General features: G+C 42.9%; 1 protein-coding gene and 1 long non-coding RNA gene across 7 annotated transcripts; both read right to left on the minus strand.

The window, feature by feature from the left end:
- Positions 1-37,484: 37,484 nt before the first annotated feature.
- Positions 37,485-51,596, minus strand: LOC142361419 (uncharacterized). Its single transcript, XR_012764036.1, has 3 exons — positions 51,527-51,596; positions 42,312-42,362; positions 37,485-39,482 (listed from the first exon to the last, which is right to left on the minus strand). It is a non-coding gene; the product is annotated as an uncharacterized LOC142361419 (long non-coding RNA).
- A 22,870-nt stretch (positions 51,597-74,466) lies between these two features.
- GPAT3 (glycerol-3-phosphate acyltransferase 3) lies at positions 74,467-111,281 on the minus strand. Of its 6 annotated transcripts, none has more exons than XM_075421132.1 (12): positions 111,073-111,281; positions 91,287-91,359; positions 81,827-82,097; positions 81,264-81,338; positions 80,677-80,766; positions 80,378-80,471; positions 79,856-79,971; positions 78,229-78,284; positions 77,661-77,746; positions 77,014-77,142; positions 76,463-76,542; positions 74,467-75,604 (listed from the first exon to the last, which is right to left on the minus strand). In XM_075421132.1, the coding sequence occupies exons 1-12, from the start codon at positions 111,214-111,216 to the stop codon at positions 75,478-75,480; spliced, it is 1,341 nt and encodes a 446-aa protein (XP_075277247.1). In that variant the 5' UTR covers positions 111,217-111,281; the 3' UTR covers positions 74,467-75,477. The 6 variants fall into 6 exon arrangements, with proteins under 6 accessions (XP_075277247.1, XP_075277250.1, XP_075277251.1 ...); XM_075421135.1 differs by lacking the exon at positions 111,073-111,281 and adding an exon at positions 110,588-111,025; XM_075421136.1 differs by lacking the exon at positions 76,463-76,542.
- Between the last annotated feature and the right edge of the window lie 10,615 nt (positions 111,282-121,896).

Genomic DNA, 121,896 nt, shown 5'->3' on the forward strand with positions numbered 1-121,896 from the left:
GGATATTCTAAGACTGTGTCAAGCAACCCAGGAGACCCTATTGTATTTTGTGGTAAAACTAGTCATCTCTGTCAGCCTGCAAGTAAGGAAACAAAGATGACTGCTCTCCGAACCAGGCAGCAAGTATTAGATTTGCTGTGCAATCACATCTGCTTTCTACAGCAGGCAAGGCTTTGGAACATTTACCCTACAGAAGGATAGAAAAGAAAATACCGTACAGCACATGGAGAGACAGGAGGCCCAGGACACCTTTGCTTATCTGGTACTCTCTATCTACCACTTAGCTAAGTCTGCTCTTATGCAAGAGGATGTACCCCTCCAATTTCATTTCCATTGCCCTCTGCTTTCTCCTCCCAAAACTTTCACATCCCTGAGATTAGTCTGTGCAAGAATCTTCTCATTTAGACTTAATTGTTCATGTATTAAAGCAAAGCCAACAAATCACAAATATTAGACAAGGAATGATAATATAACTTTACCAGTACCTCTGGAAAGGTAAGTAGAGTAGTCCCAAGGGGTGAACTAAGAATAGCATCAAAAAGCTTGGCTAGGGTTATTGCCTTTAATTGACAAAATTGAATTGACCGCGTACTGTCTGCAGTTAATGGCAAAAGTAAATTAATTTACAGCAAATGACACCACAGTACGGTCAAAAATTGGTGCAACCAGCTACTGACAAGTCAATGACAGGCTGACCACAGGACACCACTAATGCAAAGACAAGCATTTACAGAGTTCTGAAGCTGCAGGACAGCAACACCACAGCTGATCCCTCTTCAGGGACAACAGCAATATCCAAAGCTCCTTACTTAGCAAGTTCTGTATATTTTGCTGGAATATTACCTGTAGAAAAAGACACTGCCTTTCAAAAAAGATATTAATTAGAGCTCTCAATTTTATTTTTGTTGCATTTTACTAAGCTGACTGTTTGGAAACATTTTTGGTTTGCTCTATTGGAGAGCTACACAAGTTTCTGTTCCCTCAATTGAAAAACAGTGTCTGTTCACACGCAATTCAGGTTGGCTGCAAACAGCAACACCATAGTTATGTTGAAGTTGCCCAGTGAGACTGATCCAGTTTTGAAATCTAAGGTACCTATTAACCCAATTATTAACACCCACTAAAGGGCTGTATGTGAAATCTGTGGTCTATATGGCACAAGAAGCCAGGGCTTACTCTATTTTTTAAGTAAAAAACCTCTTTTGCTGACCTCCTCTGAAAGGTTGAATAGGTCATCACACCTCTCTAAGCCTCACTGTGAAAGTTCAGCGAACCTAAATTCAGTGACTCTTGCACTCGCACCAGCTTCCTCTTGTTTCCACAGCACTAAGGGTTAAAAAAAACAACCCTCTCCAAGCCTATTAAATTCTTTCTTGCTAATGAAGTGAGTACTGTTCTATGCAGTGGCCTTTTCTGCCTCTACAACCTCTCTGATGGAAAAGAGCACACCACATAAGCAATGAAGCTGCTGAAGTCATCTCCTGTTGTAGTTTAACCCAGCAGCCAGCAACTAAGCACCAGACAGCTGCTTGCTGATCCCTCCCCTTCCCCTCCAGAAGGATGGGGAGGAGAAATGGACAAAAGGGGAAACTCATGGTTTGAGATAAAAGACAGTTGAATAAGACAACAAAGTAAATACTAATAATAGTAATTATAATAATGAATATGCAAACAAAACTATATATAATACAATTTTTCTCACCACCCAACGACTGAATCACAGCCCAAAAAATGTGCAAACTCCCATCCAAGAGAGGATTCAAGATTCCTGGAAAGCCATAAAGCCAATAGCCTTCTCCCCCTGGCCAACTCTCATTCATAAACTGAGCATGATGTTTACGGTATGGCATATTTCCATCGGTGAGCTTGGGCTATCTGTCTGGCTATGCTCCCTCTCAGCTCCTGCACACCTGCTCATTAGCTGAATATAAGAAACTGGAAAAAGTCCTTGATTTTACAGTAACAACTGAAAACATCAGTATTATCAACATTCTTGTAATAAATCCAAAACAGCGGCTACTGAGAGGAAAATTAACTTTACCCCAGCTGAAACCAGGACATCTCCCCATGCTGCCCACCAGCAGAGATATGCCTCCACACAGGCATCTCCACTAGTGTAGACTGCCAGCTGCAACTGATCTCAGGAAAAGTAACACAGAGGCGCAGAATAGGTTGGAGAAATGTTGGGGGGACAGTTGATTAAGTCTTGAGGAATCAAATGAGGTTAGATTTAAGGTCTTGCATCACATAGAGGGGTCTGCTGAATTACTGACAATGAAAGCCACTTTAATTGCAGTGCTTAAAAGCTCTCAACTAAAAAAGCCATGAAATGACCTCTCTCCCTTCACATTGCTTTGATTTTACTTGCATACTCTGTAGACCTTTGGTAGTTATCCTTCACTGCCTTTTCAGAAAGTTTCCATTTCAGCTGTATCTCACCAGGCTATGTCTAGGACTTAATTTTTGCATCCCCTGACTGAAGAAAATCAGGTCCTGAAAAACTGCAAACTTGGCACCATGCTTCTATTTGTAAAATCAGACCATTTACGAAGTGTGAAGATTTGGCCCTAAAAGCTTCACTTCATACTTAACATTCCCATCTCCACTTCTTCAGTGGAGTTATGTACATACAAGGTTTAAGTTCCACACTCAAAATAGTCACCAGCTTTCATTAACCTCTACATACACCACCTGTATCTCTAGTCCATACTACACAGAACATCAGAGCTGTTTTCACTAGAGATGAAGTCACTAGAATTATAAAAGTTAAAAAAAAGTCAGAGCAGCTTGGTACCCACAGCCCTTGCTGAGTTTTTACTTACTAGATCACCTTGGAAAACCACTTAAGGAATCCAGGGAAGCTGAAGTAATGTTCCAGCTGTAATCTCTAATACCTCATTCCAGCCACCACATCCTCTGAGGAATGCAGAGAATGTCAAAGATTTAATGCTTTTTCACATTAGTGATGTCAGCACAAAATGGTCATCTTCTCTGAATAATTTATATCCCCACTGCATAATTTTCGTAACTCTTTTTCCCTTTTGGATTTTTACTGTAGATGAGAAGGCAAGTGGCCGTTAGTCCTCAGAAAAACCGATGGAGCATCCTTCCCATCAATCAATTAAAAAACACTTACCTTACACTCAACATGATTTATTTCTTGTTAATACAATTGTCTCACTATATCCTTCTATTATTATACCCTTAATTCCATTAGCCATTCACTTAATGCTCTCTTTAAAGCTGACCCCAGTCTGGGGAGAAGGGAAGGAAAAATTCGCCTAATGGTGGCAATGCCAATAAAATTCTGAAGTTCTTCTCTTAAAACCCTGTAGGTCACAAGAAAGACAGGTCCAGAACATATTCTTCTTGCTCTACAGGAGAATATTTTTTTTCATTCACTTTCAACTAAATGGTTTGTTGGCTCCAAGCTATTTGTATTTTCATATTTCACTACCTCCTGTGCTCTTCTGACACGGCAACTTTGGCAAAGAAGGGAACTTTTTACACATTCCTCCTCTAACAAATACAACTCCAGTTTGCAAAAAGGTGAGCCTAACAGAGCATCTCATCACAGCTCTCATGCTAGAGCGCCTATGCTTTGATACAACGCCTAACTACAGAATCCTTACCAGGCAAGACTAAGGTTACCCAAGTATGTTGCTTACATGACTGATAGCATCCTCTGTCAAATAGCTCACAGCTTTTAATGGGTATGTAACCACCAGATCAGTTCTTGGGCATGAGAGAGTTTGCCAGTGCCTCAGCCGCAAGAGAAAAATCCATTGGTAACAGGTTGCTAGCTCGCTTTCCTGACAACTCCTCCACAGCCATTTTCTACATCCAGGTAAAGATTCATCCAAGCCTTCCTCCCTCAGTTACAGTACTGAATTTTCTTCTTTACTGGAAATCAGATATGCTGTTCCACAGATGCAATATAATTATTCTAGATATATTTAAACCCTGTACCATTTTATGATCATGGTACAATTACAAAGCCACTTAGATTCAATAAATAACATAGGTTACATCACGGCTTAACTAATGAGATTCAGATTGCACCTGAATACGCACACAATCTGAACCTGACTGTGTGTATCACTGCCATATACATTTCCACAGAGTAGCCACGTCTAGCTAATGACATCTGCATTCCACCACCCAATATCACTGACAGACCATCAGGCGCAAGGGTAGCCACACTGGTGACATCAGCCACAGCTACCACTTCCTAAGCGATAAGTTCTCAAAGCATCAGGCAAGACCATCTTTGCTCATGTTGAATTGTCACCTTAGCAGTGGTCTACATGCAGCATACCAGACCTCTCCTTAAGCAGCTCAGTGCAACAAAACAGTTCATTGTGGCATTCACAATGACAGAGTCAGTCCAGAAAACTTACAAATACAGCACACTGTATTCCACCTGCTGACCAGCAGCAGGCATGATCAAAGGCTGAAGGATCTTTAGGAAAATCAGAAAAACAGTAATTCTTGTGGATTGATTGTTTCAGGATCCTTATGCTTTCTTAACAGCTTCCAGGCAATTAGTCTTTTCTCTATGTCTGGACTCTTTCCCCCAGTTTTCTTTGTAATTAGAGCAATATTATTAAGACTATGAAATATTTCCTAACTTCCTCAGTGCACACTCACACAGAGATGGATCTGTGCCAAAGGATTTGTGTTTGGATGCTACACTGGTATCAGAAGAGATCAGGATCTCAGATTTTGGCCCAATTCCTTCAAGCAGCAGCCCATTGGTAGGTTTCAATTTCTGATACCTGAATCCTTCCATTGCGCACAAGACCTTTATTCATACTGTCACCACAAAAATCAAACCAGTTTGCAAGCTGCGCATACTATAGCTCTACTTTCTTTCTCTTTTTTGGTATGTAACAAGGACAGTTAATTCTTATGCATTCACAAGCACAGCACGCATTCCATGAGCTCAGCTAAAGCTAAGTCCATAGGATGGGATAAGATCATGCTCCCATCTCCAGGGAAACCACAATGTCAACTCTTGCCCACCACAGCATCATGGCGATACTGGGCAAAACTAAAGGAACAGAAAGATATCTATATATTTATATATCTATACTAAGTACAACAGTATTCGTCTCCCACAAAACTCACACATGCTTTGGGGACAAACCGTCCTCAAAGAAGGATAATGTGCCTAACAAAGGGCTGCCCTCTGTGGTTCATCATCTTTAACACTTTCTTTGTTCCACCTCTATCACCAGACATTTAACTGGTGTTGCCAGTAAAAACATACAGTTTCCAGGTTTTGGTGTCATTTTTTATGACATGCTTTTTATTACTGTCACGATCATTGACAGCAATTCAAGAGCAGCGTGCTTTTCTTGGTTTGCGGTAGTGATCTGCATATTTAGTAGCTTTCAAAAATAACAAAGTGGTGAGAAGCAAATGTCTTTCCCAACAATTGCAAAAGCTTGAAGGCATTTAAAACAGGCCTACTAAACAGATCACACAATACACAAGCACGTTACCACAGAGCTCCCATTAGCATTAGCATCCACCAGCTGAACCCTACACCTTGCACTGGATTTTCCTTTACCTTGGGACTTTCCTCCTCAATCTCCACTGAAAATTCCTTACTATAACACAGTCTGTTTTATGAAAGCAAGTAACAATGGAAAGTGTGCATATGTGTGTGTCTCCTCATATTTGGTATGTGTGACAGTCCTGTAGGTGTGTTCTGCTACACCTTGTTGGCATGTTAGGTCACAGCAAAGTGGTCACAAAATAAATGGAATTCCAATTTCTTATTGATTTACTTTCAAACTTACTAAATGGCCCTAGTGTTGATAATTACCAAACCTCTGTCTAAATAAAACCATGAAGCTTCATAAATATCCTATGGAGCTAGATCTACACGTGTCCCATTTTCCTCAGTATTTATAAATATATACCTTCAACACTGAATCTTCTGTTAGGAAACGTCATCTCGGTCATAACCAGATGTTTGATTTTAAACATGAATCTTTCCTGCTTTCACCAATTCAAACAAACATCCCTCTTACTGTAGACCCATCACATAAACAACGTTACATCACATACATTCCTATTAGAAGTTACAGAAATAAAAGATTAAAAAAAAAATATAAATCCCCGTGGTAATCTGATTGCTCTACCAACTTCTATCATAGACTAACCCTATACCAGCCAGATCAGCATATCTACACAGCTGGGGAAGTGATGAGCTACATCACTAAGGAAACAGCTTCTCATCTAACATATTACACAGGAATATTTTGTGCCAGGCAAGCAACTCAAATTTTCCCTTTTTCTATTTAAGTCTCATTATTTCTCAAGAGTACATAGAGCAGTTCTTTCTTGTCCTAGATGTCTGTAACATTCCTTGGGTACTTAAAAGTTTGGCCACATCCACCTCTGCATACCCAGAGGGCATGAAGCCCCACAGTTTAAAGCCCAAGCTTTACCTTGGTTTGAGACCTGGCTTATGTGAAAAGAGGCACTTGTGCTGTCTGCTCTTTTCAGCTAGTCCACACATGGCTCACTACCACCATGCGAATATTTGTTAGAATACGCAGACCCCTGACGGTTGAAGGCTGCTGGTGCCCCCCTTCTCTGCAAGGAAAGCCTGTCTTTTACTATTTATCATTAAACTCCCGATCTCTCAGGCTAATAAACATGGGAACTCGACTGATCTTTGCACAGCCTGTCTATGGTGTTTTATTGTTTAGATGGAACTTTCACCAGTGGGGGGAAAAAACTTTAGATGTGTGGTGACGAGGAAAGGGTATAGAAAAACAGTGGTAGTTTCTTTCCACACAACATGAGACACTCCTGTACAATCGCAGTGAAATGCAAAGGCATTTCTCTTCTGCCCTGATCAGTCATAACATTTAAACTACAGAGCTAGCCATGAAATCCTATGCATCATTTAGATCTTTGAGGCTGAACTGAGTTCATAGTAAAAATATCTTGGCACGGCTAAAGCACCTGCTGTCAAAGGTAAACACTGATTAAAGAGTGGATTTTTTTTAAAGAGCTCTTGTTCACTTTCACTAAACCACATTACAATAATCCCCGAGTTATAGCTCTGATGACTAATTATTCCTGCAGCGTGGTCAGAGAACTGCTACTGAAAATCCTCATTAAAACCCTTATGTATTTTTCCTGCATTTGCCTTTCAGCTATTATCAATTACAACGACCTGTGTATAAATATACACTTTCCTCTGTGATGATTATCCCTATTTCTCCTGCCTGATTCATTAAGGCCACAGTTCAGTGCTTTTGAGGCTACAGTGGCCTCTATGGGAATTGAATATGACGTCAGAAATACAACTGTGGCTTCAGTGAATGAATTAAAGAGGGGGAGGGGAAAATCACACTGAATATCGAGAGCACTCCTACTCACATAGCCAGTAGTAACCTACTTACTATGGAATGAGATAAGGACCTCACTTCAAGTAGGGCTCAGTAAAACTAATTTTGCCATTTGGGACAAGTTCTTCTGCCATTGGTTTAAGAAGCAGAAACAGAGCATAGTTGCACACACAGTGCTGCTTTCTGTTCATTGTGTCAGTGTTTATAGGGTGGGATCTCCTGACCAGTGGGAGAATCTGTTAGGTTTTGTTCAGTTCACCTGTAGCCTAATAGAGTCGAAACCTACACGCACTGCCCAAGAGACAGTCTTTTGCTTTCTGAAGGTAAATATATTCAAAGATGATGCAGCTGATCACTGTAAATAAAAGTATTGATGAGCACAAGGCTCTTTTCCAGCTGTCTGAAATAAGAAAATAAGCTTGTTAGTCCTCAAATGGTTGTCCCAGTTATCAGCTTCTTACTGAGGAGAGAAATGCCAGTGTTACGACACCTACTTTAGAAAGCTATGCCAGGATTAAAGGATCTTGAAAGGTAGAAATATTAGGAGTGAAGTTCATTCAGCTTCCCTCTACCTGAGGCAGTGGCAATGGAAATGCATACTGATGAAGCAAAGGTGAGAAGAAAGAGCCAGGCTGTTTGGGAGCCGGAAGAGAATACAGATACGCAAGCCTCAAAAATAGGCAGAGAAATCTGCAACAAGCACAGCGAAGTGCAAATCCTTTGCAAGTTTGAGACAAACCCAAACTCTTAAAAGAAAATCATCTGTAAATCTAAACAGCCTCTTACTCTGCTGGTTTTAGTCAATTTACACAACTTCCTTAAAGCTTCCTTTGCCTTCCCACCTTCTCTTTGGAGCAGAGGTAAGGGATTGCACTGGGTTCCACTACCTTCTTATTTCCTCTCTTTCTCAGAAGGGAGGATAAGACCTGTTTTGACAACAGAGCATTAGAGGGGTCAACACCTGCACAAGTAGCTATACTTCCTTACATCTGTGTCAAAATAAGGACCTTGGCAGTATTAAACACTAACTCAGTGCCTCAGCTACCCAAGAAGCTGGTCTAATACAGCCCCCATTTAATGAGCAAAATACTATGGGTTTAAGATGCTCCAGTCGCTACGCAAACTTTTAAGGTCCATTCCCTAACTGAAAGTGTGAAAAAGCCCAGCTTGAAGAACTGGACACAAAACATTATCTGGAAAGGTCTTCTCCCTTTCCATTAAGCCTACAAAACAGCCTGGTAATATACACACTCTAAGTCATGTAAGAAAATGTATGTGCATTTGGTCCTTTCTTTGCCTAAAGGCATCTATTGTCAGTACAAAACACACTGGAAAAAATCCTCCAAGAACTAAGCCTCCTTCCCAATGGACAACAGCTCTCAGCAAGGAATCCATTGCAGTGCTAATGAAACATTACAGGAGTAGCAAAATCACGTGATTTTTTACTTTGCAGAGAAAAATCAGTCAAACTGCAAAGATGAAAGACTGAGTCCTTGTGATTAAATGGAACTTGGTAAATACACAGTTATTCAGTGTGTCTTCATTATAAATATGGTTACAGTCCATGAATCCAGGCTTAGGGCACTACTTCGTTGATGAAGAGGATATTGTAGAAAGGGGTCAGCTCAGCAGTAATGAATCTTTATTTCACCAATGCTAAGCAAGAATCAAGATACGCTACATCCAGAGGGCAGAGGTGGAAGGGACAATTAAGAATAAGAAAAGCACAAGACAATCCATGTGGCAACCACAGAGTTACCATAAATCACGCTGCTCAGACACCTTCTGCATTAGGATGGCACATCTGCCCTTGGGCAGCAACCATCCTACCAGTGAGTTAAATTCTTCTCAAGGAACAATCATTAAGTTTCTCTAATATTTTATTCTCTTATCAGCAACAATTTTTTTGTTAGGTATTACTGACTCAAATGACTCTTCGCTAAATATTTAAACTGCTTCATAAAGTTAGCATGCATTAAAAATACCCCTGGATGGTCAGGTAACTTTATCTTATACATCAAAAGAATGTTAGTTATTCAGACACAGACATGAGAAGTACATTGCATTGGTGTTAGAGCAAACCGGGTTTGAGATCCAGCCGACATATAGCAATTTATCTTGCATGAGTTTAAAGACAGAGAAAGATGCAAAACACTTAATGGCAGCAAAGCCGCCCAGAGAGTTGCAGTGAATGGGATTAAAACCAGTCGGTGGCTGGTCACGAGTGGTGTTCCCCAGGGATCACTACTGGGGCCAGTTCTGTTTAATATCTTTATCAGTGATCTGGATGAGGGGATGGAGTGCACACTCAGTAAGTTTGCAGACGACACCAAGTTGGGTGGGAGTGTCGATCTGCTTGAGGGTAGGAAGGCTCTGCAGAGGTATCTAGAGAGGCTGGATTGATGGGCCGAGGTCAACTGTATGAGGTTCAACAAGGCTAAGTGCCAGGTTCTGCACTTTGGTCACAACAACCCCCTGCAATGCTACAGGCTTGGGAAAGAGTGGCCCAGCAGAAAAAGACTTGAGGGTGCTGGTTGACAGCCAGCTGAACGTGAGCCAGCAGTATGCCCAGGTGGCCAAGAAGGCCAATGGCATCCTGGCTTGTATCAGAAATAGTGTGGTCAGCAGGAGTAGGGAAGTCACCATCCCCCTGTACTCAGCACTGGTGAGGCCACACCTTGAACACCGTGTTCAGTTTTGGGCCCCTCACTACAAGAAAGACATCAAGGTGCTGCAGTATGTCCAAAGAAGAGCAATGTGGCTGGTGAAGGGTCTAGAGAGCAAGTCTTATGAGGAACAGCTGAGGGAACTGGGATTGTTTAGTCTGGAGAAGAAGAGGCTGAGGGGAGACCTTATCGATCGCTACAACTAACTGAAAGGCAGTTGTAGTAAGGTGGGTGTTGGTCTCTTTTCCCAAGTAACTAGAGATAGGACAAGAGGAAATGGCCTCAAGTTGTGCTATGGAAGATTTAGATTGGACATTTGGAAAAATTTCTTTACTGAAAGAGTGGTCAAGCATTAGAACCAGCTGTCCAGGGAAGTGGTGGAGTCACCATCCCTGGACGTGTTCAAAAAATGTGTAGATGTGGCACTTCAGGACATGGTTTAGCAGGCATGGTGGTGATGGGTTAGTGGTTGGACTCGATGATCTTAAAGGTCTTTTCCAACCTTAACGATTCTATGATTCTAAAGTGTTACTGGCACTGAATACAGGAGTCAAGTCTATAACACTGAGCATGGTTGCTTTCTAGTGATATTCCCTGCATGCACAATCATATTTATCTTTTCCAAAGAAGATGCCACAGCCATCGTATTTACCAACAAATAAATTAGTTTCTTGAACATAGAGTTTGACAAGTTTCTTTTCTACTTTGTCCAAAAACTGTACATGTCTAATATCTTATTAACTCTTAAATACCCTTTGAAGTGTCTAGGACACATTCAGTGAGAGCAAAACCAGCATGTTATGACTTACTCAGAAAAGTAATTTCAGCACCTTAAATATATTGACCAAAATCTCTACATGAGCATAAGTTAGCCAAAAAAACAAGCAGCGTATTTGAAGGGGAGGTCAGCTGTGCTGTAAAACCCATCAGTTCTCCAGCCATTCCACAGGAGGTAATCTGTTTGATTCCCAGTAAGTCACTCAAAGATGAGAGTTAATAATTCAGTCTCAAATTGCTCTCAATATTACTCAAATGCACATTCAAAAATTGAATGTCTGTCCAAAAAGAAGCATGAGAGTTTAAAACAGTAGAAAAGCAGTTTGTTTCCCTCTTCCTCTATTTTTCAAGCCCTAGAAAAATCTCAATTGCTTAACGTTGAAGTTTTCCCTCAAAAATCATACTGTTATCACTTTGAAAAGTAAAATCTGAGTTTAACATTGCTCTTCAAATTCACATTTTTCCCTCAGCATTATGGAACACATCCAGCATTAGAAAATTTGCAATGGGTCACCAATACTTAGCAACATCTGTCCTTAAAAAAAAAAATAAAAAAATCACTTTTTCAAAATCAAATCTGAAATTGTAAACTGAACTATGAAGGGACCCTATCTAATATTCTATTAAACACATCTAAAATAACCAGCAGTATAAGCAACAAAATCACAGATACAGTTCCTCTGTGTAACACATTTACTGCCCATGCAATGTCCCACTATGTGTAACTATTTGTGATTTCCCTAACGAGGAGAAAACAGGCAAAGCCACAGGAGTTTAAAAAAAAAAAAAAATAAAACCCCAAAAAACCCAAAAACCAAAAAAAACACCCACACACACCACAACACAACAAAAATAAAACAAAAAAAACCCACCCAGGCATTTTCCCCAGCAGAGAGATTGTTTATTTAATGGAGTGGATGCCTTCCACTGCTCTATTTCGTAATACCCAAACTGACTATTCTTTCAGTAACTTGAAGCATCACAGCTTTCACGGCCAAGAAAGATGACACATAGGCCTACTTGCCTGTTTGCATCATGGGTGTGTGCAACCCTGTCCTCAGAGAGAAATCACAGAATCACAGAATGGTAGGCATTGGAAGGGACCTCTGTGGGTCATCTAGTCCAAACCTCCTGCCAAAGCAGGGTCACCTACAGTAGGCTGTAGAGGAACTTGTCCAGGCGGGTCTTGAATATCTCCAGAGAAGGAGACTCCACAACCTCCCTGGGCAGCCTGTTCCAGTGCTCCGTCACCCTCAGAGGGAAGAAATTCTTCCTCATATTCAGATGGAACTTCCTGTGCCTCAGTTTGTGCCCATTGCCCCTTGTCCTGTCACTGGGCACCACTGAAAAGAGCTTGACCCCATCCTCCTGACACCCACCCTTCAGATATTTGTAAGCATTTATAAGGTCCCCTCGCAGCCTTCTCTTCTTCAGGCTGAACAAACCCAGCTCCCTCAGCCTCTCCTCGTAGGAGAGATGTTCCAGTCCCCTCACCATCCTCGTAGCCCTCTGCTGGTCTCTCTCCAGTAGCTATTCATCTTTTTGAACTGGGGAGCCCAGAACTGGACACAGTACTCCAGATGAGGCCTGACTAGGGCAGTGTAGAGGGGAAGGAGAACCTCCCTCGTCCTGCTGGCCACACTCCTCCTAATGCACCCCAGGATCCCATTGGCCTTCTTGGCAGCCAGGGCACACTGCTGGCTCATGGTTAACCTGTCGTCCACCTGCACACCCAGGTCCCTCTCCACAGAGCTGCTCTCCAGCAGGTCCGCCCCAAGCCTGTACTGATGCATGGGGTTGTTCCTCCCCAGGTGCAGGACCCTGCATTTGCCTTTGTTAAACCTCATCAGGTTCCTCTGCATCCAACTTTCCAGCCTGTCCAGGTCACCCTGAATGGCAACACAGCCTTCTGGTGTATCCACCACACCTCCCAGTTTTGTGTCATCAGCAAACTTGCTGAGGGTACATTCTAACTCTTCATCCAGGTCGTTGATGAAGAAGTTGAACAAGGCTGGGCCCAGTACTGACCCCTGGGGGACACCACTAGTTACCGGCCTCCAACTAGACTCAGCACCGCTGACGACAACCCTCTGAGTTCTGCCATTCAGCCAGTTCTCAATCCACCTCAACGACCACTCATCCAGCCCATACTTCCTGAGCTTCCCTAGGAGGATATCATGGGAGACTCTGTCGAAAGCCTTGCTGAAGTCGAGGTAGACAACATCTACGGCTCTCCCTTCATCTACCCAGCCAGTCATGTCATCGTAGAAAGCTATCAGATTGGTCAGGCATGATTTCCCCTTGGTGAATCCATGCTGACTACTCCTGATAACCTTCTTTTCGTCCACTTGCTTGTTGATGACCTCCAGGATAAGCTGCTCCATCACCTTTCCCGGGATGGAGATGAGGCTGACCGGCCTGTAGTTCCCTGGGTCCTCCTTCTTGCCCTTTTTGAAGATTGGAGTGACAAATGCCTCTTAGGATATTCAAATACACAAAACAGCAAGCTGTACTTAAAAATCAATAAGCAGACCATTGCTATTAGGTTTTATTTACGAGGTAAATAACCGTAACCTGATCAAACATGTAAGATCATAGGAAAACACTGAAAATACTTACTTTATGAAATAGGCAAGCAATCCACACAGGTTACTTTAAGAGGAGTGCCTTAAGAATGAGTACCTTTTATGAGCACGCAGCTTTCATCAGGTATGTCAGTGTAAGGAAATCTTGGTCACAGTCCTCACTGGTTGAGCAGCAGGTAACCGAAATAAAGACTAGTGTGTTACAGGACAGAGCCTGGAGCACAGAGCAGTCAGGCAGACTCCAGCTCTCCAATGGTGAATGCACACACAGATGATGCCCAGGGCACTTCTCACGCTGTCATCAGGACAGCCTTAGAGTTTGGATTCTTTTTTAAATTTTTGGGGGGTGGAGTTAATTACTCTAAAGATAGGCTATCAGAGTTGTTCTTTTTAAAAACGGTTTCTGCTTACTTACCTCAAAGTAAAAGGAGCACAGACATCTTCTTATGCATCTGACAAGATTCTAGGCTGACCTCTTAAGACCCAGGACATCAGCTGTATTCAGTCCTCCCCTGTCCCTACATACATTCAGGTGCTCATTTTTTCAGTCAGAAATTCTGCCAAAGAAATAACCTCTAGTTAATAAAATCTGACGAAGGCCCAATCATTTACAGTACCAACTCGGACAAAGCAACAGACCCCTAGGACAGTAACAAAACTGCACTGGAAATTAAACATGCAGACAATCAATGACAGTATTTTCTAGCTAGCCTTCCCAAGAGGTGGAGCTCCCTGGGAGATGACACACTGTGCAAGCAAAGGAGATCTTACTCACAGCTCCCATTGGGCCTGAAGACTACGTGCTGGTGTGATGAAACATACAGGCTATACTGGGTCAAACTGAATTGAGGCAATATGAAGTCTTTCTATTACACACAGAGCACGAGAATGCCATTTTGAAACTGTTCAAAAGTTTCACATGAACACAGTCTGTTTCAGTGATAAATAAATGTCATCTGTATCACCACCTGAAGCTCTGTTAGCAGTTTCAACAGAGAAAAGGAGCTGCAGTAATGGGTTTAAGGAACTTACAGCAACTTCACAACAGGATGACTGCCCCAGAATTGCTCTGCTTGACTGAAAAAGCTCAGTATCTTTTTATATCTGTATATAACTAGCAGAGATAGTTGAACTAATGCTGTGGCTGAACAATCTTTGTGTAACAATTCCTCAAACAGATGTTTCAAATACTATTTACATTTGTCTCCTTTGTCAAGCCTAAATAAAACATGAAAGCTCTAGAAATTCAGCAACACCAAATATTGTCTTGAGATTCTAAATATTTCTAACTATTATTAACTGGACATAAAATTATGTTAGCAATGTATTAGGCAGTACCTGTTAGAGAAGCAGGAGCCAGGCTGCACACACCCCAGAGTCAGATCATCCAGTAGCCAGGGAAGAACACGGCACTCAAAAGAAGAGAGCAGAGCATGCTGGTGACAGCAACTAAGGCTGCTGTCTTCAGCAAAAAGTCTTCACCAACAGCACTCAAGGAATACAAGACTCATCAGAAAAGGGTCATGCCTCTGCACTTAAGCTTAAATAGGAGTCCTGAGGCCATGGCTCAGAGAGTATGGAGTCAAGGTAGGTGAGCCTGCTCAGGGCAATTAAGCCTCCAGGTGTCCTCAGGACCTGCCAGAACTCTGCTCACATACAAATAATCAAATTAATCTCAACTGGCCTTTGAGTGAGTCCTTGCTACCAGTAACTGGCTGAGGGAAACTGAAGTCAGTCACTTAAAATGTATTATATGAAACACTATCTAGAAGTGTCTCTTCATTGACTCCAAAAGGCACCGGAAGAGCTAGGAGATGTATGGACCTCTAAACTTTGCACAGGTGAATCCCTCCCAATAATATGTATGCTACAGAGAGTCCTAGTCCAGGCTCAGGAACAGATAAGGAAGACAGTTGGAACTTGAACCATCTGGGAACCTATTTGTTTCTTACATGTTTCTGTATGTTTTTGAAAGCATCTTCCTTTTTCAGGAAGCTGCTGTTTCTATAGGTCCCATACAGTGCCATAAGGAAAACCAATTGAGGTTGTTTCTGACTACGAACAGTATCTTTACAGTTGCTTTCCAAGACTTTTATTTTTGCGAACCTGCAAAACAGCTGAGCTGAGAGCCTCTTCTTGGCACATGGGCGTATATTCTTCTAATTTTGTTGTGACTTCAAATGCACAGTGTGGTTCATTCATGCTAGGAAGGCTCCCTATTTTGGACTGAACAAAATTGGGGTTGTTTAAGGGCTAGAAATAGCTATAAATTGTGATTAACTAGATGGGAGTATCATTTCATAAAATGTTTTTTATGTGAACCCTTTTTCACAATCCAGTTAGGTATGTTGTTATGGCCACTGTATATTTTCAGCAGTTGTGCCTCTAACTTAAAAATAATCGTGCTGTATTGACCACAAGATAACCCTTCCTCATTATGAGTAACATTAGAGAATATATCTTTCACACACTTTTGCTTTATTCAACAGTTTTTGGTGTGCCTGACCTTATTCTATTGATGTTAAGCAGAATTAATTAAAGCCACAGGCTTTTTTTTTCTTACTGCAACACATTTTGCTTCAAAAAATAATGTATCACTCCCTGATTAATTTTTCATGATTTAAATTATTACCTTTTCTCCATAGTTGTCATTGTTTCATATTCTTTTTTATGAGCCACTTTTTTTTCGAGTATAAATTTGAACCTGCTTTACTAACATGAACAGCTGTTAGGCTTATACAGCCAAGGCAGGGCTCCCAGCAGCCTTGAGCTGAAAGTTTGGCACTGAGACCAAAAGACTATGGCTTTACAGCAAGATCATTCTGCACACTAAAATGTGCTTTACAAAGTAGAGGCAGACATTTGGAGCCTTCTGGACCAAAAAGCCAGCACTTTGGTGATGTTCACTCTCCTTGCTAGTTTCTCTAGATTTACCAGGTTCAAGTATCAAGGAGGAGTTATTTTAAAACAAGCAGAACCAAATAAGATGTTTATATCTAGTATCTGGCACTGACACTGGTCATTTGCGTTTGAAAGCCCTCAACCTGTTGAAGCCACAACATTCAGTTTCTTTTTGGCCCAATTTTTCCTACTACCAACAGAAAAAATTATTACCTCTTCACTGTATGTAAAGTTCTTCCACCACAATCACTGAAGCAGTCAGCTATGTTTACCCCATAGGTATATATACTTGTGCCATACCTGTCTCATAGCCATGTCAGTCACAAGCTGGCAGCTCATGTCCTCACGCATACTGACTAGATCTTTTCATATACCTGAACAGTATTTGGTTTATAATATTGCAACTGTGCTGCTCTAATGGAACAAGGAATACAAGGTGTGTAGGAAGAGTCACAGCTGTTAATAGAACCACAGATATAAATGGAGAGTAGTGAGATGAGATTTGAAGATACTGTTGAGGTCCTCTGGCCCCAAGGATTTTTCAGGCTTCACAGCAGCTCAGATCACATGTGTTTGATCTCCTTTGTATACATTCTTGTGTGTCTCAAGCCGCAATAGCCTATGCTTCCATATGTACTATTCCTATTGCAGGGTATTGCTTAGATTTGTGAAAACAACGTATGCCACAGATTACTGAACATATGGAAACCATGCATGGATGTTGTGTAAATGGTTTCTGGCTGGTTTCATCACTTCCCTATAAAGACTTCATTTGTGCTCGAATCACATGTGTTTGTAGAGTTTAGACAGCTGCAGCGAGGCAGGGAAAGACTTTCCGTGACTCTCCTCATGAGTCAGTGTATGCGAATACTGGAAAAAACAGATTTATGTCTCAGACCCTGGTTACTATGGTGAAGGAAGATGTGCCACTTCCTAGCACTCAGAGAATACCCCTCTGAATTCTGGGTCCAAATGTAAAATTCTTCATAAATAATCACAGCAATTCTCTGTAGTTCTATGTTATAAGAGATACAATGAAGTTAGATAACAGTGTGTCAAGAAATTATGGAGGACGACATTGATTCACAGAGCAGACTGGATGGAACTGAGCTAGCATTGGTTTTATAAAACCTCAAGGGAAAGGTATGATGGGAAAAGCATTTCCCTAATCCTAAAATCTTTGTGAAGTACCAGTATTGGCTCTAACCTTGACACAAATCCCTGCTAGCTCTTTGCCAGATTCTTGCTACCACAATTTTGACATGCTTACTGCGTATTTTCATCCAGAACCTGCCTGCCAGTAAAACTTGCGCTGATTTCTGCAGTGTGCAATGTGGGTTCTAGTCTATCAAACTTCCATTGGTTGGTAATGTCTTCTGGACACTGTGACCAAGACTTTTAATAGGGAAAAGCTCAGTATCCAGTTATCTGTTCCTGAAGCTATGCTTTCCTTCTCCTTGCTAGTGCTCCCTTGGTTTCTGCATCATTGACACAGGATGTTACCGTTCCTTGACAGTGCACGAAAACTGGCAGACAAACTAAAAAACTAGAAATGCAATAGTGAAAAAAGTATTAAAAACCTGCTTGTTTTTTCCAGGCTTTCGTGACAGTGTTGGAATACTTATATAGTCCTCCACCAGCTCTTTCCTAGATTATTTGCAGCACAGCTAATATGTTTGAAATTAAAATGCAGGGAGAGAAGGAAAGCGTGGTGGTTGATTTTTATAAGCAAAAAGGTCTGGAGTCAGAAGTGAAGCAGTTAAAGTAGCAGCAGTGTGTTTACTAAGCCATTTGAAGTTGATAGCCCATACGCCCTGGCTTTTTTCTCTATCTTCGTAAACCACAGTGAATTGATGGAATGACCTGGACTTGATCTTCAGGGCAATATGTCTGATGGCATCGCTGGATTGATAAATTGATTCAAAACTATTACCATGGTGAAAAAGCAATAAGGTCATAAAAATTGCATCAGCTGGCTAAGTAAATCGTGGCTTTTCATGACAAGTAATGCAGAAGAATCGCAAGAGGATCTGGGCATGAGGCTGAATGAGTGAGCGAGAAATGACTTTGAAGAGCTCATCATCTCCGATCTATTCTTCCTGCCAGCGATTCATGCCTTCGCATAGTGCCACTTCATTATGGGGAAATAACTGTACACTTCTAGCATATTCCTGGCCATTCCTGGCAGCCCCTGGAGGACCCTTAGCTGGTTAATACCTCATCATGGGCTTCATTGAACACTTTAATCTCCACTTGTGTGATCAATAGAATCCTGGTGTAAATTAAAAGGACAATTTCATGTAATCAAGCCTGTTAATGCTCATTTTGAAAACCATTATTTGTGGAAGGCATTTAGGAGAAAATTACAAAGTGACAGGCTGATGCACTCATTGCCGATTCAAAAGGAGGTCTTTTTTGTGACTCTGTGTGTGTGGATGGTGGGGGCCATCAGCAAATGCATTGCTGTAGTGGGTGGGGGGAAGGAGGCAGGAGGCAGCAGAGGGGTAGTAAGACAAGCAGTCCAGCAGGACTATGCATCTGCCTGCTTGCCTTCATGCAGGGAAGAAAATGACATTTTCCAGTGTTCTATTTCTGTGGCAAATTCAATTACTGTGGGGACTTGTTCAAAGCGGTGTAACTTCCAAGAGGCAGAAATTGAAAACCTGGCAGCTAATGAAACAGCAAATCACTGGTAAGTTCAGACAGGGGCTGCCAGTCACATCAAACACCTAGAGAAAAACAGCCATTTCCTTCTAGTTTTCAACAGGCAGCCTTTTCCCCCGCAACACACACACCCTCCCCTTCAAAAAGCAAAAGGAATCTTTCTGGGGCACTGCAGTCATTCCTTTTCACAATTTAAAATAATCATTAGTGTCACATGCTGCTTATTCCAAAGGCTGCACAAGCCTACTCTATCCAGAAAGGCAAATCCTGCTCTTACTGGGTACATGAAGTTGGTTTTAAGCAGTTAAATGAGGATAACGCCCAAAGCACTGAGCCACACACTTATCTGAGTAGTTCTGATCTGCACGCCTGTGTCCGTAACACAGCAACCTCCCATGTTTCCTGTCATTCAGAGCTGACAATTTTGAACCTTTGAGAAACAGAGAGATGCGAAAACCACAGAACACTTTTCAACTACTTCAAAACATACTGCATGACCTCAGATGGCCAGTGCAGCCTGAAAGATGTTACTTGTCTAGTGTCTATTGAATACATCAATCTACCACTTTTCCTTCTCTATATCTAGTGTACAGGTCCACCAGCAACCAAGTCACACTTTAAGGATGAAGTTCCATGCAGGGACATGGCCTAGGCCCCATGATGCTTAACGTGCTTCTTGTTCGTGTCCTCTGTACATAGAATCATACCCATTATTAAGATCTTTACCCTTCCATAAAATCCTGTCTCTCTTCCTTTTTTTCTCGATTCTGGGACAGACTAGACTCTTTGTTGGTTTGTTTTTTTCATCTAGATGATCTTCCTCACTGAGCTTCAGCAATGGTAAGAGCAGAAGATGCTGTTATGCACTCCAGTCTGAACTGTGAAATCAGTTCCAAAAATACCACTGGTTCCCAAGCAGTGGAAACTAGAAACTCGCCAACCTTCGAAGGATGTCTTTCTGTACAGTCCTTTCAGAAATCCCTCCTTACAAATATTGTTTCATCAACAAGACATATATATTCATCTCCAGTTATCCGTACCTCTGCTGTCAGTGAATAGACATTCAATAATCACCCAATCTTTTCTGAAATAAGACATTGAACTGAATGTGATACATTTGACTTAATATCAGATGGCCACTCGCAGTGCCATCAAACGGGAGCAGGCAGTCTAAATTCAGCTTAAATAGACTGCAGCCTACAAAACTTGCAAGTGCAAGGAGCTAAACTTCTGTTTTTACTTATAGGACAGGATTAAATGGATTTATATCAGCATAAGTGAAAAAAACTGGTAAACAAGTAAAGAACCCTTGTTCTTCTTAAAGGGATGTCCCCCCCCTTTCTCATACAGTGAAGGCCGTAAACAATCTGACCTTCTGTTTCTGGCAAGGATTGATCTTAATTTCAAGATAGAAGTGAGCATCACCTCTCTCCTTTGGTCATCGTTGACGGTGAGTACCACTGGGGTTCTTCCATTGGAAAAATGCTGGTAAACACAACAGCCATGTGTCATGCTCATTTATTGCATGTCTTTTTGTTGCCATTACTTTTCTCAATGAAGTCATCTAAATGTCCGATGCCCCCTTTGTTGCCATCCAATCTATTTGGTTCAATTGCCATTGGTTTATTTCTCTTCTGGAAAGGAAGGGGCCAGCTTAATACAAAGATGGATGAAAATGGGTGAAAGAGGTGGAGGCGGAATTGTACTTTAATATAGAGTATGTAAGTATATTTATTTCTATATAGCCAGATTTCTGAGAGGCCTATAACAGTTTGTTTGCATGCAAAAGGAAACAGTGAATGGTGTGTGGAAGGTTTACTTTGTTCATGCTTTCTTTTTCTGCCTGAGCCAGCCCAGATAGCCATAAAAAGACAATTTGTCTAGGAATCACTGGGAATGTGGTAAAGTGCTGAAGACTAAGCAGGAGACAGAACTAAGAAACTCTTACAAAAACTCAGAAGGAGAGAAAGCCACAAGGAAGGACACCAATAAAGCAGTGCTTCTACTACCTATTTTTATCTCATAGGCTTTTTTGGAATGAAGGTCTTTTCACTCCTCCAAAACTAAGGAAGTAAGAGCACTAAGTCTTGGTTAATGAGGCTAATCAGCAGAAGACGTCCTGTGAACTTGACAGAAGTTTTTCAACATCTGTGAAAATTCGTGTTGGCTGTGCAGGAAGAAGTTCAAGTTCAGCATATTTGTTTTGAGAATCACTACAGAAAATGAAAGGAAGTGGGAATTACATGAGTGAAAAGAGAAGAATTTGACCCTACACACTTAGAAAATGAATTCTTCAAACTGATTAAGAAGTAGTAAAGATGTCTTGAGCTCATAAGAATTCAGATTTCGTCTTTAGAATTTTTACCACAAGTTGCCTAAGAAAGTAGTAAGACCCTGATTTTCCATTGTCCTGCATAGCTGTAAGAGCCAATACAAGAAACAAACTAGGTATGAAATACCACCCAGTCAGCATACATTTGGTTTGAACAGTAATAAGCTCTACATTCCCTACTCCAAGTCCATTAAACTGCACATCTGATTCAGTGAATAGGAACTTTTCCTGGGACTAAGAATGGCAGGACCCTGATGCCGAGATACAAAATAATTTGTAGAGTTAAAGGAAAAGCTTATCCTGTACTTATGGATATGAAAATCATATCTAAAGCCAGTGCACAAATCCTAGAACAAAAGGGATAATAACTTTTCAACACAAGAACACATTCTGACCAACTCCAATAGGCAGATAGAGCTCTCCACGATACAGAATTCCCACAGCCTTAGGAAAATGGGTGGCTAGAGAGAACAGAGAGAGAGAGAGAGCAAGCTTCTCTCAGTGCTCCAGTAGAGATGAAAGCTGAAACATAAACTCACCATCAGGGACACAAATGCTCTTGGACTCCTTTCAGAGACTCCACACAGAAGCACATTCTTGAGAGACAGACCCACACAGAGCCAGACTTTATCAGCTCCTCTGTTAAAGGAACTGCTTGTTCCACCCCTGCGGTTCTGACAGTAGTGACTCTAAATGACTTCTACACCCAAAGAACTGTTGTTACAGAAAAACCTGCAAGGAGGTGGAGGGATCAAACCACTTTCACTTGGAAGTGATACAATGCTAGAGCGGTATCCACTGCACTGCAGTGGTGAGCCCAGTTGCATTACAAGGCACTTTTACACTGCGGTTGATGTCAAGGAGCTGAAAAAACAAAAATTAGAATAATCCAACAGAAAAATTCACTGTGTGCATGCTGGCTTTCCTGGCTATATTTGAGCAGAAGCTACCCAATCACATTAATGCCATGTTCTGCCCAGCTGATCTAAGTATTATGTGCCAACAGCCTCGGTGGCAATCAGAGGGCCATCAGGGTTACTGCAAAGCTGGTTTTGTCCAAGGCAGTTTAGCACAGGATCATTTGAAGTATGCATTACATTGTGCAAAGTTTGTGATGTAGAAACAAATATGAGTTTTTCCTGCTATAGTGACTGGCTCAGTTTTGAAACCGGCTCCACCCAAGCTGACAGAGTCTCCGGCAGAGCTTTGCTGAATCAGCAGAGCTCTGTACAGGAGATGGCAGTTCAGCTTGGACTGCAAGGCTAGGACTGAATCTCATGTAAAGGAAGAGAGAAAAATAGTGACTCTTAAAACATGTCATTAAGTCTAAGCATTTACTGGATAATAAATTATTTGTTAAAACTCTAAGACGAACTGGAACCTTATCATGATTTTACTGTTAATTCAATCATTCTGGAGTTCTTGATGTTAAGTTAATTAATTGTTGTTGGTGCAATTATAAAATATCTTCAGTTTTATAATGGGTATAAAGTTCTGAAATATAAATTGAAGATACCTCACTTTTTTAATAGTTGTTCCTTAACCTTTAAGGCATTTAGTTTTGTGTCATCAATGAAGTCATTGTGAGCTTTTTTCTATTACATAGAGGACATTATCTGAGATACTATTTAGCAGGCAACTGAAAGGATAGTGTTTTGTGTTTTTACTTTTCCCTGTTGGTCCCTCTGTGAAGTTTACATAGCGCACAAACATCTACTGTAGATCATCCCATTCTGACACTCAGCAGATATACCAAGCATGGCCTCCATTTACTCCCTTTTGCCCTTTTTGAGTTTACGTAGAGTAACCTTTCATAGAAGCTGCAGAACAATTGCCGCTCAGTGGTCCAGGAGATGCAGCAGTCTGTTACAAACACATGCCACAGCACTGTCTAAACAGGCTACTGCAAACTAACAGAGATGATATAAACCCTTATTCCAGTAACACCTACACGCTAGAGGAATCATGGTAGAACAAAACAGGATAACAATGCTGTTGGTCTTGCCTCTGTGTCCATTACAATCCACCTCAGCGCAGTGTACAACTCTGCTATTCTATTCAGCATGCTCTCTATCTTGCTGGCAGGCAACCAGCTGCATCACCCAGGTGCCTCTTTCCCTGTTGCAATATTTCTTTACAGGAAAGTAGTCAGATTGGCCTCCAGGAAGTTATAAGGTCTTGGTAACAGCTCAGAAGCGGTTAGACAGGCTGAATATACCCCTCTCGGTGCTTTCTACAAAAAGCCACTTTGTTCTTGCTGAGATTGAATCAATAGCTGGAGGGTGTCCTCAAAAGCCAATGGTCATCCATTATGGATGGACCTCCCAAAAAAACCCCAAAGTCTATACCTTGCAATGACCATACTGGGATTCAGAAGCATTTTTCCCAGTCTCCTTCCACAAATCATTATGTTGTCATAAATATTTCCCCATGAGCAGATCATTCTCCCTAACCAACTCAGAGAATTGTCACCTTCCAGCTTTACTGGAAGGCACCCCACAACTATTTGGGGATCTGGCCTTGTTTCTGGAAATCTTGTCACTGTAATGTCACATATCCCTGAAAGAATTGCTCTTCAAGGAAGATGGGAAGATGAAAAATTTCTTAAAATCATGCAATCATATTGGGTACTAAGAAACCTGGAGACAGGAGTAGAACATGAGTTAATGGTACGATAAGCTCAAAGAAATACTGACTTTTTAATGGTGAGAAATTGTAACAACCAGCGATTCTGGGAGTTGATTTCTCAGCTCCTTCTGTTCCTATCAGTCAGCAGAATGTCAGATAAAAATAATTCTCAAGGAATTTCTCACAGCCCTGCACCTTCCAGACAATAAATCACATCTTTGGGATCCTTTCCCAAAATGCATACTGTTCTATGGATAAACTCTCCCCATTGTGATACCGGAGCACTACATTCAGAGCTCAACTTCTCCCTCAAGGATTTCCTGTAATCCATAAGCCTGCTGTTTAATTGAAAAGTAATGAAGATATCCATGCTTAGCATTGCCCCCAAGACTGTTGACTGATAAAGTCAAACTTTTTCCTAGACATGTAAAGAATACTTAAAAGTGCTCATGTCCCTTGTGTGTTGCCAGACACCTTTGTTTACTGGCTGTCCAGGAAATAACTCTGTCGGAGGTGGTTGCAGATTCGAAAGACCTGGCTGGTACTTAACCTGACTACAAAAAAAAATTATTTATCCATTTTCCCTTCAGACCAGCAGGGAAGGATTTAAGTCCCAGCTCAACACATGAGCTACAAAAAATCACGTTTTGTACAATCATATAAGAGAAAGTAATGAACACAGCTCATTACTAGTTTTTGTCAGGGCTTACTGCGTCAGCAACAAAATCAATGTAAGGATTATAACCTTTTGGAGTAAAAGATGCCAAAACCTGTCTCAACAGATTTGAAGGGCAGTGCGCTACAACATAACACAAAGAATTAGCTCCCTATAAGAAGCTGCAAGATAAAAAATAAATAAATTTCATAATAGGTCCTAGTAGCATCACCTTCACAGCTTAACTTCAGCAAGACAACGTCTCCACACTTCTCACCCAGAACTTAACACTGCCGTGCAAAAGAATCGACATAGACTTCCATTAAAAACTTCTTTTTCCCCCTCCAACTACAGAATATTCTCAAGATCATAATTAGTAATAAGAGATCTGAGGTATTTTCCTTTCATTCCTGTATACTCCGTCTCCATCCACCAATGAGAACAAAGTCACAAGATTCTATTAGCCAAAGACCAGCACATTGATGAGGCTGTGGTAAGCTGTGTTGTTTACTGAAAGCTAGCGAGATCGGCTTTTTCAACTATGGAAAGAGGTACACTGTATCCACTATCAAACCAATTTTATCCTTGCAAAAAAGAATATCACATAGACAAATCAATAAGCCTCATAAGATACACAGAGAGATGACAGAGAGAGCACTATCAGCTGCAAAAGAGTTGGGGTTGTTCAGTCTGATGAGGCTAAACTGGATGTGGGACCTAACAATCATAAAATACATTAAAATTTTACTACAAACAGGAAAGGAACAACTTACTCTCCACATTCACAGTGGATGCCAAAAAAGAATGGCCATAAACTGCAGGGAGAGCAAAAAAAGGCTACACATAAAAAAGCTTTCTAATGGGAAGGATGATGAAGCCCTCCAACAGTTCACCTGGACAGGCTGTGAAGCCTCGAGAAAGGGACATCTTTAAAGTCTAACTGAACACACAACTGTTGGGAATGACAAAAGTATCGCTGAGCCTGCTTGGGGCAGAAGAATGCGCAAGGCTGCTTTCAGTGGTCCCTTCTACCCTGTTTTTCTGCAGTTTCTGTGGTGAGTTTGTTACACTAATGAATAAAAAGGGGAATCAAAATGTGAAATGATAATTGAAATTAATAAAGCCCTCCCCCTACTATGGTTAAAAGTTTAAAATTAACTATACTAGGTTTAGAGAAACTAAGAAACGGGATTTTGAATACTGTCTAATTGTTGCATAAGAAGGATGTAGTACCTGTCCAAAGTAGAACCAGAGAGTGATGAATCGTAAGAATAGCTAACGAGCTATGAAAAGCTGGTGAGATTGCCAAAAGAAACAGGTAACTAGGGGAAAGGTAATACCGGCAGGGAGAGATCGCGACCACTGACTCATGGACCACCTATCCCAACTATACCCCAGACTCAAAAGATGAAGAAACTGAGTGTCCTGGGTTCGGCCAGGACAGAGTTAATATTCACCGGACTCCAGGAAGGGGCACAGCCAGGAGGTGGGGGCTGACCCCACCTGGCCAAACAGAGCCCGGTATTCCATACCATGTGACGTCATGCTGGGTTCTTGTGGGGGGGGCGGCGTGGCGGGAACTCACTCGCGGCTTGGGAGCGTGTGGCGCCGGTCCTGTTCGGGAGAGCGGCTGTCTGGGTCGTGCGGTTCGTTGTTGTGTTTTCTCCTTATTTGTACCGTTGTTCCTGTTTCTCTCTGTTTGCTGTTCTGTTAAACTGCCCTTATCCCGACCCACCAGTTTCTGCCTCTTTCTCTCCATTCTCCTCCGCACGCCGGCGGGGGGAGGGGCGGCCGCGTGGCGCTTTTGTTGCCGGCGGCAGCCGAAACCAAAACATTAAACTGGCGCCCAAGCGTGGGGCAGAGATAATAGCAGGGCTGAGCAGCGGGTGTTAAAACTGCTTTCTTACATTTTGTTAAATTTTGTTATATGCATTTTTCTGTGTTAAAATAGTCGCCGGTAAAAATGTTTCTGTCTTTCATCTGATGGCTGTGGTTTTTGAATCCGTACTTGCTGTACTTGTTCCCTGTGGTGCTGTTCATCATCACGGGGAAAAGGACCAGGATTATGATTTTACTGTACTGTACAATATCGACTTATGACATGATAGCATCACTGTGCATGAAATTAGGCTTGTATTTGCATGCGGCACTGCGGTCATTTCCATACCTCGGATCCTATGTCTTGGAATTTGTTAATAATCGAACCCAGCCTGTGGGGAAAACTGGAGGGGATACCTTCCCCCACTCTTTCGTCCCCCCTCTCTCCTTCAGGCTGGTCCTAACGGCTTTTGAGAATTTCGAGTACCCGTGGGATGCTCAGGCCAGCACTCTCCTATTGTTCTGCCTCCTGAATGGGTTTTGGGTCTTGTTTAGGCTTAAACAAGTAGTTAACAACATCATGCAGAGACCTGCCCCGGGGCCGGATAGCTGTGAGTGGCTGGGTGTGTGGGACAGCATGGGCAGGTGTCTAGGGCAGTGGGCACCCCCGGTGTGTTTTAAACTCACCCCTGAACAAATACAGAATCCGGACAAACTAGTAAAATATCTGCAAAAAGTGTGCTGCCACCCTGGGAACTCCAGAGAGACACAGATCACCGCAATGTGCTGGGGTCTGGCCCACGCCTACCGAGCCCTGTTCAACCTGATTCAGTGCCTTAAAGAGGAAAGGGCGGGAAACGAAGCAGCAGGCACTGCGACTGGCGCTGCCCCCTCCGCCGGCCCTGCAGTCTCTCCAGCCCAGCAGGCAGTCACAGTCCCCCTCCTGACCGGCACCGCCGCTGCCAGAGCCGCAGGGGCAGCCTTGGTTTCCCCAACGGGCACGGCAGCTGCTCCAGCCCCAGCTCCAGCTGCAGGCATCACGGCTGAGCCCAATGACCAACCTGTGCCAGTAGCAGTCGCCCCCGTAAAACTAAAGAAAGACGCAATGAGAGCAGATCGCTCCGGGAGGGATGACGATGAGCCAGGGTCATCACGGGAGATAGAGACAGAGATCATCACCCGGTCCCTGTCCCTGAGCGAGCTGCGAGACATGTGGAAAGATTTCAGCTGCCACCCAGGTGAGCACATTGCCACCTGGCTGCTGCGGTGCTGGGATAATGGGGCCAGCAGCTTGGAATTAGAGGGCAAGGAAGCCAAGCAGCTGGGATCCCTGGCCAGGGATGGGGGCATTGACAAGGCCATTGGGAAGAAGGAACAAGTCCTCAGTCTCTGGAGGAGACTTCTGTCAGGCGTGAGGGAGAGGTACCCCTTCAGTGACGATTTTGTATGCTATCCTGGCAAGTGGACCAATATGGAAAGGGGTATTCATTACTTGAGGGAATTAGCTGTGCAGGAGCTGGTTTACTGTGACACAGACAATGAGCAGGTACCCACAGACCCAGACAAACTCCAGTGCTCACAATCCACGTGGAGGAAGTTTGTGCGGAGCGCACCATCCTCATATGCCAAGTCACTGGCAGTTGTAAACTGGAAAGGTAAAGAGGCACGAACAGTGGATGAGGTGGCTGTCCGACTCCGGCAATATGAGGAAAGTCTCTATTCCTCCCTTGTCTCAGCCGTGGAGAAACTGGTCAAGCGACTAGAAAGGAATATGTCCTACTCCCCACATGTACGGGCCAGTGTCTCAGCTATTAGGGGCAAGCGTTTCTCTGCTCAGGAGAGGGAATACAGAGGCTATACACCCTGGGGCACCCTGTGGTTCTATCTGTGTGACCATGGAAAGGACATGAGGAAATGGGATGGAAAACCCACCTCAAGTCTAGAGGCACGAGTGCGTGAGTTGCGAGGTAAAGCAATCACAAAAGGGGATTCTGTTAGGAAAAATGCCGCTCCAGTTTCCAGCAGCCAGCTCTCCAGACCAGGTAGACAGTTTGATTTTGATTTCGATCCTCTGGAGGGGACCTCCAAGTCATTTTTACAGCAGGTGAGCAGCAATTTCTCTGACCAGGATTAGAGGGGCCCTGCCTCCAGCCAGGTGGAGGAAACGGACAACCGTGTTTATTGGACGGTGTGGATTCGGTGGCCTGGCACGTCAGATCCACAAGAGTATAAAGCTCTAGTGGACACTGGTGCACAGTGTACTTTAATGCCATCAGAGTTCAAAGGGTCAGAGTCCATTTGCATTTTGGGAGTGACAGGGGGGTCCCAAGAGCTGAGTGTATTGGAGGCTGAAGTGAGCCTCACTGGGCAGGACTGGCAGAAGCACCCCATTGTAACTGGCCCCGAGGCTCCGTGCATCCTTGGGATAGACTGTCGTAGGAGAGGCTATTTCAAGGACCCAAAGGGGTATCGGTGGGCTTTTGGCATAGCTGCTGTGGAGACGGAAGAAATTAAACAGCTGTCCATTTTGCCTGGTCTCTCGGAGGATCCTTCCGTTGTGGGGTTGCTGAGGGTGGAAGAACAACAGGTGCCCATCGCGAACACAATGGTGCACCGGCGACAATATCGTACCAACCGAGACTCCCTTCTCCCCATTCATCAGCTGATCCGCCAGCTGGAGAGTCAAGCAGTGATCACCAAAACTCGCTCACCCTTTAATAGTCCCATATGGCCAGTGAGAAAATCTACGGGAGAGTGGAGACTGACAATAGACTACCATGGCCTGAATGAAGTCACACCACCACGGAGTGCTGCCGTGCCAGACATGCTAGAACTTCAATATCAGCTGGAGTCAAAGGCAGCCAAGTGGTACGCTACAATTGACATCGCTAATGCATTCTTCTCCATCCCTTTGGCAGCAGAGTGCAGGCCACAGTTTGCTTTCACCTGGAGGGGCGTCCACTACACCTGGAATTGACTGCCCCAGGGGTGGAAACACAGTCCCACCATTTGCCATGGACTAATCCAGACTGCACTGGAAAAGGGTGAAGCTCCAGAACATCTGCAGTACATCGATGACATCATTGTATGGGGTGACACAGCGGAGGAGGTTTTTGAGAAAGGGGAGAAAATAGTTCAGATCTTTCTCAAAGCCAGTTTCACCATTAAGCAAAGTAAAGTCAAGGGACCTGCGCAAGAGATGCAGTTTTTGGGGATAAAATGGCAGGATGGGCGCCGTCAAATCCCAATGGATGACATCAACAAAATAGCAGCTATGTCTCCACCAACCAGCAAAAAGGAAGCACAGGCCTTCCTGGGTGTTGTGGGTTTTTGGAGGATGCACATCCCAAATTACAGCCAGATTGTAAGTCCTCTGTACCACGTGACCCGGAAGAAGAATGATTTTGAATGGGGCCCTGAGCAACGACAGGCATTTGAACAGATTAAACGGGAGATAGTTCATGCCGTAGCCCTTGGTCCAGTCCGGTCAGGGCAAGATGTTAAAAACGTGCTCTACACCGCAGCTGGGAGAATGGCCCAACCTGGAGTCTCTGGCAGAAAGCACCAGGGGAGACTCGAGGTCGACCCCTGGGGTTCTGGAGCCGGGGATACAAAGATCCGAGGCCCGCTATACTCCCACTGAAAAAGAGATTCTGGCAGCACAGGAAGGTGTTCAAGCTGCTTCAGAAGTGGTCAGCACTGAAGCACAGCTCCTCATAGCTCCATGAATGCCGGTCCTGAGCTGGATGTTCAAAGAGAGGGTCCCCTCTACGCATCATGCCACTGATGCTACGTGGAGTAAGTGGGTCGCGCTGATCACCCAGCGCGCCCGAACGGGAAACCCCAGTCGCCCAGGAATTCTGGAGGTAATCATGGACTGGCCAGAAGGCAAAGATTTTGGAGCATCGCCGGAGGAGGAGGTGATACGTGCTGAAGAGGCCCCACTGTATAACCATCTGCCAGAAGATGAGAAACAGTATGCCCTGTTCACGGATGGGTCCTGTCACATTGTGGGGAAGCAGTGGAGGTGGAAGGCTGCTGTATGGAGCCCTACACAACAAGTCGCGGAAACTGCCGAGGGAGAAGGTGAGTCAAGCCAGTTTGCAGAGGTGAAAGCCATCCAGCTGGCTTTAGACATTGCCAGTCGAGAGAAGTGGCCAGTGCTCTATCTTTACACCGACTGTTGGATGGTGGCCAATGCCTTGTGGGGGTGGCTGCAGCAATGGAAGAAGAACAACTGGCAGCGCAGAGGCAAACCTAACTGGGCTGCCCCATTGTGGCAAGATATTGCTGCCCGGCTAGAGCACTTGGTTGTAAAAGTCTGTCATGTGGACGCCCACGTCCCTAAGAGTCGGGCCACTGAGGAACATCAAAACAACCACCAGGTAGATCAGGCTGCTAAGATTGAAGTGGCTCAGGTGGATCTGGACTGGCAACATAAGGGTGAACTGTTTATAGCTCGGTGGGCCCATGACACCTCGGGCCACCAAGGAAGAGACGTGACATACAGATGGGCTCGTGACCGAGGGGTGGACTTGATCATGGACACCATCGCACAGGTTATCCATGAATGTGAAACATGCGCTGCAATCAAGCAAGCCAAGCGGGTAAAGCCTCAGTGGTATGGAGGACGATGGCTAAAATATAAATATGGGGAGGCTTGGCAGATTGACTACATCACACTGCCACAAACCCGCCAGGGCAAGCGCTATGTGCTCACAATGGTGGAAGCCACCACCGGATGGCTGGAAACCTACACTGTGCCCCATGCCACCGCCCGGAATACCATCCTGGGCCTGGAAAAACAAGTCCTGTGGCGACATGGCACCCCCAAAAGAATTGTGTCGGACAACGGGACTCATTTTCGCAACAGCCTCATAGACACCTGGGCCAAAGAACACGGTATCGAGTGGGTGTATCACATCCCATACCATGCACCAGCCTCGGGAAAGATCGAGGGGTACAATGGGCTGCTAAAAACCACTTTGAGGGCAATGGGGGGTGGGACTTTCAAAAACTGGGATACCCATTTAGCAAAGGCCACCTGGTTGGTTAACACCAGAGGATCCACCAACCGGGCTGGTCCTGCCGAGTCAAAACCTCAGTGCCCCGTAGAAGGGGATAAAGTCCCTGTAGTGCACATGCGGAACATGTTAGGGAAGACAGTTTGGGTTAGTCCTGCCTCGGGCAAAGGCAAGCCCGTCCACGGGATTGCTTTTGCTCAAGGACCTGGGTGTACCTGGTGGGTAATGCGGAAGGATGGGGAAGTCCGATGTGTACCTCATGGGGATTTAATTTTGGGAGAGAATAGTCTATAAATAAATTGTATAAAGTTAATTGTTAAATAACCCTGTCACTGTCTGTTATCACTGTTATAATTGTTATATTTTGTACCAGTAGTAGCATAGTAAGAATCATCCAGATTAAAGAAGGATGGACTTTTTTCAATGAAAACCTAGCAGAGCACAGCGATGATGGAACTGGACCTGTTTTTCAACAACTGGCATCCAGCAACTTCATCAAGATCAACATCTCCTGCAGACTGTGGGCACGGGCCGCACCAGATACATCAGCCGTGAGCTCCGGATGCAGCAAGTGACCGCCCATCACCACACATCACCTCTCCTGCCACGGAAGACCGTAACGACAGATGGAGCCCGAAGTCATGGATTAAATGAACTCAATGGACACTTTAGAGAGATGATCCATAGACTAAGGGAATGATATCTGGAGACAGGAGAAGTGGTGCCGATCAACTGGACAATGGAGGACCTGGGCATGACGTAGATGGTATGGAATAAGGGGTGGATGATGTCCTGGGTTTGGCCAGGACAGAGTTAATTTTCACCGGACTCCAGGAAGGGGCACAGCCGGAGGGTGGGGGCTGACCCCACCTGGCCAAACAGAGCCTGGTATTCCATACCATGTGACATCATGCTGGGTTCTTGTGGGGGGGGTGGCATGGCGGGAACTCACTCGCGGCTTGGGAGCGTGCGGCGCCGGTCCTGTTCGGGAGAGCGGCTGTCTGGGTCGTGCGGTTCATTGTTGTGTTTTCTCCTTATTTGTACCGTTGTTCCTGTTTCCCTCTGTTTGCTGTTCTGTTAAACTGCCCTTATCCCGACCCACCAGTTTCTGCCTCTTTCTCTCCATTCTCCTCCACACGCCAGCGGGGGGAGGGGCGGCCGCATGGCGCTTTTGTTGCCAGCGGCAGCCAAAACCGAAACATTGAGTATGCATACTAATTTACATGCTGGACAGAGACTTTAAACAATCATTTAATAGAATAGCAATGCATATGTATTAGGAAGATGAATATGGTAATGTTAAGAGTAGAAGTGACTGTCGATTTGTGAACAAGGTGTGTTGTCTTGGGACAGACACCCATATTTGCACAAATATGCAATAAAATACCTCTGCTCTGTGTGTATATTGGTGTACTGCACATCGGGTCAACGAACCCAGGTTTTTGGGACAACAAGTTTAGGAATGTCGCTGGGATAAAAATCATGGCAGCAAAAGGGAGAAATTCTCTGTCTTTTTCAGTGAAGGAATCTGCAGGTGCACCTGTGTCCCAGTACTGTGCCTGTTTTCTGTAGAGAAAGAGTGTTATGAATAAAGCCTAGCAAGACCTAGCAATGTAAATACTTTGTCTTCAAGTTGAGAGAACAAGCCATTCAAATTTGGATGCCAAAGTGCTCCCCCTAGTTTATTTCAAATATTCTACTGGAAACTGTATAGCTACTTAGCAATGACAATTTCTGCTTACAACCTATGCAGACAAAGACAAATGGGGAATGGATACACATCAGGATGGTTGCATACACCCTGGGACACAGGCAGCTAGGTGAAACCCCAGGTCTCTTTTCAGCAGGTCATCTTCAGAGGAAGCGGACTGCAGGGGCTTGTTTCACAAAAATTTCACCTGTTCTGTGCACTATATTGCACGTTGTGATACTTGTTCCTCATGGACAGCCCTACAGGAGCTTTGCTGTTTTTTCATTTGGAAATTTGCTTTGCATTCCAACTTCCAAAGCTGCGGCAGAGCTGTTAGCTCTCAGAAGTGCCAGCAGGGCAAAGGTAAGCTTAGTTCTGGTCGACGTGCAGCCATTTTCTCACACAATCACTGCACAACTACTTGCTCAGGTGTACACACCTATTTTATGGGTTGTAAATAGCTCAATAAAAGGATTGTCTCTAACTCTAGCCCTATATTTGTACAGCATCTAGAACAATACTGCTGAGACCATAACTAGCTTCTCTGTGATATTCTGTAACAGAAATGTGAAATATCTAGCTCAGTAAAGAAGTGAGGATTTAAAGGAAAACTATGTGACTGCCAGAACCTGTAATTTGATAGTATACACATTTAATGCTCTGTACATGTAATTGCATTTAATAGTCAATGTTTCCTATGGCAAATCACTGGCAAAAAAAGTTTGAGGACCCATACAAAACCCTTTTTAGAGCTGAGTCAAAGAAACAAGTCAGGCAACAAATCTCCTCTACAGAAAATGTTTATTAAAATCTCTCTGGGGAGACTGAAGAGCCCATTTTATGAGGCTTCCAGTTCAAGACTGAGAAAGAAGCAAATTTTTAAAATGCTAAGTAGGCAGAGTTATCTATTTCAGTATTTGGTTCAAGGAAGTTCAGAGGTTGATCTTGTGACACACTAGGCTGAGGCTACCATGAAATTCATGATAAATGTGTTTTCCAATGTACTGACCTGGATGTTAGCATATTTTTTTGCTGAACATTATGGGGTACTTTGCCTACTACATAATTGATTTTCCAGTAAAGCTTAGACTCTTTTCTGATTCCTGCAGAAATCTGCAAACCATTTTCTTTATTATCATACAGCACTGGAGGGGGGGGAGCAGATTATGAAAATCCAGCAGCATTGCAGAGTACTAGTTTGGTAGCTCTGAGAATAACCTGTCAAATTCTTTGTGTGAATGTGCACATGCTCACACATTCACATAAACAAGGACATCTGCAAAGCCCTAAAGGTCTTCAAAACCACAATAATGCTTAAGCAACTGAATAAGTGCCTCCAGCACTTAAAGTATTCAGAGACACAGGAATAAGACATGGTAAAAACACACAGATGGTACTTTTTTTTTCTATGTATGTTAGTTTTTTCCCCTTCATCCTCTCACTTTCAGAATAAATATTTTGTCAATTTTCAGAATCCTTCTGCACAAACCTATTATTTTTATTCCTCCCAAGTTTTTCTCCAGATTGAACCCAAACTATCAAAGCCTCCTGACAGTAAAATTAAAAAAAAATTAAAAATAATAATAATCAAGGAACCTTGGTATATTTATTTGCTTTTGAAACATATGGAAGACAAGTTTGAAAAAGATGTCAGGGCACACGGTAGAGGAAGCTAATGTGTACAATCCAACATATATAACAAATGCCACTTAGGTATGTAGTGTATCACCTGCCTGTAATTAGATCACCTACCATATGTAAAGTTTCCTGTGTAATATATAACATTACTTAGGTCATATTGACAATAAAAACTATCTCTCTTCTCCTACTTGATGTATTCAGGCTGCAGAATTTGTTATTTCAAGTGCTTTCACCCAAGGCACCAATATGTATATTCACCCTGCTGCCCTTTCAGGGCAGCTGCCTTCTCCAGGCATTCAGAGAAAACTTAAGACTGCCTGCCAAACCAAAAGAAAGGTGCTAGATATGACATCAGCCTGCAAGTTGTTGGATTTCTTTGCAAAGTATCATCGAGAGCCAGCTGGCTGCCTCTGGTCTCACATCTATCTTCCTTTACTTGCACGAACACACATTATAATTTCTTCCACAGTATCTAGATATGCAAGACTGTCCCTTTCTAGTTAAGGGACACAGAGCTGGATAAGGAAGTAGACATCAGTGTTCAGTGAAGGTTTGCTTGCTACTGCTAGTAGGACACCTAGAATGATGGGAGTCATGTAGCATACAGATGAAACGCAGCTGGTTTGGACTCTTATTCCTTCAAGAGAGGGTCCAAGTACTACAGCACTTAAAATGCAGCCTACAGGAAGTAAGCAACAGCTGCTAACACTAAAACTGCCATAGGGGTACATGACAACAAATCAAGGCACCTTCCCATTTCATCACCCTGCTCAGCCCTCAGGCTGACCCATCCATGCTAACCTCTTTTACAGGATAGTCTGAGTTAAAACTATTCCCCAACATAAAAGTCCACAATCATTTTGACTCCTTTCCCCTCTATAACAACTTGCTTTGCAATCACGCTTTCCTCCAAAAGATCACAACATACATGGGAAAAAAATGAGTGCATGAACAGCAGTAATATGTGGACAAGGCGGGAAGAATGGACCGAGTGCATCTGTGCATCTACGGGCTTGCCAGAGCCCTGTTTCTAAAAAGGTTCATCATATTCCAGCAGCAATGGCTTTCACTGCTTTAATTCAGTGCTACGCGTTCAGGGGCTAAGGCTGACTTGTCATTGATACACTTGACTGGCAGGCACGGATCTTCCCTGTCAAAATACCCAAGTGTTTAAGTAATGACTAATGCCACTTGAGTGGAAAAAACTAGGCAAGCTGTCAATACAATGGGTGTCAGAAGCACATTGTTACTCATCCTAATCACAGTAATTGTACACAAGGACAGGCAGCGAAGAATAGGAAATGAATGCCTATCTGCTGGCAACAATGCAACTTCATTTAACCTTAACAGACCAGGCATTGATATAATTTCTTCCTGGCACTCTCCCCGATTGTGATGTCAAAACAGCTTCTCATTCACAATGTACAACAATTTCCTCACATCTGAAAAGACACTACTGCAAGTCAATAGATTATAAATTGCAATTGGAAATGGGATGATCTTAACTAAAGCCTGACGGCTTTACCCAGGAGGCCCAAGTCTGCTCCCTCCGCCTTTTAATAATTTGTATGTTTAGGTGTTCGGTCAATTTACTCTACACTTGTAATGTCTTATAGCCAAGAGCATCAATCAGATTCAGTGTGACAAAAATATCCTGCTACGATATTACAGGTTATTAAACGGATGATGGGAGAAGGCTGCATGCATTTACTGGGCCCCTTTTCTCATCTCAGGAAACCTGTCACAGACCTAAGCTGGTGATTCATCTTCTCTTTACTATCAACAGGTTGCAGCCAAGAGTGAACTTTGATAAGCTGCTTTCACTACTCTTTTCTCCCCACCCTCTATCCTCCTCTAGCTGTCATCCATCCATCCCCCGCAGTCACATTTTTCCCTACACCTGGGAAAACATATGACCCGACTGCTGTTGCAAATACCAAATCAGTAATTAGCTCACAGATTCCAGAAAGCCCAGTGAAGAGTCCCCGGAAAGTTTAGTGTCCACTGAAGGGCTTTCAGGAAGGGGCCCATCGAACCTGGAGCACTGTATTTTTTCAGGGAGTCAGATTCACCCTGCAAACTTTTTGCGTAAAGCTCTAAAACAAATGTTGATGAAATACTACCATTCAGATACTTTCTCAAAGACTTTTAAAGAAAAAATTGTATAAAATATACTTACACATAACAAAATATATAAATAATTTTATTTATTAGGACTCGCACCTTTTGCTTTGAGCTTTACAGCCTTGGGCAAAGATGGGAGGAGTGGAAGGGCAACAGCTCACTCCCTAATTTCCCAGGCTACTAATTGTCTGCATGCAAGGTGTCTATTTATGGCACTGCACATCACCACCAGAGCCACATGTCAACCCCAAAACTGAAAAAGAAAGAGCTGAAATAAAGTAAAAAGCACAATGTGAAGCCTACACGCTACCTTGGGATTTCTACAAGTAGACAGCCTGAGCCAGCGAGGGTCTGAAAGGATGCAGCAGCCAGTGCACAGATGCTTGAAGATACATGATCTCTCTTCCCATGTTTAGTTCAGTGGGAGTGTCATGCTGATTGCTTGTGATATTCCAGTAGTCTTAACATTTTAAGCCAAGGGTCTTATTCCAATATTGTAACATTTCCTGTCTTCCTTTGGAATAGTGATGATACTATATGCCTGACCCATAACAACAGCACAGCATCTCTGTGCTCGCAGACCTGACACACAGAGAATCTCTAGGAAAAATAGATACTTATTTTCTGCACCACATGGGTGCAGTGGTCATGAATAGGGACAGTGTTACTCTCACAATAAAATACATGACTCAATGGGTGATGCTCTGCTGAAAAACAAGATATGCATAGCCCATCTGACTTGTGTAGTGCAGTATGTTTATTATGTACACAGAGAAATATACAAGTTACAGATCATCTCAGGCCCCATCACCTTTCCTCATGCTTTGCCATACTTTGTTCCTTTTTAATACTCTCAGGCTCCCATCCATCGACCAAACAGAGAAGCTCCAAGCTATCAAGGAAGAATAACAGGCTATATCCAGTAAATGACCAAACTGCAGATATCCAAGTGAGATACACCGGTATTAGTCCTCCAGCCTTGTTCGGGACCAAGTCTTTAGCAACAGTATTTAAAAGAACTCTGTCATCATGAGATTCAACCTGGCTTAGGACCTAGGAAACACACTAGGCAATCAGAGACTACAGTCCTTTCAGGCCTTTCTGGACATGGTATCTACTAAATGGTTGCCAGTTTCTGTGAGGGAGCTGATGCAGTGATGTCTGTGATCCTTAAAATCTTGCATTCCTCTCTTATATAATCTTTAAGAAGAAATCCAAGACTGCTTTTGGAACTTAATTATATCTTGTGTATAATTCAGTTATTGTTCTCTATTTTAATTTATTTTAAAAACAGTTTGAGTTTTTTTTTACCACTAGCTGCCCTGCAAATGTGTAGGAACATATAGGGAACATATATACAGCATTAACCCCAAAGACTTTCACTGCACTTCTGACCACTAGTGAAAATGGCATCATTGTCTGGCTGCAAACATTTGATGAGGTGACACAACTGCACTCAGCTGAACCTATGGCAGAAAACGGTGGATTGCCATGGCTTAGTCTGCTGGTTATTCATGTTTTCAAGAGGCAGGTGTCTACCGATAGCAGTCACGCAGTGAAATGAATGTAAGAAAACCACGTAGTACATTTATCAGACCACTTGACCACATTGAATCCTTTCAGTTTCAGATGGCTGTTTTTCTACGTGCCCATTACTCAGATTCCTCCACAGATAGCATTGCCGGTGTAAGAAACAGGGCGTTGGACTAGACATCGAGCAGGATATGCTTCCTACCCCCCTTCCCTCCCATCCTGTGTCCAGTGTTTTTAAACCTGCTAGTCAGCCTACCCTGAAATGCAGTTTCCCACTAACAAAAGGCAAGGAAACATTTCTCCTGGGCTATGCAGGGCTGGGAGGACTTTAACATGGTCTAATACAGACTAAGATGATGATCAAGTCATTAGACAGAAAAGTTGACAGTTTACCTTCAAAGAGATGGAACAATGAGTCCCAGAGAAACCATTAAATTAGTAATGCATGAGTGTGCAAATTACATCTAAAGTTTTATGTGGAATGAGTGAGGAAGGAAAGACTGGAAAAAAGTATCAGTTGCTGGAAAGACCACAGGGCTCCGCCGATGGCATTGGGAAGGATGTGGTAGTGCACCCTTACCTTGAAGAAGATGTTTCAGTCACAGGACACCAGGTACATCCCATGTATGAGCTGGCTGTATGGGCAGCAGAGCCCCTGTTAGACTTCCACAGGATGGCAGGCAGGCAGAGTGGTCACAGCAGAGAGGCCCTCCAAACCAACAGGTTGTGCTGGCTGTTTGCATGTTATTGGTGACTGTTGTCCGTGAGGTTTTATTTCCCAGAGGGGAAAATTGTAAAAACAGGACATGCAATAAGGAAAGAAAAGCGTATCTAGAGCTAAAAAGTGATGGAACCATAGGCTTGTGTTCTGACCTGGATGCCTGTTGCTGCTGAGGCTGCCTGGCATGAGGTCCCTCCACTCCTCTGAGGTTAGCTGCCTGCATGCCAAGGCCTACAGGTCAACTGCAATATGTTGCAGCCGCATCACCATGACTCAGGATGCCTGGGAAGAGCTGTGAGAAAATCCGCAGAAGGATAGGAAAGGCGAATACATCACAAACAGAGGCAGGCCTGTTAAAAGACAACAACCAAGAGGAAAAACAGCACCACAAAAAAGGTGTACAACACTAGAGGAAGAAAGCCCATGGAGACTGTCCAGGTGAGTGGGTGCAGCCAGGACTGGCCTTAGGGGGCCAAGCACTGACAGCAGCCTCCCCTGTCTGCCCCTGGCCAGCAGTGCCCTTCAGGGGCATCCACAAGCTGGTATGTTATGTTTTGCCTTGTGAGCCAATGAAGCATTTAGGTGGCTATGTGGTGGGGAGGACCTGCAGCAGTGATGCTTCCCTCATCTTTCCTCCTGGGGTAGCAAAGCCACCCACTAATCCAACAACGCTTTCACACCTACAGAGTTTTCTTTCTTCCATATTCACATCATCAGCATTATCCAAAAACATTATTTGTTTTTGTCGTTTTAAGAGTGCAATTTTAAACATGGCTGGCTTTTGTATACTGCTTATTAAGAGAAAAGACATTAAGGAGGATATTCATAAGGCTCAGATCCTTAGCACAAATTAATATAGCCCTCAAACAAACAACCCTGGGCTTCACAGTTTGCTTTTCCTTAGAACCAGTCTTCTCAGTAATTTAGGCAGCCCCACATGAGGGTTGCAGGGCAACAGTCTTATCTGGTAGGCTGAGGAAGAGGGGGATGAATTTAAGTGAATGCATTTTTTTTTTTTTTTTGAGCAGTGACGAATTCAAAAGGAGCAGAATAGCGTTCCCAAAATTATTATCTAACATAGCAAGAACTATTATCTAGTGTAGCAGAATTTTGACAGCAACAGCCACGGTGTAAGTTACTGCGAGGCATGCTGTAAGATGGTGTGATCTTTGCACAGCCAGCCCATTTTTTTTATATTGAACTTTGAACACACTGTAGCGTCTGCGCCTGTGGAGAGATGGCTCAGGAAACAGCTAGAATATTAAGTACCCAGTTATATGTCTCCCAAAGGAGGGTGCTGCTAATATTATACATTACAACAACATTGCCTGAATGGTTTATTAATGGTAGCAAAACAGAGTGAATACGACATACAATGATAATAACAATAAATGTTATTTATATGGTGCCTATCTGCGACAGCGCTCCAGAGGCCTCACAAAAATACACTTAAAATGCTAGCATTGCAGTATTAAAATGTGCCCAAAGCCTCAGCAAATAAAATTGATTTGATGTTTAAAATGTGATTTACTTGTAGACAGTGCCCTTAGCAGCAAATTTACATTTTAGATGGACAGTTAGACATTGATAAAAATCACTGATGGTTGTGTTTGCCCAAGTGTTTGGAAGCTAATTTAAGCTGATATAAAAAGATTTTGAGCCCAAGCCATCTGCAGGTTCCTTCTAGGACTCAAAGCAGATTACATGGAAAAAGAAGTTCCTAAAGCAACCAGTTATGTTGGATTATGTGTGCACACAATTATAACTGCAAGGTAAATATAAATAAACTTGGTTTTAAAAAGTAGCTACAGTGCGAGGCAGTCAACATAAACCAAAATGTCCCCAGAGTCTTTGCTCCTCCATTTATATTGCTGGATAAACAGTGATGCATATTTGACAGTCCCTCCACTTTCCATGCATTTCCACCTTCGGAAACACCTTTCTCAGAGCTTGTAACGCGTGTTGGGATTTACCTCCTCTAGCAGCCTGCTGTTCCTTGTGCAGACAAGGCTGTGCTGAAGCATGCAGTGGCTGTCCCCCGCCTCTGAGCCCAATCTGGCTTTCCACAAGGGCTTGGAGCTGGTATGCTATCCCATACCTGCAGCACCCCCATTCTCCTTCCTGTGTTGAAAGCCTCTCCTCAACACCCTGGCTCTAACTTCATGCACATAAAATACAGCAGATTCTCAGCTGCTGGCATCAGTGTCAAAACAAGCAATATTTAGAGGAGCAGCAAGTGCCAAACTGCAAAGCGAACAATTTCCAGGGCTCACATCCCCTCCACGACTACAGGGTCTCTCTTCACAGTATCTATAACTTCAAAAGTTACCAGCAAACAATGAATGCTAGAGCTGCCAGAAAGATCTGCAGACTAGCCTGGGGAAAGCAGCTGGGCAACAGGGGACAGAGACTTTAAGTTAATGCATTTATTTATAGTTAGTGGTGATAGCTGCGTTAACTGACAAATTCAAACCTGACTCTTCATTCTTAAATGCCGTATCTGATCAAATAGAATCACATTTCACCGTTGTGCCTGGTATTCAATTACAGAGCCATCTTCTTCTAGTTCTTTGTTTTACAAAGTGTGCCATAGTCCAGAGATACCTGACCACATTTGAAATGTTTATAAAGAAATAGCAAGAAGCCTTTGGCCAATGTCCTATTTATCTGCTAAAACCTTTCCATATGCACTTCTGACAGCATCACAGCATAGCTAAAATGAGCATAAGCTCATCTTTCTACTTGAAGACTTCTCCCAACAACATTCTGAATTAGGAACCAAAGTATTCCATGTTCCCTCACCTCATCTTCCCACACGCGATAACTTTAAAATGGAAAACACTGAATATGTAAGGAGTGTGCGTGGCATAACCCAGAAGCACACTTTGACCATCAAATGCCATTTCACAAAAGTTTATTTTTATATCTATGTGTGTGTGTGTATACACATACAAACATATTTATCCACATGCAGTTTTCTAGAACAACTATTGTCATACCACAGGGAACACACTTTAGTCCAGCTTTACTGTGCAAGAGGCACAACTGCAGAGAAAATCCACTAGTTTGACTTTAATGTACCATTGACAATTAAAGGTTAATAGCATTTTTATACTTTAAACATACTTCAATGTATGGTTTTATTTTTCTGAAAGAAAAAAAAATTTGAGGTCACTTACAGGGAAAAGCTCTTAGACTCCATGGAACAGAATCTGGTAAATGGGTAGAAACTGAGGGTGTAAAAAAAAAAAAAAAAAAAAAAACAAAAAAGTCAATCAGTACAATTTCAGTGGATTGCAAGCAGTAGCAGCATTTTAAACTACCAGAAAACCTGGCCCCAAATTCTCCATAGAAGATATATAAATACAGTAAAACTTTCCTTAGTTCCAGGGCTTCGCTGTGACCACACCAGGATCTTCAACGATCCACCTCCATGTAATAAGCACAACCTTTTTCTTTCACTGCAAACAATGATAATTTCTCCATTATCAAAGAACCCGGGGAGAAAAATCATCTTGTCTTTGCATAAAACACCACTCGTTTTTATGCTTTATATAAAATAATAATGTAGAAGGATCACTAAGTTCCAAATCAATCACAGTCTTTTGATGTTATTATTAACTGCACATACTCCATTCTTGTGGTTTATGGTATCATCAGAACCCCTCAATTGATTTATACCCTAGTGATCTAGTTGTCTCTATTCATTATCACATGTTAATTAATATATGCCTCAGAAGGAATTGTCAAAAGACAAAGTTAATTACAGCAGAAAAAAAAAATCTGGTTGAAATCATGTTGTATTTTAGTTTAATGACAGCTCCCACAAGAGATAATTTTAGCTGCTTTTGTGTTTTCTCTCATTCTCTGAATTAATACTATTGTATTTTCCCACCCAAGTAATACAGAAGACTTGTCTCCGCTATTTACAAGGCACTTCAGACTGCAAAAAGGTTTCTTACATAATAAATCTTTTACTAAATATTTGCAATTTTTGAGCTACGCTTAAAAATCTGATCCTGAAGAATTGGCAACAGATTATTAACCTTATTCATCAGGCTCAAATAGCACCCTTTATGAGGGGAAAGTGAGTACCATATAACCTGTAGGTAAATACATCAGAATTTTTATTTGAAATTATTCCAGCTGTGTGGAAAACCTTTTCTGAGATGCTTTCACCGTGTTCAAACAAATGATTCCTTCTGGAGGAATGTTTACAGAAACAGTACATTTTAAGTTCATGTTGGAAAATATTGATATAAAATGAACATTTTAAGTCTTAAGCATAAATATTCACTGTGGGAATCTGATTCAAAGCTTTACACTTCTCCCATCAGAGGTGTGAGGCTCCCATATCCAAAGAAAGCTATCCTGCTCATCTTGATTTAGGTATATTTAAAATGATATCTGTCAGAGCCCACTTACAAATAGTACTGATTTTAAGACACATTTGCAGAATTTTAGCAAATTATTTTTAATTATGAATGTATTGAGAAAATCCTATCTGTTCCCAGGTATAACTTATTAAAAGAAATAAAAAAATATTAGTCTTAATAAGCTGGGGATAAATGCTGCTATGTATGTAGCACTTCTACATTACATATGCTAACACACAAGAAGAACATTAAGCTGATATTTTTAATACTTGTTTAGGATTCTTTTCTCATGTATCTGTGTTCATTTTGATACTGACCTTTTACTCTAGGTCTAATAGTAAAATCTCAGAAGGATGGCAAATTTAGAAATATAAAATGTCAAAAAATTATCTAAAAGTATTCCACCCATTAAAATGCCCTTATTACATATGTTCATTATACAGAATCTTACTGCATACAGCACCTGCCTAGATTCCTTTACAGAAATTCTTTTATGGGACTTCACCAGACAGCTGATGTCCCTTTACTGCAAAGATTCCCAGACATTTTAGGTTGCTGTTACCCCCCTAAATTTTCTCCATTGCCAGCACTGCTGCTTGGAAAGCTTGTGATTATATAAATGTTATTCCAGGTTGCAGGTCTGCAGATCTGTCACAGACCACCTATCATGACCCCGTGGACCGCAGACTACCATTTGGGAACCAGGGCTTTGAGACTCAGCTTACAGCTGTGCATGTGCATGCAGAGTCCACCAACTGTACAGGAGAGACATCTATGGAATAAATGGTATTGCTGCAAAGCATTTGAGAACACCCACATTAAGAGGCACAAGTCTGTTCTTGATTACAGCACTGTATATATAAAACCACTATAACACATCTATTTTATTTCCTGAAATCTTTTGGGGGTATTTTTTGTCATCAGAAGATTCTTAAAGAAAGTGGAATTTCAGACCGGTTTTTCCCCCATCAGATTTGACCACAATGTTTCTCGCTGTCATTCTGCAACACTGCCATTCTGGGGAACCCAGTCCTTCCCTTGGAGTCCCAGAATTTTCAGCGCTCTTCTGAACACTGTTTCTGATTTGGAACCTGTAACATTAGCATCCACAACAGTCATAGTGCACTGGAATGTGAAATTGAAGAATATGTGTCTGTGGGCAATAGTAACAATTAGCCCATGAAGCAGGAAAACACACCCTAGCATCCTCATTGTCCTCTGCAAGATTAACACTGCTTCATGAGGTGCCTGGATGTCAGCAGCATGTCACAAACAGGGACATGGCAAGAATAGTTGTTCTGCTCTTCTCTAGAAAACAGTACTATTAATAAAGACCTGATATCTCTATGATCCCTCAGCCCCTAAAGCTAACATTTGCAAAACTGGGTGGACTAAAACGGATTCCTTGGTCAACTTTTCAATATTTGATGTTTTGATCTTGCAAAGCACATATTCATATTCTATTCTGTGTGGCAGTGTATTCTACCTCAAGAGGGCCACTGCTCCATTTACAAAATTGATAACAGTTTTCAATGCTCTGCTAAATTCCCCAAAACTGATGTAAGGATACCACTGCAGGAGGTCTGTGTGGGATCCACAGAGCCTCCATCCAGCTCCCTTTTGTTACAGTATCCCTAAAGGCATCATCCTGCACATCTCTGCCACTCGCAAATCCCAGGGGATGCAATTTCTGGAGGAACCACAAATGTCTAACAGAGCTGGTCTTATTCTTCAGAAGTTATAGCAGATTGAGTGACATTATTTTGATTCATTAACCATTTCTAAGCAGACTTCAACTTTTTACCTATTCATTTACTGTTTGTAGCCACCTAACACAGCTAAGAGAAGCAAGTTTTAGCAAGCAGAGAAAACATCTAAGTCTCACTGCTTATTTAAATTTCTTGAATGTGTGAAATCAAGAACATAAAGAACATAAAAAATAAGTATAGAACATAAATATGGATATATTCTTATGTAAAATATTGTCCATATAACTTAAAATACTGTTTATATAACTAAAATATTAATACATAACAACACAAGTATATACACAAATAAAGAACAGAAAAACCAAAGAACATAAAAATCAAGCTAGACTCTGCAAGTATCAAAAACGGATGTGCATCATGAACAAGTCATTCAAAAGGGGAACATACTTTTGCAACATTTGTGATAATTGACCCATTACAATTTCTAAGAGCAAGACTTACTATACAACACCACAGTTTATAACCATTCAGCCTATATAAATCTATTTAGTGATTTTCAAATTTCTCTCAATTTTTATCCTCGTTCAATAATTTTTTGCCTTAACATGCATGAATTCACATGTTTGTGATTTTCTAATACAGCTGTTTAGGCTGGCTTATTGGCATATATCAGTGAATCATGCTGACACTCAGATACAGTGATAATGGATATAGGCTGAGGAAAAAAGGAAAACAAACCTGTATAGGATGGAGGGTATTGATATTCATCAATACAAGGACACTAAAAACACATTTGAAAAAGCTTCATCAGACCACCTGTGTGCATTCCTGCCACAAATCACCACTGTCCTCATGAATTCACAGCGGAACCTTGTAAGTAAATATCTCTTCTTCACTTGTACAGTAAAAATGGAAGAAAAAAAAAAAGGTTGTGAAGTGTCTGCTTGGGAGTATATACAAACTAAATCAAAGGTATTGTTCAGAATTTACAGTAGGTCATCTCTTATTTTTTCCTATTTCTTTTCAATATCAAATGAAGGGCTGACCAGCAAGGTCAAACTTTCCTTATTAATGAGACATTGCTAGAGCTTTGTCTCATTAGGGCACTCAGAACTATGCATTTACTGCAATTTGCAGCACTTAATAGAGAAAGGTCAGAGCAGGTTACGTTCAATTTCCACTTGGCAGAGGGAGGAAAAATGGAAGCAATTCATTTGCACAAATTTGAATAATTCTTCTCAGTCTCCTTTTCTTTATCTATGTCTAGATAATTCCTGCATCTTAGCCTGCTCACAATCATCGCAAACCTGCCAACCGCCAGCTTTCTATGAAGGCTGTAACGGAGCTGACAGATTCTATGAATCCAGGTGTCAAAATAAAGCCATTCAGTTCCCCTCCCCGCCCCACAACAGGGAATAGGAGCTGCCTCCAGTGAGCTCTTAAACTTATCATAAATGTATCAAGATTGCTGTAGGCCATGAAACAGCTGTAGACAATTAATCTTCCTACAATTCTTCGGCATAAGAATTGCTTTTCCTGCAAAGTAACATCTGCCATGCTGAGGTGATTATTCATGGGCAATGGGCGCCACCATAGTTTTATGCATAGAGCCATCAGCAGCAATGAAGCAAAATTTATAGTTTTCCTTGGTTCAGTAAAAATAACATTTCAGCTGCATTAAAATGTCATCCATCAGCATTGTCCCAGAGCACAGGGCCCCATCTCATACAGAGAAATTAAAAAGTATTCATTTTAATGGTAACTTGCGAAGCTTGCAGTGACATTGCTTTGCTCCCCCCCTCCCCCCCCTTTTTTTTTTGTAAGCAGTATTGAGGAGGAGGAGGACTGAAGGAAAAGGTTATGCGGTGCAGCGAAGCTGAGGATTAAATGTGCTACTAGGGAGTAATGATATACCAATTACTGGGCTGCTGGTTCTTATTTATTCATAACCCTTGAACGCTTAATCAAAAATCCTTGAATCAAATTGAACAACTAAAGAAGGAAAGTTATTTCACAGAGATAAAGTAATTCTTCAACTTAAAAAAAAAAAAAAAAGACAGCGTGCCAAATGCATATAAAGGCAAGACATGGGTCCTGCCAGAGTGGTAGGGTTAGTCTTAAAACATTAGCTTAAAGGAGTAGGGAAATTTAAGCCGGAAATGTAATGGTCGTAATTTACAAGCAAGCTTCTATTCTAACTCCTAGAGTAAACTTGATTAATGTCTACTTTGGCAGCATGCTCAAGGGAGAGACACATGCAAAAACTTAAGAGTGAGAGTTTAAAGTGCTCTACGTTGCTCATGTGTCATGGGTAGATTGCAATCATCAGGCTGTTCAGGTAGTACCTTGCTCTGGCAAGCACCAACAAGCCAGGGACTGCTTAGGAAGTGAGGTGCCATTCACATGAGCAAAGATAACACACCCCAGATTTAATACTATTTGGATACCCACACGGATGAAAGACATTTTTCCTTGGTAAAGAACTGACTGAAACAAAGAATGGCCCACTTCTGCACCTTTTTGAACAGGACCTGGACTGTACAGGCTCCATGGTCCAAAGGCAGTGGAGAGCTGCAGTGGGTCCAATTCACACTTCTGAGCTAATGCTAAAGCTCCCAATTTATTTTAGGGTGAAAGAAACAGTGTTTAGAGTAGGATATTATGTATGAAAAAGGTTTCAAAAATCTCCAAGAGCTGAATCTAAATACATCTGCATTCAAATTTTCAGGAAAATTGAGCTGACAATTTCTAAATCATGTTAGTTCAACAGTGGTAGCAATCTACACACACAGTCTTTTGCAATGAGAATTAGAAGGTATCTTAGCTTAACCTTTAAGGATACACTATTTACACAGGCACATCAGCATAGAGATACGAGATGAAGCATGGCACTGAAGGAAGAGCTTCCCCACAAGAGCAGACTTGGCTCCAGGCAGCCTAGAGCATGTGAAGAGCAAGTTTTGTCTTTACCTACTAGGTTTACCTCACCACAGACCGATTTTACTGCTCAGTTTCAGTCATACCTTTACTCACTCAGGTTTTCTTCTCCATAGCATTTCTGTGGAGACAAGCTCTCCCTGAGGGTTCAAATCCTCTGTGCTTTGTGTTTGTCTCTTATGATCCACCTCACTACGACATGAGTGCCCAAAACAGAAATTCAGACTTGAAGCAGGAATCAGACCTCAAATCCTTCAGAAAGGTGTGATACCAAAATATATGCTGCTGAGTCTGGAACAGCTCTAATTTCAATAAAACAGCCATAACAAGTAGATGGACTTTTATTACACTAATTCTGGAAGTACAGCTCCCTCTAAGAAAAATACCTCCTTCTCTCTTCTGAGAGCCTCCAAAAAATGCCAAATGCACAGTAAGAGACAAATTCCCAGTCTAGTGCCTTTATCTGAGAAGGCAAATAATTATTGTCTAAAAGAAAAACTACATTCCTTTAAGTGAGAGGCAGGGCTCTTAGGATGTGAGTGGTGGTGAGTGACTCCAATAAGGAACAAGCAATCTTGTGACAAATTGCTACCTAAAATGTTTGGGTTTCGCTTCATTCTTGAAGCCCACATCTAGGATGAAGGAGTCTTGAGCTGATATCTAATGAATCCTATACTTTTTACTGTTTGCTGTGGAAAAGAAAAAAACTTGTGATGCTATGAGACTTATCCCCAACACAGGAACAAACAAAATCATTTTGATGGTTTGCATAAATTCTTTCAACCCCACTGCTGATTCATTGGAAAGGACAAGTTCGTCTTGGGTCCTGACTGACCTCACTTGAATTATGAGGGGGCCTTGCCTGGAAGAAATACTATTGTTGGCAGGATCAGAAAACAGCAACGGTGCCTGGCAGGCCCCCTTGAGATTTCAACGATCAGCTTAAGTGGCACACTGAAAGATGAGAGACTCAAGAGTGATGAAAATACTGAAGTGGAATTGCAGGTAACAAATCCTGTATGTATTCAGAGAGATAAGGTCACAGATAGTGAGAAATCATCTAAGAAATAAATTTGTCTTAAGGAGAAAATACAGATCAACTCATCAGTGTGGAAAGGACAATACATTCAACATTTACTAGACTCCTTTGTTGAGTGAGAAAGTTGAAAAGTAAGGAGGCAAAAGAAACCCCTATGAGAAGCAGCCAGAGAATGAAAGCAGAGGGAAAAGCCCTGGGAAAGTTGAGAAGGCAAAGTCTAAAATTAGAAAATAAAAAAAAATCATGTGAAGGAGAACAACAAACAAAACAGCAGCAGAGAAAGCAAGCACCTGATATGGTGAACTTCCAGCAGCCAAGCCGTCACCATCTGCAACCTTACACTCAACTTGTGAAATTCCATCTAGGGAGCACTGATCAAGATCCCTCCCAGTTTCCACAAGCAATCTGAACTTTCCTGGATTCAGCCTATGAGTAGAAATAGCAACCTTTGGGTCCTGCTGCGGCTGAAAAAGCACAGTAATCCAGAGAAAGTACACACTTTGCTTTTTCATAAAGATTTTACTTTCATCTGATCTTTGACAGCATTCCTTAATCTTTAAAAATATGGTGTTTGGCTTATGAATATGCAGCTCTATGAACAGAAGTCCAAAGACTGTTGATGACTAGCTTTAAAAAAAACAAAAGAATGAAAAAAAGAAAGTGCAAATTCTTCCTCCTTCATTTTTTTTCAGTCAGAGAAGCCAGGATAAAACCACCCTGAAACCTGAACAAACAAAAAAGTCTGCTAAATTTCATATGTTTAACTCTGCGAATGAAAATAAAGCAGCCTTTATTTTGTGTGCTATGGAGTTTCCTGGAGGCTTATATCGTACTATTTTATTTATACGGTAAGAATTGGGTTTCACAAGTACTAAGAATGGACTAAAGATCCATTCAGTACTGCACCTATCTGACAGCTACAAGCAGCAGACTCCCCAGGAAACTGCGTAAGATCAAGACAGAGCATTTGTTCTCCTGGGTGTTACTCCCAGTTTCCAGCAATCAATGTTTCAGGGATCTCCTGAGCCAGAGGCTTCCTCTTCCACTTGTAATACCCAATCCTCCTCAACAGTGTAATTGTGCTTTTGATGAACTAAGAGTTTCAAGCAGCTCCTGAGAGCAGCCCTTAACTCAGTGCTATCCATACCCCTTCCCACTACCACCCATCTCTGGAGAAAAGCATTAAGATGTTGGTCAGTGCTTACTGACAATGGCACAGGCAGAAGAGCATCATGTGAAGGACTCATGGAGAGGTTGGCCTTCCTTGGCAATAACCCACTTTTGAGCTCTCCAGCTTTTCCTAGCAGCTCTCAGGGTATTTGCCTTCCTAGGAAGCTAGATCTCCTGTGCATCCAGAGGAAAGACAGAGCTCCTCCACACGACTTAAGTTTGAGTCTCATGAGGGGAAATTGGCTGAGGTGTTCAAATAGGTGAACCCTTTTCTGGAAGTCAGCATTACAACCATGATTTGGCTTTCAATTTAAAATGTTTCAACTCAAATAGTAAGCCACAAGGCTTTTAAAATTTGGCTCTTTTTTGAAGCTGCACAATGACCCTTCCCAAGAAATGTTAGGACAAGACAATTAACCACGTTATTGATTTTCTAAAACAGCAGTCTTACTGTGACTTCATCAGGAAATCTGCTGATGCTAGGCCATAACAGCACTCACTGGCCACACCAAGCCATCTTTTCCAGCTAGGAAGGTCTCTCTCACCTTGAAGATGCCTGGGTTTCACCACCACACAGGCTGAATACTTCAAGGGATTCGTGAAGAGCTTTTAACTATCATTTGTTATCTGAGGCCCAGAAACCCCAATGGAAGCTCATGCCCACCATACAGATCTGCACAGCATTATCCAACATCCCTGCGCTAACTTACTCTACCAGAGTAAAAATGTGCAGGGGAGTGCCAGCCTCATAAGCTGCAGCACATCCTAGCAGCCTGGGTATGTCCCCAGGGTCTCCAGGGAATTTGCATCCAAGTCATTCAGCCAGGAGGAAACTGAACCTCTGTGTCCTCCCATCCAAGGTCAATCATGCATTGGATTTAACCCACCAGGTTCCATTAAAAAAATGTACAACTACTTCCTTTTTGCTGGGCAAACGTGTCAGTGTAATTAGGAACAGAGTGCCAGCTCCAGCTGGAGAAGTTACCTTTAGGCAAAAAAGAATAGGGAAACCCTGGCAGATAAGTGCTCCGTTTAGCCACTTGACAGCTGAGGTGATGAGATTACAGATCGTCTGCTTAAAGTCATCAGAGACTGCAACCAAACTGGGAACTGTCCTCAGATCTGCAGTCACACTCATCCATCAAGCACTCCTTCATACTCACCTTTCTTCTTGATGCATGGCAAGATGCACTACTGTCCAGCAATTTCTCAGCAGCAATGCCCATGCGCACTGAAAGAAGTAATTTAAGGAGAGCTGAGGGTCTTACTAATTTAGTAAACCACCATTTTTTCTATCCTACCAAAGTCACCGCAACAAGAGAATCTGCAGTGAGAAGGAATGCCATGTTTCTGCAATGTCAGCTCTCAGCCAACAGAACCCATTCACTCACTTTTTAGCAATAACAAAAAATATGAGGTATTCATATTTGGAGCTAAGGAGAGAGCAAATTAAATCTTTTCTTACACTCTTCCCATAGAGTTAAACACCTTTTTTTTTTTTATATGGTTATTTACTATAACTTTACTTCATTAACATTAAAGACACTATTTCATGTTAAATGTAGTGGATTTTTTAAAATAGGAGACACTGGGAAAAAATAGAGGGTTGCTTTATCAAACACATTAAACTCTACGCCTGTGTGATTTTAAGAAATTGTGAAGCACAAATTATCCGGAGCTTAGCACTCAGTGTCTCTTCCTTGGCCTATAAAGTCAACAGTTACGGTGTTAAAGTTTAATCAATCCCATAAAATGTTACTCAGAAAGTGACCCTGGTGTTACGGTTGAAGTACATCTCCTACATTAAAAAGCATTTTTGTGGGAGCCAGCGCAGTGTTACTGAAAGAGAGTTAATAGGTATCTAGATGAAGATATGAAACAGAGGTGGAAGTAAAGGAGACCATTGGGAAAGGCAGTGGAAGGAAGAAAGTAAGAGGAGAGGGAGGAGAAAATCTCTTATTTCCAAGTGGTTCCCTGTAGAGCTAAATGTTCAGATTGGAAGGATAAAAAGCTCTTTTGACAGTTGCTCAAAAGCAGAGTTCTTCATGAATTCCATAGTAAAGCCGGATGCAATTTTCAACAGTCAACACAGGAAGATTACAGCAAACAAGACCGATGGTAACATCACTGTAGACAGATGACAGGGCATTACCGACTTCCACAAAGAATAGGTTTCTGGATACTGTTAAGATGAGGTTAATTAAACTTCGTCAGAACATTATATTTGTTGGCAAAAAAATAAAGCCAGAATATTACTAATTACAGTCTGTAAATATTCTTTTTGATCATTATCATACTGACTGTTGATTCATTACTTAACATCAAGCTGTCTTTCACTGCAACATGCAAGCGCTAGACACGATATACTAGACCTTGCCACATATTCTACTTCATGTAAGTTTTGGGTTGGAACACCCAGTATCATTCGGTACTTAAATCATGGTACATGATAACTCTGTTTGGATACTCATGTCAGTGAAGAAGATGAAAGCACATAAGTGCTTCTGAGGGAGGCAATAAGCCTTAAAATCAAAACAGTTAAGCCTACCAAGATCATCAAAACTGCAGAGCGTGCTGCCAGATCTCTGTATTTCACCCAGCCGAACTTAGACTCCACCATTCACCAACAGATTCGTAAAAGTCTGCCAGATTTCAGGTCAAGACTATTAACTATGCTGAACCTTTTGTGCAATGTATCATGTCTTCCAGACCCATGTCCAAGCATATGCAAAACACGAAGATTATCAGAGGCATTCAGAAACTACTTAAGTTACCAGTACTAGTCCCCATGTTAGATGCTATGCAGGAAGAACTAAATACAGACAGAGTCCGATGACAACTCAGTTTTAAGAAGCAGCTGAACAAAAACTACTTTAAGATGGAAAAAAACTATTTCTCTTTCAAAGGCCTCTGTCTCCCAATCACCTGCTGGTGATAAGCAGTGTATTCCCAAACGCTAAAGAAAACAACACTTGTTTGCTTACTACCTATGAGAAATTTCAAGTGACTCCTCTCAGGTCTATGGATGAGGAAAGGATCATATTGTAGAGATTATTTAAAGTTAGTTATACCCTGAATTGAGAATGTCTTCTGCAGCATCATAACATAGTAAGGTGCTAGTGTTTCAGCCTATTTTAACTAAGGTGGTTAGTACTTGCTATTTTATTAAAAGATTATCCAAGCCTGATCTGATGTGGATTCCAATAATGCTATTCCAGAGTGTCTTTGACTGCAGTAAGGATTTGCTTGTAGTTCTGAAAAGGAAAACGGGGAAAGCACTTATCTTAAGGAAATTAAAAAAAAAATGTTGTAAGAATCACCACTACAAAATTCATACAGAAAAAAACTCCAGACAGTTCCCTCAGCCTGGCAGGCCCTCCAAGACAGACCCGTTGGCAGCCAGCCTTCCTTCCTCAGCTGTTCTCCTCCAGAATCAGTTACAACATCCAAAAGGAAACATTCCCCAAACTAATTTGGGTTACATCTCAAATAACCACAAGTTTATTTTCAAGTGAAAAACTTAGAAGGAAGCGGATATCTGCGATGATTCAAACAGAAGACATGTATTTACTCTGAGGGCTTTGCAGATTAGACTGCATGTCAGAAACAAGAGCACAACTTGAAGAGTAAATTATGATAAGTTATTCACAATTCCTACATGTTTGCAGCTCTGCACAAGCTAATCTGTGAAGGCTATTACATGCTAGAACTCAGCTGAACAAATGTGAATGTACAAAGACATCAGAATGTATCGTCCAGGCCCATAACAAATTATATTAATCTGAATTTCATTTTGAATCTCTTAGTTCACATTAATTTGGAATTCTTTTAAGTTTTTATAGTGTTCAGAGCCAAGGTTCTGACTAGTTTAATCTTCAAATCTAGGGCAATGCAAGAAGTATTTTAATAAACATAATCCTTTAATCAGAAGGGAAATCATAGTTAGAATTTAGTTACTTCTAAGCAGCAATCACAACTCAAGCACTGACGCATTTTGTACAGTGTTTATACCCAACTACGTCAAAACTTGTCTTTGACATACCTATTCTGACTGCAAGGCAAAGGTATCGAATAAAATGATGAGAAAACCCACCTCATTAACTCAAAGACCTTGAACTGTTCAGGTGAATTTGCAAACACGCAGAAGTTGACATCAATGGAATACAAACTGTAAAGTCCTCAACTTTCTAATGGGTCCAGATGTCCAGAATGACTAAAGCTGTAAGTGCAAAAGACCAATTAACTTACTATATCCATCTTCCAGTCTGCTGGGGAAGTCTATACGCTTTTTTGTGCCCAGGCTATCTTTAAGCAGCTTTAACTACGGGTTTTCCTCCCTGTTGAGAGCCTACTGCAAAGTCACAGCTGCCACCACCAAGATTTTCCTTCAATACTTAAACTAAAAATTTTGTCCTCCTTTTTGTCTCACTATTCTAAATTTCTATGTCCTATATACAATAAATAATTCTTTCCCCTTTTGTCATTTTTTTCCTGATGAAAAGTATTTGTAGACCATGATTTCTTGCTCAGAATGGATATGTTTGTAAGGCAAACAGTAAATCATCTGTCTCCCTGCCATGTCTCAGAATAAGAAAAGTCAAAGTGAAGTTCTTTTTAAATAATTTCACACCACAGTAAAGCTCTTTATCATCATCTTCACTATGAACATATTTCTAATGAACACACATATAATGTCCAGTGGGAGGAAGGTCTAGTATTTAGCAGAAACACAATGAATTAAGAATAAAGTACACCTTTGCTACAAAATTTAGTTACAGATTAGCATCTGAATCTCCCCAACAGAGGGAGGGTTGCTATCTCAGTATTCTTCTGACCAATCTATTCAAATTATGAGCTAAAAAGGGCTGTTTCTTTTTGTTCCCTTAAAAAACTTATTAGTTAAAAGAATGTGAATTAACTTAGTATGTTCAATTCATATAGTAGAATCGCCATCATCATTATTACAGGAAGCTCTAATCATTACACAGCCACTAAGATAAGACATTCTGCTAGCTGACTTTTAATGAATACGACTCACATTTCACTTTAATGATTCCCTGCACCCATCTCCTCTGTGCCTTCTCCTTCTACCCAACCATGGGGGAAGGGTGGCCTACATAGCTTTTTAAAGATGAAAAGCTACCTTTAGGAGGGAGTCACTTCCAATACTCACTATTTTCTACAAGAGAATGCAGCAGCTTAAGCAGAGCAGAGCTCACAGGGAAGGGGCTTGCAGAGGTGGCAATACAGAGATGCAAGTGCATGGCATTAAAGATATGCAACCCAAAAAACCTGTAGGAATATTCCAAAAAGAAGCCCAGCACCTCACACACTCCCTTCTTACCGAAATCTAACCTCACTGTAAAAACCAAATATTGAGATTCTGAAGATCCAAATGGCTGAAAGAGTTCATGTGGTCCACTTATCTCCACCTCATAGCATCTTAAACATCTTCACAGAATAGAACATTTCTCAAAAAATCCAGCTCAGTCAATCAGGCCAGAAATATCTCTGTGTCAAACATTAACTATTGTTTGAGAAGTATTACCAATAACAGCCAAGGATAAACACAAAGTTAGCTCTTCACGTGTCCGCTATGTAAAAAACCAACCCAACCACATTCATGGAATGAGGGATAAATAAAACTGCTAATTTGCACAGGACTTCCATTACATTCCTTAAACTTTTGTTGCTAGTAGCTACACAATGGAACTCCAAAATTAATTTCACTACAAAGCTCATCATTTAAACAGAATCCTACTCCTATTAATCCAGCTGCTAGAGTCAATTCTATGCCATGTGTTGTAACAGCCTTCCCAAAGGATAAGACTTTAATAGTTCAACACAGACAGGTTCTGATTTTATGGGTGGTGGTTCCAGGCGTAAATAAATTACTTCCTTATACACCAAGAAATTCTCTATTGGACTCCTCAGTCAAATAGACTACAGCATTTTACAGAATCCCTGGGAAACAGATAAAGGAAAAGCAAAGACGACTTCACAGAAATTCCCTCACATCCATCCCATCTAAGTGTGATGTCTGGCACATTACCACAAAGTGCCCAGCCACCTGAGGCCAGGGCTGAACAATACTACAGCCACTTAAAACACCGACATTAGTCTAGGGGGCAATGATGTCATGACTAAAACTGGCCAAAAAGTTTAATATTACAGTATGCTTCCATTTATGTGGTAGTCTTTAGGTTTTTTTAACTTTTACGTACACAAACTCCTTTTCTCCCATCATTAAATTCAGAGAGGCTGGCAATGTAAAATCTCACTAACTTTCTTAAATTACTTTAATTGTCCAGAATCTGTTTATTATCCACAGTCTTACAGGCAGCACCATATAGGAATGAGATTTTGTCCACTCTAGACTAAGAGGCTCAAAAACATAACTTTCATTCAAACTCCACAGGGTGCTCCTAGCAAGGGACAAGGATAGGGTTGAGTGCAGTTCCCATGTCAAGAGACTTGACTACAAGCAGGGGACACACAACATTTTAGAAACAGCACAGGGAGCAAAAGTGGTGTCTGATCCTGCGCTAAAGCAACAAGTAACCCTCTCCTAATTACCCAAGAAAGACGAGAGACTGCCCTTTCCCTACACTCTTTGGCTACTGCTATACCTGACATTTATGCTCATGTTTAGCTCCACAATTTCATTCGTTATCTGTTCACAGCACATCCCTTTATGCCCAGTGCTCTTATAAGATGCAGGACTTCAATTTTTGTTTTGGAGGACCGTAGTTATTTCGCGCATTCAGCTTTTCTGCAATTGCTTCCTATTACTCCTTAAAACTATACAACAACCTCTTTGGTCTACAGCACACAAGAATTTGCTGGATCACAGCTGAACTATTCCTGGAAATGCTAAATATCTCACGCCCAAAATTTATCTGTGGTGTAATTCAGCAGCTCAATCCATCATCACTGAATTTAGCCTAACAGTTCAAATAGTTCTGGAACAGGAATGGAACAACAAAGTCAGCTAAAACAACATTTGTGATATGAAGTGTTGACCAAAGCTTTTAGTGATCCCAGAATAAAAACTTTTCCTTTTTGGTTTTGATGATAACAAAATTAAGATCCTCTCCCTAGTACTCACTCATTGCTGTCATTCTGCTTCATCTCTATCACAACCAAGAATGGAAGCAGAACTGCTGATTACCATCAGAAAGACTGTTTTCTAGGTTGACCAGCAAAAGGAAAAAACAGTTAACCCAAAAGAAAACACAGTACAAGTTCAGAAGCCTGCAAAACCATCCCAAGGCACCCAGGCATTGCCCACACAAAGTCCCTGAGTCTTTCGAGCCAAATTCAGACATTTCAGCTGGTGCTGTATAGCATCTTTCTCAAGGGGCTGCACAAGTGACTGTGAGCCCATGAGCCAGACTCTGACCCTCACAGGCTTGTTCAAGTTTACAATTATCCCAAAATGTATTCTTGTCAACAACATACAATTTTCAATACATCACTTGCTTTTCAAGTCAGATTAACACTTCACAGTCAGATTTTGCTTCCTTGACAACTCTATCATAATTGAGACTTCCGTGATTTTATGTCAACAGAGAGCAGGAGCCTTCATTTGTGATTTTAGCTGCAGAGACAGATAGATAATGAACTGCATAGATTTTGCCAAACAAAATATCACATCCACTGAATGCAGTTACCTGACAAAAGACATTAGACTACAGGAGCTGAGACTGTGCTTAAACTCAGGCATGTATTGTTAAATGTGACATGCTCAATTTATCATTAGTTATGAAGTGAAAATGGATGAATACACATTCAATTTAGTTCAGCTGCTTTCTTCATTTATCACACTCTTTCATCATCCATCGTTCTTCTCCGCCACCCTTTTGATTTGAACAAATAACACACTTTCATAAATTTAATCTAATTAATCATAATTGTAATGTAATGTTCCCTTAATGAAGCATATATTGGGCTTTATACAGTTTGTTGCAATTTTAATAAAACTTGTTGCAGATAAAATCTACAAATGTTTTCAATGGAGCCAAAACCAGCCCTATCTCTCTCCCACTCATTACTAAGGTTGATGATGATGATGTATCAGTACAAAGAGTTGCTGAAGCATCTTGTTCTTTTACAGAACCACTGTTTCAATAAATTGGAAAGTGTTCATCATTTGATGAGACAAGACATGTAGTTAAAAAGTTTAATTGAAGTAGAAACAAATTACAAAATAAACCTAAAAGATTTTTCACACATTACTGCTATGAAATATACAATTGTCTATCTTCTGAAGGTATCTCCACTCTTCTATTGGCACTTCTTTCTAAGTTGCAAAAACAGACACAGCACATTAGAAAATTGACTTATTTTCCCACCGACAGGATTTCACATCTCTGGGCCACTCATGACAGATGTCTGTCCTTTTCAAAATCCAGTTGAAAGCTGTACTACTTTTCTCCAGGCATTATTGCACAAGTCAGTACCCTGGTCATAAAGACTGCTGCAGAAGTATTTGCAAGTTCATACTCCACACATCCAACCATTTATCCACAATATAATGTCCATATTTTTATTTCCAAGTGTAATTTTTGTTGGCTTTACTTCAGCCTTTTTCCAAACTGGTGAGAAATTTCAGCAAGAGGAACAATTCCAACCGTTATATGCTACTTTCATTGAGACAAAGGTTCACCTGGTAAGATGACAGGTGAACCCAGAGAGCATCTATTCTACTATATTATTCTGATGTGATTATAGCATGCTTTCTCCTTTCATCAGGAAGAAAGACAATGAAGTTCTACAGCTTGTTGCCTGCTTTACACTGACAAGTTGCAGAGCTTTTTCCTTCCACTTCGTGAAATTAATGTGTGATGGTTTCTGGCAGACTGTTAGACAAAATGTGATTGTGACTCTCCCTTGTTGCACAGGAGATTAGAGTTGCACAGCTGCCAGTGCTCCCTTTAGACCTGGCAAGTTATTTTACATATCACACAAACAGTGGCAGAAAATAGGGATTTACTAGTTACAAACAAAGAAGACACTAACAAGAACTAACCTCATGTCTAACATGGACTTACTGAGGCCAATTCCCTCTTAACAGCCACATTTCTATAGTTTACCCCTTGAAACACAGAAGTACAGGGCTTAATAATCCATCAAGGACACAGAACATTTAAGCAGTAATGCTAGGAAGAGGAAATGACACAACAGCGGTAACAAGCCCTTGTACCTGGAGCTCGCTGCAATAAATTCATTTATAAAGGAGCAGATACCCAGGAGAGACACCTGGGTCAGCCTCTTTCTAGATAGAGGTTGGTACAATTCCCTACTAGAAAACATTCAGACACAAAGTGATGCTAGTTGTCTTGTGGTATGGTGTACCCACTCAGTTTTTTAACAAAAAGGTACTTTACGATGAACCATTTCAACTTTACAGAGGAAGATTCTGCAGGAAAAAAGGTAAACTTATGCTCCACAAAAAAGGTAAACTGCTCCATAAGGTAAACTTGTGCATCTCTGCTTCTTAAAAGAGAAGAGAAAAAACAACACTATGAAAATGGCAAAGCCTGTGATCTTAAGCTCTCAAAACAGGACCATGCACAGCAGTATAGAGCATTATTTAGAGAAAAGTCACTACCAAAAAGAGAGTAACAGTGCCCAATTCAAAGGAACACGCTGGTCAGCATAGACTTTGATTTACTACCATAAGATCATACAGCTGTCTCTTCACACTTCTTTTTGCCCCCAAAACCCCCTTTCAGACTCCAACCTCCAAGGCCTCCCACATAACCTTGTATCCCAGCCAAAGCGCAGTTTCTAATATGGATGTTACTGCACAGACCACCAAACAGCCAGAGGGCCTGGGACTCTTCATGCCAGGGCAAGGCAAGCATTGGGGCAGGCTGGTGGGGTGTGTGTAGTCCATAAGCACCACCTGTGGTAAAAGATGATTTAACCAAAAGACGAGGCGGCAAGCAAGGAAACAAGAGCATCTTCAGTGCTGGGGAGCACAGACAGCTCACAGATTTGTAGGGGCAGCAGGGCTTGGAGAAGGTGTTGTACAGACTGTCCAGATATGGCTACTCACCCCAGCAGTATACAGGAGAGCTTACACAGCCAACTAAGTACCCTGGGTCCTATGCAGACATTAACTTAGCTGTAACTTTGCCACAGTTTTGGAAACTTTTCAGATGTAGGATGGCACTCAAAGTGCACTCCGACATCAGTTTAAAGAACCTTGCCTCCAGCCCTTTTCCTCTTTCTTTGGGAGCTCCTTCCATACAGTAGAACTAAAGAAGTTTGCTCATATCTGGGACATGTAAATGAGTAGGAATTATATTCCCCAAACTGTTAAAGAAATCTGGTCCAACTTTCTAAATAAGAGATCTCCCATGCAAAAATTCACCTTTCTTCCTTCAAAATGAAAAGATACTTCAAAACCTCAGAATCTACTTTCTTTCCATGTTTTCATATTTTTTTTTTTTGAAGGACACCGAGGAGCACGAAGAACATTCTTCTGTGTATTGAAGTGTTTCTCCTCCTGCTTTTCCTTGGAAATGCAATGGGAAGAAAGGAGAAGCCTTAACACAGTTAAGTTCTAACACAGTATTTTTGCTAAGATCCTTTGAATTCAAATCTTTGCTTCCTGCGAAGCACGTAGGAAAAGGAACTTTGCAGTTTTTCCATGGCAGTTTCCGTGAGATTTCCACCAGCAACAAGGTAGCCTTCCCAAAGCAAATGGCATCCCTCTGAACACATCCAAGCTAAAGGTCTAGAGGCACCTTCTCCATCTGAACAACAATGCTGCCCATGTGTGCTCAAGACAATTGCTGCAGCAGTGCTGCCTCTCTTCCAGTACACCAGGCAGTGAGTGGGCAGGAGTTAGCCTACACACTTTGACTTTGCCTGCCCAGCAGAGACTAGAACTGCTGGACGGCTCCCCTCAGGGCTAAACTTGAAGCCAGTGGCCAAGACAACCTCATGCCCTATTATTTTTTCAATAATTTTCTCTTCTGTTTTTCCCACCCCTACAACTCACATACCACAAAGGACATGAGGCCACTCACCGTTGTGTCCTACTTACTATTGGCAATTGTGTCCACTTCAGTGCACTCAATGAGTCAGGATGTTTCATTCAGTGAAGATGGTGGAAGGCCCTTCTACTTAAGAACTAATTTGTTACGAAGAGCAATCTCTAGCATTTTGTTGTTGTTTGTCCAGGGAGTTCCTTTGTTATTTACTTACTTGGTCTAAGGTATTTACTGAGCACCACATTCCCAGTAGCAGCACAGCAACTGCCTGGACTCTGTTCATTAGTGTTTAACGTTATATTCATAGTAAGATCCACCACTTAAGAAGCACTAGCAAATGTTGCCACCTTATTATGCTGCAAGCACAAGATATACAAGGAGAAAAGGTACTAAACATCATCTTTGTTACGTATTTGCCAATGCTAACTTTGCTGTATGTGGCCATTTTAACCTTGCCTTCAACTCTACTGAAACAGCTCATAAAGTCTGCCTCTGCTGTACAGCACTATCTGCTCACACCGAGATAATGTTTAATTAAATGGATACTTCATAAGAAAAGCACAAGGAAGAAGTACCATTCCAGTTTCATGAAGACCATAACTCACTCGCACACAAACACATCCACTGTCTCCAGTTTATGAGTGTGTAACAGCACACAATCAACCCAGCTCCTGAGCTACACAGGTGTATTTGCTCCATCCCCACAGTCAACACAAAAAAGCATTTCATTTGGGTAAGAGACAGACTTAAAAAAAAAGTATCATAACATTATTAACAGCATGTTACCATTCAAATTTTCTTAAGCAAGCCATTATTTTCCTTTTGTTTTCCAACTTTTGGTTAATAAGGTGTTTTCTTGGAATTGTTTAAAATAAAATTGCCAGGGAATGGAGCTGATCAATTAACACCAGGAAAGAAGAATGGCATTCATATGGGTAAGCAGGGAGGAAGTGCAGGAAGAAAAATCAGTGGTAATGGACAGAGAAGGAAACGAGTTCAATGTTTCCTGTGAACTGTCTTGTGTATGCTGGCACCTTATCTCAGCTCTTAAAATGAGAGACACAGCCTAGAGAAAAAAATTCAGCACTGTCTACTTGAAAGGTAAGAGTAAACTTAGACCCTGACAATTGCTAAATAAGAACATAATTAATTATTTCTTCAACTGAATAGTCCTGAATCCTACCACAAATCAATCAGCTCTTCTTGCCTAAGAAACTGACTCTATTTTAGCTCAATGAAGAAAAAAAAAAAAAAAAATCAATGAAAGCCAATTATAGCCCATTTCGTTAGAGTATGCAAATAGTGTGCCATATAGGCGAGCTGCTATTGCTTAGGACACTTGTCAGACAAACGTAAACGTGAGCTGGTGCTGGCCCCTAGCTGTGTGTGCTGTAAAACACCATCTCCTTTCCAATTTATTTGAAGAGTATGCAAAAGTAACAGAGACTAAATATGCCCAACAGCAGCTCTTCATCAGCTTCCTAATCAGTAATTTCAGGTCCAGAAAGCCCACCAGTGTGTCTCAGAAAGCAGATTCAAGGTTAGTTACAAAAAATGGTGCTTGTAAAGCTACAGAAAACTGAGCAAGCCTACCCTCATTTTATCATCTTACATGAAGAAAAATATGCACTTTAAGCAACACATAATTATATTGCAAGGAAAGGATTTCATGCAACTGCCATCTACATCAACTAAACATCTTGCCCTCTCAAATAACAACTGAGAGCTCTGAGACTCTAGAACAGATTTCTGGCTACCAACACAGACAGCAGTATACATCCACCCTGCCACCAGTCTAATCCGAGCCTGCTTTTCCCATCACCAAACCAAAAAAAATGTAGCATTTCAGGAAGGTTTGTCCTCTTTCCTGTGAAAATTCAAAATGTGAAAGAAAAGTCTGCAAAAATTTTCGTGCATGCAATGTATGCTCCAGAGCTGTCTGGAGACACAAGGCTACTGCACAATGAACTGTTTTGAGTAGAACTTTTCTCCCTGCCAATGCTCTACAGCTCTGCATAACCCAGCCACACAGGAGTATTGACACCGTGGATGGTGATTGAACACACATCCTTGCAGCATGCATGCAGTGCACATGTGCACCAGACCATGAGAACCAATTTCAAAAACCTGCAAAAATCTGACCTTCCTATTCATCCTGAATGACTTTCCCATAGTTTGCTCACAACAGACAGGATTATTCCTTTCAAGGAGTCACCCACAGGGACTGAGTTTCCCAGTTCCCAGGCTACAGCCAAGTGCATTTTTGGCCAAAAGCCTCCTGTACAGTGGCTTTCTGCCTGTGTAGTGGGACTCTACCCTTGGCTTCATAGACAACTTTGATGGCTTCATCTTTCCATTGGTTACCTAAAAATTATTATGTAATGCTTACTTTACTGCCAATGATTGTCAATGTTGCCAGGACTTGCAGTAAACTACATAACAGCAGCTACAGAAGGACTTAAAATGAAGTACTTGACTTTTGCAAGATCAGACTGCCTCCAGTTTTGGTTGTGGTGTTGAAACTCTGATGTCACAGCATAGCCCAGGCTTTTGAGTTGTGTGTGTTTGAGGGCTTTGGGTTTGTGTTAGGGTTTGGGTTTTTTTTCTTATTATTATGTTATTTTTATGTTATTCATATTATAGCTAGGTGGTTTTTTTGAGCACCTTGAAAGGAACATAATCATGCTGTATTTGAAGTATGGAAGACAAACCATTACTGCTTTTAACACATACACCTAAGAGATGTGAGAAGCCGAAGCTGGGGATTCAACTGCTCCAAACACAACTGACCCTCACTCCCTTTGCATATTTGCAGGTAACTCTGATTTCTAAGCCAAATCTGGACATGAGCATTTTTGCCATTAAAAAAATTCTTCCTATTTAAATACAGTACATCTCTAACTTCAAGAACTGAAAGCGTTAGAACTGAAACCTTTAAAGCAAAAAAGTAGAGGAAAAGATGTTCATTACTTTATAAACAGTTATATGCAATAAAAAGCATCCTATTCTGACAGTTTTGAAAACAACGAGCAAACCCCTGCGCAAAGTAACATGATGCTCAATGGTATAATAGCCTCCTTGAGACAGTATCCTTAAGAGTTTATTTTACCTTTCTGCTAAGAGAATAGTGCAAAACCACCACTCCAATTTCAGGACATATACACAAATGCACACAATTAAAGGCTGTCTTGAGATGCTGCAGTAATGGAATTCTGTAAGCTGTAATGAGGTCTGCTGCAATTGCCATCACAAGTTCAGGGCTATCAAGGGCATTCTTGAGACAGTACTTTTCCTGTCACATCCTGGTATGCATCTCTTCTGCTTTGTCTCTGAATCACAACCAATCCAAACAGCAATTTTCTTCATGGTTGAGAGTTTTACCCCCTGCAGAGTCCATCCTCTTAAAGAACCACAGTGACATATACAACCAACCATATTCTTTATTTACTGATCTATCTATCTCTCTTTTTTTTAAGCCTACAGGAAAAGATGCTCTACAAACAGCCAGAACATAACAGCAGACAAGATGAGGAAGGCTGCCTCACTGGTGGAAAATCCCAAGGACAGCAACAAGCCTGCAACAAAACCAGAGAACTGGCAGGAGTAATATAACTTGCTCTGAGGAAGGCAGCCCTGTGTAGAGGGGGCTAAAACGCACACCATACATGTTTCATCTTGGCCCAATTTCAGCTGGTGATGTAGCAAGGCAAATAAAGCTATCTCAAGCAAAGATTAATACAGTTTCAGGTTCCAAATCGTTAAGCCACTTCATTTCTGCAAAGCTAGACATTACAGGTTTACATAAATAATTTTATCTTTTTGACAATAAGCCTGTACTTGGCTGGCTTCCTAAACTGGATTTCTGTAATACGAGTTTACTATTATTTAGCCGGATCAAACTCAAACTCTATGCGAGAAGCTGGTGTGTTATTTCTGCCAGGAAGAGCTAAACAGTCTTATTCGCTCCTACAAAGTAAAGCCGAAAGTGAGAGTAGCAGTATCCCCAAAGCACCAGTTACCAATTCCTGGTGCTGCCATCAGCAATGACTGGAAAACTCCTACACCCCATCCAGAGCCCACCAGAGAAGCAAGGTCTAATTTGCCACATACAGATTCAAATAACCTCAGAGTATGAAAATCCCCATTTTCCTACGCATCTGATCCTCTACAACACTACTTGCATCTTTGTCATCTTGAAGTTATTGGTGCACATAATGGTGGGGTTGGGGTTTGGGGCTTTTTTTCTGTTGTTGGTTTTGTTTTGATTTTTACTTCGTTACTCTAAAGCCTCAAGAGATTCTAGTGCAAATTAGGAATCTGAATGTCATTGGCATAAACCTTGAGGCCACACAGGAAGCATGTGGATCTGTTTTTACCAAAGTACATGCAATTGTTTTATTCTTTTTCAAGAAAATTTACAATTAATCATGTCCCCAAAACCTGTCTATCTAAAGAGCTGGAAGAGTTGCTAATGAACTTCAGTGGTCTCAATGATTTGGGAATTTTCTTTATCCAAGAGTGCTATCAGAACACAAAGCAATGCAGATTTCCAGGAGTTTTTTCCCAAACAGTCAGGCAAGATGTGAAAATGGAGCCTGGCCATTTTACACCATGCACATGATGGTATTTATGTCAAAGGCATATTCATTTTTCATGAAACACGGAGGATTTAAAGCAGTAAAACTTAAGCCTTAGATTTTGCCAATGGATTCTGGCAGTATTTTGGGTTCATAAGCACTCTAGGCTGTGTGAAATAGATAGAGATCAGTAAGTGGAACTTAAAACATACATATATCTAGAAATATATATTTAAAAAATGCCAGGCACTCACTACCAATGTCCTGCTGGAAGATGCAGTATCTGAAAAGAACCTAAACTGCATATGCAGTTTAAAAGGATGTGAAATTCATTTGACAGATGTAGTTATGTCAGAGCCTGATTACTGTATAAAAATGGTGACAGTAATTTAAAGAAAGTAACAGCACGCCTTAATTTTGGCAACTGGAGAAGGCACCTATAGTGGTGATTAAGTAAGACAGACTGGTTAGTACTTGCTAGTGAGTGCACACATGCATCTCACTTTAATCTTTTCTCTACACTACTTCGTAACATAACAGTGATGCCACTATGAGTGGAAGTTAACTCTCAGTCTTAGCCCCTAGTACAAATCTTAGCCCTTTTGCCAAACCACTCCAGCCCTCCCAGTGTGCTTTGAAAACTTCTGCAACTACAGCAGTAAACACCCTGTTCAAGTAACTTAAGGACCAGAGATCAACATGTCTACGGAAACTGGAAATCCTAGCCCTAAGATAGCACTGATTATCAACTCCCCATGAGTCTTCTTAAAGACATAAATGAGTGCATGTGATTTCAAGGGAGGAGCAGGATGCACAACAAACACTGCTGCCATCCTTAATGTTTATTTTGAGCTCCTTTGAAACACAGTAAATCCTGTACTGACTGAAGTGGGAGCACAGGTGCATCCTCACCAAAACACACTCAAAACTGCAAGGACATCATCTCAAGCTCAAACACAAACAGAGGTTTTGCCCCTTTATTGCATGAAGAGGTGGTTGTCAGACTGCCAAGCACAGCTCCGAAAGACACCAAGTATAAAAACTAAGGATGCAGCGTAGCTCTAGCACTACATTTTCTGAGCAGCAAGTTATTTCAAAAGCCGTAACTGCAATCCCTCCCCAGATATATTTCTTAATTCATGTGTTTTCCATAGTTTCAGAGAACTAGTCCAAGCCTGTGCTACCTTTGAACTTATTAAGATACAAGACTTACATTTGGGCACTACCTTTCTCAAGGTATCAGTGACAATTTCCAAAGATCTTTTAGCACCTGAAGATTAAGATACAAGTTTTTTAGGCATCCCAAGACAGCATCTAATACCCACCAGGCACTGAACAACCCTAGAAGCCTAAGTACCCTCCCTCACTCCCCAACCCCTCCTCAAAACCCCAGACAAAATGTTTTGCTTTTACCCTAAACCAGCCCAGCTAAACAAACAGGAGGGTTTGGGACTTCAGTTGATCACTGACTTCTTCGTATGGCTAACTTGCGGACTGACTACTTCCTAAACAAAATTCTTCCTCTCCCTCTCCAACAGGTATTGTCACTATTATTGTTGAGCAAGCAAAGAAATAAATTTCTGCTGCTGACAGGAGGCCATGCTTCTAAATTCCCACCCCTTCCCCTAAGCATGAACGCAGCATTAGGAGTTGAGTGCACGAGTGGAAGTTTGATTGCAATTGTTGGAAAGGATTAATCTCTGCCCAGGCAGCCGACTTCCACAACGCAATAACTGAGTGGAACCGTTGCACAAGGTGAAGCACGAGGAAGAAAATAAGAGTATGCCGTGCAAGGGTTGTTTTGTGCTAGAGCTGTCCCCACTTGGGTTTACACTCCATCACGCTCACTCTATCCAATGCTGTCAAGCATCTGGACTAATCCATTATCCTAGGATGAAAGGAGGAGAACACAGGGCCAATCTCATCGTTCTTCTATGTAACTAATTGCAGGAGACAGTGAGTATGGGAATGGAGGTAGAGAGACAGAGCCCACAGGAAAGCAATATGAGAAAAGGAAAACTGAAAGTACACGCAGACATCATTCTTCAGTGACAAAATTTGTGCCTTCTTTTTGGAAAAAAAACCATCAGGCATGAAACTGCACAACCAGAGGACATTTAAAAAAATTAAAACTAGGTTACAACAAACACATGACAAAAAATATGGAAAGGTAAGAAGTTCTGATGATCAAAGCATGCATAAAAAACCCACTGCTGTTCAGTAAAGCTCTGACTCCTGTCAACAAGTCACTTCAGAGGCAGAAAGTCTTGGCATGTCTTGCTTGACACCAACACAGGGCCCAAAACTGTAGGTGGTAGTGCTTCAGTAAGAATCTCTTATTTGAAAACTCCAAGAGCATCAAGTAAGACAACTTGTAAAAGACATGAGTCCCCCATTTCCATCCTAGCTCAGCACAAGCTCATCCCAAAAGCACTCTTTACTACACAAAGCAAGAACTTTTCTGCTGTTTTGTAGAAAGATAAGGTTATTAGTTATCTCCCAGACAATTCACTGCACAAGGATTTAATTCAAGGAAAAAAAAACAGACGACAAAACCTAATAAACCTTCATGCAGTCGTCAGCTGAAAGACAGGACTGCGTGGCAAGGAAGTCTCTTTCCTGCAACATATTCTGTATGTGGCTGGATTAAGGTGATAGCCTCATAGTTCCAAAGCAAATTTCCTTTAGATTTCTGTACAATTTGTTTTTACATGAGACAACTATGGGATTATCAGGACTTAAAAGCTTAAGTATTAAGACAGGACATGTATTCAAGGTATAGCTAAAAACCTCACTCCTGAGATCCTTTCTTGTTTTAAACTGACATGACTCCAGTAAAATGAACCAAGTTACTCTGATGGAATAGTGTCAAGACATCATATGACACAGCAATTCACAGAAGTTAGGGGTTTTTAACCTCTCATGCTCTAAAATTAAAATCCCTATAAAGTTAGGTCTCCAAGACATGCTGTGCACACAGAACATCATCCGGTGTGCGAGGAAAAAATTTGATACAGTCCAGCCTGTGAGTTGTACACTACCATACACTACTGTAAGGACACAGCAGAGTCACTGCCTCTGACGGGAGTGCTGGAAATCTCCTGGAATTTGGTAGGGTCAGGTCCAAGCCAGGTGGCCCTTCTCACCACAGAGATGCAGAAACCTGGCTATCTCTAGCAGAGTTTTCACCCCAGTGCCATACCTGGCCTACAGAGGAGAGGAAGTAGGCACAGAGAAATCCTTCTGCCACCTCACCATGCTGCGGGGCAGCTCCGCTGAAGCTTGGATAAGGACAGTTCCATATGCTTCCTGCCCCAAAGGTGGTCCCATCACCAATTTGGAAAAATGACCCTAGCACTTGCCCATCCCATGCTAATTTAACAGAATTATCAGTCTCACCATGGAACTATCGTATCTTGTGTCTGACTTGTATTTAAAAACTGTATCATTTTTCTTATTAGCCAAAGGGTAATAAGAGGTCACACAAACTTTTAAAGAGCCTAAAAGCCAAATATTAATTTTGAAAGACTGTAACAGCTTTGCAATCTGTAAAAAAAAAATAGTCACGATCACTTCAGATGATGTTTTACATGCACTGGCTTCTTTGTAAAATTAATATACTTTTTCATTATTATTTATTGACTGTGCTTGCATTTCATTTGTATGGATTTTGTCCAGCAAATTGGGGAAAAAAAAACAGCCTTAAAAAAATCTAATAAAAAGATAGAGACAGTAAACAAACATTGGAGTCTATATCTTGACTCTTGAGATCACATTTCTGCCTTTTTTCTTATGTACATTTCAGGGAAACAAGGAAAAAAAAAAGCATTCTGGAGGGGAACAAATCAGCTGGTAATAGCACAGACACATTCTACAGTAGCAGCAATGCCAAAAGTACAGCTGAGACAAAATCAAGAGTTCACCCACACTGATAGGCTTGAACAGCTAGTTTGTCATCCAAATCAGTACTACAAATCACCAAGACTTTTTAGAAGCCTCCTAGTCCAACTGCATATGCTCACGCATAGCTGAGGCAACATTTGTGTTTGCAGCACATACTGGCCTACATTCATGCTTCAAGTGGTATCCTGCAGGGGGCCTGTCAGGACACCACTTTAACACCACCATTTCATATCTTTGTCAATGACACAGACAGCAGCATCAAGTGCACCCTCACCAAGTCTGCAGATGACAACAAGCTGAGTGGTGCAACCAACACAGCTGAGGGACAGGATGCCAGAGCGACCTGGACAAACTCAAGAAGTGGGTCTCTGTGAACCTCAAGAGGTTCAACAAGGCCAAGTGCAGGGTCCTGCACATGGGTCGGGGCAACCCCCAGCATCAATACAAGCTGGGGGATGAAGGGATTGAGAGCAGCTCTGCAGAGAAGCACTTGAGGGTACTGGTGGATGAAAAGCTGGACATAAGCCAGCAATGTGTGCTCGCAGCCCAGAAAGCCAACCATATCCTGGGCTGCATCAAGAGAAGCACGGCTAGCAGGTCAAGGGAGGTGATTCTGCCCCTCTACTCTGCTCTGGTGAGACCACATCTGGAGTCCTGTGTCCAGCTCTGGAGCCCTCAGCACAGCAAAGACATGCAGCTGTTGGAGCCGGTCCAGAAATGGGCCACAAAAATTAGAGGGATGGAACACCTCTCCTATGAGGAAAGTCTGAGAGAGTTGGGGTTGTTCAGCCTAGAGATTAGAAGGCTCTGGGGACACCTTATTGCAGCATTCCAGCACTTAAAGGGGGCTTATAGGGAAGATGAGGACAGACTAGTAGGGCCTGCAGCGATAGGATAGATCTAAATCTATCCTCTTTTAGTTTTAAACTAAAAAGAGGATAGGTTTAGACTAGATAAAAGGAAAAAAAATTTTTATCATGAGGGTGGGGTAAAACACTGGAACAGGTTGCCCAGAGAGGTGGTAGGTGCCCCATCCCTGGAAACATTCAAGGTCACATTAGACAGGACTTTCTCTGAGCAACCTTATCTAGTTGAAGACATCCCTGTTCATTGCAGGTGGGTTGGACTAGATGACCTTTAAACGTCCCTTCTAATCCAAACAATTCTATGAAAACACTGTATAACACAACTTCAATTAGAGCTTGCAGTCTAAGTTGAGGCACATAAAATCAGTCTCTCTTAGTGCTAGTACTGCTAATTTTTTTCTTTATCCAGCAGCTACTTAATGTCCAACATCCACAAAAAAATGAGGAACTAGGAACTTCCTTCCAGGGCATTCACGCTAGTACCATGGACAAGGTTTCATACCCAAAGTCTGCCTTCATGATAGTTCTGTGTCTTTAAGGTGTTCTTTGGCTCTTTCCTTAAATACTTCAATACTGCTTAAAATCTTTTCCATTCCTCAAGTGAGAATTTGCATATTGAATAATATCTGGACTGTCCAATTCTTGGGAAGTACTAGTCAAAACAAACAATAGCAGGAATACATCACATTCACCAGCCTGGTGCTTAAAGTCTTCTACAAGTTATATTAGATAAATAGAGGGAACACCTAAATCTTAACCAGAAACCTCTGGTCAGTCTGTTCAGTAGTAGAGAGGATAACATTTTTAAGTACCTTAAATCTCAGAGTAAAACATAATTTAGATTTTGGCCCAGGAGCTTCCAGAACCAACACAGTTTTTCATAACAAGTTTCCAAGGACTCTCAGTTTGAGTATTTTCTTTAGTCTCCATGTCAAGCATGAGTTTTCTATAATGACAGCCTGCATGCGTTGTTTGAGGCAGAGCAACTTAAGATACAAACAGAACCCTTGGCTATACCCACCGTGCTCAAGGTGGAAATAGCATGCAGATTTCAGCAACAGGAGAAGAATTGACATTTGAATTGGATTCAACCACCATCTTTAAAACCAACTACCTGTTTCTTTTGTCAGAGCTTCAAAGGGGTCACCCCTTCTCTACACTCAAAGGACTTCCTCTAAATATAAACAAAAATAATACATACTTACATCCTTAAGTAACAATCAATGCTCTATGTGTCCAGCACTAGGAACTAAGACTTCAACTGCTGCATGCTTTTCTTGAGCTGTCTCTACTGATCCAACCCAATTCAGCTGCAGCATTTCCCAGATCTGTCAGGGGAAAAGGAAAAACGTGTACAAAAAGCTTTTCAAAGGCAGTAGCAAGAGAGAAGCTTAACAGGCATTGAGCCAAGTGATATCTTGTTCACTGTCCTTCTGCTACTAGCCATTGTGGCATACATTGCTACTCTATAAAAATACTTCTATAAAAATTCTTCTCCAGCATCCTCCTGGAGAAAGCAGCTGCCCATGGTTTGGATGGGTGTACTCTTTGCTGGATAAAAAGCTGGTTGAATGACCGAGCACAGAGAGCGGTCATAAACGGAGTTAAATCCAGCTGGCAGCTGGTCACAATTGGTGTCCCCTAGGGCTCAGCATTGGGTCCGTTCTTGTTTAACACCTATATCAATGATCTGGATAAGGGGATTGAGTGCACACTCAGTAAGTTTGCAGATGACACCAAGTTGGGCAGTAGTGTCAATCTGCTTGAGGGTAGGAAGGCTCTGCAGAGGGATCTAGACAGGCTGGATCGATGGGCCGAGGCCAATTGTATGAGGTGCAACAAGGCCAAATGTCAGGTCCTGCACTTCGCTCACAACAACCCCATGAAATGCTACAGGCTTGGGGAGGAACGGCTGGAAAGCTGCCTGGCAGAAAAGGATCTTGGGGTGCTGGTTGACAGCCAGCTGAACATGAGCCAGCAGTGAGCCCAGGTGGCCAAGAAGCCCATTTTCAGCCCTATATGAGAAGCCAAGGGATATAACACCAAAAACCTATCAAGTCTTGCCAGGAATGGAGTCAAAGCACAAGCAAGACCATATTTGGTTAGTATAGACGTACAAGCAACTGCAGGTTCAAGAAACCTCATTAGCTTATTCATTCGCTTACATCTTCTCCACTCATGCAGCAATTAAGAACTGAGTGACACCTCTTCTCATGGCTACACAGATACACCGTACTCGTGCAGTTCTCAGTGCCACTCATACAGCTAATCTACATGTTTTCTTGATAAATTCTCTCCAAAATAAGGCAGATTTTAACAAGTTCAGTGAGGCTACTTGTAAATCTGTTGAAGTCACACATTCTAAAAAAAAAAAAAGTCACAAACCTCCATTTGGCTTGCCAGATAACACTTCATTACAATGTCCTTGTCATCACTCTTTGACATAGGAGGGCTTTTTACCTTAAGATCCAGTCTTTGGCACTTTTCCCAAAGCTCACAATCCTGTTGCTGTGAACATGTGCACCTAGCAGCGCATCCCAAGCAGCACAGTTAAAATCTCAAAAACCACCATTACTTGTGATCAACTCCAAATGCAGGAAGAAAGCAGAGGGACCTCAGTCCACAAACTGATTGAGAAGATTCTCTTAGGAATCATATTATCTAAGCCTTCACCAAAACAATTCATGTTCCATCTACAGAGGAATACACCACACTCTACATTTTAGAAAAAATATTCTTTACATATACACAAATACTTGTATACAATAGATTAAATGTTACCTAAATTGTATCTTCATGTCTGTATGCACGTCCACACATGCAGATGTGTTTTTAAAAAGGGAAGTTGTCCTTATAATACTTCCTACTATGAGTGCAATGTAGGAAAGCTCCAGCTCACAGCTAATACCCATAAATTATGACAAACACATTCATTAGCCCAAAGCTTGCATGACCAATTCATCTTAATAATGTAACTCAGTTCAAAGTTGAACTAAGTTCACATTATGTAGAAAACCTTTGCTGTGTCTCACTTGTCTTACCACTCTCACCCTTTTAATGTAAATGATTTTGTTCTTAAAGGCCTGTCATGCTACATCTGAAAGCATTTCTCTAAAAGCCTCCTCCCAAAGTTTTGTTCCAAGGTCATATACCCCCAAGAGGCTTCACAATCAGATTTCCAAGACAAAGTATGATATGCTGCATGCCTATATAATATTCAATGAATAAATGTTTGTCCTTGTGTAAGTGCATGGACTGAAGGATAATGGAAAACAGATCAGGAACACTTTTGTGGGACACTATGTTCTAACAGATTTAACTTGGTTGTCAGCTGTGGAACTGTAACTATTTTTTTCAGCCTTAAACTGAAAATCTCTTTACTACAGGAAAAAACTTTTTACAAATTAACTCAGTTTGTTACACATTTAGAAGCTCAAAGTTGTTTTCCAGTTAATTACAGATTCACTATTTGAGTCTCCCTGATGTGATACCATGTTGTAATTTCAAGTTCAGTCTGCATTATGAGTCACTCCTGCTCTAGAAAGGATAAACACTAAGCCATATATGTTCCTTAGAGTCCAAAGAGGAGAAAAAAGAAAAAAAAGACAGGTTAGTAATCAGGTAAGAGCTCAACTACAATGAGTCCTTTATGTCACAATGACTGAAGTTTCAATGACCCTAATTTTAAGTTTTCAGGAAGTATAACTTTTATTTAGACACATTTAGAGAAGAGTATAAATGCCACACAAGACCCATTAGAAATATAGAATTTATTTCTCTTTACGTTCAGACAGCAATACATTGCAGATTTGAACATGCCACATCTTGTACTGTAGGTGACTTACGGATCCTATGTTTACAGTTAGGATAGCTATTGCTAGCCCGGACTAACACAAAATGTGTTTCTGGAGTGGCTTTCTTGAGATCTTTAAGCCATTAGCAGCAATTTTTGCGGAACGGTAGTCTTCAACACCCACTTCATAAAAATCCATCTGTCATAGCTTACATTATCCAGCTGCTTACTGTATCTTACCTTTACAGCTCTACATCTCAAGAAAGCAATTTTTACAGTAGCAGTGGAAAGGGAGATTAAGGACTTGCCCCTGATCTTCCTCAGGCAGCAGCTCTCAATAAAGGCAATATCATGTTATAAGGCCACCAAGTTCCTCATGGTCCATGAACCATGCATTTAGCAGTGCAGGTCCTTTCCCATTCTTTAGGGTCTGCAGCCCTTGCCTCCCTTCCCTTCTTGCACATCCAGGTGCAAGCTAACCAAGAGAGTCAATCTTATAGTTCTGACAAAATCCTAAAACATGTTATTTAAGTCACCTACAACTAAAACTGTGAGCAACAGCAAACAAGACAAAATTTTGTTATGTTTAAAGCTTCAAAGTAACATGAACAAGAAGTATCTTCACAACCAGTGTCCTGACAGCATCTGTTCACTGTACTTCCCTTTATCCTTACAAACTCAAAAACTGGTGCTTTTGTCCTTTTGGCTCTTAACTCTCCATACGTTCAGCTTGAGAATACCAGGTGCAGTACATAATCACAAAGAAGGGGAGGCACAGGGGAGTGAGAAGAGTGAAAAGGGAGGGACAGAGAGAGACACTGCCTTTGGCAGGCTCTGCACCAGCCACACAGAGAATATGCATACACGCGATGAAGCATTTTGTTGCTCAATTTTTGAGGGGTTTTTCTGAAATTAAAAATATATTATTCCTGCTAAGGCTGGTTGTGCAAAATTAGTTTTCAAGAACCATCAGTCTGACTCCATTCCACTAGACAGACCTCCTATTGATCCATTTCTCACTAGCATCTTGCTGTAGTTTTTCTGCTGTTGTTCTTTGAAAGTATCTTTGACTTTTGCTCTTTTCAGACCTCCATCCCTGGAACACAGCAAGATAGAAAAGTAACTCAGCATGATTGTTACCACTATTGTTATCAAACTATATACTGTATTAACTATCTTAGTCAACTCTAGAGTCTTAACCTAGATGACTAAGAAGGCTTTTCTTCAAAACTTCTAGAACATTCAAATTCACACATGCTTATTAAAACATTTACCTTCAGCCATAATGCTTATGCAGTTCAAATGTTGAGTTTAGCCCGTTAAAACAGTCTATTCACGTTGGAACAAGTTGCACCTAATGTAGAAATCTTTGCCAGTCTGGGATGCCATTTCCCTAGACTGTGGAGGCAGTCAATCTTGTGCAACACCATAGTTGTCTCTTGCTTTACATCATTCAGAGGGCCAGCTGGGCCTCACAGTTGAATTTGTTTGCCCATTGTCTTCATCAGAATATTGCTCTCAAGGTTGTTTAATACAGTCCCATGAAATCTAGGCATCATGCTACTACTTATTGAGGTAGGACATGACAAAGTCAGACCAGAAAGCCTTGATCCCTGTGTTTTATTTTTTGTTGTCAGTTGCCAAGTAACTTCACTTCTGCTCCTTAATCTCAGCATGAGTATCAACATGAGAAACAACTGTGAAGGGACCTTCTTCAAAAGCATCAAGACTTAAGGTGAAACTCACTGCATGAGATCTACTTGTTTTAAAGACTTCATGCATCTTCTTTATCTTTACTTTACACATATATGCATGTGAATTTACTCCCTCATTTTCTCCTGAGTGCAACAAAGTTTTGTTAAATGTATCCGTCACAAAGCTAAGGGAGGAAGCATCTCTCAATCAAACTAACAACAAATAGTCCATGAAGTCTAACAAGGATGGCATCACTCACCAGGGAAGTTCAGTCAGTCCTCCTTGGTGAGCAATGGCTGACCTCACTCTGTTGGCAAACTGAACAGCATCTTCACCTTCCTTCAAGGGTCATAAATTCAACATAATCAAAGCAAAGCGAATTGAAACAGACTTCCATAATACTTTTCATCTGCTGCCTCACCAAATTAGCTCACTGCCAAACGATCCATCCCTTCTCATGCCAACACAATCTGATGTTCCATTGTGATAATAATTTAGCTCATTTTTCCCCCAAAGTGTTGAAATTAGGGGAAAATTTTGCTCCAACAGGATGGAACATTAACAGCATTGCCACTGTGAACAGCACTGTATTTGCTGCTATCCTTTGCATATTTGATGGACTGCTAACAGTACCAAGCTGCACCACAAAAAGCTAAGTCCAGTCACACATAGTCAACGTTAACAAAAGTCCAGTATAAAACTCTGGACACATGGGGTGGGTAGGTGATTGGGGGAAACAAGAGAGTAAGAAGCACTTGCAAACACAGTCAGCTTCTTAAATAGTGATCAGTTAACCAGATGCTACATTACCTTTCTAACCATCGGTGGCATGTACCACACATTACAAACAATGGCCCAGCTGGTCATTATTCGCAGCAGATAGCTCACAATGTTATATTTGCTGCTGTTCCAGAATGCATCTCCAAACTGAGGATCATACTGCAAGGGATCACAAAAAACAAATGCTAAAACCCTTTCCCCACAGACCATCACAGCCTGTCTCCTGTCTGAGGTGGATGTTTTCAGTCACTTGCCAGAGTAAGAGAAAATTCACAACAGACATGTTTGCTCAGAATGAGGCTTTTGGAAAAGCCGGCTTGTGCTTATTAGTGCTGCTTGTGATTACATGACAGAACCAGCAGCAGATGTCACCCATTCACCCAAACAGCCAAAAAAGAGCCAAGTCTGCTGTGAGCTGCATGGTTCTCTCCTCTTCAGCACTGGGACGGACTAGCTGGATCTCCCTATCTTCCAGCTTTCTGGAGGAAGAAGCTGACCCCACCAGGTCCTACCAACCAGGCTCCACAGGCTGAAGGACTTCACTTTCATTTCAGCCACTTACACTCCAGAATTCATTCATGGTATGTAGCCAATTTCCAGAGTTACTGTGCTTTCATTAGCAGCTGTACTGAGACAGCTACCTACCACCCTGACAAAAACTTTTAAATTCCACTTACTTTGATTGCAACAGGATATATTGTCCCTCCTATTTCAAAGCTCCCCTTCTTGAACATCATCACAGATGTATTGTTTATGCAGGTGCCTGTCCAGAATTGAAACTAAAGTCATTACCTCACACAGCCTACCACATTTCAGAAGCAACACTATGTCAACATACAGGTCTTGCACTCACTGAGGAGCAAATGCAGGCCCTTTATGGGTAAGAACCATCTCTCCCCTGCTTTCTTTCATTCTTCGTCTTGTGACTGATTCCATGAATGAAGCCAGAAGACGTGCGAGACAAAGCACAAGACTGGGATTAGATCTGTAGGACAGTGAATTGCTATTCACAGGGCAAAAGAAACAATCTTCCCATTCTTCTGCCTACAGCTTCTGCCAGGAGACCCAACAGTCATAGACAGTATTGTGTTGTCTCGCGTAATCTCATATTAAAGATGAAAAATAGGAATGCCCTAATAAAATCTAAGCCACAGGGGAAGATACACTTGAGCACCAGAAGCCATGAAAACAAAACAAGGATGACATCTACATTGAACAGGGATAAGCAGCAGTTCAGCTTCTTACCTTCTGGAAAAATTAAGATTGGGAGCTTGCTTTTATCCGCCACATGTTCCCTGAGTCTGTGGAAGCAGAAGCAAAGAATCACAGAATCACAGAATCACAGAATAGTAGGGGCTGGAAGGCACCTCTGTGGGTCATCTAGTCCAACCCCCCTGCCGAAGCAGGGTAAAGCTTAAAAACCAGCTCCTTCACACTCTTCTTTCCCCAGGCAGGTGTATTAAAAATATCTTTACATAACACATTTGTTTGAAACCAAAGCCTTCTACTGGACACTAATTTGTACTTGCTTTTCTGTTTCTGACAACCCTGAAGCTTTGTGCAAGCCATCCCTTAGGCCCCTGGTGCATTACACTGAGGCAACATCCTGTTTTCCTTCCTCCATATTATTTTATTAATGACAGGGAAGCCAACAAATGTACACCATGAAGTCCATCCAATGAACTCTGATCAACTCAACCTGCAAGAAATTGCCTACATAAGAAAAAGTCTGGTGCAGTGGTCCATCCAGGCTCTGCTTAATGAACAGCAGATTTCTTAAAAGGAGGACTCCTAAACATCTACAGCTTGCACTGTTGTGAATTAACACTTGGATGACCTGACAAAGCTGTCCTGCTGCAGAGGCCAATGAGGTGGTGAAGTTAACCTGTCAAAATTAACCTCAGAGTTCTTTAAAAATTAGGAAGAATTACTGTCACTGTACTACAGTGTTTATGGGTATGCCTCTGGTGACACTCTGCAGAAAACTGCCTTTGTAAGCAGCTCAGTTTTATAACTAGATGCATTTTTGCCCGCACCCAAACAAGCAGTTTATTATTTCTAGTGGCTCACAATTTTGAGTGAAGGCAAGACAACTCATGACAAAAAGCCCATTTTTTCATCAGTATTTCTCTTCAATAAAGTGTCCCAGAATTTGAAGTATCTTCATATCCTTTCAAAATGTGTATCTGAACTCAGACAGTAGTTATTACGCCGATAGCTACACAAATTAGATGCTTTGTTACAGTCTGCTGCAATCCACACCTTACCAGAACCTTTGGTCTGAACTGTTTCACCCTGTATAAACTTTTCAAGCCTTCCTCGGTGACCTGGGAATCTGACATTTTGACTGCAGTCTACTGTACCAAAGCCCACACAAGCAAGCATATTTGGGTCATGCTGAATAATCGAGTTTGCTGCATACCACCCCTCCAACTCACTCCAATAACTGCTGTTGAGCCACTATTATACTGATGGCTTCCACTCCTACCTACATTTACCAATTTGCAATACCCTGCATCATTCTAGTCTACAGTAATGTGGAATTACAGGTAACTCGTACCCCTGTAATTAGCATTTATAAGCAGCAATCATCATTTGGAATAGAACAACTAGATACGGCTCCTGCTAAAAGATGCTTTCGCAAGTTGTCCTTTTGCCCTCTCAGGATCCCAAGGTTCCATGTTTCCCGTTTCCCATTGCAACCTCATCAGCTTCTTGGGCTTCTGTCTTTCCAAAGCTTTAATTCTGCACCTCAGTCTTCGATTGTTCAATGAGTTTTCGGGGATTACATACCCAGGCGCAGCCTCTCAGGTACTAGTAGGTACCGGAGTTACACTGGTACCGCAATCCCCTTCTCCAACCCACACCTCACCTTTTTGTCACTAGATGGCGGTCTCTGATTTCCGAGCGTTCAAACCAGACATGAGGACAGGCCTTGACCGTAGCTCTCTGAATAACTCCCATCAGTCCACCATGAACCTGGCCAACCTGCAAGCCCAAAAAAGCACACCACCATATGAGACACCTGAAAAGCAGAACTTCCTCTTCTGCATCCCCCTCAAAAAACCCAAACACACTAGTGCCTGCAAACCAGGATTGGGCAGTGTCCACAAAACTGTTAAAATACATTCACTTCAAAGGATCTGGACACATGCATGGAAGCGTATCTCGGGTATTACACCAGATGAAGGGCCTAGCACTGATGCTGCCAGGACAACTTCACCAGCATGTAACTTGCAGACAAACTTCACAGTTTACACTTTTCCCCACTGGCTAGTGCTCAGGTTAACATCTCTATTGTGAAAGTTAAGTACTAAACTCCACAACCAATACCCCACAATCTTTCCCTTTCCTGTCTCTCTCTCTGCCACGGTCATCATGGATCTCTTCATACCATTGCATAGCATCCATCATTTGTCAAAATGATCGCATCTATCGGTGATGTGTGGTTGGCAACACAAATTCCTCCTTTCTGAGGTTTGTTTTCCCTGCAATTACATAATTTTTTGTTAGACTACTAGTGTGCTAAGCACCACATTACACACACACCAGTTCTATAAAGCTGTCAGGTGAGTCAACATCTAGTGCGGCATTAACCTGAAGGTCAGGAAATAGCCGCCCCAGTTCAAATGGGATACTCACACACATAGAAGTATACATGCACTTTTGATATCGTAACTTCAGCTCACTCACTTGTTATGGTAATGGATAGTGCCAGATAGAGCTCTAACAAGGATGCGGGAACATGTGAGGTGGACCACTTCACTCAGATAGTTTTTCACACTGAAAGAAATCATAGGCGTGATTTGCAGGAGCATCCTGCAAAAACAGCTAAACATACACACAATATTCTACAGCCTATTCAACACAACTCGGGGCTGAAGTTTTCCTGGTACTCTGGCACAGAGGGATATTCCCAGCTCTACTACTCACTTGCTCCAGCAGCTCAGCCAAGACATGTCATACTCTTGGTCTCACTTACCTAGGCAAGGCTGTCATCTCCTCACTCAATATATTTTATCCCAGCACTGTTATCTCCACTACAACGCTCCCTTTGAGTCTCTCATGACAGCAAGAGGAGCCCATCAGAGATCACCAACCTCAGTGCTAAGCCTGCCAAGAAGCCAACCTCAGATCAAGTTCAAAATGCCACTAAAAGCAAGGCCACAAGTTTGTGGGTGGAACGGACTATTAGTAGCCTATCACTTGTAAAATCTTGAACTGTTTACACTGATAGAACTTGGCAAGTTTGTCCCTCACACACCATGCACAGTACCTACCTGCTGTTTGGCAGCTGTCCTACCATTGTTGTCCCCACAATCATTGAGGTAATCCCAATGGCAGCAAGGGTAAAGCTACAGACAAAATAGACATTAAAGTAGTTTTGTTCATTTTAATTTCACTTTCCCCTTTAAAATGGAAAAGCGCTGCAGGAAGTCAATTATCCCTCAAATACTTCACACATCCTATTTTCTCAGTAATTCTCTGATACATTGCTCAAAATCACGGTCTAGCAAAGGCACCAGATTCAGATACCCCAATGCATATAGTGTCAGGGCATTTTAGAGCTTGCCCAACTTACACTTACATTGCCAATACACATGACTTAGGGGAAGCATTCACAGAAAAGATGACTACTAGCCCTCACCTACTCTCCACAGTAAACTGCAAGATAAATGTTCTGAATGGTTTCTTAACCATTCAAAGGAGAGTTTAAGCAGGTTCATCTTCTGTATCTGCTAAATCTGCTTTTGGATTAAAAAAGCCGACATGACATTTCCCAAGAAAACACATGTTTACATGTTCTCAGACCGACAAAATCCCTCAGCACCCATGAGCTTACCGTAGTGGCAGCAGGAAGCAGTACCGCACTATAACTCCAATGACCCACACAACAGTCAGCCTCAGACTGATGTAGTGAAAGTTGACATTAGTCCTTGTGAGGAGATTCCAGGAGACCAGCTCTTCAGAGGAAAATCTCTGGGTGACTTCATCTTCCACAATGGCCTCAAATCCTTTTCTGCAGAAGTAGAATATGTCAGAGAATTCAAAGTCCACTTGATGCAGACGCGCAATTTCTTTTTCCATAGGCGTTTCATCTCTTTCAATGATACCTTGGGAAGGAAAGGGTAATCATATGAGGAAGTAATTCTATACAGTAACAGTCACCCTCCAAATCACTCGCCACTCTGCATTACTTAGACGAACTTGCTAACAGAGCCCCTCCAATGACAGCAAGATCAGATGAGTTGCTGAACACAGCATACTCTTCAGTAGGCCAGTTCTAGCTCCCCTTCCTCACATAAACACCTTGAGCAGCAAATACGTCAAGTTCTGTTGCCTACTGAAAGTAAAGCAAGAAAGCAAATACTTTCCCACCATCTGACAAGTCCTCAACTCCGCAACTTTATTCAAGACCATCTTATGTTTCCAGACGAAACCAAATGAGACCTTGACCTTTCCATTCCCTTCTCCCAGTGCTCTGTGTATTTAAGGGTATTCAGTCTCCTCCTTGGGGCTTCCCTGTTCCCTAGGCCCATCTCTTGTCAGACATTCTGGCATCCCACAGACACATTAGGCTGAGACGTACTCTACCACTTCCTGCCAAAGACCCAGACCACAACAGCTACCTGACATCCATACATGGGTCAACTTTGAAACAGACACACCTTCCCCCTTCACAGCACAAGTCTTTTCTGTAAGCAGAGACAGGACCACACTACTTTCTATTTTAGTTTAAATCAAACAAACAGAAACCCTCAAAAAACCACAAAGAAAGTTGTGCTTAGAAGTGCCTTGATATAATTCAGTTCGGCACCAACAGTTTTGTTTCAGTTGAACTGCCCACATAATGCCTGACAATAGAAGATAAACATGGAGACTTCAGAATTGCAGTACAAACAGCAAATATCCCCTCATTTCCTCTTTTTTTTTTTTGGTGGTGGTTTTTTTTTTTGGTTTGTTTGTTTTTGTTGGGTGTTTTTTTGTTTTTCAGGTTGTTGGGGTTTTTTTATACTTATGGTCTGATAAGCACCAATTTCTCACTAGAGCTTTCAAAGACAAGGACAAATTGCATAAGCTAAATATAAAGATCAAGTAACTCCTTTCTGGTAAGCAAGTCTGGCTCCAGAAATTGATGACAGAAGAAATCTAGAATAACATTTAACCAAAACAACCACCCCCTGACACACTCAACTAGGATTAGAGATCCAAGTTCAGGTTGCCACTCTGTCAGACAACCTCTGACACATTGCATAATCTCTGCTTTCACACTGAGATTAAAAAAATGGGGAAGGAGGAAGCACCCAACTGTTTCAAGCTACTAGGCACTTTCCCACAAATACAGATCCCACAATGTGGAAGCTTGCATCCCAAGGATGTCTTGCCAGCAGAAAAATTTGCTGTGCAAATCACACACAACATTTAAATTACAAGTGACACAGAAAATCTTTATGTTGCACTGTAGCATACATACGGGATAACACAAGAAGCTCCAAGATACAGGTCCCACAGATCACTCAGGTAAACGCTAAAGCAACATGCAAGAGAGGTATCACACTGTAACAAAACCTATTAGCACCTTCAGCTCTGAACTTGGCAGCCACAACTTGCAATTCCATCAGCGGACCATCTCAGTGCATTGTCCTATCACCAGCCTATAAATTTAAATCATTAATACAACACCTAAACAACTGCATGCCCTTCAGGGTCGAAATTATACAAATACACATCACATCAAACATTCAGCAGGACAGACTACACTTGTGTTGTATTTTAAACCCAAAACAGATCTCTAGTTTGTGGTTCAATTTTTCTCTCAATCAGTCCCTTAAAATTCTAAGCTGTGAATCATCCAGGACTGCAGGCAAGTCAGTCCAACCTGTCTGCTCCATGCTGCTGCTGGGGTGGGAGACAGGTCGTAGCCAGGAAACTGGCCAGCAGAACCCTCCAGCACCTACCACACAAGCACCACTCCTCTTCAGTTCCCAGGAGAACTGGGAACACTTTCTCCTTAAACAGCCCCTGGTTCAGCATCAGCCAAGCAGCTGGCTCCCCTGGCTCCTGCTTCTTGGCTGAAACCAGCCCAGGGTTCAAGTTTAACACTGCTGGCACAGCTGAGATAGCATGGCTGCAATGTCTTGCCTTGCCAGCCTGCACAGCCATTGGCACATGACATCCCTGTGCACAAGCTCTCTTGCAGCCTTGGGACAAGCTACTCCAAGCCAAGATCTCAGCAGCACCTGAAGGTATTATGAACTGAACTAAAACACGTGCTTGCACAGGTGACGTACTTAGCATTCTTGCAATCAGAGTTAGTATTTAATGGCCTTTAATCCCTTGGTCATGGGCAGAGACCAGTTTGCCAAAGACAGCTAAAAGGCAGAATTATGCAAGAGTACAGCAAACATCACTCAACAAAAAAAGGTCATAGCTGCTGCTTTTCTCGGTATCACAGCACATGCCCCAAGAATTTGAGCTCACATACTCTAGTCAGCTAATTATATCAGGGTCAAGTTTGACACTATGTACTTACAGTGACGTTACTTGCATAAGCCTTACTTCTATCGGATGTCATTTTCAAAACTCTAACAGCATTGTTGTGTTTTTTAAACCCACCAACATGAAGAGGACTGCCTTTTGACAAAGGCAACACCTACTCTAACAGCTGAGCACTAGTTATTCAGCTACAGTGAGACAGACATCTAGCCTCTAAGTATCCACACAGTCAAGAGCTACCATTGGGCCCAACACATAAACATGCTGCCCTCTAACACAGAGGGACCTTGAGGTGACAGCACCAGATAATTCCCCACACAGCAAGCACACCAGCCAACATTTTTCTTGGGACTATTCCTTACCATACGACCAACACAGAGACACTGGCTGCCATGGGTGAGAATCAGAGACCAAGGCAAAGGGAAACTTTGCGACTGGTATCTACTACAGGCCACCCAATCAAGGGAAGCCTATTGTCGAAGTCGTCTTCCTCCAGCTATGGGACACATCATGCTCGCAGACTCTCATCCTGCTGGGGGACTTCAACCACCCCGACATCAGCTGGAAAAGTAGCACAGCAAGCTGCAGACAACCCACGAGGTTCCTAGAATGTATTGAGGATAACTTCTTAAGCCAGGTAACAGCTATCCCCACACAAGGGGCTTAAATAGTGCACCTGATGGTCACCAGTGCAAGTAAGCTAATTGGTGACATCACAACTGGAGGCAGCCTGGGCTGCAGAGATCATGTCCTGGTGGAGTTCACACTCCTGAGGTATAAGGGTCAGGTGAAGAGTAAAGTTAGGACCCTGAATTTTAGGAAAACAAAATTCCAGCCGTTTCAGTTAGTCAATAGGATCCCCTGGGAAACTGCCCTCAGGGACAAGGGAGCAGAACAGGCCTGGCAGATCTTTAAGGATGCTTTCCATAAAGCACAAGAGCTCTCGATCCCCAGGTGTAAGAAACCAGGAAAGGAAGGCAAGAGACCAGTGTGGCTGAGCCAGACCTGCTGGTCAAACTAAATAGCAAGAGGGAACTGCACAGGCAGTGGAAGCAGGGACAGGTATCCTGGGAAGAATACAGGAACACTGCCCAGTTGTGTAGGGATGGTGTCAGGAGGGCCAAGGTGCAGCTGGAGCTGAACTTCACAAGGGATGCAAAGAACAACAAGAAGGGCTTCTACAGGTATGTCACCCAGAAAAGGAAGGTTAAAGAAAGCGTACCACCCCCGACCACCCCCCACAAACAAGAACGGCAAGCTCATATCAACAGATGAGGAGAAGGCTGAGGTACTAAACAAAGTTTGTGCCTCCATCTTCACTGCGAACCTCTCTCCTCACCCCACCCGAGCTGATGGACCACAAGACGGGGACCAGGGGGGTAAAAAGCCCCTCCCTCTGTAAGGGAAGATCAGGTTTGTGACCACCTGAGGGAGCCTGAACATACATAAATCTATGGGACCTGATGAGATGCATCCCAGAGTCCTGAGGGAACTGGCTGATGTAGTTGCCAAGTCACTCTCCATGATATTTGAAAAGTCATGGCAGTCAGGTGAAGTCCCTGGTGACTGGAAGAAAGCAAACATTGTGCCCATTTTTAAAAAGGGTAGGAAGGAGGACCCAGGGAACTACCGACCTGTCAGCCTCACCTCTGTGCCTGGGAAGCTAATGGAACAGATCCTCCTAGAAGCTATACTAAGGCACATGGAGGACAGGGAGGTGATTCGAGACAGCCAGCAGGGCTTCACCAAGGGCAAGTCCTGCCTGACCAACCTAGTGGCCTTCTATAATGGATTGACTGCATCAGTGGACAAGGGAAGAGCTACAGATGTCATCTATTTGGACTTCTGTGAAGCGTTTAACATGGTCCCCCAAACATCCTTCTCTCTAAATTTGATGGGTGGGCTGTTTGGTGGATAAGGAATTGGTTGGAAGGTCACAGCCAGAGGGTAGTGGTCAATGGCTCAATATCCAGATGGAGATCAGTGACAAGTGGCATCCCTCAGGGGGTCACATCAGGACCAGTACCATTTAACATCTCCATCAATGACACAGACAGCAGCATCAAGTGCACCCTCACCAAGTCTGCAGATGACAACAAGCTGAGTGGTGCAACCAACACAGCTGAGGGACAGGATGCCAGAGCGACCTGGACAAACTCAAGAAGTGGGTCTCTGTGAACCTCAAGAGGTTCAACAAGGCCAAGTGCAGGGTCCTGCACATGGGTCGGGGCAACCCCCAGCATCAATACAAGCTGGGGGATGAAGGGATTGAGAGCAGCTCTGCAGAGAAGCACTTGAGGGTACTGGTGGATGAAAAGCTGGACATGAGCCAGCAATGTGTGCTTGCAGCCCAGAAAGCCAACCATATCCTGGGCTGCATCAAGAGAAGCACGGCCAGCAGGTCAAGGGAGGTGATTCTGCCCCTCTACTCTGCTCTGGTGAGACCCCACCTGGAGTCCTGTGTCCAGCTCTGGAGCCCTCAGCACAGCAAAGACATGCAGCTGTTGGAGCGGGTCCAGAAAAGGGCCACAAAAATGATCAGAGGGATGGAACACCTCTCCTATGAGGAAAGTCTAAGAGAGTTGGGGTTGTTCAGCCTGGAGACAAGAAAGCTGCAAGGAGACCTCATTGCAGCCTTCCAATACTTAAAGTGGCCTTCCAGCAAAGATCAAGTGTAGTATCTGTTCTTATCAATGTAGTATCTGATACATCCTCAGCAGTTGGACTTGATGATCTTAGAGGTCTTTTCCAAAGTTAATCATAGAATCATAGAGTGGTAACGGTTGGAAGGGACCTTAAAGATCATCTGGTTCCAACCCTCCTGCCATGAGCAGGGACATCTTCCACTACACCAGGTTCCTCAGAGCTCCATCCAACCTGGCCTTGAACACTTCCAGGGAGGGGGCAGCCACAGCTTCTCTGGGCAACCTGTTCTAGTGTTTCACCACCCTCGCGGTGAAGAATTTCTTCCTAATATCTAATCTAAATCTGCCCTCTTTTAGTTTACAGCCGTTCCCCCTTGTCCTATCACTACACACCCTTGTGAAAAGTCCCTCTCCATCCTTCCTGTAGACCCACTTCAGGTACTAGAAGGCTGCTAGAAGGTCACCCCGGAGCCTTCTCTTCTCCAGGCTGAACAGCCCCAACTCTCTCAGCCTGTCCTCACAGGAGAGGTACTCCAGCCCTCTGATCATCTTCGTGGCCCTCCTCTGGACCTGCTCCAACACATCCGTGTCTGTCTCCTGCTGGGGGATCCAGAGCTGGACGTAGTACTCCAGGTGACATCTCGCAAGAGCAGAGTAAAGGGGCAGAATCCCCTCCCTCGACCTGCTGGCCATGCTTCTCTTGATGCAGCCCAGGGATATGACTGGCTTTCTGGGCTGCAAGCGCACATTGCCAGCTCATGTTGAGTTTCTCATCCACCAGTAATCCCAAGTCCTTCTCCTCAGGGCTGCCCTCAATCCACTCTCCACCCAGCCTGTACTTGTGTTTGGGATTGCCCCAACCCACATGCAGGACCTTGCACTTAGCCTTGTTGAACTTCCTGCAGTTCACACAGGCCCACCTCTTCAGCCTGTCTAGGTCCCTCTGAACAGCATTCCTTCCCTCCAGCGCGTCAACCACACCACACAGCTTGGTGTCATTGGCAAACTTGCTGAGGGTGCACTCAGTCCCACTGTCCATGTCACCAACAAAGATATTGAACCGCACCGGTCCCAGTACCGACCCCTGAGGCACACCACTCGTCACTGGTCTCCACCTGGACATTGAGCCATTGACTGAAACTTTGTGTGCATCCATCAAACCAGTTCCTTATCCAATGAGTGGTCCATCTTCTGTCAAATCCATGTCCTTCCAATTTAGAGACAAGGACATCATGCAGGACAGTATCGAATGCCTTGCACAAGTCCAGGCAGACGATGTCAGTTGCCCATCCTTTGTCCACCAATGTTGTAACCCCATCATAGAAGGATACCAAGATTCTATGATTAAAATGGGGACAAACTTTTTATAGCGAGGTCTGCTGCAATAGGACAAGGAGCAATTGTTTTAAACGATGAGGGTGGTGAAACACTTGAATAGGCTGCCCAGAAAGGTGGTAGGTGCCGCATCCCTGGAAACATTCAAGGTCAGGTTGGATGGGGCTGTCTGACCAACCTCATGTAGTTGAAGATGTCCCTGCTCATTGCAGGGCGGTTGGACTAGATTACTTTTAAAGGTCCCTTCCAACCCAAACCATTCTATCGTTCTATGATTTCTGCCAACAGATGCTAAACACACTGGATTTGATACTGTAGAGAAAGGTGGTGTCTCTCCAGTCATGCTCTCTTGTCTTTCATATTGAGGGACACCGGATTTTAAGGACTTTGAGGAGGACCATTTCTGCTTTGTCTTGGAACAGCAAAACTTGCCCTTGTACATGCATCTGCAATGCTCTGTCCTATCCTGACCCACTTCCTAGTGGGGACTGGATGGTCCAGGAAATGTGGAAGAGGTGCTACACATTCCCCTTCAGCACTTAACAAGCATATGCGTATATACACATAGACACTTATGCTTACCCTGTTTTCATCAGCTATTCTGTAATTCATTATCACCAGGAATTTATTCTCCCTCAGTAAGTATTGTGTAATGCAATTAGGTTTCCCCACCTGCTCATGTTCTGACACCTCACGGGATGCCAACTTATATACTGCACTGTTAGACCTACTACACCTACCCTGGCCATCAAGTACTTTCATTCACATACAGTAAGCCCAGAAACAAGTCAGTCCCATGCTTAAAAAGCTCCCAAGAGTAATATATAGAGCAGAGCTTGGCACTGGAGACTCCACATCTACCCTGCTCCCCATACCTTCTCAAGTAAGGAATAAACTCCAGCTTACTGCAGTAAGAGCTACCTACAGTAGGGAAAGGTTTTAATTTTAATTTCAAATATGAGAAGTACACTACAAGCATGCTCCAAGCCACTATTGTGATTGTGTATCCTCATCCATAAGAGCACTTGAACATAGCCTGCATGCAATTATCTATATGAATTACCCTCAGGCCATTTTTACTATCACTAATGCTCCAAACAGTGGAGTACACTCACATCAATCCAGGTTCTGAACTACAGCACATATTAGCACTATACACCTCTCAGTCACATATACGGGGGAAGTAGGTACTTGTTTTATGGAAAAATAGCTCATAGAACATAATCTACTAGCCAGGTCCTTTCTCCCTTTACCTTTCTTTTCTCGACAAGAAAAAATTATATGCTAGAATGATCAGATATCTAGGAAGACAAGAGCTCCTACTGCGCAGCTAAAGCAGCACAGTCAGATCTCTGGCCCTCTCACTGCCCCATGATATGATGGGACACTACTACCCTTACAGAAAGAAAAACGGTATCTTGCTGCATCACTGACAACTTGTGAATCACAGATAGCAGGGCACTGACACTATTTAGAAGGATCACTCACCTTGCTATCCTACCACTCCAGAAAAAAACCCACAGCTTTCAGGACACTGATAAGTGATATGGGATGTACTTTTTCTCACCCACTTCACAGTGAGCAACTAAATAAGACAAATTTTAACTTGTTGTAAGAGCTGCTGTGCAGTACCTCCAGTTTATTGTTACAGGTGCTAACTGACAGTTGGATCTGCTACTACCGGAGCCTGTTTTATGCCTAGCCTGGAGATTGTATAATACTAGTGTTTATAGTATTGACAAGGATACTCCTTTGGAGATGAAACGCACACAACCAGTTCAGTCCCTGTTATTGTACCACATTCACATGAGCTAATTTCCAGAATCAGGTAACAATTGACTTGTCTACTAACTGGCAAGCTGGTCCTGTTTCCAGCTGTGCTGCCTAATGAGGAACCACACAGAAAATGCTAACACTGCTGTCAAACGCTGTCAAAAACAAGTAAATCAATAGCAATACCAAGGCAGTCAGGAACCAGGAGAAAACCAAGTACTGCCTGCAATGCCTTGATCAGCCTTCTCCTGTTTCCTGGGCAAACTCAGACTGCTCTCACTGCACTTACAGCTCCAACGTCTTAGAGTCAACTCTGACCTAGTACAGCCTACCACGACACACACACAGTAAGGCTTAAGATATAGTAAAAGAATTAATTTCAAAATTAGGGTAAAGGAAGGAATATGAAGCAACTCTTCAGCTGCCTTTCTACAGATAATGAGTGTAAGAAGTTCATCTGGCAAACACTGAGGTAACTCCAAGGAGGCAAAAGGTGAATAGCAGCAGACTGAAAAAAGGGAAGAAATGTAATACCACACACTTCATCCAGCATTCCTACAACAGAAAAAGCACTGAGCTTGGGAAAGAAAAGTGCTGTCCACTAAACATTCAGATCTCCTCAGAAATTAAGCGTAGTCTGAAGCTGTTAGGACTGAGATAGTTGGCCATAAGCCCGGGCAAGCAGTGACCCGAAGACAGATTTCAAGACAAAAATCAATCGCATATTGTAACTCAAAAATTTCCCTCAACCAAAGACACTATCTTAAGATCAACTTTGTTTTGTTAAACTTAATGTTATTTCACACCCTCTATTTCTTCATCCCTCATTTTTTCAATCATTCAGCATAAGCCAGTAAAAGAAGCATTTAATTCTGCAGGAACAGTTCTTGTGCCAGTAGCATTGCAAAACAATTAGATGCAACAGTTAGCTTGTAACCACCCCACCTCTTCTCCAGTTCTCTCATGCATACATCCAACTTCTCCATTTGAAAAGGACTCAGTTCTACTTTAGAACATTAGTCTTATCAATTTGACTTTATCCTCAGCTCTCACCATTAGCAGCAGGAGTCTTTAGCATCTGTGGCTGTGGCTTTTTGACACTTTTTTCTATCCGAATAGTGGCCCACTGTTGAAGAGAAAGAAAACATTCATTTCACAAGTGTAGTATTCACTTAAGAAAAAGGTCACCTAAAAAAGTAACAATTAATCAAAGACAGGTTGTGATTTTCAAAGAATATCTTCACCAGGTAATCACAATCCATCTTCCTCAGATGTGTCCACAAACCCATACACAAATCCTCTGAAGAAACACTGCCTGAGTGTATTTAATAATCAAAAAAAAAACACTCAAATGCTAGTCAGTACTTCCCAGCTCTGCTTGCCAGTCTTTGGAGAGCTGACTCAGTGCTTCACAGATGTTTCAGTTCCAGTACAGATACACAGCCAGCAAGAGCCTGATAGGCCTCTGTCAGCCTTGTTACTTGCATACCAGCCACTGAGTTGTGGCCACATGGGAAACTTTGGGAGCAGAGCTAGACAACAGCCCCTAAGCACGTGTTCAGAGCTAACAGATACACCACAACTCGCCCTGTCTTCTTTCAGAGTAGTTTCACCATACTGACAAAAAAAAAGTCCTAACTGGGTTCAGTCAAACTGAGGCTAACAGTCAACTCTGCTAAAAAGCTGAACAGTTGTGCTAAAACAGCTAAATGCACTAAAAAACAAAAAGAGCATTTGCAATCGTGGAAAGACTTATTTAAGTTCAATCTCAGTCCAAAGAGGATTGTACCCAAGATTTTTCCAAGCTGAACAAAACTGAAGCTTCCCTTGACTCTGCAACTGCTCATTTCTCTGCATTTTAGAGCTCTGAACAGTAGAGAAACAGGCCAACTCAGCAGCTCTAGCGCACAGCTGCCGAGCGCCCCCTTCCCCTGCCAGCTCACTGGAGTTAACCTGCTCTTTCCTAGTGAGTGGGCTGGGAAAATGACATTAAAAGAACTGATAAAGTAAGCACTGCTCTCCAACAAGTGTCAAAGTTTCCCAGCAGTTCTGTTCCCTGCAAACTCCCATGGCAGAACCACACAGGCATCAGGAGACTTCCTCTCATTTCCAGCCCTGATGGGGCTGGAGCCAGTTTAACCTGTCCTTGGGCCAAAAAGCTTTCTTGACCTTCAGTTGACTCCATTCCACACAGTGCTTTTAAATGGCTCTTCTCACTCCTAGGTCAGGCTTTATTTTCACTGGGTAATTAAAACCCCTTTGCTCCCCCAAAACCTGCCCACGACGGCAGAGTAGCCCTTTGAGCCCGGATCTTTCCTTTCCCTACGTGGCAGCTTTGCAAAGGGATGGAAAGCTCAACCAAAGGGGACTGACTTTCTGGCTCCCTGTTATGTGCATTAATTCCTCCCCAACAAGACTTAACCCTATTTCTAGGAGTACTGTTATAATAGGCATTTCCAAGACAGACAGGTGACCTAGCAGAAATTAGCTCATATCAAGAGATTAGGATATTATCCTGTTCAAACCTTAGCAACTTAAGCAGTATCAAAGTCATACTTTGATTTAACAGCATACAGATGGTCCTCACTGGTCTGCACAGAAAGGACCCAGACCAATGCTAAACCATGAAGTTTCTACCTCTCCCCTCCAACAGAGGTGTGAGACATTTTGGGATCGGTTCCCTTTTGAAGGGTCAGCATCCTGACTCCTGGCATTATCTCCACCATAAAACTTCCCAGGAACAGACAGGACCTCTTACTGTATTAGGTCTTGCTGAATCACAACGTACCCTACCAATATATTAATTTGTTTTCTCTGTTCTGCTTCTGCTAAGGCAATAACTGTTCCAGAAACCGATTTTATCTGTAGGAGTAACTCAGTACTTTCCAGCTGCACATAATGCTCGGCAGTGCTACGGCCATAAGAGTTCTGGGAAATAACCAAAACAAAACATTGTTCAAGGAAGAAACTATTCAAATACCTAAATTTCTACATTCCTTCTACTAAATGGATTTAGGGGTACGGGCAGATCAGCAAATACATTGACACAATCATTTTCTCACCCAACTTGAACCACTGTATTTAATCAATTAAAATCTCTGTAAGCAGGTAAGTAACTTATTACATAGAAGACTAAGGAAATATTTGGCTAATGGTCTCAGCCATATATGCTAGCTGAGAAAATAAGTTTTCATCTTCCAAATCCTCTCAAACAGGTACTCAAAACCTAGCGTTGCCACCTTTTGCTTCGCAAAACCTGGAAGAACAGTTTCTGTTTGATGCTCAGAAAAAGCATGCAGCACTCCCTTCACAATGCTCTTGCTACAGAAATCCTGCAGTTACAAGTTCACGCCAGACAGTATCAAAAAGTTTGAGCCTCAGCACAAGCCATGAGGACATAGGCTACTGCAGCATGCCTTTGTAATGCTCAAAAGCTTGCACCATCCTACTGTACTGCAGGTATCCTTTTGACACTTGCTATACAAAGGAGGCAGTGAACTCTTCCCAAAGTAGACACAAATTGCAGGGTCGTGTAACCCAAGTAAATTTCTACTGCTTCGACACATTTACATACACTATTCAGAAAACAAATTCCTGCTTCCAAAGTAGTCCAACCTTTGGTCCACAGGTTCATCTAACTCCAAAAAGTTGCAGTACCCCGTCTGGGAGGCCGGGGGACAGGGACAAAGACTGGATAGTCCCCTTTGCCCTCTACCGATGCCTTCCCAGGAGATAGGAGCACTGCCACAAGCTTAAGACCAGTGTGGTATCTTGTACAAAGGTTGCACAGAGCATTCCAGGGGACAGCTGACTTGTGCTCCACAAGTCAACAGTACAGGCAGTTTTACTTTGGGTGCCAGATCTCCCAAGGAATTTAAACATGCTTCATAAGGATGAGCAAGGATGAGATCAGCTGCCTCTCTTGCTCCCCTCTTGGCCAGAAGCCTTTGGGCATTCATAAGGGCCCAAGTCTACCAGGTGCTACAGCAAACCACTTTTAAGTCCTCTCTGTCAGCTTTGTTCTTACCTCAACCCATATTCCGAAAAACTATGCACGTTCCAGTAACCAAGCAGCAAGACATTTTTACTGAACTTAATCTAATTCTTCCACCTATTCTGAGGCACCTGAAATAAAGGCATTATCAAAGTCAAAATGCAAACTTTGATCAGCTGAAAAACTTGTTTATATCCAGTCTGTAAAACAAGAGACACCACATGCATCAATGTAATTTCCCTTTCTTCCTGATAGCTAGGGATTTGCACCACCATTTCAGCTGGTTCCTGTGCTAAAGAACAGCTTTCTGCTACAAAGAGCTAGAAGTGTAAGCTGATCCATCCCACAGAGGGGAAAATATTGTGTTTGTGTACTAGAGATCAAAAACCATGAGACAAAATACAAGCCATAGCCTCCGTTCTACTCAGGAGATGAGAAAAAAGTAGACTGGCAGGTCTTTCAGACTTACCCCTTACCAATAATATTGACATAAATCTAAGTGGCTTCTCCCAGCTTGCGCGCTGCTGCTGAACACGTAGTCTCAAATACCTCAGTGCAGACCTAAGTCTTTAGCAGGAATTCCTGAAGCAGTTTTGAGGAATGAGTATAAAACACCCAACCCCAAACAGATTAAAAAGACTTCTGCAGCTGGGGCTATCCACTGAACTAACACAAAGTTAGAAAGCAGCATGATCATAAAAAACTACACAAACACCACCGCAGGTCTGATTTTGAAATACATCAATCAACTTTTCCACAAGAAGGTTTCCCGCCTCATAGGAAACATTTCTCATTTATCAGCACCTTAAAAAAACCACAAACATGCAGCAAGTCAACAGCCTGTACAAAACAGCCAAAAGATCAACTCCGCTTATGCATCACTGAGCAATTCCCACATACATAGGACCTATGTAGTACTTGAGAAAGATCCAGTTAGACCTCAGAGGCAAAATACAACACTTGATTTACAACAGATGTCAAAAAAAAACCTTCTTATCTCCAGATAAGATAGTTGCCATATAGGTAACTATCTCCAAAGTCAAGCTTGACATGTTGTTCCATGAAAGCACACCTACAGATACTTTGTTAGGATCAATGACAAATCAAGTTATTAGGAAGACTTCAGGGACTTCCTGTGTTTCCCTAACAGATGGAGCTTTGCCTTTCACCCCATTTATCAACTTTACATCACCTCTGGCTTAATAGCAATGCTTGACAATTATTCAGAAGAGGGAAGAATTACTGGTGAGGACTGAAATCTGCAGCCATATTCTAATACAGGTTCTTCCCTTGGAAAGAAAGAGTATGGTTTGTGTTCAATAGTGTTCCTTTGATCAGGTAGTGCATGACCAGAATTTTGTTAATGTTTAACCTAAGCTTAGAGACAGAATATCTTGGCCATCTACACTATCCATTTAATCAAATTCTCCTTCTTTAAGGAACAAAGGAAAACTGGCAACAGAAAGTAACCTGAAGTTGTGCTTAGATGACATGTGACCATATATGGATAAAAGCAACCAGGGTATCTCATCCAGGAAGACCACCAAGGACCACGAGAGACTCCTGAAACGGAGGAAGACATGCGCAGAGGGGTCTGAAAAGGAGCCAAGAAGAATGACGCCATATAGTTGCACAACACATGTAGATTAGAAGGAGTATTAGATAGATAGAATATGCATTAATTTAATGTATAAATGTAACAAAGCAGCCAGCATTGGGTGTGCTTGATTTGTGGAAAATCCACCACGCCCCCAGGCCTGAATAAAACAGTATCTCTCTCAAGTGTGTGAGGATTGGCTTATTGCATACCAGTTAAAGAATCTGCTTTTCAGACAACAACATGGAGTTAGATCACTGGTGTTTCCCTATTTAAAGGCACTGCCAGGTGATATTCAGAGCAGAAGTTCATACGCTAGTTTAGGCGAGCACTCCTCCTTGGAGGCTCTCCAAAGCTCAATAAGAAAGATTTCACAGCACCTCCCACACAATGCTACATTGTTTAATGCAGCAAAATCTGCATGCCAATTATTGGGTTGTTTTGTGTGAGGAGGAGAGGAAAACACCACCACGAAGAGGAGCAACCATTTCTGAGTGAGGGCAAAAGGTCCTCCATGGTCTCCCATGTCATCTTTTCCTCATTCTGATGGGACACCTTGTCACTGCCTCCAAGCAGCTTTCCAAGTTCTTCTGCACACGAGTTGTACAGCAAGTCCCTCCTGGTGGACAGGTATCCAAAGAGTCCAGCTTTACAGGAAAACATCGAGGCCATCAGCACAGAAATGCCAAGCACCTTCTTTTACACCAGCTTCACAAACTGTTACTTCAAGTCAAGCTCTGAATACAGCTACTGTTATTTTAACAGTATTTGCTTATCAACAGTATCAGAAGTCCCAAGGTTCACATCCTGTGAAACTGAGAGCAGTTTCAGATCAGGGCTGTTGACCAGAAAGATGCTGTGTTAATTAGTGTTACAACCCCAGCAGAGAGTAACCCCCAGCTGGGCCAACCTTACTTATGTGCAAGGAGCCTTGATTACTAAATCTGTGGAAAACATACATAATAGTGATAACTGTAAATGTAACAAATGTATCATGTAGGGCCAAAAGATCACAGTACTGATCTCACACAGAGTATCAGCTGTACTGCAACAAAAAGGGAACTACTGGCTTTCCCCATCCCAATTTCCACGATAACAGGCCATTCTAATTGAATCAGAGGATATTAATATTGTAGTTATGAACCCAGCTTCTTTTCTCAGCAGATCAATCTCTGAATCATCGGTACATGATTGCTTAGAAACCACAGAGACTGTGTACTCCAGCAGACCAGATTTGAAAGAGGAACCCCGGGAAGATGCACAGGATTCCTGGTTCACTGATGGAAGCAGCACTGTCGGACAAGGTATTCGAAAGGCCAGGTATGCGGTGACAACAGCAGACGAAGTAGTTGAGTCTCAATCACTACCTGCTGGAACATCAGCTCAAAAGGCTGAAACTATTGCCCTAACTAGGGCTCTGGAGTTAACAAAAGGAAAAAAAAATAAAAATATGGACAGATTCCAAATACGCCTTTGGAGTTGTCCACGCTCATGGGACAATTTGGAAGGAGCGAGGACTACTAACTGCGCAAGGGAAGCAGATTAAATACGCTGAGGAAATCCTTCGACTATTAGAAGCCATTCAACTACCAACAAGAGTTGCCATCATGCACTGCCGAGGACACCTGAAGGGTAACACTGAACAGGAAAGAGATAACAGGTTGGCTGACTCTGAAGCTAATCAGGCAGCAGAGAGAATGCAAGAGATTTTAGCCTTAATTCCAGATAACAGAAATAGAAACCTGAGTGACCAAGAAAACGTTGAGTATTCTAAAGCTGATGAAGAATTAATAGAGGGATTAGGAGGACAAATTCCATCCCAGGGATGGGACTACTGAAGTGATGGCAGAATTATAATCCCTGCTAAACAGATATGGGGCATGGTTAAAGAATAACACGCTAGGACACACTGGGGAGCGGACTCCCTGTATAAATTTTTAAATGAGAAATTAATAGGGAACAATTTGTATACTACAGTCTGACAAGTAACCCAACAATGTGAAACATGTTTAAAAATAACCCCAATACAGGTAACCAGGTACAATTAGGAAGTACTGGGAAGGGAAGTATACCGGGAGAACATTGGCAAACTGATTTCTCTGAACTTCCAAGAAAAGGAGGGTACAGGTACTTATTAATACTCATGAATACCTTTTCAGATTGGCTAGAAGCATTCCCTTTGTAGAACAAATAAAGCAAGGGAAGTAACTAAGGTATTATTAAATGAAATAGCAACTCGGTTTGGGGTACCAACAATTATCTCCTCAGATAGGGGGACACATTTTGTGCAGAAGTAGTGCAACAGGTCAGCAAATTATTAGGAATTGATTGGCAGTTACATATGCCCTACAGACCACAAGCCAGTGGGCAAGTAGAAAAGATGAACCACATGATAAAACAACATACATAAAAAAATATGCCAAGAAGCAAACCTATATTGGTACCAAGCACTGCCTATTGCACTACTTTGGATACGCGTAAAACCTAGAACCAAAGAAAATTTGAGCCCTTTTGAGATACTATATGGGAGACCATACCAGGCTAAATATCAGGGGGAAGATTTGAACCAGTTGGGAAATCAGTATCTACAGAATTATCCTATATCCTTGGGAAAACAATTAGAAAAAATTAGTAAAAATGTTTTGGGTACCAGGGCTAAAGGGTTAGATCACTCGATCCATCCATTTAGCCCTGGAGACTGGGTGTATGTTAAGAGAATTTTTCAGGTGATCCACTGAGAAAGAAGTGGAATGGACCTTACCAGCTATTGCTGACCACCTTCACTGCAATTAAGATTAGAGAAAAACCGGCCTGGATCCATTATTCTCAAGTGAAGAAGGCTCCTAAACCAGGATGGATGGTCGAAAAAGCTGGCGGTTTGAAACTATGATTGCGGCGGTAACTTTGCTAAACCTAGGCTTTTTAGTAAACGCTTGGAGAGAGAACTTCTATTACAATGCAATTCAGATGATAGCGAATGCCATGGGAGCTAAGGATTGTTGGATTTGTACTGCCTTACCAAAAGGTGACATAAGACTCCCTTTATAGGGGGTAGGATCCACTCATTGGAATTGTGATAATAATACTTGGCCCGAGTTTTAGAGAAGACATGATGGAGGATACTGCGACCACGACAACTCGAACTACATGACTGGACCAAGATGTGACCTACAGATATTAGATAACACCCAGATATTGGTCAGCAATAATAGCTGCCTATGGAAAGCAAGATCCAACACTTGTTTGTGCCGACCCCCCTTCCATGCACACAAAAATTGTACTTGCAGGTATGGGTGGAATGATTATTGGATCAACAAAACTACAGTAGAAGTAGGGACTTGGGATTTGAAAGGGACAGGCGCGATATATATAGATTTTTGTAACAGAACCCAATTAGAAACCTATAGCCCCTCGAACTGGGATTATTTTAGGAATGTATCAACTGGCTGGGTAAACCACGGAAGATTTTATGGAGCTAATCTCACAGCCACTGACGGGCCCTGTAAATTACCCAACAGGTATTGGTGGCTGTGTGGTGATGGCATTAGCAGAAAGCAGCTCCCTGCAGGTTGGAAGGGAATGTATACCATAGGTCATCTAGTCAGCCAAGACCGAATATATAATCAGTCCCAAATACCTAATGGCATATTAAGAACATCATGGAGATGAGCCAAACGGGAAGACAACGCACTTGTAAGTAGGGGAACAAAGTTTCATAGCTTTGTCAGATGGTTCTTACCATGGCTAGGAGTAAGCGAACTGGAAAAAGCCATGATAAACACTTCCACGGTTTTAGAAAAGATGGAAAATCTAACAATAAATACTATGGAAAATTTACAGACAGAAATATCATCCCTTAAAGTTGTGCTACAGAACCGAATGGCATTAGATTTATTGACTGCCAAAGAAGGGGGAGTGTCTACGATCATCAATACCAGTTGCTCTGCATATATCCATAAAGACAGACAGAAGCAGACTGGAACACATTCTTGGAGAAAACACGAATATTCCATGAAGTATCTTTGGATGATACTTCCTTGGGATTTCAAGATTTATGGGATAAATTAACCTCTTGGCTCCCCAATTTAGAGTGGTTGAAACAATTATTCATGGGAATGATCACACTGGTGGTTTTAGGAATACTTGTTTGCATGTCTCTCAAATGTTTCCTTTGGTGTTGTCAGGATTCAGTTGAGACACACAGTGACTGGAAAAAGGAACAAGATTAGGCACCAAATAGAATTATTTGAAAATAATACCTACAAAATACAATAGTGAGGATTCATAGCTTTCTAGCTACAAATCCTCAAAAGAAAAGGAGGGATTGATAACTGTAAATGTAACAAATGTAACATGTAGGGGATGTTATCACTTCAGGTGGTCAGAAACAAGTCTTGGTTCTTTGTGAATAATTGGGATGGTTGCAGGACAAGGGACTCCTGAATAATCCCTTTAGGCGCCTGGGCCTTGGGAGAACAGGTATGCAAGCTGCAGAGATAAGGAGGCTGCAGGATAATCTGAGGACCCCGCCGATGATAAGCATTTCTTTGAAATGTAATTAATATGTATGTTAACATAACATAAATACCTAGTAACTGTGTCTCTTCGGTGCACAAATTTGGAGGAGAGATCCCCCGTGTGCCTGGCGCCGCAATAAAGAATACCTGCTTAATAGTCTGCCGACTACTGAGTCTTCAACTCCGGCTTTTCACGGCATCAACAGCCTTCATAGTACTGGGGTCTAGGTTAATACAGCCCAGGGATTTACTTCCAGATTATGCAGCAGATTTGTTAAAATACTATTCCAAAAGTCTGTCCAAGCCCTGTAAACAAGGGTGCGTAATTCACATCAGGCACATCTCCAAGACATGCTTCTTGTTAACATTTCAGCTGGCAGCCTTCAGAGTTACCCTCTCACTTCAGAGCTCTATTTCTCCTCTGCCCAGCAGCCCTTGAAGGATACCAATTACACAGACGGTGGCCTTCATTGACACTGTGCAACAACATTAGTCAGCGAAGCTTGCTTCAGAGGCCAGCGAGTTAGAAAAAACAGTCAAAAATCCCACAACGATTAGCTCACATCCTTCTCCCTTCCCTGCCTTTATACCCAGCACCACATGCACCTCTGACAGTGGTTCATATGAAGAAGCTGCAGCCTGAGGTACTTGGGACAGGACATAACAGCCCATCCCACCAACTCTGCACAGCCATGCCTACAGTTTGACCACAGGTACCAAAAGGTCCTTTTTACCTCCACAGGTATATTATTCTCACATTTGGGTCCATTCACATTGCCAGGGTGATCTGCCACACAAGTGCCCGTGGCTTCACCTCCTAGCTACCAAATGACATTACACCCTTGTCTAGCAAAAGCACCTTCCCCGCATGGCAACACAAGCAGCTATGGGAAATAGCTTTTGTGACAAGTGGCTGCTTTTAAGCACAGATAGAACAGTCACAGGACATGAAAAACACCAATGACTTCAAGCATCCATTGTGCATTACAGTGCAACTGGCAAAACCAGCCACCCAAAAAATTCTCTCTCTGCTAACTGCAAGCCCCACAGTCAAATAGCCTCGAGAGATTTGGGGGGGAGGAGCACGGGGGACAGACACACAGGACACATAACATTCAGTGCTTGCACAGATCAACAAACCATTAGGCCAAAAAATACACAATAACATTTAGTTGGTTTACAGCCAGACTGTTTCTTAATGCAAGTGTGACCTAATAAATTCACTTCCTGCAGGCTAGCTCGTTTCTTAATATTTCACAAGTAACACACATCATACAGTTTAAAAACACAAAAAATGTTTTCTCATTAGAAAGAGCAAGCAGGGCATTCTGTAGAAGTGTTGCTGACAAGCCAACACTACTGTCTCAGGGAGCTAGGCACATCCCAAAAAAACCCCACCAGGAGACTGAAAAAAAAGTCACAGAATCACAGAATGGTAGGGGTTGGAAGGGACCTCTGTGGGTCATCTAGTCCAACCCCCCTGCCAAAGCAGGGTCACCTACAGCAGGCTGCACAGGACCTTGTCCAGGCGGGTCTTGAATATCTCCAGAGAAGGAGAATCCACAACCTCCCTGGGCAGCCTGTTCCAGTGCTCCGTCACCCTCAGAGGGAAGAAGTTCTTCCTCATATTCAGATGGAACTTCCTGTGCCTCAGTTTGTGCCCATTGCCCCTTGTCCTGTCACTGGGCACCACTGAAAAGAGCTTGGCCCCATCCTCCTGACACCCACCCTTCAGATATTTATAAGCATTTATTAGGTCCCCTCGCAGCCTTCTCTTCTTCAGGCTGAACAAGCCCAGCTCCCTCAGCCTCTCCTCGTAGGAGAGATGCTCCAGTCCCCTCATCATCCTTGTAGCCCTCCGCTGGACTCTCTCCAGTAGCTCTTCATCTTTCTTGAACTGGGGAGCCCAGAACTGGACACAGTACTCCAGATGAGGCCTGACTAGGGCAGTGTAGAGGGGAAGGAGAACCTCCCTCGTCCTGCTGGCCACACTCCTCCTAATGCACCCCAGGATCCCATTGGCCTTCTTGGCAGCCAGGGCACACTGCTGGTTCATGGTCAACCTGTCGTCCACCAGGACACCCAGGTCCCTCTCCACAGAGCTGCTCTCCCGCATGTCCGCCCCAAGCCTGTACTGATGCATGGGGTTGTTCCTCCCCAGGTGCAGGACCCTGCATTTGCCTTTGTTAAACCTCATCAGGTTCCTCTCTGCCCAACTCTCCAGCCTATCCAGGTCACGCTGAACGGCAGCACAGCCTTCCGGTGTGTCTACCACACCTCCCAGTTTGGTGTCATCAGCAAACTTGCTGAGGGTATATTCTAACTCTTCATCCAGGTCGTTGATGAAGAAGTTAAACAAGACTGGGCCCAGTACTGACCCCTGGGGGACACCACTAATTACCAGCCTCCAACTAGACTCAGTGCCACTGATGACAACCCTCTGAGTTCTGCCATTCAGCCAGTTCTCAATCCACCTCACTGACCACTCATCCAGCCCACACTTCCTAAGCTTCCCTAGGAGGACATCATGGGAGACTGTGTCAAAAGCCTTGCTGAAGTCGAGGTAGACAACATCCACGGCTCTCCCTTCATCTACCCAGCCAGTCATGTCATCGTAGAAAGCTATTAGATTGGTCAGGCATGATTTCCCCTTGGTGAATCCATGCTGACTACTCCTGATAACCTTCTTTTCTTCCACTTGCTTGATGATGGCCTCCAGGATAAGCTGCTCCATCACCTTTCCCGGGATGGAGGTGAGGCTGACCGGCCTGTAGTTCCCTGGGTCCTCCTTCTTGCCCTTGTTGAAGACTGGAGTGACACTGGCCTTTCTCCAGTCCTCGGGCACCTCTCCTGTCCTCCAGGACCTCTCAAAGATGATGGAGAGTGGCTCAGCAATGACATCCACCAGCTCTCTCAGCACTCGTGGGTGCATTCCATCGGGGCCCATGGATTTGTGGACATCCAGATCGCTTAAGCGATCCCTCACACAGTCCTCCTCGACCAAGGGAAAGTCGTCCTCTCTGTAGGCTTCCTCTCTTACCTCCGGGGCCTGGGATTCCTGAGGGCCAGTCTTAGCACTGAAGACTGAAGCAAAGAAGGCATTCAGTAGCTCTGCCTTCTCTGCATCCTCTGTCACCAGGACACCCGTCTCATTCAGCAGCAGCCCCACATTGTCCCTAGCCTTCCTTTTGCTGCTGATGTAGTTGAAGAAGCCCTTCTTGTTGTTTTTGACATCCCTTGCCAGCTTCAATTCCAGGTGGGTCTTGGCCTTCCTCGTCGCATCCCTGCACGCTCTGACCACGTTCCTGTACTCTTCCCAAGTGGCCTGCCCCTCTTTCCACATTCCATGGACCTTTCTCTTCCACCTGATCTCCGCTAGAAGCTCCTCGTTTAACCATGTAGGCCTCCTTTGCTAGATTTCTTTCTCAGGGGGATGCATTGCTCCTCAGCATGGAGGAAGTGTCATTTAAAGAGCGACCAGCACTCTTGGATCCCCCTGCCTTCGAGAGCCCTGGCCTACGGGATTTCTGCCAGTAGCTCCTTGAAGAGGGCAAAGTCAGCCCTCCTGAGGTCCAAGGTTTTGATTCTGCTTATCGCCCTGCTTCCTCCACGCAGGATCCTGAACTCAACCATTTCATGGTCACGGCAGCCGAGTCTACCTCCAACCTTCACATCCTCCACCAGTCCCTCCTTGTTTGTTAATACAAGGTCCAGCAGCGCTCCCTTCCTTGTTGGTTCCTCCACCACTTGCATCAGAAAGTTATCATCGATGCTCTGTAGGAACCTCCTGGATTGCGCCAGCCTAGCTGTATGGTCTTCCCAGCTGATGTCAGGGTGGTTGAAGTCCCCCATGAGAACCAGGGCCTGGGACTGTGAGGCTGCTTGCAGCTGCCTGTAGAAGGCCTCATCAACCTCCTCCTCCTGGTCAGGTGGCCTGTAGTACACACCCACAATAACATCACCCATATGAGCCTGTCCCTTAATTCTAACCCATAAGCTCTCAACTCGTTCCTCATTTGCCCCCAGGCCAAGCTCATTCCAGTTGCTCCCTCACATATAGAGCAACTTCCCCACCTCTCCTTGTTGGCCTGTCTTTCCTAAAGAGTCTGTAGCCATCCATGACAGCATGCCACTCATGCGAGTTGTCCCACCACGCTTCTGTGATGGCGACCAGGTCATAGCCGTCCTGCTGTACAATGGCTTCCAGCTCCTCCTGTTTATTGCCCATGCTACGTGCATTGGTGTAGACACACTTGAGCTGGGCTGTCAATCTCACCCCTGGCCTTGGCACGCCAAGCCTAGGCTCATCCCTAGTGAGCTGAGCAATATCCCCTTCCCCCTTCGAACCTAGTTTAAAGCCCTCTCAATGAGCCCCGCCAGCTCGTGGCCAAGAATTCTTTTTCCCCCTTTGAGCTGAGTTCCACCTGTTGCCAGCAGGCCCGGTGCTGTGTACACCTCCCCGTGATCATAGAAGCCAAAACTGGACCGATGGCACCAGTCCCTGAGCCACCTGTTAACCAGGTGAGTCTTCCTGCCCCTTTCAGTGTTGTTCCCTGCCACTGATGGGATGGAGGAAAACACCACCTGCGCCCCTGATCCCTCAACCAGTCGCCCCAATGCCCTGAAGTCCCTTTTGATGGCCTTGGGACTTCTTTCTGCCATCTCGTCCCCACCAACCTGCATTACCAAGAGGGGGTAGTAATCAGAAGGCTGCACCAGACCAGGGAGTTTCTTAGCAACATCCCTAACCTGGGCCCCAGGGAGGCAGCAGACTTCCCTGTGGGATGGGTCTGGTTGGCAGATCGGGCCCTCTGTCCCCCTCAGAAGGGAATCACCTATGACAGTGACCCTCCTTTCTTTCTTAGCCGAGGCAGTCATAATTCTTGGGTTGTCTGACTCGTTCTAGGCAACCCCCCGGATGGAGCTTCACCTTCACCCACTTCCTCTGTGGCCAGTCGCTCACATTCCAGAGCCCCATATCTGTTGCTTAAGGGCAACTGGGCAGGTGAGGGAGGCCGGGGGAAGATTCGCTTGCCACCCCAAGCAGGAACCCGTTTCCATTCGCCCCCATCTCTTAGGTCCCCTCTTTCTGCTCAGTGGCAAGAGGGTAGACGGTTCTCTGCTTTCTGTGGAGCTGCCTCCTGCTGCCGCTGCCTCAGGGAGGGCAGGGTGCTGCTCCACCAGTCGATCTCCCTCTCACACTCCCGGATGGAATATTCCATGGCTAGAATATCTCCTGGATAGGCGATGCCCACTACTTGAGTTGCCAGGAGGGGCGGCTCCACCCTTGCCCAGCCGCCTTCGCCACTCGCCCTGCCTGCGCGAACTGCCACGCAAACTGCTGCGCCGCTCCCTGGCTGCTTTACCGCCTCTGTTTGCCGGCTCTGTTCGCTCACGCTCCCTGGGGGCTGCTCTTATCCGTGAGGGTGTTTGGCCGCTGTCACACTCGACTCCGCTGCTCGTTGACACCTCCCGCTTTCCCACTCGGGGGGGGGGGGGGGGGGGGGGGGCGGGCTGGGGTCTCCTCTCCCTCTCCCCCTCGGCGCTTTTTGCCGCCTCGCCGCTGCGGTTTGGCCACTGGAGAAAGGGTCCCTCAGCGCGAGCCTCTGCTCCAGAGCCCTTCACCTTCAGTAGCTGAATTCGTTCTTAACAAGGTGAGTTGCAATCTGTCAAGCAGAGATCATCACTCAGTGGAGCTCATCACCATCACCAAATATATAGGCACACAGTCTAAACTAATCCTCCAAAATTTCTACAAACTGATGGAAATAGAGAAACAGATTGCTCTGTGGTAGCAGCTATTCTATGGGCATTAATGAAAGATTAATCACTTCCTGAAAGGCTGGATTTCTCCACTACTTGGCAAGAGAGTTCAAATAGCATGCTTGCAAGGGCCTTATCAGACTCAACCCAAGTAGAGCTTATAAAAGAGGCAACAGACTAAGACAGAGGAAAAATGAGACCAAGAGGTAAAGACGCACTACATTTAAAATTGGAAGCTATTTGATGATGTTTAAAAGCAAACAGGGAGAAATGTAGCATGCTGTGATGACTGCAAGAGGTAGTCCCCAGCATTTCAGCAATAGGAAAGATCTCCGCAGCACGTGATTCCACAAGCATTGGTGTGGCAGGTGACTAGCCCAGACTAGCTCCTCATAAGGAGCAAAGAGCTGCTAGAGATGCTTTTGCAGTAGTAACCCAACACTTAAAAAAAACACCAAACCACACACACACACACACTTACACAGTGCCAGAGATCCTTCTATTCACACTGGAGGCAGAAGTAAGTAGTTTTCCAAAAGTTTACTTAGTTTGGTAAGGCAATTCAGAAGCAAGTTAACATACTTTAGGAACATAGGAATGCCGCCGTGATAGGGGAAGCAGGTCTTCTAACAGCAAGTCTTCTAATAGCAAGCAGTCTGCCTGCCATACCACATTCCACTGGTATTAACATAGCTGGTCATGCTTTTCTGCTCTTTTACCCCTTATCACATAGGAAAAAACCATAATCACATATGAAAAAATATGCACTCCATATAAAGCTGGTCATCCTGCGTTCCTCAAGCTGAGCAAACTCACATAGAGGTAACACAGGAATGACAAGAATGAGCTAATGTCAAAGACGACCAGGTGGGTGGGGGAGAAGAAGATAAGGTTGCTTGAGGGTAACCTAAGGTCAATTAGCATGGTAAAAATCACACCCCTGAGAAGCAACCTTACACGCTGATATGAGACAGCCTTTGTATAATGAACTAATCACTAATCAGAACACGCCCAGGAGTACACCAGTTGACCAATAAGCAAGTATTGTGCAACTTCTTTGTTGTAACCTGTGTAAAAGCCTACAACTTGTCCAATGAGGGGTGTGAGTTTTTGTGCATTATCACCTAGCACCCCTTTCTGTACAGAACTGCATTAAAGGTTAAAAAGTAGATATCTACTCTCTGTGCTCATTGGCTCCAGCACACCAGGCACAAACATATTCCTGGATCAAGGAACAACAATCCCTAGTGCACTACTTACAGGTCAAATGCAACCCAAAACGCAACCCAACAGAAGCACATCCTCAATACTGCTGTCTGTACATGGTGCCTTTTGCTTTGAAGGATGTGCCTTGCTGAGGCAGCCCAGCATGGAGAAAAATCTGTTGTGCACCAACTGATCTCCCTCCTCAGTAATGTCAGATAGTCAAAGCACAAAAACACTTTGGTCCTAAAAGGAGCTTTCCCCCTCCATTTTCTTTGACCATGCTTGCAGCACTGGGAACAAGTTTCTGTCCTCATGAAATAACTGGGAACAGATTTATTTTTATGGGCAGGAAAAAAACTGAAGCACAAGCCCAATATCATCCTCAACTTGCTCCATATCACAGCCTAGATGACAACTGAACACCACAAACTCATTTTTATATGCCTTGTTTCATCCAACATGACAGTAGACCAGCAGACGTACCACAGTGAACTGTGGACTCTCCATCTACTTAGTCCCTAGACTATGGCACCCAAGTTAACAGACTTCGACCCTCAACAGATTAGCCCTAATAAAGCGCATGTTTTTACCTGACAATATATGTTTTGTAGGAAACAAACCGCATAGGCACAGTGTCCCTCTCGCACTATGCCAACATGTGAGATATAAAAAGGCAAAGCCAGTGAGCAACTTGGTATTCAGCAGAGGTGCACAAACGGCCACCACTTTGCAAACAGTTCCTGAGATCTAGCCCAAAGACGCAACGAAGAAAGTAGCAGCACCATCTTGACTGAGCACTCTGCAGGCCCAAGAGCCCACCCTCCTGCAAAGAGACAAGGGAGATCGCCTGGGAGATTCAGGACTGGAAGCCAAAAAGTAAGCTTAAGAAAGCTATTAAGTTAACCACTGTGCTGGAAAAGGTCTCAGCCATCAGAGACTGCAGCATCCTACTGAAAGAAGGGGTTAAAAGGTATTTTGGTGGATCGTTGAGCGCTGTCAGTTTAGCTCTTTGACATGCACAGCGGGGGCTGGGCTGTTGGTGCCTAATGTTTTGCTAACTGTTGTGAAGTGGGGGGGGAGGGGGGCTAGGAGGAGCCTTAAAGAACCGGTTAAGACCGACCCCACAGTTTGGATGTAAGCCAGGAAACAACTGAGTCTGCGCAAGAACAAAAGGTCAACTAGAGGTGACCAAGAGGAGTCACCTATCTTCATCCCCACGACCCCCGACGACCACCACAAGGAGTCACTGCGCAAGCGCAGTCGGGAGGAGTCTATGGAAATAACCCCTTGGAACTAATTTTAATACGAAGCGGGGATAGGTTATGCATATATATAGGCATATTGGGAAATCTAATGCATATGTAATACTTGGTTGTATAAGCTGAAGAGACGAGTTGCTGCTCGGCGCGCACGACTTTGGTGGGGCTGCCCCCCACCCCCGTGCCACCCAGCACCAAATAAACATCCCTACTGTACAGTCTGACAGATTTCCGCACGTCGCTACCACCCAGCATAGCCACAAACTAGACTACTGCTTCTCAGGAGACAGCCTGCATACTCAATTTAACAGTCCAGGACGTTTCAGACACCCAGGCAACTGCACAAGGCTAGCAGCTATATATTTAACTCTTTCCACTGTCAACATAATTTTTGACAGGGAAAAGTCAGATATGACAACGTGTATCTTCAGGGGCTCTTGCAGGCACTGCCTGGAACTGGCTGGCAGACCATCAGCCTGTCTTTGTCAGGTTGCTGAATAAAACAGACTTGTGAACCAAGGAACAGGAGCCATTTCACAACAAAACACTTTCTTTCAGGGATTCTCTCCATGCAGGTATTCTGAGAGCATAATGAATTCACAAACAAAGCAAGGCCGAGTTGAGATAAATGGATTACCTAGGTGGATTGAGCATCACTCTGCTGCAGCAAGTCCAACTTCCCCGACTCTTCTCAGAGGAAATCCCAATTTGTCATTAGTACTTTTTAAAATATGCATACAATATTTAGATAAAATATAATTATATATAAATATTATGTATTTTAATACAACGGATGGCAAGTAATTCCAGAAAGCAGTCATACAAAAGTAATGGCACCTCCCAAGATTAGTCATTATTTCCTCCTTTAGGCACCAGAAGAGTTCTTACTCTTAGCCTAACAAGCCACCATCATCAATATGCCATAAGCTGCTTCTCCATACTTCTGCAAAGACATTTTGAGTCACCTCTAGTCACAACATTTGATGACACTAAAAAATAATGATTAATGATCCAAGAATAAAGAATGTAAATTTTGGTTAATTTAATGGCGAGTCATCCAAACAAGACTATGTTACTAGGCTATCTGGACTGCTCCCTCAGGCCAATGTAACCTTCACCTCTGGACAGCTTCTGCTGTCCAAAATTTTTTTTCCACTAGCAGCTGCATCCCTTAAAAGTTATCCCCATAACATCGAGGGCCCCAGAAAGTACTTCAAGAAGGTTCATTGTCAGCAAAAGCCTTAGAACATTTTAACTTCAGATGCATTTAACAGATGCCATTTTTCTTAACTGAGCACCAAGGATCTTGAAGGCACTGAAGTACGTCAGCAAGGTTTGACTGAAAACCTCATAGAACAACATGAAATTAGACAAGACCTACTTTCCATAGTCACATACTGATGTATAGTGCATTGCCACAGACTGTGCCTTGCATCATTTTACTTTTCTTCCTTGCAACTGTTTTGTTGGATTCCCCTTCTCCTTGAGGAAAACATAATAAAGATTTAAACCAGATCATTTCCATCAGCTTAAAACACTCTTCCTCACCACCACTATGAGCTTCAGAGAGAGCATTTTCACACACCTACGAACTATGTCCTGTCCAGAAAGTAGTTCCTCTCGGAGCAACATGCTCTCTCAGAGAACATGGGGGAAGATGGCAACTGAGGTGCTGGATACACTTTACTCAGATGGGATCTCGTATCTCTGAGCATCAGCACTCCTGGCACTTGCAGTCATAGGCACTGGGCACGCTGCCAGATATTTATACCCTCCAAGAGCATGACCCAGCACCATTCATCTCAGGTGGGGCAACGGCTAAAACCAAGCAGAGACAACCACGCCCAGGACATGGTACAGCCTTAAGTAACTAGGTTTATGTCACTCTTCTGTGGGTTCAAGCAGCACACACCAGTCTGCACAACCACTAAATTCATACAAATTTAAGTTTCTGCCTAAGGGCTTGAACTCCAAAACTACAAACGGACACAGGTGATACCGAACAGGATGTAACCTACCTTTTCTCCTCCACTGCCCTCGCTCCCCAGGGCGGGTCGTGGGAACAGATGCGTCTCCGGGCTCCCCAGCCCTGGCAGGGCCTCAGGGACGGGAAACGCCGTCCCCATTCCCTCACATCTACCGGCAGGGCCTTCCCGCCCGAGCCGGAGGCCCGCCGCCGCTGGAGCCGGCCGCGGAGCAGTTACGCTGCCTCCGGCCGGAGGGAGCCGTGCCCGCCCGGCGGGGCCCGCCAGGTCTCCTCAGGACGAAGCACAAATGCGCCGACGCCACTGGGCCGAGGGGCGCCGCCGAAGAGGGGCAGGCCGGGCCGGGAGAAGGTGAAACAGGCCCACCCCCGGGGGTGCCCCCCACCTCACGCCGGCCCCGCGGACGCCATTTTGGAGTCCCCCGGGGCGGCGGGACAGACCCCGCGGGCCGCCCCCACTTCCCACGACTCCGCGTATGAGGGCGGGCACCGGGCTGATGGGACGGGGGCCCCACCTACCTCCAGCGTCTTTACGAGGACCCGCATGTAGGCCTCGGAGATGCCCAGCGAGACACCCAGCGCCGAGGGCAGCACGATGAGGGCGAGAACCAGCGCCAGCCACACCGCTGCCACTCGCGCCGCCACCGACCCTACCTCCTCCATCGCGGGTAGCGCCCGACAACGCCACCAAGGCCGCCGCCACTCAAAGGGTAGCTGCCGCCAGCCACCGCCCTAAACACCAGCGACCGCCCCTGCCCCGCCCCGCTCCGCCCGCCCGGGGCCGCGCAAGGGCAGCGAAGGGGGTGGTGGCAGCGTCTCGCAGCTGCGTGGAGTTGAAGGGGGCGGTGGGCATTTTATTTAAGTAGATGTTTCGACAGCGAATGTCTTTTCGTAAAGGGCAACAGAGAGTGCTTCTTACGGAATACGTCCTTGTGGAAGCACAGGGCTAGGGAAACGGGGCTTCGCGTTAGGAGGTGATGCTTCGGGGACGGGAAGCAACTATAAACGCCCCGTCCGCCCTAAAAACTCCTCGTGTTGGTAAAACGGCTCCAACGGGGCGGGCGGCGGTGCTGCTGCAGCCTGCTGTTGTGCTTCGTGGCAGGCGCATGGGCAGGAAAGGCATAGGGAGCCTGAAAAAAGCAGCTCAGGAAGTAAAAGAGAAAAGGAAAACTGGGGAAAGCGCCTGGATCTATGAATAGTAAAATAGACAAGGACAGCTAAAAAAGCGAAAGGGACCAGGTCTGCACTTCAGCCAGCAGCGTGTCCGGTCCGTCTGTGATGGGTCTTGTGCCTTGAGCTGGGAAGAAGGATTCACTGAGGGATCAGCCCCCAGGGTGCCTCACTAGGCACTAGCCACACACCAAAGCAAACGAAACTTTGTGGTAAATGGCTAGAGGAGGGTTTATCTGCCCAGACCTGTGCACAGCATTCCTATAGCACCTGGCATGACACAATCTATACCAAGAAAGCAGTGTTAGCAGAAAGAGGCTGAAGTAGAAGAGGGATTGCAGCCTTGCCAAAGCATCCTGGGGGAAGGGAAGAACGTTTTCATCCAGGAAAAAGGCCTTCAACCTCATGTCTGCATGCACCTTTCATAGGCACTTACTAGAAAAGGGACATTTGATTTTCTTCTCTGTCTTTGAGAGGTCAGAAATGTGTTGAAGAGCCTAGTGCTTAGGATCCAAGGAAAAACCCGAATTAAACTCCAGGGTCTTAAGAACTATTTCCAGGAGAGTCATGTGGACAAGGGCATCGGATTCTGGCTCCTATTTTTGGCTCTGGCACTGCATCATCTTGGAGAAGTCTGCTCTGCTCTCGGCATCTCACCTCTCCTCCCACTCTTTGCCTCATCTAGTTAGCTAATTTCTCTGAGGCAGAGACAGGATGATCCCTGATGAAGCCTCTGGGCACAACAACCACAGAAACAATTGTCTAACTAGATTGGAGATTGCCAACAAGCACTTAAGTGTTTTCATCCCTCGAAGCATTTAGTTGTGGTCGTGCCCAAAAGGCCCAGTTAGGACTGAAGGCCTGTCAGTGCTGTACATGCATTAATGCAGTAGTCCCTACTCTAAAGAGCTGTACTACAAGTGGTTTTCAAATATTACAGGGGTGTGTGGATCAAAGTCAAATAAGAGTCCCCAAAAGTCTGGAACAGAAACAAATCAAAGGAACATTACTTTCCAAACTGGGCAATACTCACAACACATACACCCGTGGGTAGCTTATTTTAAATTTGTACTTTGTCCATTGCTTCACAAGCAGAAAACAACAGAGGGTATTTAGTACTTGCTCTTGAATTTTCATCTGGGGTGCAAATGGCAGAGGTCAAAGGCTTGGTTGGTTTGGGTTTTTTTACCTGGCATTAAGGAGCAGAAATCTCTATCCAAAGGACAGATGTAGCCCAGGTAGCAACAGTGGATGCTGTCTAGCTCCTGAGAAAAACAATATGGTGTTCACAGTAAGGTGTTGTAGTTTTCATCTCCACTACATTTCAGTATCTTGATTTAGGTAGTAACAGCTAAAATTGTCATCTGAAGTAAGAACTCCGATACAGATAATCCTGTGCGAGGCATAGCTTTTTGTGTTTGGTGTTTGCTGACAAAACCTCGAACAGTGAAAGAATTTGGTTGACTTAGTCCATGCACTTGTTGACCTCTGTTTTAGTAAAATGAAAAAGGTTTTGACTCAGCACAGCATGTGTCAAATTTGGTGGCATATGGCATATTCCTGAGTCTCAAAGGGCTGAAATCCATCAGTGTCCCTGCAGCATCAAAAGAAAATTCTGGAAACCTCTACTCACAACATTCATCAAGTAGAATTAAGGTATCACTTTTCTGCCACAATAGCCTGGCTATTGGACCTACTGCCGCTATTTGCAGGCTCCATTAGCAAATAGTAGGAAATGAGCAGTCTTTACCAACATTTGTGTTTTAGAGCAGGGGAAGGTGGCTGGTTTGATCCCTGCCATCATTACACACCGGTGGGGGAAAACACTGACAAAAAGGTATTTTGACAGGAGGCAGTTTTAGGCACAAACAGCTACTCTTTATAAGTTGAACAGAGGCAGGACAGAGGCAAGACTCACATAAACAGAAACTCTTATTTTTATTGCATCCAGGTTCCCCCTCCATGCTTGTATGAATATTTCACAAAGCTATTAATATTGAACTGGAAAAGATCAATTATGTTCTTGAACTGCTTGAAGAACCACCTTCTCTGCCTGGGACAGCAGTGAGGAAACATGCCTGTTAAGCTGACAGCCTCCTCCTAGTGACAGAGCTGCTGGCAAAGACCTATCACGAATGTGCTAATGTTCATCCTTTGCACATATCTTGCATGTCCATCAGAGAACAGGTGGCTGTTAACTGCAAAAACTGTTCACATATTTAAAACAAAAAACTTGGTCTATTTGCCAAGTGGCCTTTGTCTTTTAAGAAAGATATAGCTGTTGTAAACCACTGATGACCTATCTACTGATAAATTAGTTTCAAATTAATTTCATCATTACATTTTATTTGCTTGCTCTGTAGGCTGTGAGAACATACAGTTTCTCTCCCTCACTTACTAATGAGCCTCTTTTCCTAAGAGAGGAGGACTTTTTTTCTTTCAAGCACTAGGACCATACTTTCAGCACGGGTAAGACAGCATGATTCTACTGAAGACACAGAAAGAGTGCTAATTTTAACAATTTTCCATGCTTTCATTTTTTGAATACCTATTTGATGTACAAAGGCCACATGTAGTCACGCTTTCTAGTGGAGTATTTTCCAGTAAAAAGTGCAAACTATGAGAAAGAAATATGCCATGAGAATATAGCAGAGTGGGTAAACTTGGAAGAAAACATTTTCATAGATCCTTATTTTTCAGTTTATTTCACAATGTACAGTGCATACAAAAAAAGCTTCAGGTGAAATGATATGCTTCAAGTTTGTCTAAACCAAGTGCTGCAAATGGATCCAATGGATTGGTTTGTTTTTTAACTGTGTGAGAAGTTACCAAGATTCTTAATTTTTGTTCTATAAACACTAGTAGTAATGTATTTTTATATCTGTAGTAAGAATACGTTTACATTTTTTGCCTTAATACGCAAGGCTATGTAGTATAATGCATGGTTTTGACAAGGCGGTAGATTGAACCAAAGACTGAGAAAAAGCAGGCATAAAATTCTCCTCAGTCTCACCACACGGCTTTTCTGAATGATCTATTTTTATGTTCCTTTGCCTATACTTAGTTTATCCCACTTAATTATCAGAGCCTATCAAGTTTTAGCAGTGTGGAGCATGGCTGCAAACTTGGTTTACAGGATGAGGGAAATCTTGTTGAACCAAGTCAGGAAGAGAGCCTGGATGGTGTCACCTCAAGTGGCAGGCACACACTTTCTTTGCTAAGTTATTGCAGATGCTAGTGGCTTCTAGTAGGTCAGATCTAATAAAAAAGTAGCTTTTCGTTTGTTTCCTGTCACTGGAGCCAGGCAGCTTCAGCATATCAGACAGTTTCATCTCATGTACATATCTGTATTTTATTGGAAATAAATAGGGTCAGGGTAGTTACCCTAGTACTCCCTTTTATCTTCTGCCATTCAGGAATGGCAGGTAGCCAGCAAACCACTCAGGGGAATTCTGCACTCTTGTCTGTTTTCTGGCTGCAGGTGGGTCATGCGTTCTCTCCACCACTGTATTCGCTACAACTCACTGTAAAAATTGATACCCTTTATACAAGGAGTCAAATATTTTCAGCTTCACTTTGTATCCAGGAACTGAAGTGGAATTTTACCTTCTTCTGTCGAGGACCTCCAGTTCTTATTATGCTGAAACTAAATACAAGTAGCCTGGCTTTTAAGCCTAGCAGTATGTATTGATGGAGCTGCAGCCTTGTGCGTTTTCTCCAGCAAGGATGAGGGCTCATAAGCACTGTGCACCACATAAACACAGCGTCCAGGCATGGCCCACCTCAAAAAATTTAACTTCCATGATTTAGAAATTTAGGTTTCTAGTTCAGCAATTCACCTACAATTAAACCCTGTTTAAAGTCCCGAGCTTACTTTCTGCTTACAAGTGGGAAAATGTGAACACCCAAGAAGGACATTAACAAAAGCAATCAGAAATGGAGGGTGATTCTACCTACAATAGCTAACAGGAAACTTACTGCAGCGGACAAAATTGTAGGCCACAGAAACTGCATGTGTCCCACACAGCCTTCAGTGCCTCAGAGGTGCCTACGCTGACGTTACTCGGTGAGAAACTGAGTCTTCAATGCTGTAGGGGCAAGAGGAAGGAGAGGGATTTTCTCTGATGCAATGGTCATATGACTAAATCCCAGGGGCAATTGTTCCCAGGTGTTCAGCATCCAGTACTTTTCATTTGGATATCCTAAGCACAGCCTTTGTGGTCATCTGGCCTCCCATCTACAGCAGGATTTTATCACTTGGAGCATAAGAGCTGAGACTCCCCATTAGTGCTGGAAACAGGACCTTGAGACCTTTCTAACAAGCAATACACTTGCACATTTTTCAGTGAGATGTCTCAGTGCTTGTTGCTGCAGGTTGCAAAATATGCTGGCCTTTATCCAACACAATATTTAAATGCATGCTTAAAGCTTGGTTCTGTGGCAGTAGAGGAGCATCAGAGGGCAATTCAGGCCTTCCCTTCATGACCTTAAAAGCATCTGCACTCAACTGACCGAACCACCTAGAAACTTTTACTGCTAGGTTAACGTAGAAGAGATTTTGTGACTATCTAGGCGGTTCTATGTATCAAGCACAGGAAGACATGCAGACATCAGAGCAAAAACACTACAAACAGACAACTCAGCAGACATGTGAGAATCTGTGGGGTAAACACAAGGAGCATGCCACAAGCACGGCACCTCCTTTTAATGTCCACCATGACCTGAGGACTCACAGCTTGGCTTTCTACTGCACTTGCAGAGGAGAAACGGTGAAGAACAAATACACATGTATTATGCCAGAACTTTATGACCTCTTTAATGTTTTAAGCTTCCACTTAAAATGATACTGTACTTTTCTGTTCATGCCAGTATTTTAAGGAAGGACAAAACACGCTGATGTTCAGTAAATTAATTTGCCTTTTTTTTTTCCCCCCAGAAGAGCATTAATGAGGTTTTAGTCCTCATGGCAGTGTTAGACACGCACGCTGCGCTGCCACCTCCTGGTCCCACAGCAGGAGCCTCGTGCCCAGGTCTGACACATGGAACAGACTGTGCAATGCAACGTATGCAGTGGAGGCACTCACCAGATTGCCGTGTCGCATGTACCATGCAAAGGGTGAGGCAGGAATGCAAAGAATAACTCAATGCAAAGAATAACTCAAGAGCCCGAATGGGTAGGGCAGCATCTGGACAGAAATCAGCATTGGCTCAAGTCTAACAAATTTTTTTTATATAGATATATCTCCTTATAAAATAAACCTACAAGGGTTTATAAACTGATGCTAATAAACTCCAAGACAAGCAGGATGGTTATTTGAAGCATAACATACAGTTTATTTTATTGAATGCGTGTACATACTTATGTCTTATGTAAAGTTATAAATTATGAGTAAAGGAGACTGTCCATAGCAATATATGATGAGCGTTTTTTCAAAACATCTTATATAATTGATAAACACAGTATTTAATATATACAAATGACTAGTTATGATGTAGTTACAAAATAAGCTGTTTAATAGATGTCTGTATAAACTTAAAAGGTAGTTTTTAATAGCTATCCCATATAAAAAGAAGAAATATACCTTTCTAAGTTATCTAATAAGCTATTTCTTGAAAGATCAATATGCAAGGATGGAGTCTTTTTCCCCAACATTATTCTATTTAGTATCTACCATGTAGATATTAAATGTGTTTCACCACATGCATCTTCTGCACAGTCAAATAGAAATACCAAGGGATATCAACTGATGTCAGTAATCCACAATTGCACACAATCATCACTACTGATTAGTAAAGCAATTATCATGTTAAAAGAGTGCAACAGGGCTCAACATACTGTAAAATTAGAAATCAGTCAATACCACAGCCATTATATAGAACATCATTGATTGGGTATACTAAATGCTAGCCTTGATGACAATTGATCACGATGAACCCTGCTCACAAAGGAATCTGGTACACTAATTGAGGAGCTATAATTAAATAGAATAATAAATAGAGAAGGAGGAGGAGGGGAGAGGAGAAATGGCTACAAAGGTCCTTCCTGTCCATACAACAACAAAAAAGCAAAGAGCCAGGAAGGCCTCTGTCTCTACTAGTCCACTAACTTCTAAGCTTACTTTTCCAAAACCAGATGAACCTGTGAACCCCGTGCAGGTCATCTCCACAACCTGCACCACAGCTGGGAAACTTGGTCAAAAGAGCCTGAGTAATGAGTATTTTACCTCAGCACAAACATTTCCGAAAGCAAATCCTGCAGAAAGGCTAGAAAACCCAGAGGTCGCATCCATAACGCATCTGTGACCTATCTCCACTGGCCTACTTGAAATCAGGCCTCAAAGTGCACACATAACAAAATATGTTCCTTAGAGTGCCTCGAGGCTAAAAATAAACACCAGGTGAAGAGCTGCCGAGGCTGCTTTGCTTGCCATCATTCGGGGCAGGCTGCACAAGGAAGAGTTTGAGTAGTACACTGGGTTAAATTTGGCACTAACTCCTTGCCATCCTCACTACTGCTCAAGGAAATGCACTCTGGTAGAAAAAAGTTCAGAACATCTCCCTTATCCTGAAAACATGTTTTGTTCTGAAAGCATTCCCAGTCCCAGATCAGGAGCAGACATCTTCAAGGTACTTACTGAAGAAACTCATCACAGCAAATGCAAGTGTCATAATGCCTTCAGGAACATCGCAAGCTTGTTGCCTCTACTGAATTTTAAAACAATAAATAAAAGCACAAGGGTTAACCTCATACTTGATTTTTAAGCAACTAAAGGACAGAAATATTTCTGATTTTGGTTTGTCACAGGGAAGAGACAGCCCAGGGAAACCCCATACAATACAGGCTGCTGAAACTGAGAACAAGCACAAGATTTTCTGGTTGCACACCACGACCGATAAGCACAGATTTGGTGTTTGGGGTATGCAGAGTTATTTCTACGTTTTCATGGTTTCCTGGAAATGTAGGAGACATACTGTAATTGATCGAAATTTAGGGCAACCATGCATTAAACGAAACTTTGAGACAGCTGTGCAAGGGAGAGTTTGTGACCACTAACTAGAAGCCACAAGATGGCAAACTTCGCACATGTCTTACAATGCATGGGTGTACAATTAGTGAAACACGGCTTAAAACAGCGAGTCAGGAAAAAGAGGCATCTCCCGATAACGTAGAGCAGGTCAGCTGGAGTCAATGACAGAAGACCATTTCAGACGTTCCCAAAGATGAGACACAGTTGTAGATAAAGACATTTGGAGTCAAGAGACTAAAGGACTGTAGCTACATCAATCAGTCTTAACATGCAGATACATTACAGTGAAAGATTATTAGACATTATAGCAAAGTCCAATGCAGTTCTCACAGAGTACAACAGGCCACTAAGTTGCTTATCACTATGTCTTCTAATAATCTGTAACGCTTCTACTGTTACAATTAACACACATTTCTCATGTCCGCACTATTCTTCTAATAGTAGGCACTCAGGCATTCCTTTATATACATACAAAGTGTGTGCATATGTACATACACAAACACATACATCAAAAAAAAAAAAAAAAAAGCATATTTATATATATAAAAAGAGACCTCAAAACTTTTGGTCCCATCTTGTATTTGAGTCACATAAGTTCTTGGAGGCCCAGGAAATTCTGAGAACCTGTCTAAAAAAGCAGCTCAAATACTTTAAGGTAATAAGGTCATTTACATAGAAACTCACACTGCTTTAATGCTGCAACCTGTTACAGGTTACTCTACCCGTTTAGCAGAGCAGCACAACATACTTTAAACATGTGTAGCTGTAAGGTCCAAATAACCTCTTCTTAGTCCAGAGATGAAAATGACCCAGACAGAACACAACCCATATGTTGAAGCTATTTCAGTCTGCACATTTAGTTTAAAGCAGTCAAAGCATAAATAATTTTTACAATTTTTTTGCTCCCAAGCAAAGAAAATTTAGGTAATAATAATGCAAAAGTCCAAAAAGATGCTTTCAGAGAACTCCTTCTCAAGCTCCAGTTTTGGAAGGCTGCCTGAGGAAGGAGAAGCAAATTAGACACAGTGACCCAGTGTTCATGGGATTCTGAGAGCTGTCCTTACTTACTCAAAGCTTCAGGACTCTAGGTACAGGGGACACAGCTCCAACCTTCAGCCTAATGCAGAAGCATGATAGAACGCAAGTGACTTAAGGTCTTGGACCGCCCCAAGACCATGCTGCATACAAAGATTCTGCTCTGCCCCTTGGGCACACTGTGTGACTTTTATTAAGGACATAAAGGTGGAGCTTACTAAATATGTCTGGTTTTCCATCCACATGGCTGATCAAACAGTGATGTCTTCAAAAATTAGCATAAGCAATTATTTTGACCCTCTGACACCCACATAGCAAGAGGGTTTGAGTTTATTTACTCGTTTCAATATACATTTATTTTCAACTCATGGCCCACTGTCTTGCACATCTCAGAAGTTCAGTATGATGCAAAGGTACAGCATAAAAAAAGGAAGTCAAACAGTTCAGAAGCCTGGTTCCTGCAAGACCAGTGGAAGATAAGCAAAGAGGAGGAGTAACACAAGTGTGAGTTCTTCGATTATGAAAAATAAGCTGCAGTTTACCAGCTTCCCGCTCGCATGTTATCACAAGAACATGTTCTTTTTACTGTTACCATGCCCTCCTGCTGGAGGAGGAAGACATGTTTATCTGTGGTATCCTTTTGGAAAACAATCACTTCCTCCACAAACTCAGCACTGTAAGGCCAGTATACAACTTCAATTAAAAGCAATTGCCAAAGCCACTGATGATATGTGCAAATGAAACAGAATATCAAGAGAAAGGAAAGTCAGAAATGGAAGGTAGGTAAAGCACTGCCGAAAACCAGAAGCATTTCTTTAAAGCAGGACCAGACAAAGCAGTCTATTTCAAGTCAGGTTGGCATTTTTACCGGTAGCTAACAAAGCATACCTTGATTTTGTCACTAACAAATTCTTGGGTTCATCGTTTGCTTTAAATTTCTATATGTAAGTACCTACTTCACAGAATTTTTAGCTTCTTTTGCCAATACAGCCAAAAAATGGCAGAGAAAATATAGACATCCTCACCACCCCTCCCACAGCTCAATAGGTGACATGTAATACTCATAGATTCAGACGTCTGAGCTACACTTTTACAAGACTTGGAGTCATAACCATAATGAGGATCATGTATTCAAGGGCTCTTCTCTTGGTGAGCTGGGGAACTGTTGCAGGACAGGAAAATAGGCACATAATCTCCTAATATCTTACAGAAGCAGAGCCCAAATGAGAAAATTTCTGTTCCAACAGTTCTTATTTCCCCATATTTTCCCGTCTCTGGCCCCTCTTTTTGCCTGTTCCGTCTCCTCTTTTACATCTGAGCAGGAAGAAGGTACACAGTAGTGTGGGAAGGATGCTCTCACTCATCTTAACTGCTTGCATACAACTGCAGTCTCTTTGCAACTCTCAGACCTCAGTCACACAGAAGGAAAAACTCCCAATTTTAAACTCTGGCAGACTGAAGAGATTTAAGAGTTATGACTATAGTCTGCTACGTTTCTTGAGATTTTTACACTTAGAAAGTAAAGCAACAGCTTCAGCACACATGGAAGCACAGCTTACTACAGTTGTGAAAGAGGTCTGTTTTCTCCCAATAGGTGAGCCTGAAGCAATTTTCCTCTGTAGACATACTGCTAGCACTCTCCTTACCTGGGTGTCTAATAGCTTTTTAAAATGGCAGTTTCTCCTACTGCTTACCTATGACACCAAAATTTGGACCAACTGCTCCACCAAGAGAATTCATATACTTCTAGCAACTAAACGCAGGGATGATACGGCAGGCCTGGCCACAGAAGAGAACTCCATTCTGTGCTACTTCTGTGCTACGCAGCCTCAGGACAGTTATCACCTCTGCCAGCCCCTTGTGGTGAATGACTTCATGGACCCCAATCTTGTGCTCGATCAGAATCCTTTTATTGCTCAAGTGAATACCTATACTAATACAATAGTTACTAGACCCAATCAGCTTTGGATTCGTGGCTTTGCGAATGCCAGTTGACGGTTGCTGTTTTCCAGGATCTTTTGCAGCTGGATGTGTGAAAACAGCTTATCTCCTGAGAACAGAGAAGGGAGGCGCAGGATGTGCTGATCGTTCAGGGTCATGAGACAGTGCT

The sequence above is a fragment of the Opisthocomus hoazin genome, chromosome 5 (genome assembly GCF_030867145.1).
Source record: "Opisthocomus hoazin isolate bOpiHoa1 chromosome 5, bOpiHoa1.hap1, whole genome shotgun sequence".
Lineage (NCBI taxonomy): Eukaryota > Metazoa > Chordata > Aves > Opisthocomiformes > Opisthocomidae > Opisthocomus > Opisthocomus hoazin.

Excerpts from the sequence above, each read along its gene's own strand:
- GPAT3 (XM_075421132.1), bottom strand. The coding sequence starts at position 111,216 with ATGGAGGAGGTAGGGTCGGTGGCGGCGCGAGTGGCAGCGGTGTGGCTG. Across the intron at positions 91,360-111,072 it reads TCCTCGTAAAGACGCTGGAG|TGGGCCACTATTCGGATAGA; the intron begins GTAGGTGGGGCC and ends TCTCTTCAACAG. Across the intron at positions 80,472-80,676 it reads ACTATCCATTACCATAACAA|GGAAAACAAACCTCAGAAAG; the intron begins GTGAGTGAGCTG and ends ATGTAATTGCAG.